A 144,179-nucleotide genomic window follows, 5' to 3' on the forward strand; every position below is an offset into this window, starting at 1 on the left:
GTTAAACTGTTTGCCCTAAGTCATATTTATACACATATGACTTTCGGGCTTTTTACAAATATAGCCGCAGGGGCTCTTGGAAAACATATTCACAGATATGTCCCCGCATCCGGATCTCTCTCCGGGTACATTCATCATCCGGCTCCGTAACCGGGGTCTTCATCATCATCCGGCTCCGTAACCGGAACCGGGCTTGCCGTCATCCGGATCTCTCTCCGGGTACATTCGTCATCCGGCTCCGTAACCGCAACCGGGCTTGCCGTCATTCATCTCCGGACATCCCATCCGGAGGGACCGAAAATCCCAACAGTTGCAACCCGTGGATACTCCCTTGAAGCCCGTCGGTCGCCACCCGGTTAAAGGATGTCACTTGCAGTCCTTCCGAAGCCCGGCACCGGAGCATCTCCGCCTTGTAGTCCTGCAAATATTGCGACACATCCTTACCATTAAATTGCCCGTTGCGTTGCACGAGCCGCTCTACTGATGCCGAAATCTCCGACATCGTGCGTTGTTCTTGAAGCATCCGTTCGAACATCGCCATCATATTGTTAGCTTGTTGAGCCTCCATCTCCTTGCCACCCGTCTTCACGTCGGGTTCACCAACTGTGTCGTGCCTTTCGGCTCCGGATCGTTGCGTGAGTCGGGTGGGAACCACAGAGGTCTTGGACTAGGAGAAAGAAGTTCGTGAGATAGAGATTAATTATGAGTAACTAGCAAAGAGAAAGATAAGAAACTCGTGAATCACACGAGCATACTATATTAATTGGTACTTAGGGTGTTAAGAAAGAAGTAGATGTATAAATCGTGAATCCCACGAATAATTTTTGTATTGATTAATTCCTAATCCAAATAATCAACAACCCTTTACATATTTCTCTCCTCCTTATATAAGGAAGGAAGAGCTAAGCATGGCTTCATGCTTTTTTTTTACAAAAAGTGTTCATGTCCACTAAATGTGCATGTGATGCTTTTTTTATTTCCTAAGTATAGGGCTCATGCACGCTAGATGTGCATGATTTATTTTTTAGTGTCTCGTGTTTTTTCTTTTTCATATATTAAAGAAATACACGATTTACCTTTTAATAAAGGTATGCATAAATAAAGGTCTTATACATATTAAATCTATATTTAAAACACTTAAGATAATTTAATGTAATGGTAAGGTTGGGGTTTGTCAACGTGGAGGTGCAGAGTTCGAATCACGCCCTGCGCAGTAGTGAGTATTTCCTTTCTTTTTACATTTATGTCTCTTTATCCGGCTCTTCCTTGCCGGTATGCCGTTTCTTCCTTGACGGTATGCCGTTTTCCTCCTTGCCGGTATGCCGTTTTCTTCCGGTTCTCACCGAGCACTCCATTCTCTATCCGGAGGGACAAAAATATAATTTTCACATAGTGTGCAACCTACACTACGACACTCGCCCCCTCCAAACCCGCACATCCTCCGGTATGTGCCGAAGTTCTTGATTCTTCGTATCCGTCTTCATCCGAAGCTTCCTCCGATTCTCCCCTTATGTCGACTATGAGTTGTAATCCACTTTCTTCGCTTCCCGCATCATTGTGGTCTTCGTCCGATAAAAAGGATTTATGCAGGAAACGTTGTCGTGCCTTTCGGCTCCGGATCGTTGCGTGAGTCGGGTGGGAACCACAGAGGTCTTGGACTAGGAGAAAGAAGTTCGTGAGATAGAGATTAATTATGAGTAACTAGCAAAGAGAAAGATAAGAAACTCGTGAATCACACGAGCATACTATATTAATTGGTACTTAGGGTGTTAAGAAAGAAGTAGATGTATAAATCGTGAATCCCACGAATAATTTTTGTATTGATTAATTCCTAATCCAAATAATCAACAACCCTTTACATATTTCTCTCCTCCTTATATAAGGAAGGAAGAGCTAAGCATGGCTTCATGCTTTTTTTTTACAAAAAGTGTTCATGTCCACTAAATGTGCATGTGATGCTTTTTTTATTTCCTAAGTATAGGGCTCATGCACGCTAGATGTGCATGAGTTATTTTTTAGTGTCTCGTGTTTTTTCTTTTTCATATATTAAAGAAATACACGATTTACCTTTTAATAAAGGTATGCATAAATAAAGGTCTTATACATATTAAATCTATATTTAAAACACTTAAGATAATTTAATGTAATGGTAAGGTTGGGGTTTGTCAACGTGGAGGTGCAGAGTTCGAATCACGCCCTGTGCAGTAGTGAGTATTTCTTTTCTTTTTACATTTATGTCTCTTTATCCGGCTCTTCCTTGCCGGTATGCCGTTTCTTCCTTGACGGTATGCCGTTTTCCTCCTTGCCGGTATGCCGTTTTCTTCCGGTTCTCACCGAGCACTCCATTCTCTATCCGGAGGGACAAAAATATAATTTTCACATAGTGTGCAACCTACACTACGACAACGTGTTGGACGAAATCAATACGAGGAGCATCCCATTCATCTTCTTGATGTACCTCAGGTATTTACATTTATCTCAACATTTGTTTTGACTCTACACGGAAAGTTAATTAGCTCAGTTAGCAGAAAAGCTAATTAGCTTATCAGTTACATTTACCTCAGTTACCTACTAGGATAGCTACTACATAGGTAACTGGCTACTCTCAATAGCTACTACCATGATAGCTAATTAGCTATTCTCAATAGCTAATTTAGGTACTACCAAATAATTAGGTGTCCTGGTAGCTAGTTAGCTATTTCGTTATTACCAGCTATTTAGCTACTATGAAAGCTAATTAGCTACCATGATAGCTAATTACCTTACTAGGACAGCTAATTAGCCACCATGATAGCCAATTAGCTACCATGATAGCTAATTAGTTACTAGGAAAGCTAATTAGCTACCATGATAGCTAATTAGCTACTAGGAAAGCTAATTAGCTAATTAGTTACTAGGAAAGCTAATTAGCTACCGTGATAGCTAATTAGCTACCAAGATAGCTAATTAGCCACCATGATAGCTAATTAGCTACCATGATAGCTAATTAGCTACTAGACCAGCTAATTAGCTACCATGATAGCTAATTAGTTACTAGGAAAGCTAATTAGCCACCATGATAGCTAATTAGCTACTAGAATAGCTAATTAGCTACTAGAATAGCTAATTAGCTACTAGAATAGCTAATTAGCTACTAGGATAGTTAGCTAGTTACGAGAATAACTAATTCCCCTTTATTACGCAGGTCGATTTATTTATTAGGTTCAAACGAATGCATCCAACTATCAAAGTTCAACTACGAACATTTGAGTCTCTTAAGCCACACTTTGTGAGACGCTTAAAGGATCGATACACATGTTGTTGCATTTACCATGTACAGATGGGTTTTCTGAAGGACTCTGTTAATCTACTATGTCACCATAGTGCATCCCTAACTAATACAGTTTACACATGTGGGTGCCCAATCTGTCGATCAAGCCCGCAAGAGGAGTGTAAATCATCTGAGCACGTTATCTCTTCCATGAGTTATTTATTAGATTCAATATTGTGTCCGAGAGAAACTGACGCTATCTTCCATATTCATAAATGTGTCATGGGTTTATGTCAAGATTGTGGCCCTACTAGATTTAGGTGGTGTCCAAATGAATTGAGTAGTGAAATATTGATCTCTGTGAAGTTCTTTGAGTCAGTGAACACCAATTTCGAAGGAAAGGTGTGTAAAAGAAAGGAACTAGTTCGGAAGATGCTTAAACCAAGGGATTTGGTGTCTCTGTTTGTAGTATCTCTAGGAAAGTTCATTAAACACAACTTCATTTATTCATGGCAGGCCCATCAGTTTAAGACTTCCATATCTGATTTCCCAAATGATGTAGTAATATCAGTAGTAGATTTCGCAGAGAATTATACTTTCAAGCAGCAGAATGAAATTCAATCTATGCATTGGTGTTCAGTTCAGGTAACCATTTTTGTGCACATAACATATTTTCGAGTTTCAGGTGATGTTAAAAAAGTAATTCATTTCTTTATTTCTGATGATAAGAAGCATGATACCTTGTTCGTCCAACACTGTTTTAAGTTACATTGGCAGTGGTTATTAGCTCAACGTTTGGAGCTTACTCAACATTGGGTCTAGTCTGACGGAGCTGCGTCACAATTCAAGGCTCGACGTCCATTTTATTTTGTGGGGAGGTATCCTACTATAACAGGTTTGGAGATGAGATGGAATTTTTTTGGGTCTGGCCATGGTAAAGGTGAACATGATGGTGCAAGGGCTGTTATAAAGCGGGCACTTACCCATGAACAACTAAAGACAGATGGTGTGCACATGAATTGTGCATCACATGTAGTTGAATTTTTAAGAACAAATATGTCAACGAGTGCAACAGGTGTTTATTCTTCGCAAGTCCGAGATATCAAACGTGAATTTTGGGAAGTGAAGATAGATGAAGTAAATAGGGAGAAGACCTCGGAGTGCCAAGGAATTCCCGAATTGCGATCTCTGCATGCTGTTCGCGGTTATTCCAGGTTGGATGATCATTGTATTGCGGTTAGAGAATTGACTTGTTTTTGCTTCCATTGTGTGCAGGGAAATTGGAGATATTGTCTAAACAAAGCATACATTCAGAATTGGGAGTATCACACTCTGAATGATAAGGAAGCAGTTGATGGAGAAACAGGGTAGAATGCTGACTTCACATATCAAGGACTTGGAGATACTTTGAGTGATGTCCTGAACGTTGGGGAAAACTTCGTTGTAAATGCTTAAGAAGGCGATTCAAAGGGTGTTGATTTCTATATATTGAAGTGCGCGGTTAGTAAACAGTGTGCAAGGCAGAATATTGTAGATGCATGGGGAAATTTTGTATCTGCCGGGACATTCCACATCAAAGGCATTTTTTATGCAAAACTAGAATGAGTACGAATATGTGTACAGGCTGTTAGAAGACAAACCAGCGGCATACATGTACTCTCATTTGGTCAGGTGCATCAACGTCCCAATGTCAGAATACAATAGCTGCTCAGGTTTATACACTGTTGGTGCTAATGTGTATGAATGTATTTACAATAGTATGCCATGGAATTTGTAGCTACAAGTAGCAATTACCATGTTCTCTTGTAAAACAAACATGTATTTCGCGAAAACAGTTAAATAAATTCGTTTGAGAATCAATTTCTTGTATACAGTCTGCTTTCTGTGCTTCTTTCTCAATAAAATCATGTCTTTTTTGTTAAGTTTTAAGTTATAAGTTATAGCGAAATAGTCATCAGTAGCTAATTAGCTGTACAAATGCAGCTAATTAGCTGTCAATAGCTAAATAGTCATCAATAGCATGAAATCAACAATCTGCAACATATTCCTCAAATTACACAATAGATAAGTACAGTGGGAACAAGTAATTAAATTCTTCATTGAATAATTTCATCTCTTTACATATTTATAAATTACCATTGGAAATGTCTACAAATCTCCTATAAACAGCTAAGTTCTTGCTAGTCAGTGGAACAAGTCTACATATATTATCCGCATATCGATCTCGGTATGGAGTCCACAACCATGCACCTACTTGGCAGCTCACTGTTTGCACCAGGTACTGTTCAGGCATTTCCTCGGGTAGAATGAGACAGCATCTCCGAATATTGAAGTAGTGCTGAAAATGTTCTGTATCCAAAATCAATGTATTGTTGGCATTATATTCAGGCCAAGTAGCCCAAAAATCAGAAAGTCTCTTGAATCTTGCAGCTTCCATTTGCTCACAATTTTCTCGTGCCCATTGACCTTTAAAACGACTTCGCCATTTTGGGAAGAATCTTGCTAAACGCTTCCACACATCTGATTTTGGTTTTTCACTCCAAATAAACAAATCAAAGTATTGCACAGCCCACTCTAGAAACTGATTCGCGTCCCTCCTTGGCTACATATATCTCACACTCATCAAGACTTTATCAAGCTCCAAGATCAAGGCTCTTCTTTCGACTTCTAGTGGTTTAGGTTTCCATTCCTGAAACTGAGCCGCTGTTACACCATTTTTTGGTAGGACACGATCAATCTCAATCAGCTCAAGTTCGGCCGACACAATTGGCGTCCTTTTCCTTTTCAAACCCCTAGTCGACTGTGTTGGGCTTGGCTTCACATTCTGGTGCTCTTGTTTTGTCAACTAAGTTATCAATCCTTGGATTACCTCGGTGCATATAGCTACTGATCTGCTCGATATCAATCCACTGGTATCACATGTTGCATCTACCTGCAACACCAAGTCATCCGTGCAACGTGCTGCATCTACCTGCAACACCAAGTCATCTGTGCAACATGCTTGATCAACTTGTGTGACCAGATCACTTCTGTCAGTTGCTACATCTACTTTCAAGATGGGGCCCTTTAAACATGCCACAACATCAATAGTATCCACACTGCCATTCGCCTTGCGAGCAATAGAATCAAACCCTTTAGACTCTGCAACATCAAAAAACACCAACATATTCACACTCACAAAGTAACTAACAGTCTCACAAAACAACATCCTGAACATCAAAGAGTTTCAGTCATAGAACAACACTCTTCAAATTATCTTGGAAAAACATCATAGAGTTCCATTACATAATGTGGATCAAGTAACAACCAATCTGAGGTTTTACTTGTCCAACAGGATAGTAAAACTTCATAAAACCCTATAAAAATCCCTAAGCTAACAATCAAATCCAACTAAACAGTATTTCGCTCCACTACGTCTGGGCCCCTTAACCGAGTAACTGGTCTTGTTCCCGATCGTGGCCCCTTCTTCAGCCTTTTTCTTGCCGGTTGCTCATTTAGCCTTGCTTCTTTCACCCAATGCGCAAGAGTGTCCTCCTCCGACAACCTTCCCATCACCTCAACAGCTAATTGCACATCAGTCGTTTCTTGAACTAGCTTTTCAAGTACAGATGGATCTGTTTGGACATTTTCAGTAGTTGGGCTCGGTGGGGTGGAATCAAGGTCTTGAGATTCCAAGAAATGTTGCATCAAGTGTTCATAAACACTGTTGTTGTGAACCTCAGTTTTACATGTTGTTTCCACTATTTCATGGCATTTCACATCTTTGCCTAATTCAGTACATTGTTCCAAAAGAATAGGGTGGAGCTGATCTGAAGGAGATGTGATAGCAGGACTCTTACTTTCAGCCACGTTGGCAGCAGTATCCTCATCAGTTGCAGCGTCATCAGCACCAGACACATCATGTGCCATCCTTAATCCACAAGATTCTACAATAACATGGCAGCTATTTAGGATAGCTAATTAGCTAGTACGATAGCTAATTAGCTAGTACGATAGCTAATTAGGATAGCTAATTAGCTACTTTACTCAACTATGGTAGTAGCTAGGATACCTAATTAGCTACTATGGTAGCTAATTAGCTACTTTACTTAATTATGGTAGTAGCTAGGATAGCTAATTAGCTACTTTACTCAACTATGGTAGTAGCTAGGATAGCTAATTAGCTACTTTACTAACTATGGTAGCTAGGATAGCTAATTAGCTACTATGGTAGCTAATTAGCTACTTTACTCAACTATGGTAGTAACTAGGATAGCTAATTAGCTACTTTACTCAACTATGGTAGTAGCTAGGATGGCTAATTATCTACTATGGTAGCTAATTAGCTACTTTACTCAACTATGGTAGTAGCTAGGATAGCTAATTAGCTACTTTACTAACTATGGTAGTAGCTAGGATAGCTAATTAGCTACTATGGTAGTTAATTAGCTACTTTACTCAACTATGGTAGTAGCTAGGATAGCTAATTAGCTACTTTACTCAACTATGGTAGTAGCTAGGATAGCTAATCAGCTACTAGGATAGCTAATTAGCTAGTAGGATAGCTAATTAGCTACAATGATAGCTAATTATCTACTTTCTCAACTATGTAGTAGCTAGGATAGCTAATATTCTCAACTATGTAGTAGTTAGGATAGCTTATTAGCTACTAGGATAGCTAATTAGCTGCCAGTAGCTAATTAGCTGCCTGTAGCTAATTAGCTACTAGGATAGCTTATTAGCTACTAGGATAGCTAATTAGCTGCCAGTAGCTAATTAGCTGCCTGTAGCTAATTAGCTACTAGGATAGCTAATTAGTTGCTAGTAGCTAATTAGCTGCCTGTAGCTAATTAGCTACTAGGATAGCTAATTAGTTGCTAGTAGCTAATTAGCTAGTAGGATAGCTAATTAGCTTTTTTACACAACTATGGTACTAGCTAATTAGCTAGTACCATAGCTAATTAGCTACTAGGATAGCTAATTAGCTGCCAATAGCTAATTAGCTACTAGGATAGCTAATTAGCTACCAATAGCTAATTAGCTACTAGGATAGCTAATTAGTTGCCAATAGCTTATTAGCTACTTTACACAACTATGACAGTAGCTAATTAGCTAGTAGGATAGCTAATTAGCTACTATCCTAGCTAATTAGCTAGTAGGATAGCTAATTAGTTGCCAGTAGCTAATTAGCTAGTAGGATAGCTAATTAGTTGCCAGTAGCTAATTAGCTAGTAGGATAGCTAATTAGCTACTTTACACAACTATGGTGCTAGCTAATTAGCTATGAGTAGCTAATTAGCTAGTAGCTAACTAGCTGCCAGTAGCTAATTAGCTGCCAGTAGGATAGATAATTAGCTAGTAGCTAACTAGCTGCCACTTAGCTAATTAACTACTGTAGTAAACTATGGCAGTAGCTAATTAACTAATAGGATAGCTATTAGCTGCTTTAATCAACTATGGTAGTAGCTAATTAGCTACAACAATAGCAACAAAATAGTTTCCATACTTTTTACGGCTTAGCTAATTAGAAAAGACTAAGCTTATTAGCTACAGTATGGTATACCTGTTAGTTTTCTCCACTCATTTGGTAGAGTTGTACTACAATCTCCCAAACAGAATGCAGCAATTCGATAGGCATGTTGAAAACAAAGCAGATGGTATGTGTGGTTGCATGGTTGTAGGTGAACCAACAAAGACGTAGTTTTGTCCTCCACACCTAACCCGCTTGAACTGTCAATAAATCATTTTCTGGTTCTCCTTCATTTGGTAAGGGAGCAAGAATGTTCAGGTCCAAATCCTGTCTGGTCCTTACCATTGCCTCCACAAAATGTAGCTGCTTCTTAAGGCAACTAACTACCTGTTCTTGATGAATGTATTGTTCCTTCAACGCAACAGAGAAATTTACCGATTAATTATTCCTGTTGTTGAAAGATACACCAACTTTGCTCAGGAATCGTTAACTTACTTGAAGCTTATCCAAATTGTAATCTGCAATAGTATTTACACCTAGAAGGTCCAGGTTCATTGAAAGAACCTGGATCTCTATTTGCAGTTATATTTTACGTTGGGGATCCAGATACCCCTCTAATTCAAGCTCCTGTTGCGCAACCTATTCCAGATAATGCTTGATTAGCACATTTTACCCTTATAGTTATTTATAACACAATCACATACCGGCAAAACAATAGTTACCTGAATCTTATTTCTAATCGTTGTAACAGCGGAAGTAACTTTGGTCTCCATTGTAGAAGCCATTGTGGCTTTCTCTAAATCAGTCTTAAAAAATGCCAATGTCTCACAGGCTTCATGGACATTTTTTAGCATATAGCTAACCAATGTCTCACCTGTATCTTCAACATTGGCTTTCCTTCGGTGTCGGTGTGGTGTATGCCCTTGGTCTTGCTGGGAGTCGACAATTGCATCAACAGCTGCCATGCTCCAAAATCTATCTATTTTTTGTGCCAAGGTGCCCATCTTTTTATCGATGCCTCACCATAGACTGCCCAAGCTACCCTATACATTTCAAGGTCTCTGGATTCCTTCACTGTTTTGTAATACTCATATGCAAATGCTCTAACAAATGAAATTGACAACTCATTGTTGACTGGGATCTCCTGATGAACTTTCTGGTGCAACCTCATGCCGTCATCGTACAAGTCGGCTCGTACATGCTTCAGCTTGACCTTGCCTTTGACTCTAGGCATTGTATATACTGTCATCCAGTCTACATCACTGATCAATTTATCACTTAGGACAGCAGGGTCAACACCCTCGAGTGACAGACCATAGTTGTTGTGGAAGTCCTCCTTTGTCTCGCAAAATTTTGCAAAGTTTAGCACTCTCGGATACGGAGGAACGAGCCATCTGAAATATCATTTCAAAAATCAGAAATAGTGCAAAATCAGAATATGTCAGAATCAAAAACCCCAATCAACAACAACAGAAATAGTGCAAAATCTTTAACTTAGCAAATTAGAAACCCTAATCATAATTTGTATTCAGAAATTTGAAATCAGAAACCCTAATCAAAATCTGTAATCAGAAGTTTGAAATCAGAAACCCTAATCAAAATCTGTAATCAAAAGTTTGTAACCAGAAACCCTATTCAGAAATTCTAATCAGAAATTTATAATCAAAAACCCTAATCAGAAATTTATAATCACAAACCCTAATCAGAAATCCTAAACAGAAATTTATAAACAAAAACCCTATTCAGAAATTCTAATCTATAATCAAAATTTGTAACCAGAAACCCTATTCAAAAATTCTAATCAAAAATTTATAATCAAAAACCCTAATCAGAAATTTCAATCAAAAACCCTAATCAGAAATTTCAATCACAAACCCTGATCAGAAATTCTAATCAGAAATTTATAAACAAAAACCCTAATCAGAAATTTCAATCAAAAACCCCAATCATCACTAAAGACAGGATTAAACACAAAAAAAGTAATATAAACACACCTGCTGCTACTCCCCGATCTGCAAGACATCCTTGTATGGGACTCCAAGGACTTCGCCCTATTCGATTTTGGGGAAATATGAATCGGCACCAAAGTTCAGACAGTAATCAAAAAGAAAAAACAAATGTTTGGGGTTTCTGTAATTGAAACATACCTGGACGATGATCGAGCGGGTTCTGTGTTGTAGCTCTCAATCTGCAATGTCGATTTTATGTTGCTGCGGGAGCTACGTCTACGTTCGTGCTCTGAGTACTCCATCTGCGTTCAAAATCAAACTTAGGCTAAACAGGAAATTGATGACATTGAAGTCGACCTTAGATGATGGTGCTATTCCCCAAGTTCCACTACGTCTGAAACAGAAGTTCAAATATTTGAGTTTTTTCATAAATTAGTTTTTCAAATATTTGATTTTTCCACAAAAAAGACTAGCTAAACAAATAGCTAATTAGCTATGGCCATTTTAGTAGCTAATTAGCTATAATAGTGTTTCCACTCGCATGTTTTTACCATGTAGTAAGCCATAGGATCGGTGACGAGGACTCTTTGATCGACAACATATATCACAGCTACGAACATACTCCTCAACAAAATGACGAAGGCGAGGCCACCAATAGCGTCAAGAAATTAATTCTAGAGTCTTGCGAACTCCAAAATGACCAGCCATTGGTGAGTCATGGCAATGTTGTAAAACTTGTAGCCGTGAGGGACCATCAGGAACATACAATAGATTTTGTCGAAATAGAAAACCACCATGCCAATAGAACTGACAATAGTCATTACGAGGATTTTTCGACCGTGAGCAAGAAGCACGATCCAGGATGATATGATCCAAAACATCCTTGGCGAAATCATCAGTGGCCATATGATCTCGAATGGAATCAAGAAGAGTGGAATTTTCAAGAGTTGTTATGGCGTTAACTACCATTAATCGTAATCGATTAGGACCCAAAAGGATTTGTTTTTTATGCTCAAATGCAGGTTCCCCTGGACGAAGTTCCATATGAGAGTGCCGAGAAAGAGCATATGTTTTGCCTTGCTGCATCCCAGGGCGATATATGATGATAAAGTCGAAGTGAGTCAAAAATTGCGCCCACCGGGCTTGATGCCGACTCAAGACTCGAGCATTTTGGAAATAAGTCAAGTTCTTATGATCATTGTAGACAATGATCTGCTGAGAAGAACCTTCTAGAAAATGTCGCCATTGTTGAAAGAATCCACGATTGCAAGAAGCTCTTTGTCATGGATCTCATAGTTGATCTCTACAGCTTCAAACTTTCGTGAATGAAAGGCGACAGGGTGTAGTTGTCCATCATCTCCAGTCTGCGAGAGGACACTCCCTAGTGCAAAATCGGATGCATCGGCTTCGAGGATGAAGCGTTTTGTTGGGTCAACATGTGCTAAGATAGGTGTCGTTGTAAATGCTCGTTTTAAGCTTTCAAATGCATCGTCTACATCTGAACTCCATATAAATGGTTGATCTTTATGTGTGAGCTGAGTAAGCGAAAGCACAACCTTGGAATAATCTTTAATAAATTTTCGATAAAAATTTGCAAACCTAAGAAAACATTGCACATCACGCACTGAAAGGAGCGTTTGCCACTCTAAAATTGCTTGTACCTTCATGGGGTCCATAGCAATACCATCTGATGATACAACATACCCCAAAAATTCCACTTGATTCTGGCCAAAACTACACTTTTCTAATTTTGCGTAGAGACCATATTCTCAGAGTCGACGCAGTACCTGATGAACATGTTCGTCATGCTCCTCTTGGGTCTTCGAGTAGATTAAAATATCATCTAGGTAATTTATAGTGAAGATATCAAGAAAATCTCGAAAAATATCGTTTGCCATATGTTGGAAAACAACAGGTGCATTCGTGATACCGAATGGCATCATTGTATACTCAAAATGTCAATAGCGAGTGCATAAAGTTGTCTTCCATTCATCCCCCAGGCGAATCCGAACCAGATTATATGCTCCACAAAGGTCCAACTTCATGAAATATTTTGCACCACTGAGACATTCCAAAAGATTCGAGATTAATGGTAGAGCATATCTATTCCGGATAGTTACTTTGTTTAGCCCTCTATAATCCATGACCAACCGAAGAGTCCCATTCTTCTTCTTAACGAAGAAGATAGGTGCACCAGCAGGGGATCTAGAATGCCAAATGAATCCATTTGCCAGATTCTCATCAATATATTCCTGCAAAGTCTCTAGCTCTACAGGGGAGAGATTATAAATTGGGCCCCATGGAGGTTCTTTCCCTGGTTGTAAGTCAATAGGGCAGTCGTATGGTTGATGCTCCGGCAATGTATTGGCCTTCACCTTATCAAAGACATCTGAAAACTCCTTGTATTTCTCTGGTAGTTTAATGTCCGCTTCACGTCAAGTGGATGATGGAGTTGCTACTATTGCGAAGACGAACATGGGCTCGTTGCCCCCTTCCTCCCGCAACTGTCGTAAAGAGATGGTCGATAACTCCGGGGATCTATTATCACATGTAGGAGAGAGGGATGCGGGGTTTGTGCTTTTTTCCCAGGTCTCCTCAATTGTTCTTTTCATCCAATCAATCTTTGGGTTATGGAGTTCAAACCAAGGGAGACCTAGAACTATTGGGTGTTCTGGACTACGAATAATGTTGAAAGAGATTATGCTTGCCAAATCGCCAAGAACTATCCTAATTGGCTCGGACTCCTCGACTATATCTCCTAATGCTATGGGATGTCCATCAATGACTCCTACGGCTACTGGGTTGGGAAGCTTATTCAAGAGGATGTTTTGTGACAAGGCAAATTCACGATCCATGAAACAAGAGTTGGCTCCAGAATCTAGGAGGGCAGAGGCTAGGACTCGATGACATGTAGATGTGGTAAGCTCGACTTGTGCTAAAAAAAATCGACTCACTTGATTTGATGAAATGGAACCACGACTAGGAACTAACTCTACATAGCTAGGATGGTCTAGCCAAATGGCTCCTATTTTGGCCAGACTTACTCGTTTAACACATCCTCTAATTGACTCAAGACATCGAATTTATTCTCATGGCATGGACTATGAGGCTTATTTATGTTATTAGAAGTAACAATTGAACTCGATGTAGGGTTTTCATGGGCACTTGGTATACTTGACACCTAGGTTTATGTGGACAATTTACAGATATATGTCCTGGAACGCCACAATACAGGCAAAGGCGATGCGCTCGACGTCGTTGCTTCTTAGCATCTGATAACGGCCCACGACGTTGTGTTGACTCTATTTCCATCGGAGTTGGACCATCCCTTGTAATGGGTCTAGAAACTTGTGAAGGCGTTGCGACCACAGAAGCGTAAGTCTGCTCAGGTTGGCGGCGTAGCATTTGTTGGTGCTCAGAACGTCGCTCAAATAGGCGATTATCACATCACACGGCTCGACTAATGGCTTCTGTAAGGGACTTCAGATCTTCAGGGAAAGTAAGAAGAAGATCTTTGACATCATTTCTCAAACCTTGATGGAATTGATCCATTAAGGTCGCCTCATCCCAAGGGATATCACATGCCAAGAGACGGAAATCGGCTGCATAAGCTGACGCGGGACGATCTCCTTGTCGGAGCCTTCGAATCTTGTTTATTGTTGTCTCCGAAACTAGCTTGAAACTCTTTAACAAATGCCTCGAAATCCTCCAACAATGGTGATTTCTTCTCGAGAAGTGGTGCGAACCATGCTAACGCCGTACCACATAGCAAAGTTCCCACTAATCCCACACGAGCAGCATAAATTGGATACCGATTGGGATGTAGCTGATTAACCAGACGAACTTGATTTAAAAAGCCTCGAAATAAAGTCCTTGTACCATCAAACTTAGCGAGGAGGCTGATCTTTGGCTCTCTAGGGGAGTTCTAAGCCCCCAACGCTAGCTCTCGTAATGACAATATAGTCGCCTCGAGTTGATGAATCCACTGTGATAACTCTTCATATTGTTGAGCTTTTTCGGCACTCACGTGTTGTAGATCTCCAAGTAGCCTTTGATTCTCATGCTCTAATGCCACAAATTTATTCGTGAGCATGTCGAGCTCAGAAATAACACGCATATATTCTTGTTTGCTCACGGACTCCATAGCTTACGAGGGGAGAGGAGAAGGGAGAAGAGAACTTGTTAGGGTTTGTGGAAGACGAAGAGATGAAAGGAAAAAATTGGTTCAAACTGTCAAGACTGAGAGAGAGAAAGAGAGATAGAGAGATAGAGAGATAATTGAAAGAGAATTATTATATTGAAGAGTAAAATGGATTACAAAGAGTAGGCTACAAAATGGCGTTGAACCAATTTAGGTTTGGGATGGGTGGTAGATCCCTATTTATAAGTAATAGAGAACACTCTAGAATATTCTAGGTTATCCTAGAATGTAGAGTAATCTAGAAGATCTCTAGAGTATTCTAGAAGGTTCTAGTGGTATAGAACACTCTAGAATATTCTAGGTCATTCTAGAATGTATAGAATATTCCTATGATATTAGATTTCATATTCTAAAAACTATACATATAAGAATATTAATACAATAGTTAAGGATTTGACATGTTGTATAACAAGGTTGTGGGTTCAAATCCTTTCGAGTCATAATGTGAGTGTCATGATCCTTTCAATGCATGATGTGAGTGTTATCGTGACACTTCCTTTCGATGCATGATGTGAGTGTTATCATGACACCTATGATGGTCGGCATGAAAACGCACTCTATCTTGAGCTGTTTTTATATTATCTTGTGCAATATGCAACATATCTTGCATCTCCCGAAGAAAGTTTTGCGTACTTCGCAACTCATCATGATGTATATTAACATGAATCAGGGCTCGTGGCTGAAAACCATACATCAACATAAAAGGACTATATCCCGTTGACGTATGCTTGGAGTTGTTATAAGCAAACTCCAAATTTGGGAGATAACGTTCCCATTTTGTTGGTTCTGTACCAACGTATGCTCGAAGCATGTCCTCAATAATTTGATTTACTCGTTCTGTTTGTCCATCGGATTGAGGATGATCCGTGGAGCTCATGGTCAATGTAATTTCTAACTTTTTAAAGACTTGCGTCCAAAAGTCACTAGTAAATTTTGGATCTCGATCACTCACAATATCCATCGGTAACCCATAAAAATGAAATAACTCGTCAACGAATTGGTAAGCCAATTCAGGAGCTGTTACCGTGGTTTTAGTAGCAATAAATCTGGCCATTTTAGTTAGTCTATCAACCACAACCCATATGGCATCATGGCCTTTTTGGGTGCGAGGAAGGCTAACAATAAAATCCATGGATATACTTTCCCACTTATTATTGGGAATGTCCAAGGGATGTAAAAGTCTTGCGGCTTTAAGTCGCTCGGTTTTGTTAACCTGACATTGGTGACATTTAGTCACATAGCTATGTATGTCAGGACACATCTTAGGCCAATAGAATTGAGTGGAAATGAGAACGAGTGTATGATGTATTCCAGGGTGCCGTACAAAGGGTGCATCATGGCATTCAAAAAGAATTCTCTTTTTGACCTCGGGCAAATCTGGAACACAAACCTTCCCATTACAGTAGAGCAGACCGTTAGCAATGTGGAAGTATTCCTTCGAGGATGTGGTGGTGTCTGATCCAGACTCAACTCTTGCCCAGTATTTCGCAAAATAACTGTCATGAGTATACTTTCCTCGAAGCTGATCATAAAGATCTTATATTATTTCAGTGAAGCTAAGCATGTTAACTTCATGGATGCGACTTATCGCATCAACGACAATGTTCATGGAACCTTTACGATATCATATGGAAAAATCAGAGTTCTGGATGAGATCAACCCATTGTGTCTTATGACCTTTCAGGTCTTGTTGGTCACAAAAATATTTCAAGGACTTGTGGTTCGTAGTTACCACAAAACGATTTCCATAAAGATAATGGCGCCATGTTTTGAGCGCATGTATAACTGCAAATAATTCCTTTTCTTGAACGGTATACCGACATTGAGTAGAATCAAGTTTCTTACTCTCGAATGTTATTGGTTTACCATCTTGATATAAGACAACACCTATAGCATAATCACTTGCATCGGTTTCAACCTCAAAAGGTTTTGAAGGATCGGGTAACAGAAGTGAAGGAGCCTTGCACACCAGGTCCTTGAGTTCCTTAAAGACGAGGTCTAGTGTAGCATTCCAGACAATAGCTGAATTGATCCTTGGCCAAAAGCCCATCATGCCAGTAGAAGAATCAATTATGTCATGGATATCTATTCCATGGAGAGAGGAGTTGAGCAGAGAAGAATTGCTTGCTTTGCGAATTCAACAATTAGAGCGTCGACCTGAAGATATAGAATTGGCAGCCCAACGATTGAAGGAGGCTCAACTAAAGAATAAAATTCGTTTTGATAAAACTCACAGAATTTGGCCTAAGAAAATAGAAGAAGGGGATTGGGTACTCATGTATGGCAGCAGTTTAGATAATCAACATAGCATCGTCCACAAGTTTGTTGAAAGATGGTTTGGGCCTTACATAGTAAGAAAAGTATATGATAACTTTACTTATAAACTTAGTGAATTGGATGGGACACTAATCCTAAACGTGGTAGCTGGAAAGAGGATAAAAGTATTTAAGAAAAGGTTTGAGCTTGAACCTCCTCCAATAGATCAACATGAAGATGAAAGATAGTGGCACATGCCAGAGGATGTGCAGGTCTAGAGGGGGTGGATGTCGTGAAGTACGAAAGCTTCACATTAAAAGTCTACAAAAAGATAAATACGTAACTAAAATAAAATATATATTGATAATGTTTTATAAAGGTAATATTAAAAAAAACACTATGATAATATTATACATTATATGTAGAGGCAAATAAAAAATATATATATTATATTACATGGACAACAGAGGATTTAAACCATATAGTGTACTAGATGTGCACCATATATTGTATTACATGGGTGAGAGAAGACTTAAACCAACAACCTCCACATTATGAACCTCAAAGGTTCCTACCATTTAGTATATACTCATTATATGTGTAAAAGAAAATGTGTTGTTTTATTTGAAGTAGCATTGTATAGTCTAAACCATGTAATGTACTACATGTGCACCATATAGCACACATGTAAGAGCCCCTCTTTGCATGTGTGACATATGGTCCACATGCAAAACCATCCCCTTCCTATAAAAGGAGAAGGGAGTATAGTCTCAAGGATATGAAGGAATCAATCAATCATATTGAATAGAATTATTGTATGGAATTGAGCTAAATTATATTGTATGAGCTATCATAATAGAGAAAGAGGGAGAGAAGGTAAAAGCTATATACAATCTTCAAAACACAAGAGAAGAACTAGCTTGGCGGCGGCTGTGCTCAACTCGCAACGAAAAGACGGAGGTTCGAGTCTTATGCTCATCAAAAGATAGAAGGGAAGATTGTGATCTACTGTCAAGAAAGAGAAGAGCGACTACCTTGTGAGACAAAGTTCGACGGTTCAATGACGCTTGCAACCATTTCTTACATTCCCTCAATTATCATTTTACATCCTATCTTGTCATATCTTGTTGATCACTATTTATCTATTTCCACTCTTTTGTCTCTTCCATCCAAATCCCAGTGATTCCTTCCTCACTTTCACGTTGTCTTTTATCTACACAACGCTACGCTTCTAGGCGAGCCATGCCACAACAGCGTATACATCTGAAATCTGTAGACCGAAATGAATGTACAATACAGATTGATACAAGGTTTACGAGCAATCGAGAATTCATTTGAGTCGATGAAGTCCGAAGAGCAGAAGACTAGATTGGCCGAGTTCAGAGAGACTGAAGCCAAAGTTCGTACTATCCAGGTCTATTGTCCGCGAAACATCATGAGTGTCTGATTTAATTGGGCTGATTCTTCATTACGCCCATTCGATGCTGAAGGGATCGAAATCGATCCGCCGGGAGACACTTGGTCATTGCATCCGCAACGTTGTCAATTATAGGTACCTTCTCAAGGCCGATTTTCCATGAAATGACACAGTCCCGAACGAAATGATATCGAACATCGATATGCTTGGAGGCATTGTGATGAACCGGATTTTTCGACAAAGCAACAACACCTTGACTGTCACTATAAACAATTGGAGCCGAGCCAATTTCGGCTTGTCGAAATGTGCAAGCTAGTCGACTGAGCCATAAGGCCTCTTTTGCCGCATCAGACATGGCTACGTATTCGACCTCGGTTTGATGTGGCAATGCACTCCTAAAGTTTCGATTTCCATGAGATCGCTCCATTGCCAAGTTTAAAACAATATCTGGTTGTTGATTTGCGGTTGTCTATGCAACATGCAAAGTCTGAATCGGCTATCTAACTACGCCTAATATATTGTTCGGGCCGAATAGAATACCAAGGTCTTTTGTGCCCACTAGATATCTAAACACATGCTTGACTATGTTCCAATGCGATTGGCCAGGATTGTGCATAAATCTGCTGACGACTCCGACGGCATGAGCGATGTCAGGCCGTGTCGCGACCATCGCGTACATCAGAGAGCCGACTGCCGGTGCATACGGTACTGATCTCATAGTTTCCCCCTCCGGACCGGATGTCGGACAGTCACGTTGAGACACTCGAGTGCTAATAGGGAGCGGGGTTGAGGCAGATTTCGCCGATTGCATGTTGAAGCATTCTAGGACACGGCCGATGTAGTCGGATTGAGACAGAAATAGTTGTCTTCAATTTCGATTCCGACTAATTTTCATACCAAGGATGTGTCATGCCGGACCAAGGTCCTTCATGGCAAACTTTAACCGCAGTTGCAGAACAAGTTCGGTGAGTTCTCCGTCATGGCGACGTAGATGACGAGGAAGATGGGTGATCCATCCCGAGCTTTTTTCGCGAAGAGGCAGTGGTCTTCATCGCTCTTTGAGAAGCTGATCGATTGGGTGAAGTCGTCGAACTTCATGTACCATTGTTGTAGCGTCTGTTTCATGTCGTAAAAACTCTTCCTGAGTCGGCAGACTAGATGTTCTTGACCAAATACCATGAAGCCTTTCGGTTGTTCCATATAAATTTCCTCCTCAAGATCACCATGGAGGAAAGCCGTTTTGACATCTAGTTGAATCAGCTCCAAATTCTCGGCTGCCACTATGCCGAGCATAAAGCGAAGGGTGGTCATTTTCACCACTGGTGAAAAGATTTCGTCGAAGTGGACGTTGTATTCCTACCAAAAACCCTTTGCTACTAATCTGGCCTTGAATTTCGGGGTGGCCGAATCGGACGTCTCCTTAATTCAATAGACCCACTTACACGGAAGGACACGTCGATCCTTCGGTGATTCGACCAGGTCCCAAATGTGGTTTGCACGAATGGAGTTCATTTCGGACTCCATTGCCAGATGCCACCTGGCCGAGTCAGTTGATGCCAATGCATCTTCGTATGACGTCGGTTCTCCGACATCCATGAGGAAGATATCAAGAGAGTATCTTTCCGGGGGGCTGTGACAATCTCTCAGATCATCGAGGTATGACTGGACTGGTCGCATCGGGTGTTGAGGTCGGATGGTCCAAATCCAAGTCGTTTGGTTGTGCCGAGTCTAACATTGTCGAGTCGGTGTTGGAGGGTTCACCTTCCCGTGAAGCTAACCACGTGTTGTGAGTTGGGCCTTCGTGAAGGGTTGGCACATCGGAGAAAATTACCCTTCGGACTTCAATGAGTTTTTCGATCAATTGATGCATGGCCGACTCGTTGAACACGACGTCCGAACTTCGGACGATTTGTCTGTGCTCGATGTCCTAGAGTCGGTATCCTATTTCGCCATCTGGTTCATAACTGAGGAAAATACATTTCCTGGACCTTGGTGCAAGTTTACGACGATCATCGTTCGAGATGAGGGCATATGCCTCGCATCCGAAAATCCTCAGCTTGTCGTAATTCGTCTTACTGCCATTCCATAGTTCCTGAGGGATCCAAAGTCCTAGAGGCCGGCTCGATGGCATATTGATTATTTGTACTACCGTAAGTAGGGCCTCTACCTAGAAACCATTTGACAATCTGGAGTGTTGGAGCATGGAAACTATTCTTTCTTGGATTGTCTAATTCATTCGCTCAGCATTTCCATTCTGCTCCGGATTGTGGGGTGTCGTAAATTCATGTCTGATGCCATGTTGTCGGCAAAATTTGACGAATTCCTCTGATTTGAACTCTCCCCCGTTATCGGTCCGAAAGCATTTCAATTTTTGGCCGAATTGATTTTCCACCATAGCGAGCCAATCGGAGAAGATCGAGAACACTCAATCTTTCCTTTTGATCGGATAAGTCCACACCTTCCAAGTTGAGTCGTCAATGAAGCTAACGAAATACAAGGCACCGCTAAGAGATTGATGTGGCATGGGACCGCAAACGTCCAAATGGACCAAGTCGAGCGAACTCGATTATCTCGGGGCGGATGATGGATGTGTCGTGGCTGTCTATTTCCCGTATTGGCAATGCTCACAGAATTGATGATCCAAGAAGGAGAGTTTGGGGATGTATCCGGCTCTGGATAGGTGCGTGATGTCGGCCTTGCTGAGGTGTCTGAGTCGTCCATGCCATTGTGAGGACACGGGAATGTCAACCAGAAACAAGTCACCCTCTTTGAGTGTGTTGTGCAAGGGATACAATGAGTGTATCTTTGGTCCTCGAGAAAGTAGGAGGTTCCCCTTGTGGAGCGTCCACCCTCTTGATGAAAAGCCAGCACGAATGCCGTCTTCATCCAATTTTCTGACTGAGATCAGTGGTCTTGTGAGCTCAGGTACATGTCGAACATTGTGTAGTACTAATGTAGAGCCACCTGCAAGGTTGAGCTCTACCGTGCCAATTCCAATTATGTCGCAGTGTTGCAAATTTCCTACTCGTACTGAGTCGGAATGTCGGGCCATGTATTGCCGGAATTGGGATCGATGAGGAGTCACATGAAAGGACGCACCCGAGTCTAAGAGCCATGTGCTCGATTCTTCAGTCATAAGCAAAACTTCTGATTTGATTGGGTTCTCAATTGATAGTATGTTCGGGTTGTTTGATAATACTTCCGCTGTAGAGATGACCAAGGTTGTTAGGCACATTAGGTACAGTATGGATACCATACGTATTTAACGTATTAATACTCGTATAGTACCTCCCAATTTAAAAATACGTTAAATACGTTTTCTTAATACTCGTATAGCACTCGTGATTGAGGAGTACTTGATGGCAACTATCGACACATTGCACACAATTGTAATGAAAGTTTCCCACGAAGGAGGGAGACTACTCATGAGCAGCATTGCTTTTAGTTCATCCTCGATAATCGTTCCCTAGGCCAAATTTTGGGAGCTTAAGCTTTCGTACTCGTTTAGGTGTGCCTGGACCAAGCCGGACTATTTCATCCGAAGGTTATAAAGGTGCCAAATCAGGTATATCTTGGTGGCGGCGACCTTCTTTTCGTAAGTGTCTGAAAGTGTCTTCCATAGTTGGAAGGCAATTGAACACAATTGCACCGTGAAGTACACAGACTCCGATAGATGCATCTGAATGGTCGCTCCGACGATTCTGTCAAGCTTTTCCCATTCAAGAGGCTTGTATCCTTCTGGAGGGTCTTCATTCTCAATGGGGTCAATTTGCCCCTTGACTATTAAATAGTCATGCATCTGCTCCTTCCAGAAGTTGAAGTTCGATCCGTCGAACTTCTTTAGACTCATCTCTGACTAGCCGGATGTTGATGCCATATGTGTTGGTTTAATAGAATTTGTCTATAGTCAGCTACGAATTGTGGTGGAGTGTAGTAACTAGGCTCACTCGATGTCGTTCTAACTAGATTTGGACACAAGTCGTCTCGGTTTCGAATATAGATGAATCCTGTTCGGAGTGACTACAGTCAACTAACTTAGTCAAATTAAATGCGTAGACCAATCGTGTACCACCATTGATATACACTGGAATAAGCAATATTGACTAGACCCGAAGCCCCTCCCCGGGGGTAAGCTTCGACAGCTGGTTGTCCAAAGTGAGGATCCCAAATGGCATGAGCAATCGGTCCGGGATTTGATTGTTCGATTTCGAATATCAATTTTTCTGAGATTTCTCTACAGCGATTATGTGTGATTCTCCAAGCCGATCCTATTTCGAGTAACTGCAACGATGAGAGGGACGGAGCCAATTGGTCCTCCCGAGTGTCGTTCAACTGAATGAAACACAGATTGGGGTTGTCTCTCTTTGTCAGATGTGATTTCAAGAGGAGTTGCCAATCAAGATATTCAAGGTGTACGGGAGAAGAGCTGTCAATGGAGGTTAGATAGATGGCGGCAGTGGAATCAAATAAACCTTCGCTCTGATACCATATGTTGGGAATACCGTCATCTAATGCGGAACAAGATCAAAATATTTCTAGGATAAGATTGTGGAAGAATGCAAGATCATAGCTTTGATGGCAGTAAAGACAGAAAAAAGAAACAACTAGTACGCAAGAGAGAGAGACAGTTTGGCACAATGTCAAGAGTCTATTATAACTTTAAAATGACTTTCTAACTAGGTTCCAAAGTCAGTTTATATACTGACTGACTTAGGGCAGTTGCCCTTCTCACTTTTTACATAAATAGCCTAAGCTTAGTGTGTACAAAAACAGATAATGTGAATACCTCATCGAGAAGAAAAGTGAAGTCTTTGACTGTTTCCAGAACCTTCAAAGCTTAGTTGAAAGGGAAACGGAGAGGAAGATAAAGTGCCTACGGTCAGATGGTGGAAAAGAATACTTTTCCAGCCAATTCAATAGTGTTATCTACAGCAGAAGGGAATTCGGAGAGAATTCAGCTGCAAGTACACACCAGAACAAAACGGTGTGGCTGAGGGAAAGAAACGGTTGATTGTCGACGCGACAAGGGCAATGCTAGAGGAGAAGAGCATGCCCAAATTCTACTAGGTTGAGGCAGTCCAGACAGCCATCTACATCCAAAACCGGATCGGTGACAAGGTGTCAACACATGAGTTGTATTTCAGGCGGAAGCCGAATTTGAGACACCTTCGGATCTTCGGTAGCATAGCATATGTGCATGTACCGGATGAGAAGCAGAAGAAGCTGGATCTGGAGTCAGAGAAGTGCATCCAAGTCGGTTACTCGCATGAACAGAAGGGGTATAAGTGTTATAACCTCCGGACTAAGCACGTTCGAGTAAGCTAAGATGTCGAGTTTGATGAGTCGGCATCATGGTACTCTCTACCGACTCCAACCTCCGACTCTGACCTGATTCCGGAAGATGAGGCTAGTGAGCCCGGGGAGGTCTAGGTAGAAGATGAAGACTTCGACACTCGAGAAGAGAGTCTGATCTCATTCCAGCTAAGTGGGCTGAATGAGCGGCTGAGTTGGGATGACTAGTCGGGTGAAGAACCAACAAGTAGTGGAAACTCTGTCGTGCTATCCCCACGCAAGGAACCTAGGAGACGGTTCACGCGCAAAGAGAAAAGGAAGAAGAAGATGGCGGAATACGATACCGGCAGTGAAGGGTCGGATCAGAACGAATATGACCCCGGAAAGGAAGAAGGTGGATCTTCAGAAAGGAAGTCTGAACCGACCAAGAAGGGCATCAAACCAGGTAACGAAAAGTTACGCCGGTCAACCCATCAAAAGAAAACCGTCATGAGGTATGGATACAATGAGTACATGGCACATCATTATATGTACATGACTAAGGAGGTGGAAGTGTGTGAGTCGGAGAGCTACGCAGAAGCAACAAAGGATGCAAATTGGCGTGCTGCTATGGAGGAAGAAATGTGGGCACTTGATGCCAACGACACATGGGACTTGGTTGACCCTCCTCGACAATGTAAACTGATCGGTTGCAAATGGGTATATAAGGTGAAGTACAATGCCGATTGTTCGGTCAACCGGTACAAGGCCTGATTAGTGGCAAAGGGATACGCACAGACCCACGGAATCGACTACGATGAGACCTTCGCTCCGATAGCGAAGATGACGACGGTTCGTGTGGTACCAGTTGTTGTTGCGGCAAGGAAATGGCATCTTCAACAAATGGACATGAAGAATGCATTTCGTCAAGGTGATCTTGAAGAACGGGTCTATATGATCCAACCCCCCGGTTTCCAATCGGAGATGAACAAGTCAACAATGTGCAAGAAGTCGCTTTACGGTCTGAAACAAGCCGCTCGAGCTTGGAATGCGAAGATCACGTGCCAGTTGCGTAAGATGGGGTTTGTGGCCTCTAAGTTTGACTCTTCATTGTTCATCCGGAACGGTCCAGACGGTCCAGTTTGCATTTTGCTTTATGTAGATAATTTAGTCATCACCGGACCTGGACTCGATGAAATCGGCCGAGTGAAGTCCCTGTTGTTGGATGCATTTGAAATGAAGGACCTGGGGAACCTTCATTATTTTCTTGGGATCGAGGTGATCCGAACCCGTGACGGCATATTGCTCTCACAATGTCATTATGTGTTGAATATGTTGTACAAGTTCGGCATAACGGAATGTCGACCGATCTCTACCCCCCTGGACTGGAACCTGATGCTACGTCCTGACTCCGGCCTAGCCTACGATGAGAAACGGTTCCGACAAATTGTCGGAAGCCTCATATACTTGACAATCACTCGACCCGACATCAGTTACCCAATCAGAGTGATCAGCATGTTCATGCAGAAGCCGACCGTTGAGCATCTTCAGTGTGCACACTGGATACTCCGATATGTTACTGGCACGAAGGACCGAGGATTGTTATACCGACACGGTATAGCTGAAGAGCTAGTCTGATACATCGGATCGTCGATCCACCTCCGGTTTTATGTTTTCTCATGGTAGTGTGGTTGTTGCATGGAGCAGCAAAAAGCAGCCAACAATGGCTCTATCGAGCATTGAGGCTGAATAACGGGGCGCTACCATTGCCACATGTGAAGCCATCTAGCCTCGGTGACTACTGTGAGACCTCTGAATCGAGGTGTTGACCCCGATCCTGATCTACTACGACAACCTAAGCAGCTACAGCTCGCCAAGAATCCCATATTCGGCCACAACCGAGACGTCGGATCAATCACAGAAAAACAGGAATGTGGAGAGATGTATCTAAACACGAAACAGTAAAGAAGAGAGTGCACTGGATGTTAACGTTGTCGCGTTGTTATGCGCGTGCGTGGAGAAAGGCGGGACCACAGGGGTCTTGGACTAGGGAGCGACGGAGCGTAGGAAGTCGCACTTCACCGTTTCCGGGGCATCCCAGAAGCACGCCGGAAGCAACCGAAGGGAGAAAGAGAAAGAGAGGGAGCGCGCGCTTGACACCGACTCGCGCGCGCACACACACACGCACGCACACACACACACACAGCTCACGCCCTCATGTACAGGAGACACAGGAAAGGGGAAGCACTCGACACCATCAAAGACGCCAATATACACAAACAGACGCAAACGTATATGTATATATATATAAGAAGAATACATTCCTGGCTTCGAGGCGGACTGAGGTAGGTTACAGTAGTCGTCTGCTACCAAGCCGCCGTCAGGGAGCTCTCAGCTCGTCGCGCCGAGCGGGGTCTTGCACAGGAGGCCGAACCAAAGCAAACCCTAAGCGAACACGCAGAAGAAGAAGAAGAAGAACCTAACTCTAAACCTAACGGTATACCCTCTAATGCAAAATGGGCAACCCCTCCACAAAGGGCGATCCCTTCCTTTTATAGAACAAGGAGAGGGATGCGTTACAATGTGGGACAAATCCCGACTTTCATGGGATCGTCTGTCCCGACTTGACTACTCTTTGGCGCCATAAAGGCGCCCTCGATATTCACACTAAATGTACATGGGTGCGTACACACGCTGCACCCCGCCGATGTAGCCAATGTTTCCCAGTTTTCGCCTTTGGCCGAAATTCTTCACGACATCCGCCCCCACCTAACTGCACGTCCACCGGTACGTGCCAATCTAGTTGAAGGGTGAGAGATTTCGGCCGGTGAGAAACCGGTCTCCCGTGATCCGCTGTCGTGAAGATCCGTCACTACGCGCGGATCATGAGGCGGAATCGTCGGGGTTCTGGACCAGAAGGATTTAGAGTCGATACAAGCTTTGGCGAGAAAGTATTTAAGATAGATTGGGAAAGAGAGAAGTTGAGATTAAACGATTGAGAAAGATCGATTGAACTTTTTATCTTTGGATTTAAGAAACAAGTTACACCATCAATTTGATAACGAATTTCTTCCTCTTAATTTTCATAAAAAAAAACCGTGTCTTTTCTCCTCCCCCTTCCCTCTTTTATAGATGCTCTCATGCATATGATGCATGTGAGGGTACAAGACATGCATAAATTGCATGTTTGCCATTTGGCGCTTATGTATTACATGTGGTGCATGATAACCATGTCACTCATTTTAGCTCTCATGTATGAGAATTTACATGTAAAAGTACAATGTGTTGGGATTTCGGTCCCTCCGGATGGGATGTCCCCGGAGATAAATGACGGCAAGCCCGGTTGCGGTTACGGAACCGGATGATGAAGAGTACCCGGCATGAAGCCGGATGAAGAGTACCCGGATACGGATCCGGATGATGAAGACCCCGGCTACGGAGCCGGATGACGAACGTACCCGGAGAGAGAGAGATCCGGATGCGGGGACATATTTGTGAATATGTTTGCCAAGGGCCCTTGAGGCTATAATTGTAAATAGCCCGAAAGTCATATGTGTATAAATATGACTTAGGGCAAACAGTTTTACTGTTGTTGCTCATTTTTCATGCGAAGTGAGAGCAGCCTAGAGAGAAAGAGAGAGAGAGAGAGAGAGAGACGAAGAGGTCGTTGCCTCTGTGTATTACCGCCGCCTGTGGCGAAGACAGTGAACTCAAGGTTGTTGCCTTGTAGCTTCACCATTGTACATCTCTGTTCATAGTGATAGTTGGAGTCTGAGGACTCCCGTGGTTTTTTCCCATTTAGGGTTTTCCACGTAAACACCCTGTGTACCCTCCTCTCTATTGTCTTCGTGCATTTTGTATTTCCTGTTTTCTGTGAGGTAATCCTATTCCTCGGTTGTGGCCGAGCACTGTTTTACAACACAATGATAGAAATATAATTTCAACTAAATAGCATGGTTTAATGGTAAGCCAATTGACTCCTAACATGGAGGTGCAAGGTTCGAATCCTTACTTGCCCTCCTTGTATATGTAAATATGTATATATATTTATATATTTATTTATCTAGTCGCCGGATACCGTCGCCAGATGCTGTCGGTTACCGGTGCCGTCGTCGGATGCCGGCGAATCACCGTCGCCGGATTGCCGTCGGATACCGGTGCTGCCGTCGGTTACCGGTGCCTCGCCGGATTGCCGTCGGATCACCGTCGCCGGATTGTCAGATGCCGCCGGATCACCGGCTCCATCGCCGGTCCGGTTTTGGTTGGACAAAACCCTTTACGAGTAGCTAGCCCACCTCCACTCTTAGTTCAAGTTACCTTGAACTCTCTATGCTCCACACATAGACACAAGGATAATATCTTTTGCTCCACCTTATATATGATGAGAGCTGTATTTGTCGTGCCTATGTGGGATATCTCACAATTTTCTCTTTTCCTTTTACAAACTTGATACCCTCATATCTTGACATTTAGTTGTTCGTTTCTCGTGTAATAAAGTGCATTCGAAACCTCCATCATTTTGTACTTAGATATTAAATCTATTTAAAATGTTATCTTCACAATTATTGTACTATGTGATTCATACTCGATTTCGTACGTTTTATGGGATTTTCACACTATTGCCGAAAATCTTCACGACATCCACCCCCACCAAACCGCACGTCCTCCAGTACGTGCCAAGAAGAGAAGAAGTGAGATTTCGGCTACGATGATCAATTAGATTCCTCCATGTCTTCATTTTCATCCGGCCTATTATGTTCATCGTCGAGGTAATCGAGGTCAGGATCCTTGTCTTGTCTTTTCTTGAAAAGCTTTACTCTTTTTCCCGCAATGGGTACGGCCAACCTTGATCCGTCTAGTTCCGCAAGGTGGTATGTGGCATTATTGTTGGCACTTGTCACCACATACGGCCCGAACCATCTTCTTGCGAACTTCCTTGTTGTACTGTGTTGATTGTTAAGGGTGCTGTCGTAAACCAAAACCCAATCCCCTTCTTCAATCTTCTTGGGACGAAGTCGATGCGTGTTGTCGAACTGAACTTTGTTCTTTACTCGGGCTGCCTTCATCATCTTTCGCGCTTTTTCTAAATCTTCAGGTCTTCTTTCAAGTTGCCTTATCCGCGCCGCTAATAACTCTTCTCGGCTCATCTCGTTCTCCCACGGTATTGCTACCCATGAGGCGATCGTTCTTTCGATGGGCATAATCGGCTTTTGTCCATACATAAGCTCCGTCGGCATATACCCTGTCACCGAGCTATGTGTCGTTCTATCAGCCCACAAGGCATAGGGTAATAGTCGTGGCCAATTCCCAACTCGACCGTTGCATGCCCGTACGATGGCTTTAACGATAGGTCCATGCCCTCGCTTGATCTTCCCATTTGCTTCCGGATTGTAGGCAGTCGTGAGGGAGAGCTTCACGCCTAGTCTTTCGAAGAGCTCCGTCGCTTCGTGCGCGTCCAACTCCCCTCGGTCGGCCACTATCTTCCCTACACATCCATATCGGCAAACAACATCTTCAAGTAGAAATTTGCAAACGGCTGAAGTCGTCTTATTTGTCAAGGCTCGTCCTTCCACTTGATTTGTCAAGTCTTCCCTGGCCAGTGCTAAATACTTCATTTGTCCCACTCCCATTGGCATCGAGACCAGATCCACCATCCATTTGAAGTGTATGGTGAGTGGGTATGTCGGGTTTAACTCATCACGATGACGTATATTTGAATATACTTGGCAAGTTTCGCATGTGGACATGAAATGGAGTACATCTTTGTACATGCTTGGCCACCAGTACTTCTCCTTCAACTTTTCGAACGTCGCCCATGTTCCTCTATGACCTGCCCAAGCACTCTCGTGGAATTCGGTCATCAACGTCTCTTGCTCTTCTTTCTTTACCACCACTCGACGTGGTATTCCTGTCCTTCTTTTTGGATGTCGCCAAAGGAATCCTCCCTTCAAGAAGTATCGGTAAGCTTTCTTTCGGATTCGTAGGGCCTCCTCCTTTGTCAATGAAGCATCTGCCGTCAATGTTCTTAGGAATCTACCGATGAGTAACCACTCTCCTTTGTACTCGTTCTCGTTGAACGTGTGGAGGGTTTGCGTGTCCTGGTCTTCCGCCGACAATCGAGCCATCTTGAAGAAGTCGAGGGCGACATCTTCATCTTCCGAAACCATGTTACTTTCATTTGAAAATCTTGCCCTTGACAACATGTCAGCCATGGCGTTCTTCTTCCCTGCAATGTGACGGATCTCTAGGTTTAAAGACTTGATGTAGGCGATCCACCTTAGCATAGCAAGATCTGGGGTCGCACATCCCGAGACCATTCCGAGAATTGGGAGACAATCTGTCTCTATTATCACTTCTGACCCGATCAGGTAATCTTTGTCCGTCTTCACTGCCGACACAATACCCCAAAGTTCCCGCTTGACTTGGGCATATCTTTGTTGCTGTTCGCTGAGAACCTTTGCTCCGAACCGGACGGCATATCGCGCATTATCTTCACCTTCTTGGTTGATGACCCACCCGATTCCGGTTGGACTCGTATCTATGGTCACGTAAATTGGTTTCCCTTCGGCATAGTCGGCCTTCCTTAGTGCTGGAGCTTCAAGAAGCAGTTTCTTTAATCTTCGCATTGCCTTTGTGTGCTCGTCTCGCCATTCGAACTTTATTCTTTTCTTTAGTAGTCCATATAACGGTTCGGCGACATGAGCGTAGTGAGGAATCCATGTATGATAAAATGTGCACGCTCCAAGGAACCTTCGAACCTCCGTTTGGTTTTCACATTCTTCTTTCATGTCTTGGATTGCGTTCACTTTGGATGGCGAGGGCTTCCGGCCGTATGCTCCACACAAGTGACCTACCACCAAGATCTCCGGTTTCCCGAATGCGGATTTTTCTCCCGAAAATGTCAAATTCGCATCTTCGAGCCTTTGAAGCACCTTCTCGCAATCTTTCATATGATCCGCAACGAACTTTCTACAACCTTCCTTATCTTTCGATTCATCTTTCTCCTCATCCGAACATCCTTTTATCGGAATATCATCCAAGAATGGCATCGTGATGTTCGGAATGCAATCCTTCAAGACTTTATTCATGGCATTCACCATATGAGCCACCGAGTTCGTTGCGCCTTGGGGTAAGGTACACATCCGCAGAAGCCCGATCGGAGTCCTCATGGTTGTAATGTCCCGACTGTCGATCGCCAATTGGAATTGGTCACATCCGGAGTAGAGATCGCCAATGGAGTAGATGGACCGGCCCGCAAACGCTTCGGCAAATTCGTCCACGCTCAGACCGATTCCGGCATTTCGAATTGTCACCTTGTTGACGGGTTGAAGATCTTGGATGAATTGGAATGATCCATTCTTATTCGGCACCGTGAACCACCTATTGGAATAAGGAGCATTCGACGGTTCTAGAATTCCCATACTCACCTTCTCCTTTAAGAGCTCGATCAGCTTCGGAAGGTGTGCTCTCGGAACCGGTATCGGTTTCAAATTCCAAGGCACATGAGGCACCGTGAAGATCACCATCGGCTCGATAACCTTTGGGTAGGCGCATCCGATTTCTCGTGGGAAGAATGCGAAAGCCTTCCCATGTCTCTCAAGCATATCGCGAAACATTCGCTCCTCTTCAGGGAGAAGGAAATCCTCCTTTCCAACTCGTAGCTTCCCCTTCGTCTCTTTGGTGAAGTCATGACCTATCTTCTTCGGATCTCTTAAGCTTGGATCGTTAGCAACTTCCTTCATCTTTTGCCAGCTATCTTCCGGTAGCGGAACCGCAACTGGCTTGATCTTCTTATCCACCGTTTTATATTTCGTGTTGATGTCAGCTTCCTTCATCGAGATTCCACGACGGTATTCATCGATGATAGCATACATGTTGACGGAGTTAACCGAAATCACGCGTTGGTTGTGAAGATAGCTCAAGTCCACGACGTCCTCGATTTCGCCGATGGTGTCGTTAAATGAGGCTTCTTCCATAATATGAGTCACGAACTCTCCTTCTTCTATTATATTCTCTTCTTTCAGCATCTTCTCGAATTCTTGTATCCGGCGCTTGTGCTTCTTGTCGGGTTCACCACTTAATTATGTCGTGAAGATCCATCACTACGCGCGGATCATGAGGCGGAATCGCCGGGGTTCTGGACCAAAAGGATTTAGAGTCGATACAAGCTTTGGCGAGAAAGTACTTAAGATAGATTGGGAAAGAGAGAAGTTGAGATTAAACGATTGAGAAAGATCGATTGAACTTTTTATCTTTGGATTTAAGAAACAAGTTACACCATCAATTTGATAACGAATTTCTTCCTCTTAATTTTCATAAAAAAAAACCGTGTCTTTTCTCCTCCCCCTTCCCTCTTTTATAGATGCTCTCATGCATATGATGCATGTGAGGGTACAAGACATGCATAAATTGCATGTTTGCCATTTGGCGCTTATGTATTACATGTGGTGCATGATAACCATGTCACTCATTTTAGCTCTCATGTATGAGAATTTACATGTAAAAGTACAATGATAGAAATATAATTTCAACTAAATAGCATGGTTTAATGGTAAGCCAATTGACTCCTAACATGGAGGTGCAAGGTTCGAATCCTTACTTGCCCTCCTTGTATATGTAAATATGTATATATATTTATTTATTTATTTATCTAGTCGCCGAACGCCGGTTCGCCGGATACCGTCGCCAGATGCCGTCGGTTACCGGTGCCTCGCCGGATTGCCGTCGGATTGCCGGATTATTGCTGCCGGATCACCGGCTCCATCATCGGTCCGGCGCCGGATTGCCGTCGGATGCCGCCGGATACCGATGCCTCGTTGGATTGCCGCCGGATTATTGCCGCCGGATGCCGCCGGATCACCGGCTCCATCGTCGGTCCGGTTTTGGTTGGCCAAAACCCTTTACGAGTAGTTAGCCCACCTCCACTCTTAGTTCAAGTTACCTTGAACTCTCTATGCTCCACACATAGACACAAGGATAATATCTTTTGCTCCACCTTATATATGATGAGAGCTGTATTTGTCGTGCCTATGTGGGATATCTCACAATTTTCTCTTTTCCTTTTACAAACTTGATACCCTCATATCTTGACATTTAGTTGTCTGTTTCTCGTGTAATAAAGTGCATTCGAAACCTCCATCATTTTGACCTTAGATATTAAATCTATTTAAAATGTTATCTTCACAATTATTGTACTATGTGATTCATACTCGATTTCGTACGTTTTATGGGATTTTCACATTATTGCCGCGATCTCCGTAGTACGCGTTCTTCCGTTGGCCCTTGTTCGGCTGTATGAAAGCCCCGCTTCCCGCCATATGCCCGATGTCCTCCGCTTGAGGCATGCCCGTGATGGCCCGCTTGGCCTCCGTTGTCCAATCGTGATGTCCCGATGGTGTTTCGCGTCGCCTTCGTCCTTCCGCCGCCACCTTCCTTCTCCATGGTCTTACATCGCCGCATCGGCTCGAACCGCCATGGTCTCCAAAATGGTGTGGAGGATCCCTTTCCGATGTTCTCCGCGCTCGCCTTCCCGCTCCGGCACCCCCCGTGTGCCACATACCCTCGTCCGTTGTTTGGCACCGCCTGTGCCGCGCTCCGGTTCATTGCACGTCTTGTCGGCCCCTTTCTGGCCAGATCGTGCATCGCCGCTCACCCGTATACCGGTGTTCTTTGCATCTGAGGAACACCCCGTAGTAGCCCGCTTGGCCCTTCCCGTCTTCGTGCTGCTGCAATAGGTCCTGAGTCTTCCGCTTGCCGTCGTCCCCTTGCCCCCACCAGCTTCTCATCCCGGCTTGCTGTGTCAGTCTTCGTTACTTCGACGAAGCTGCCAGGATCTACGAAGTGAGTGTGGAGAATCCTCCTTCGGCCTCTCTTGCCATCCCCTGACTCCGACCCTGTGCAGTCCACTAGGCACTTGTCACGTCGTTCCCGGCACCTCCCTTGTGCCGTCTTCCGCTTCCTTTGTTCGGCACCGCCCGTGCCGAACACCGTCCCGTAGTCACGCTTCGATCCGGCCCGCGATGGCCACTTGCGAGACTCTTGTCCTGTCCAAGGTGTGCCTTTCCGGCCTGACACACCTCTCCGTGTTTGCCCTTACCGGCTCCTTCTGAAACCTCGTGTCGTCGGGTCCCGTTCCCTACCGCCACCGTCCTTCTCCCTCGGTCTCACGTTGCCACGTTGGCCGAACTGTCAGAGACTCCGGATCGGTGTGAGGGTCCCATAGGACCGGACTCCGTTTCTATGCTTGCCGAAATTCGGGTGTCTTTTGTTTGAGTCCCTCCCGGACTCTCCTCGTGTCTTCCGCGTAGCCGGGTCCCGTTTCCCGCCGCCACCTTCCTTCTCCCTCGATCTTACGTTGCCACGATGGCAGAACAGCCGGAGTCTCCGGAACCGGTGTGGGGATCCGTAGGACCGAACTTCCTTACGCCCATTGTCTTCGTCACCTCGTCGCCACCGTCAGTATCTTGGTCTTACGTCGACCGCGTTGCCGACTGCCGAAGTCTCTAGATCCGGTGTGAAGGATCCTCCGTAGACCGCCCATCCGTAGCCCTTGCCTTCGTCACCTCGCCGCCACCGTCAGTATCTTGGTCTTACGTCGACCGCATTGCCGACTGCCGAAGTCTCTATAACTGGTGTGAAGGATCCTCCGTAGACCGCCCATCCGTAGCCCCTTTGCCTTCGTCACCTCGCCGCCACCGTCAGTATCTTGGTCTTACGTCGACCGCGTTGCTGACTGCCGAAGTCTCTAGAACCCATGTGAAGGATCCTCCGTAGGCCTTCAATCCGTCTTCCCGACCCTGTCCCGGGTCGTCCTTTTCCGCATGCCGAGAGGGCGTTTTGTTCCGCACCCTCTCCCGTGGTACCGACATACCGTGTCCTCGGCCTCTTCGTAGGCCAGCTCTCTTCCTCCCTCCCAGAATGGTCATCCGGGAGTCCGCTCCGCCCGGTTCTCGTCCGGGTCCGTTTGTCCTTCTCCGGATTGTCGGGTCCCGTTCTCCTGTCGCCACCGATCTCTCGTATAGGACTTACGCCGGCACTCGGGCCGGCAGCCGGATCGGTGTATGGAAACCCATAGGACCGGCTTGCATTCTCTTTCCAACTCTTGACCTTCGCCCGGTCGGTCTTTCTCCTCATGTAAAAGAGGGTGGCTCGTCCCGCATCCTCTCCCGTATTGGCACCTTCATGCCGAATCTGGCCCCAATCGAACGATCCACGACCAGATCACACTCCACCCATATCGGAATGCTGATCCCCTCGTGCCGTGTCCGTCCTCAGCCTCCTCGCAGGCCGTTTCCCATCCGTCTTCGCTGGCATCGTGCCAGGACTCCTCGGTACCGCCATCCATCTCCTCGGTCTTACATGGGCATACGGGCCAAATTGCTGAGTTCTCCGGAATCGGGTCCGTGGGCTTTCGTTCATTCCTTCCCCGTATCGTCTCGTCGGTGATTCTTGGTCTATCGCCATCGCCTTCCTCCGCTTGGGACTCACGTGGACACTCGGGCCCAACTGCCATCGTCTCGGGAGCAAGTGTGGGAAGACACAAGGAATCGCCCGTCCGTTCTTCGCCCTTGTCTGTAGCCACCGACTCTTCGTGGTCGGCGGTCGTCTTCTTACCGATCGCGCAAGCCCTGTCTGGGCTTACTTCTCCAATAACCAAGATCTCAGGCTGACACGCCCGAAACCGCTGGTCCCAATGATCCGGTTCCGCGATCTGTATCTCGGCCTCATCCCTGGCCGTTCTATCTCCGCAAGTCGAGAGGGCGTTTCGTTCCGCACCCTCTCCCATGATACCGTCGTACCAATCTTCCTCCGTCGCGTGGGGCAAGTCCGTCTCCTCGGTCTCAACTTCTAGCCTCGATCCTCCCTCTTCCTCGAGCATCGCTTTGAGCGCTGCGTACGCCTCCGCAATCCTGGCCCCAACGCCGACCCTTGCCGACTCTCTTTACCGTTCAGTCTCTTCCCGCTATGATGGCACGCCATCGCGTACCTTCCTCTTAGCCTTCTCGGCTCACTCGTTGTCTAGCCGTTGGCACACCCTTCCGACTTTCGCCCAGTCCTCCGTAAGCCTTCAGGAGCGCCTCTTCGAAGGCCTCCCACGAACTATGAGCCTCACAGAGCTCCTTTATTTTCGCATGCATCCGGACAGCCACAACCCGACAGAAGAACTCCAGCCTCAACGCCTCATCTACGCCACGCTCCTCCATTTCCGCGTTGTAGGCTTCCAAGTAAGATGGGACCTTGTCCCCGTTGAAACGGCCGACTCTTTCGACCACTTGCTCAACCGCCTGTTGCGCCGCTTCTCGCCTCATCACCACTCGTGCCGACTCCAACACCACTTCGGCCACCATCTCCGCAAGGTCGTCGTCTTCCGACTCCATCCTCCCTTGCCGCCTTTCACGTCGGGTTCACCAAATATGTCGCGTTGTTACGCGCGTGCGTGGAGAAAGGCGAGACCACGGGGGTCTTGGACTAGGGAGCGACGGAGCGTAGGAAGTCGCACTTCACCATTTCCAGGGCATCCCAGAAGCACGCCGGAAGAAACCGAAGGGAGAGAGAGAAAGAGAGGGAGCGCGCGCTTGACACCGACTCGTGCGCACACACGCACACACACAGCTCACGCCTTCATGTACAGGAAACACAGGAAAGGGGAAGCACTCGACACCATCAAAGACGCCAATATACACAAACGGACGCAAACGTATATGTATATATATATAAGAAGAATACGTTCCCGGCTTCGAGCCGGACTGAGGTAGGTTACAGTAGTCGTCTGCTACCAAGCCGCCGTCGGGGAGCTCTCAGCTCGTCGCGCCGAGCGGGGTCTTGCACAGGAGGCCGAACCAAAGCGAACCCTAAGCGAACACGCAGAAGAAGAAGAAGAAGAAGAACCTAACCCTAAACCTAACGGTATACCCTCTAATGCAAAATGGGCAACCCCTCCACAAAGGGCGATCCCTTCCTTTTATAGAACAAGGAGAGGGATGCGTTACAATGTGGGACAAATCCCGACTTTCATGGGATCGTCTGTCCCGACTTGACTACTCTTCGGCGCCATAAAGGCGCCCTCAATATTCACACTAAATGTACATGGGTGCGTACACACGCTGCACCTCGCCGATGTAGCCAATGTTTCTCGGTTTTCGCCTCTGGCCGAAATTCTTCACGACAACGTGGAAAACCCTGGGAGGGAAAAACCACGGGAGTCCACAGACTCCAAACTATCACACTATAAAGTAATACAACAGGGAGCACAGAGGCAACGACCTCTTGTTCACAATCTTCGCCTAGCGGCGGTTACAACAGAGACATACTCTGTATCGCTCTCTCTGTCTCTCTCTCTATATACAGTCGTTACATGTAGCCTTTGCATATCTACTCTCATACGGGTAACACTTTTGTGTTCATCATCTCTCTGGTTGTTATCCGTATGAGAGGTACATGAATGGATGAGTAAGAGTCTTTGTATTAAACATATTGTTGTAATTGTATGTGTAATGTGCACAAGCGTGAGTAAGAATGTTTGTATGTGTATAAACACATGCACATGTGTGTGCATGTGTGTAGATATGAAGAGTGTGAGTTGGATGTGTGAATGGATAGTTTTGTTGTTGTGTATGTGCAAATGTGCACGGGTGTGAGTATATGCATATTTGTATGAACCATGCACATGTGTGTGCATGTGGGTAGATATGAAAGAGTACGAGTGAATTGTGTGTGTGAATGGATAGAGGGGTATGCACCCCTATGTATCACCCTTGAGTATCTTATTGATGTATACCCTCATTGTAATATTTAACCGGGCCACATGGCATGAAGGAACAAGAAAAAATTTCCTCTCTCTAATCTCTCTCTCTCTCTCTCTCTCTCTCTCTCTCAGTTCTCTATCTGCGTTTAGGGTTTAGGCTCTGTCTGTCTCTTCGTTCTGTGCAATGTGAATGTTTGTCTGCATTCTATGCAATGTCTGCCCTCTGTGTTTTCTGCAATGCCTGACCCTGTACATTTTCTACCAAATCTAATTCCCAGTATCTTCTGCCAAATTTGTTCCTCTATGCTTTCTGACCAATAGAAATCTCTAGAATCTATATTGTTCTTTCTGCCCTCAACATCTCCTATACCTACTGTCCTAAGACACCATGGAGTCTGAATGGACCGAAAATGAAAAGATGGATCTTAACACGCATGACGAGGGTCCAGATCCATGGAAGACCCCAAGAAGATATCATAGACAAAAAGGATGGGATGGAAGCACCCCGAATAGCATTAGAAGGGTGCACAAGGCACCTAGAACGCAGGCCCCATCCGACATTCCATTTGATTTCAAAAATGGGAAACATGATTATTACGCCATTTGATTGTGCAAGAGATCAATCTTATTAGAGAAGATATAGAAATAGCACTGAAAGAAGAAATGAAAAAGGAGATAGAGAAACAGAAAACAGAATTGTATGCCTCTCTCAAGGCTGAGTTATTAGAAGAGATGCAGAAAGACATAATAAGCTATGTGGAGAAATCACACTTAGAACTCAAGGATGACATGACACAATACCTTAAGGATGAAATGTCCTCAAGTAAGGTTGAGTTAGGAGCTATAAAAGTGGATTCAGAAAAAGGACAAGAAGCAATGGAAAGATGCATCTCTACAATGAAGTGGCTATACAAAGAGGAGCTCCATGGTAGACTGCATGTTGTCCATAAGGATGTAGATGCACGCTACATGTGGATACGAATAAAAAGAGGGGATCTTAGGGAGTTATATTTTGCAATTTGCTACTTTCCACCTGCCTACTCAAGGTTTGCACCTCTAGGTGAATCACCATATCTACCACTATATGATGATATCATAAGATTTGCTACTATGGGGAACATAATACTATTAGGAGACTTTAATGCACGAACCAAGGATGAACAAACAACTATGTTTAACACCAACGAGGTTGTTTATGGAGAAGTTATGGTGGAAGAGGTTGGTTTAAAGCGACAAGCTCAAGATATGAGTGTTATAACTGAATATGGAAAACACTTTCTAGCCTTGGGAAGCGCAGATGGATTTGTGATATATAATGGCTTGGATCAGATGCTTTGACATGTTGGAACCCAAAAGGGGGTGCAAGCACAGTTGATTATCTAATGGGATCTCCATCTCTTATACCTGAAATAGAAGTGTTCACTATATCAAGAAGACCTATTGGCTTGGCAGCTGATCATGCATATCTACATTTTGAGGTAAAGGATGGATGCACAAAGGATGTATATGCTAAGGAGAGTGGGTTGGCTAAGTATCTATTCACTTGCGAGACAATTGATGTGTATAGTTGTGGTGTATACAATGGCATGCTAGATTTGGATCCTTTTGCACCCCTTGAAGAACTTACCCAAGGTTTATCCAAATCATTGCATAAAGCTGCCACAAATGCCTTCCCTCACACAACGGACAATCCCCCCAAACTCGGTAGAATAATACAAAATAGTTGGTATGATGAGGAATGTCATGATACGGGGAGATGCTTGCAACGTGATGTAACTCGGGGCATTTATACACACAACCATGCGAGAGCAACCTTCCAACACCTCGTGAGGAAGAAGAAGAGATTGTATTTGGCTAAATTTGAAGATCATTTGTATCGCTTGTTTCTAGGACAAGAGAGTAAAAGAGCATGGAAAATGTTTAATGAGAGGCAACCCACCACACAACTGACCTCACCTCAGGTGTGTCAGGAATATGCAAAGGTTCTATATGATATCCCGGGGCAATAGGGGGGCAACCTCCTCTTCCCCACCCGAATGCCTCACGCCCACATGAATCAACCTTCTTTACACCACAAAATATAAGAAATGCCATTGATCGGCTACAATTTGGGAAGGCCCAAGATCATGATGGATTGTTGGGTGAGCACTTTATCTATGCCTGTGACACCTTGCTCCCATTGCTAGCACACATCTTTAATAGAGCCATGTGTGAAGGTTTTCCTACTAGATGGACTCAACACACCATTGTGCCAATCCTCAAGAGTGGAGACCCCATGATGCCAAGCATTTATAGGACAATCATGATTGGCCATTACTTGGCTAGACTATATGGTTCGATTCTAGAATTAGAATTGACTATATGGGCAAAGCAAAATGGTTGTCATTCAATTGGACAAGCAAGCTTTCGGAAGGGGTTCACAACTTTGGATCACATATTCACCCTCTGGGCCCTTATTGCGGAGGGCAGAACCCACAATAAGAGGATTTATTTCTGCTTTGTGGATTTCCGAAAAGCCTTTGACACTGTGCCACGTGCTCAACTTATGCAGCGGCTAGAAGCCCTTGGTGTTCCTATAGATATGCAATGGGGAATCTATGCACTCTATGAATCTGTGTCAAGAAAAGTGTGGTCTTCTAAGGGCTTGTCAGAGGCGGTGGCTAGCACAATTGGCGTGAAGCAAGGATGCCCACTCTACCCCACACTCTTCGGTCTCTATATAGATGAGGTATCACAGTACATAGAGAGAGTTAGGGATTCCGGAGCACACCTAGCAAGTATAGCTATACAAATATTACTATATGTTGATGATATTGTGTTGATTTCTGACTCTCTAGAGGGACTACAAAGACATCTAAATGCCTTTAAACTATTTTGTACGGACAAAGGTTTGTCAATCAACATGAATAAAACTAAAGTGATTGTGTTTAACACCACCCAAGCATGGGTAACAAGATCAGAACCAAAATTCTTCTTGGGAGAGGAAAAGGTGGAATACACACGCTCCTACACATACCTAGGAGTAACATTTACAGGACCTAGGTTCTCCTTACAGGAGGCCGTTGTCGTGAAGAATTTCATCTAGAGGCGAAAACCGGGAAATATTGGCTACATCGGCGGGGTGCACCATGTGCACTCACCCTCATGTAATTGTGTGAATAATAAGAGTCAAGTCGGGACGAAGAATCCCATGTAAATCGGGATTTATCCCACATTGTAACGCATCCCTCTCCTTGTTCTATAAAGGGAAGGGGTGGTCCCTTGTAGAGGGGTTGCCCATTTTGTGTTAGAGGGTATACCGTTAGATTTAGGGTTAGTTCCTCTACTTCTTCTTCCTCTTCTTCGCGGTGTGGGTTGTTCGCGCTCGGTCTCCTGTGCAAGACCCCGCTCTGCGTGACGAGCCCAAGAGCTCCCCGGACGGTGGCTTGGCTGCAGACTACTGTTGTAACCTACCCTAGCTTGGTCCGGCTCGAAGCCGGGGTTGTATTCTTTCCCTTGTAATACATACTTTTGCGTCTGTCTGTGTATACTCGTGTCTCTGTTGGTGTCGGGTGCTTCCCCTTTCCTGCGTTCCTGCACATAAGGGCGTGAGTCGGGTCGGTGTGTGTGTGTGTGTATGTGTGTGTGTGTGCGCGTGAGTTGGTGTCAAGCGCGCGCTCCCTCTCTGTCTCCCTCTCTTTCTCTCTCTCGTTCGGTTGATTGCGGTGTGCTCCTGGGGTGCCCCGAAAAGGGTGAAGCACGACTTCCTGCGCTCCGTCACTCCCTAGTCCAGGACCCCCGTAGTCCCGCCTTTCTACACGCACGCGCGTAACAACGCAACATCTTTGGTCAACCCGACGTGAAAGGCGGCAAGGGAGCATGGAGATGGAAGAAGACTTCGACTTCGAGGAGATGATGGCAAAGATCGTGATGGAAGCCGGACGAAAGATGGCAAAGCGAGATGCGGCTCAACAAGCCGTCGAAAGGGTGGTCGATCGAGTCGGCCGGTTCAACGGGGACAATGTCCCAAGATTCTTAGAAGCATACGATGCCGAGATGACGAAGGAGGGCGTGGACGAAGCGACAAGGCTAGTGTATTTTCCGCGAGTGGTGGTCGTATCGGTGCACAAGGAGGTCAAGGAGCTACGAGAAGCTCACAAGTCGTGGGTGTCCTTGGAGGGAGCCCTATTAGAAGCGTACGGGTATGCGAAACCGGAGGGGCGAGGTCGGCATGAGTTGGACCGATGGGTGGCGTCGATGGAATGCCATTGGAGCACGATGGATGCATTCCGAGAGTTTGAGCACCGTTTCTCTCAACTCTCGGAGCGAGATCGGAGATCGGTGGGGGCGGACAAAGTCCTCCTATTTTTGAAGACGATCCATCAAGAGGAGAGGATGGACATCTTATTCGAGCTTCAAGATGATTATGGGACGCATGGTCTCACCGAGGAGTGGTCCGAGGTGGATGGGTGTGCCGGCAACATGATGCGAGGCCGCCGGCCACAACACAGCCCGCGAGCGGCGGAGAAGAGAGAGCGGCGAGTGAGTACGCACTACCGTCGGAAGAGAGCTCAACGCAAAACAGTTCGGAGGAGCTCGACCTAGAAGCGCTAATACGGGAGGCATGCGAGCTTGTGAAGGTGAAAATCAAAGCCAAAGAAGGGCTTATTACGGAGTCGGGCCGGAGGCGATCGGAGGATGTGGAGGAAGAAGCCTCCCTAAGCGTAGAAGATGGGGCCTATACGGAGGCCGGGAGAGCGTGTGATGGCGACATGGGAGAAGGTGTGGAGCAAGCGACCCTCTTGTCTTGCGGTGAAGGGATGGCCATGGAGGCCGGTAACTACGGATTCGGGACATGGCGGCCCGAAACATCGAGTGAGGAGGAGACAAGCGGCGGTGCCGCGACCTTACACACACCGGTCCTAGAGACTCCAGTATCCGGCCCGAGAGCCGGTGTGAGACCTAGAGTGACGGACCGTGGCGGAGGCAAGGCGGGCAACCGAGACAACGACATGGGAGAGGTCGGTGGCGACAGGAAAACGGGACCCGGCAATCCGAAGAATGACGAACGGACCCAGACGAGAACCGGGTGGAGCGGACTCCCAGATAACCATTCTAGGAGGGAGGAAGAGAGCAGGCCTACGAAGAGGCCGAGAACACGGTACGTCGGTACCACGGGAGAGGGTGTGGAGCAAGCCACCCTCTCAGCTTGCGAAGGAAGGAAGACCCGGGAGAAGGGTCAAGGATACGAGGAGCCCGAGGATCCTTCACACTAGATCTAGAGACTTCGGCAGTCGGTAGCGCGGTCGGCGTAAGACCAAGATACTGACGGTGGCGGCAGGGGGACAAGGGCCGGAAAACCGGGGTCCCACGAAGATCCTCACACCGATCCGGCAGTCGGCCCGAGTGCCGGCGTGAGTCCTATAGGGGAGATCGGTGGCGGCAGGTGAATGTGATCGGACGACGGACGCAGAGAAAGAAGATATCAAGCCGGCAAGGCGGCTACAGACCATCTCAAACCTTCCGGCAAGGTGAGTGGGCGTAAGGAAGTCTGGTCCTACGGGATCCCCACACCGAACTAGAGACTCCGCCTGTTCGGCCAACGTGGCAACATGAGACCGAGAGAAGTTGGTGGCGGCGGGAAACGGGACCCGACTACGCGGAAGACACGAGGAGAATCCGGGAGGGACTCAAACAAAGACACCCTGAATTTCGGCAAGCAAAGAAACGAAGACCGGTCCTATGGGACCTTCACACCGGTTCCGGAGACTCCGGCTGTTCGGCCAACATGGCAACGTGGCAACGTAAGACCGAGGGAGAAAGAAGGTGGCGGCAAGGAACGGGACCCGACATCGACAAAGGTCGGTAAGATGGGGCAGACGAAGTGCGAAACCCCTACCGGCCGGTTACGGTTTCGGAAGGAGCCGGTAGGGGCAAACACGAGAAGGTGTGTCGAGCCGGAAAGCACACCTGGGGCAGAACAAGAGTCTCGCAAGTGACCATCGCGGGCCGGATCAAAGCGTTGTAGTAGTGTATTTCGTACACTACGTGAAAACCATAAAATAATATATCCGATTTTAGATACATATAAATAAATAAATAATATATCAAAAGAATTTATCACGTGCATAGGGCAGGATTCAAACCATGCACCTCCACGTAGATAAACCCCAACTTTACCATTGTAATAACTTATCTTTAGTGTTATAAATATAGATTTAATACGTATAAGACCTTTATTTAAACATACCTTTATTAAAAGGTAAAAATCATGTATTCTTTAGAGTGTGAATATTTTATTTACACGTGACATTAAAAGTGACTCATGCACATCTAGCGTGCATGAGCCCTATATTTAGGAAATGACAAAGCATCACATGCACATTTAGTGTGCATAGACATTTTAGGTGAAAAAGCATGAAGCCATGCTTAGCCTCTTCCATCTTTATATAAGGAGGAGAGAAATATGTATAAGGTTGTTGATTAATATACAAGGATTGATCAATCTAAGATATTCGTGGGATTCACGAATTTTGCCATCAAAATTACTCTTATAATCTAAATATTGTTTTAAAATACACTAAACTCGTGGGATTCACAAGATTGCTATCTTACTTCTCTTCCTATTATTCATAACTAGCCTTAAGTTGTATTCCTCTTCCTCCTAGTCAAAAACCTCGGCAGTTCCCACCCGACTCACGCAACGATCCGGAGCCGAAGGGCACGACAGCGTGACTACGGGACGGTGTTCGGCACGGGTGGCGCCGAACAAAGGAAGCGGAAGATGGCACACGGAGGTGCCGGACCGGAAAGGCGAGCGCGAAGAATGGGTCGCCCGGTTCGGAGGTCGTGCGTAGAAGACCGGAGAAGGAACCTCCACACCGTTCCGAAGGCCTTGGCAGTCCGAGCCGACGTGGCGATGTAAGACCAAGGAGAAGGAAGGTGGCAGCGAGGGGACGAAGGCGGCGGGGAACAACGTGGGACGACGATTAGGACCACACGAATGGTCGACGGAGGCCAGGCAAGCCACAACGGGCGTTCCTCAATCAAATGACATCGGACGCACGGCGGAGAACGGAGCGTGCATACGGCCGAACAAGGGCCAGCGGAAGTACGCGTACTACGGAGATCGCGGCGAAGGACCCATCGACGGGTCGAACAAGCCTACAAAGAGGTAAGCGCGAAGGGAGAACCGCAGCCGACGGTTCAAACCGGCACCGAGCCGGGATGCGGATTACAAAAGACCAGTTTCTCACCGGCTGAAATCTCTCACCCTTCATCGGATTTGGCACGTACCGGTGGACGTGCGGTTAGGTGGGGGCGGATGTCGTGAAGAATTTCGTCCAGAGGCGGAAACTGGGAAATATTGGCTACATCGGCGGGGTGCACCATGTGCACTCACCCTCATGTAATTGTGTGAATAATAAGAGTCAAGTCGGGACGAAGAATCCCATGTAAATCGGGATTTATCCCACATTGTAACGCATCCCTCTCCTTGTTCTATAAAGGGAAGGGGTGGTCCCTTGTAGAGGGGTTGCCCATTTTGTGTTAGAGGGTATACCGTTAGATTTAGGGTTAGTTCCTCTACTTCTTCTTCCTCTTCTTCGCGGTGTGGGTTGTTCGCGCTCGGTCTCCTGTGCAAGACCCCGCTCTGCGTGACGAGCCCAAGAGCTCCCCGGACGGTGGCTTGGCTGCAGACTACTGTTGTAACCTACCCTAGCTTGGTCCAGCTCGAAGCCGAGGTTGTATTCTTTCCCTTGTAATACATACTTTTGCGTCTGTCTGTGTATACTCGTGTCTCTGTTGGTGTCGGGTGCTTCCCCTTTCCTGCGTTCCTGCACATAAGGGTGTGAGTCGGGTCGGTGTGTGTGTGTGTGTGTGTGTGTGTGTGTATGTGCGCGCGCGCGCGTGAGTCGATGTCAAGCGCACGCTCCCTCTCTGTCTCCCTCTCTTTCTCTCTCTCGTTCGGTTGCTTCCGGTATGCTCCTGGGGTGCCCCGAAAAGGATGAAGCACGACTTCCTACGCTCCGTCACTCCCTAGTCTAGGACCACCGTGGTCCCGCCTTTCTACACGCACACGCGTAACAACGCGACACCGCTTGTGCCAGACTTTCTCATGCATATGCAGCCCTTGGTGCTCTCGAGAGATAATGTGCACATTTGCAGTTCCAAGAGCCACGAACTAAGCTATTGTTATTTGATACACTTGTCACACCAACTCTTCTCTATGGTGTAGAGACATGGGGATCGTGTCTTAACAAGGCAAATCATTGGAAAGATTTAGAGAGACCTTTAGTGTCAATGATTGCTTGCATGATAAGGAGCAAAGCATCGGTGCCCCACGATATAATCCGGGCAGAGAGGCGTTGTTCTGATCAGCACCTATAATAACTGAGGCGTTGTTCCGATCAGTGACATTTATCCAACGTCTTTGGGAGCTCCCAAAACGAAGGTACCCAAGGTTGGCACATATGTCATCAAAACAACTGGCTGAAAATGGAGACACTCATTGTTGGTATGCTGAAATGCATCAATGGTTTGAGTCACATGGCATGAGTATAAATGCACTACCCTCGTTCTAATATAGCTTGGATTGTCCCCATCTAAATATGACCAAAGTGGAAAAGAATAGAGTGATCCGAACTGATATTCCTTACACAAGTCTCTCGTCCAGCTTTCGTCTATGCTTCAGAGTTCCGTTAGATCGCGTGTGATGTCAGCTGGGATGACCAAGCCTTATGTGACTAGTTTTGTTGAGGCCTCCGAAACTATGTCAAGACACTTCTCTTGAACTTACTAGAGCCCACATCATTGTCTCAGGTAGTCTCCCAAGTCGTTCAATGTGATGATCGTCTTTTTGAACTTCCCAAAGACAACATCAACGTGGCAATGGCCTCTGCCTCTATTGTGGTACCTCCGGCCATGTCATCCGTCACTGCCCGGTGCGCGGCCCTCGTCATCAATCCCACCGTGCATGTCTTGCGGAGGTTTCTCGACAACAAGAAAACGACCAAGTCCGGCTGCAGTAGGAGCCATGTTGTTGGAAACTTTCCATTACCCTACTTCTCTGTGCTCCTACAATTCAGCCACACCAACAAGAGGTTTTACTTTGATTTGGGTCTACTTCAATACAATCCCATGCCTTGCTTGATTTTGGTGCATCTACTTGTTTCATTGATATCACGTTCGTCCGAACACATAAAATCCCCACTATCCTCACAACACAACCCATATCTATTGAAGCTATCAACGAACGGGTTCTCTCTTCAAGGGCGGTTACCGAAGCCATTGTCCCGTTGGTACTTCAAGTTGGGTTCCACCAAGAGGTATTAATGTTCTACCTTATTGCAACCCCTCGACATTCAAATGTTTTAGGGATCTCCTGGTTGCAAAACACACAATCCGACAGTGGATTGGTGCAACCACTCCATCACTTTTCTGCAAACACCAACGCGGGTCACAACTCCCCACCATGTTACTTGTCTGGGGGCTACTTTCAGCTTGGGTGCACATTCTTCTAATTTCAACTCAGTCTCTGACATTGTTGATTCTATTGTGTCTGATTCTAGCTTGGTTGCTTATGTGCTCGTTGTGTCACTGAACGTCTTTGTTCCTGTCACCAATTTGCCCACAAGATATAGTGATTGTTGGATGTGTTTGAAAAGCGAAATGCAGACTAGTTACCGGCACATCACCCCCATGATTGCTCAATCGAACTCCAAGATGGTGACGGGAACCCAACGTTCCTTATGCGCAAGGCTCGGCCACAACCGAGCTAAGAATGATACACAGAAAACGGGCAATAAAACGCGACACAAAGAAGGAGAGAATACACGTGGAAAACCCCAAATAGGGGAAAAACCACGGCAGCCCACAGGCTGCAAACTGTCACTATGTGAGAATGTACAACAGTGAGTTCACTGAGGCAACGACCTCGTGCTCACAGATCTTTGCCACACGCGGCGATTACAACAGAGGCAACGACCTCTTTCTCTTTCTCTCTCTCTCTCTCTCTCTCTCTCTCTCTCTCTCTGTACAGTTACGCACACTGATCTCGTGCAAAACAGAAAATGACAACAACAACTAAAAGTTTTCCCTAAGTCATATTTATACTAATATGACTTTTCGACTATTTACAAATATAGCCTCGATGGGCTCTCAGAAACATATTTACGAATATGTCTCTTCCTCCGGTCCTGCACCATCCGGCTCTTCGTAGCCGGGTACTCCTCATCCGGTTCATACCGGGTCTGCACCATCCGGCTCTCCATAGCCGAGTACTCCTCATCCGGTTCATACCGGGTCTGCACCATCCGGCTCTCCATAGCCGAGTACTCCTCATCCGGTTCATACCGGGTCTGCACCATCCGGCTCTCCGTAGCCGAGTACTCCTCATCCGGTTCATACCGGGCCTGCAGCATCCGGCTCTCCGTAGCCGGATCCTCCTCATACGGTTTCGGCCGAGTTTGTTCATCGGCACTATTCTTCTTCCTTCCCATCCGGAAGGACCTGTCTCCCAACAGATGGCACACATCCACCATTTGGGCCCATCTATGGGCTATCTGAACCCGAACTTGAGGCACTTCGCACATATTTGGATGAAAACCTCGTCAAGGGCTTCATTCAACCCTCCAAATCACCGATTGGATGCAAGGACACATCCAGTTGGAAGTCAGATGTCAGCCGAAGACCATGATGAACCGGCCATATTCGGACAAAGAACTGAACCAACTGAAGAAGAATCACACACTAGAACCAAACAAGACCCAGAATCGGATTCGGATGAAGAACAGACAGAGGAGTCGGTGATCGAAGACTGTAAAAAGTAGTGTGCGGAAGCAAGTATGAAGACCAAACAGAAGACAAAAAACTCAGGTTTAATGGAGAGCTTGAGCTTACGCAATATACGCGGAGAGACACAGAGAGAGAAACAAGAACTATATTCAACAGAAAAATAATATACAATCTCGATTCACTACACTACACATATGTGTGTTCAATGAACACTTTTATACAAGTCCTAGAAGGACTAACAGAAGTACTGACAGTACTTCAATGCTCATTGAGAGCTCCTACACTAACTCCCAAATATATTCCTCACGGAATATCTTTCCTAACGGCCTCCCGATTTACGCACCAGCCTAACCGATCGGTCCCAACCGATCCGGTCCTCGGCTTCTTCAGCCGATCCAGCCAATGTTGAGCTTGTTTCTCAACACTCCCCCTCAAGCTCAACTTGAGGCTCTTCGGGATCTTCGGGCTCACAGCTCCGGTTCCTCCTAGCTTCACGCCTCGCTCGCGCTCCTCGACCTGTTCGACTCCGCGCGCTTCGACCCTTCCGGTCGGCTTGTCTGCTCATGTGGCCCTTATCAGCTCTTCTGTGGTTGCGGTGTTGACGCTTCTCCTGTTGCCTTTTCTTCCGCTTGGGCCTCGGTTGATTCAGCGTATCTGAATCAAACATCCGAACCGACTCGGCTACCTCCGATCAGTTTTCGCTCTCGTCCGACTAGGCTGTCTCCAACTTGTCTTCGATCTTCTTGCCCTCGGTGGCATCATCTTCCCCATGCGTGGTTGGCTTCGGCTCTCTCCTTCGGTTGCTCCCCTTCTGTCCTCTTCCGAACTTTTCCGTGGGTCCGCCCTCAGCTTCTTCAACCGATCTGAAGTCGAACTCGACAACCCAGTCAACCGACTCAGTGGTGTCGCGGTCGACAACCGAGTCAACCGACTCGGTGGTGTCGCGGTCTCCGCTCCTTTCCTGCTGCCTTGCTTGGTCGTTCAGGACTGTTCTCCCCCTCAAGTTTGGCACGTCGAGGTGACGCAATCCGAGCGCACCTGAGAATTGCCGCAACTTGTCCAGACCAAGAGGCTTGGTGAAGATGTCGGCAGTCTGCCGATCCGTCGGAACGTACTGAAGTTCAACTTCACCAGAAAGGACACGCTCACGGATGAAATGGTAGTGCACCTCAATGTGCTTGGTCCGTGCGTGGAAAACGGGGTTTTTCGAGAGCTGGATGCTGCTGAGGTTGTCGTAGTAGATTGTCGTTAGATCGGACACCTCCTCTTGCAGGTCCTTAAGTAGCCGCTTCAACCATATGGCTTCGCATGTCGCGACAGCCACTCCTCGGTACTCAGCTTCGGTGCTCGACAGTGCAACTGTCGGCTGCTTCTTACTACTCCACGCGATCGCTGCACTCCCGAGGGAGAACACGTATCCAGACGTGGATCGGCGATCGGCGGCGTTGCCAGCCCAATCAGCATCGGTGTAGCCGACTAACTGCACGGCTGCACCAGTCCGATATAGCAGTCCCCGGTCCTTAGTGTCGTTGACATACCGAAGTATGCGTTGCGCACACTGAAGGTGCTCCTCGGTAGGTCGCGCCATGAACTGACTGATCACCCCGACCGGATAACTGAGGTCGGGTTGGGTGATGGTCAAGTATATGAGGCTTCCAACAATTTGTCGGAACCTCGTCGGGCCGCATACCTTTCCCGTATCGGGACGAAGCTTGACGGTTTTGTCTAGAGGAGTCGAGACGGACTTACAGTCGGCCATCCCGAATTTGAAGAGCATACTCAGCACGTAATGACGTTGGCTGATCAATATGCCTTCGGGGGTACGGATCACTTCGATCCCGAGGAAGTAATGAAGGTCCCCCAGATCCTTCATGTCGAACGATGCCGCAAGCTGGAGCTTCACGCGGTCGATTTCACCGAGGTCGGCGCCGGTGACGACCAAGTCATCAACATATAGTAAAATACTAACCGGTCCGAGTCGACCTTTCCAAATGAACAGGGAAGAGTCCGATTTTGACGTGACGAAGCCCATCCGATGCAGTTGTTGCGTGATCTTCGTGTTCCAGGCACGTGGAGCTTGCTTCAATCCGTAAAGGGACTTCTTCAGTCGGCATATTGCCGAGGAGTTCGTTCCAGAGTGAAATCCGGGGGGTTGTACCATGTACACCTGTTCCTCAAGGTCACCTTGTAGGAACGTATTCTTTACATCCATCTGATGTAGGTGCCACCCCTTGGCCGCGGCTACTGCGAGCAAAACACGGACGGTCGTCATTTTCGCGACCGGCGCAAACGTCTCATCGTAGTCGATGCCGTGTTTCTGGGCGTAGCCCTTTGCCACTAGCCGAGCCTTGTATCGGTTGACCGAGCCATCGGTGTTGTACTTGACTTTGTACACCCATCTACACCCGATCAGTTTTACCCCTCTTGGTGCGTCAACCAGGTCCCAGGTCTCGTTCTCCGCCAATGCGTGCATCTCTTCCTCCATCGCGGCATGCCAATTTGCATCTTTAGCCGCTTCTACGTAGCTCTCTGGCTCACGCACCTCCGCTACACGGGTCATGTACGCATAATGATGCGCCATGTACTCGTTGTATCCGAACCGCAGAATAGGATTCTTCTGGCGGGTAGATCGGCGTAATCTCCCATTAGCCGATGTCAAGGCCTTCTCGGTCGACGCGGTCTTCATCTTTAAAGACCCGTCACCGGTTCCCTCGGAGTCGGACTCACGTCGGTCTGACTCGTTCCTATCTGTGCCGGAATCCGACACCTTCTTCTTCCCTTTCTCTTTGCGCGTAAGCCGTCTCCTCGGCTTCCTGCGCGGGGAATGCACGACCGAGTCTCCACTACTCGCTGGCTCTTCATCGAACTGGTCATACCGACTCAGTCGTCCAATCGGTCCACTTAAGCGGAGTGAAATTGGACTCTCTTCGCGGGTCTCAATTTCGAGCTCATCCGGAGGCATCTCGGCCTCGCTGACCTCATCATCAGAGCTTGGATTGGAGTCGGGGTTCGGAGTCGGGGGTTGGTACCAGGACGCAGACTCGTCAAACACAACGTCGCGGCTAACACGCGCTTATTTGGCGCGAGGGTTATAGCACTTATAACCCTTCTGCTCGTCCGAGTAACCGACCAAGATGCATTTCTCGGCCTTTGCATCCAGCTTCCTCCTTTTCTCCTTCGGTACATGCACATACGCAATGCTACTGAACACCCTCAAGTGTCGCAAGTTCGGCTTCGTTCCAAAATATAGCTCGTGCGCCGACACTTTGTCTCCAATCCGGTTCTGGATGTATACCGCGGTCCTTACCGCCTCGGCCCAGTAGAACTTGGGCAAGCTCTTCTCCTCCAACATTGCCCGTGCCGCCTCCACAACTGACCGATTCTTCCTCTCGGCCACGCCGTTCTGCTCCGGCGTGTATCTACAACTGAATTCGCGGCGAATTCCCATTTGTTGTAGGTAACCGTTGAATTGACTGGAAAAGTACTCTTTCCCGCCATCCGACCGCAGGCACTTGATCTTTCGTCCCGTTTCCGTTTCCACGAACCCTTTGAGGTCCCGGAAACAGTCGAAGACTTCGCTCTTCCTCTCAATGAGGTAGATCCACGTGTGCCACGTGTGGTCGTTGATGAAGGAGACGAAATATCGGCTCCCACCAAGACTGACGTTTTGTGCCGGCCCCCAGACATCGGAGTGTATAAGGTCGAGCTTGTTCCGGCTCCGGTTTCGCTCGTTAGGGAAAGGAAGTCGGTGTTGCTTCCCGAGCTGGCAGGCTTCACAAATTTGTGCCTTTCGGCCACTAAATTTGGGCAATCCGAACACTACCTGTTTCGATTGCAGATCTTGAAACCACTGGTAGTTGACGTGGCCTATCCGCTTGTGCCACAAGTCAATGTCCAACTCGGATATTTGTCCCTTCGCGAACATTGCGGTGCCACCGTCAGTGGAGTCGAGGATGAACATCCTCCCGTCTCTGCGCCCTTGCGCAATCACACGGCCTTCTTCCTTAATGAAGCACCCGAGGTGTGTAAACCGAACCTCCATCCCTTGGTTGACGATCTGTCCGACTGAGACCAAGTTCTTCGTGATTGTCGGGACGTGCAGCACATTCATGAGTTTCCCTTTCTGCCCGACATGGCTAAGGGGAACTTCTCCGACATTCGCGATCGGATGCGGAGTGTCGTCTCTAGTTGCGACTACTCCAGGTTGTATCGGTTTTTCAAGGTACGAGAACCACTCCTTATGGCTCGTCATGTCGTTTGACGCGCCGGAGTCTACGTACCACACCTCGTCCGATCTCGGGGTGGTCTGTTTCATTGAGTTTGCTTCGTGTCTCGTCACGAAGGCAGACCCTTCTCCGGCTCTCCCGGAGTCTTTGGCGTAGTGTGATCGCTGCCGATTTCCCTTGTCGGTATGTCCGGAGCCGTTTCCGGAACCGGTTCTCTCCGAATCGGCGCGCTTCTTCCAGCACTCACTTTCCCTGTGGCCTTTCTTGCCACAATACCAGCACTCCGCGATGGCCTTCCCTTGCCGGTTTTCATCGCTTCGACTCCCCCTGTTTCCGGAGGGTTCGGAGTTGTTGTCGGCATCACCTCGGTGCCTTCTTTCTTGATCTCGTCGGCCGCCTCCATTGCGCGCCGACTCGCCTCATCCTCCACGTCCACGGGGCCTATCTCCCTCCGTGTACAACATTCTGTTGTCGGTGTGCGTGCTTGTAGACGCACCCGCGTGGTTCTCCTCTACCAGGAGCATTGATTGTAAGTCGAGAAAGGACGGCGTATTCTCTCGGGTACACACAGCCGTTCGGAATGCTCCGAACTTCGACGCCAAACCTCCGAGACAGATCTGGACCATCTCGCTCTCCTCGATGTTCACCTCTATGGAGGCGAGGGAGTCGCAGATATCCTTGATCTTCGAGGTATAGTCTGCCACCGACAAGTCGCGTTGTCGTAGGTTGCTCAACTCCTGTCGAAGCTGAAGCTTCCTGGTTGTGGTGCTCGCGGCGAAAATCTTCTTTAGATTTTCCCACGCACCCTTCGGCGTCTTTGCATCCCGAACATAGCTCAATAGTTGTTCACCCACACACGACGCGAAGTAGTACAATACCCTGCTCGTCGATTGCTCCCACAACGGGAAGTCTCTGTGTGTCGATTTGGGTGCCGCGTCATTAGCTCCTTCGACATAACTCCAGTAGCTGTGCCCGAGCAGGTACTGGTGCATCTTGTAGGACCAAGACGCGTAGTTGGTTCTGTCAAGCTTCTCTGTTGGAAGCGAGCTCGCCATACCTCTATCCATCGTTCTTCTTGTTCTTCTTCATCAAGCTGTGTCGGCTGCAGAGAGGTTCTCAACCCTCGCGCTCTGATACCATGTAAAAAGTAGCGTGCGGAAGCAAGTATGAAGACCGAACAGAAGACAGAAAACTCAGGTTTAATGGAGAGCTTGAGCTTACGCAATATACGCGGAGAGACACAGAGAGAGAAACAAGAACTATATTCAACAGAAAAATAATATACAATCTCGATTCACTACACTACACATATGTGTGTTCAATGAACACTTTTATACAAGTCCTAGAAGGACTGACAGAAGTACTGACAGTACTTCAATGCTCATTGAGAGCTCCTACACTAACTCCCAAATATATTCCTCACAGAATATCTTTCCTAACGGCCTCCCGGTTTACGCACCGGCCTAACCGATCGGTCCCAACAGATCCGGTCCTTGGCTTCTTCAGCCGATCTGGCCAATGTTGAGCTTGTCTCTCAACAAAGACCAAGGACGGAGATACCCTTTAAGAGAGAGAAGGTTCCCCCTAAGATTTCCGGATGCAAATCATGTTTTATTGATTGAAGAGGGGGAGTCAGAAAGCTTCGAAGAAGTGAAGAAAGATACCCACAGCCACAAGTGGTTAAGTGCCATTCAAGATGAGATGGATTCCCTACATGAGAACCACACATATGAATTGGTGAAGTTGCCGAAGGGAAAGAGAGCCCTCTGGAACAAGTGGGTGTACAAGCTGAAACCGGGAGACGCCGGAAACCCACCGAGATATAAAGCCTGCATGAGATGAGATGGATTCCCTACATGAGAACCACACATATTATTATAGATCTAGATACTAAAGTAAGCTTAAGATAAGGATAAAGAAATGAAAGATAGAAAGGAGAAAGAGAAAGAAGGGTGCCGATCCACCCGACCACCCCCGAGCGAAGGGATCGAGACGGACTCGAGCCTCGATCGGCGTCCCATACCACCGCCGTGGCGTCGAGTCGTACCTGGTGCTGGCGCGCTCGCTACAAGTGTTGACCCACCACACGAGCAGAGTCTCGATGTAGTCAAAAGATGATCCAATGAGGGTAGCTAGGCCTCTTATTTATAGCGATACCCAAGGCCCCCAGGCAAGTTCACACTTGACCTAATGGGTTGTCTCAATCCCGAGGATTAAAAGTAATCCTCCCCTTCTTTACACTCTCGTTTAACCCTCACACTTATCCACGTGTATAGAATACTACGGTAAATTCTTACCACGGGATATTATATGGTCATGCCCGTAACACATATGAATTGGTGAAGGGTTTCCAACAAAAAAAGGGAGTGGATTTCGATGAGCTGTTTTCCCTAGTAGTCAAGATGACATCCATCCAGATAGTGTTGAGCATAGTTGCAAGCATGGACCTCGAGGTAGAGCAACTAGATGTCAAGACGACATTTCTACACGGTGACCTCGAGGAGGAGATCTACATGTAGCAACCGGAGGGATTCATCAAGAAAGGGAAGGAGAGGAGGGGGGTGGAACCGTTCTTGGCTCCACCCCACACCCATCAACACCAAGTGTGAACTTGCATGGGGGCCTTAGGTTTGGCTATAAATATGAGGCCTAGTTATCGTTATTAGACACATTATTCGACTATGTCAAGACTACGACATTGTGGTCAATAGACTCTTGTGGCAAGCGTGCGCCAGTACTGGGTACGACTCGATGCCATGGCAGTGGTATAAGACGCTGCTCAAGGCTCAGGGATGATCGGGTGGATCAACATCTTTCTTTCTTTTGGTAAAATCACACAATTATATTAATTGCATGTAAAAAAAACCACTATTACAACTTGTAAGTCATCTTTATGTATCTACATAGAGAGATATGTATTCACATCATTACTATAAAAGATTGCTTGCGGAAGCGTTAGAAAGAACAATACACAAAGAGAGAGAGAGAGAGAGAGAGAGAGAGAGAGAGTACGCGGGAGAGACAGAGAGAGAGCAAGACACACTATTTTCCAAAATTATATGAATACTCTGTGCTCTGTATCTACAACGCGCTCATCAACGTTATTTATACAAGTCCACACGAGACTGTTAGAAGTACAGTGTACTTCAATGCTCATACGAGCATCTGACACTAACTACGAGACTATAACTGCCTAGTAGTCTAACCTATACTAGGCTTCCGGTTACAGATTGGATCCGGCATACCATATATGTCGCGTTGTTACGTGCGTGCGTGTAGAAGGGGCGGGACCACGGCGGTCTCGGACTAGGGAGTAGAGGAGAAAGAATAAGATATGATATGGAGGCTTAGCTCAAGAGGAGAAGAGGAAAGAATAAGACCATGACATAGAAGGAGAGATCAGCGAAGGCAAGATGCTCAACAAGTTATATTCAAACAAACAAATGATTACAACGATGGTGGCCGCATGGACCGCACCAAACTTATGAGAAAACCCTAACCATGGATGAACAAGGAGACCCTAAACGAAACCCTAACCCTAAAACGGTAAGAACTCTACACTAAGTGGTATACCTTTCATGCGCAAAATAGGCAACCCTTCATAAGTGACCCCTCCCTTCCTTTTATAGCCCAAGGAGAGAGGGACCTTACAATGTGGGACAAAATTTCCCCTATTCTTTCTATACACCATTTCCTAGTACACGTGTGCACATGTTGCACACCACCGACTTGCCCTTTCCACCCCAGTTTCCGCCTATGGACGAAAATCTACACGACACCGGCTCCCCAGCTCACTAGCCCTTACTACTTATCGGCTCGGTTGCTCACCGGCATACCGATTCATCTCGCTTACCGGCTCAGGCTTATTCAGCCGATCCGGCTCCGGTTGAGCTTGCCGCTCAACACTCCCCCTCAAGCTCAACCTGAGGTAGGGTCGTAGTGTCAACCTCTGTGGCAGCCAGTTCTTCCAACCGACTTCTCCTAGCGTCGCTTCGCCTTGCTCGCACTCCTTGTCCGGTCCGGTCCCGTTTGCCGCGACCCCTTTGGTTTTGCGCGCCTCGACCTTCGGCATGTCTGCTCAATAGGCCCATCTCAGCTCCTTCGCTGCTATGACTCTGGCGCTTGCCGATCCGTCGGTTCCACCGCGATGGCAGCGACTTCCGCTGCGTTCGTGTCTCCTTGGCCTCTCGTTGATCCAACTCATCCGGATCCGTCTGTTGATCCGAATTGGCTATCTCCGACTCGTTCCAGCTCTTGTCCGAATCAGTATCCTCCGATTCGATTTTCAGCTTCAGGCCTCTCACCACATCGGACCACGTCCGGGTCTTGGCCTTCTCTGTGCTTCCCTTGGCTTCTTCAGCCGGTTCACCGAAGTCGAATTCTTCATTCGACTCCGCATCATGGCCATTACGATCGTGATGACCTCCGCATAGCATGCACTTCTCTTCCTGAGTGTACAGTTCTTCTTCACAGCCGCTCACTCCGACCTGTTCGGATGTGCCGACTTCCTTCGTCAACTCGGCTTCATTTTTCTTCTTGTCTCCACCTCTACCGGTTCTTCTCTTACCTACGGGTTCAACAGTTTTTTTGCCTTTGCCCGTTTCGGTAGTGTCTTTGCCCTTGTGTCTCCCCCTCAAGTGCGGCACGTCGAGATGATGAACACCAAGCATTTCGGTAAAGTGCTGCAACTTGTCCGACCCGAGCGGCTTGGTGAAGATGTCGGCAACTTGCCGATCCGTGTGAACATACCGTAGTTCAACTTCACCGCTCAGGACCCGCTCACGCACGAAGTGATAACGCACTTCTATGTGCTTTGTGCGAGCATGGAACACAGGGTTCTTGGCGAGCTACATGCTGCTAAGGTTATCGCAGTAGATCAGGATCGGGGTCGGTACCTCGATCTGCAGGTCGCCGAAGCCAAATGGCTTCGCAGGTGGCAACGGTCGCGCCCCGGTATTCAGCCTCAGTTCTAGATAGAGCCACTGTTGGCTGCTTTTTGCTGCTCCATGCAATAGCCACGCTCCCAAGAGAAAACATAAAGCCGGAAGTTGAGCGACGATCCGTTGCATCGCCAACCCAATCGGCATATGTGTAGCCAACAAGCTCTTCGGTTATACCTTGCTGGTATAAGAGCCCCCAGTCCTTAGTGTCGCTTACATACCTCAGTATTCGTTGTGCGCACTGAAGGTGCTCCACGGTCGGCTTCTGCATGAATTGGCTTACCACTCCGACCGGATAGCTAATGTCGAGTCGGGTGATGGTCAAGTAAATCAGGCTTCCGACTATTTTTCGAAACCTTTTCTCATCGCAGGCTGGTCCGGAGTTGGGACGGATCTTCTGATTCCGATCCAGGGGTGTGGAGACAAGTCGGCATTCCGTCATGCCGAACTTGTACAGTATATTCAACACATAATGGCGTTGAGAAAGCAATATGCCGTCGGGGGTGCGGATCACCTCGATCCCCAAAAAATAATGAAGGTCCCCCAAGTCCTTCATATCGAATGCGTCCGACAACTGGGACTTGACGCGGTTGATTTCCGAAAGACCTAGGCCGATGATGACTAAATCATCAACATAGGGTAAGATACATACCGGACCGTTTGAGCCTTGACGGATGAACAAGGAAGAGTCCGACTTAGAGGCAACAAACCCCATCTTTCGCAACCGGTGCGTGATCTTAGCATTCCAAGCACGGGGGGCTTGCTTCAAGCCATACAACGACTTCCTCAGCCGGCATACCGCCGACTTGTTCACCTCCGACTGAAATCCAGGGGGTTGAGTCATAAAGACTTCTTCTTCAAGATCTCCTTGAAGGAAGGCATTCTTCACATCCATCTGATGAAGATGCCACCCCCTTGCCGCAGCAACCGCCAATACCACACAAACCGTTGTCATCTTCGCTACAAGAGCGAAGGTCTCGTCGTAGTCGATTCCATGGGTATGTGCATATCCCTTCGCCACTAACCAAGCCTTGTACCGGTTAACTGTACCGTCGGCATTGTACTTTACCTTGTACACCCACTTGCATCCGATCGGTTTACAGTGATAGGGAGGGTCAACCAGGTCCCAAGTTCCGTTGGCATCCAGTGCCCGCATTTCTTCCTCCATAGCGACACGCCAATTTGCGTCCTTTGACGCTTCTGCGTAGCTCTCCGGCTCACGCACTTCCGCGACCTTGTTCATGTACGCATAATGATGCACCATGCACTCGTTATACCCGTACCATTTAACAGGATCCTTCTGGCGGGTGGACCGGCGTAACTCACCGTTACCCGGTATGAGACCCTTCTTGGCCGGTTCGGTCTTCGTTCCCGAAGATCTGCCTATGTCCTTGCCGAAGTTAGATACGCACCGATCCAACTCATCATTGCCGGTCTCGAATTCCAGCATCTTCTGCTTCCCTTTCTCTTTGTGTGTGAACCATCTCCTCGGTTCCTTGCGCGGGGAGAGCACGACAAAGTCTCCACTACTCGCCGTCTCATCATTCGACTGGTTGGACTGATCTAGTCTCTCATTTGGTCTGCTTAACCGGAATGATTCCGGACTCTCATATTGAGTCCCGGCTTCATCTTTCTCTACCTAGGCCGGTTCACGCTCACTAGCCCCATCCTCCGAGATCGGGTCAGGATCGGAAGTCGGAGTTGGTAAGGAATACCACGATGCCGATTCATCAAACTCGACATCTCGGCTGACTCGGACCTGCTTTGTCTGGGGGTTATAACACTTATACCCCTTTTGCTCTTGAGCATAGCCAACTAGGATGCATTTTTCCGATTTTGCATCCAGCTTTCTCCGCTTCTCATCCGGCACATGTACATAGGCTATGTTGTCGAATATCCAGAGGTGTCTCAAATTCGGCTTGCGCCCGAAATACAGCTTGTGAGCTGACACCTTGTCCCCGATCCGGTTCTGGATGTAAATGGCCGTTTGGACCGCCTCCGCCCATTAGAACTTGGGCATGCTCTTTTCCTCCAGCATTGCCCTAGCCGCGTCAATCAGCGACCGATTCTTCCTTTCAGCCACACCATTCTGTTGCGGTGTGTATCTGCAGCTAAATTCTCGCCGAATTCCTTTTTGTTGCAGATAGTTGTTGAATTGGCCGGAAAAGTACTCTTTTCCATCATCCGACCGTAGGCATTTGATCTTCCTCTCTGATTCTCATTCCACCATCTTCTGGAGGCTCCGGAAACACTCGAAGACTTGTTAGGAAATAGGTCCCTCCGGATGGTGAAGACCCGATGAGAACCGGATGAAGAGTACCCGGCTACGGAGCCGGATGGTGCAGACCTGGTGAGAACCGGATGAAGAGTACCCGGCTACGGAGAGCCAGATGGTGAAGACCCGATGAGAACCGGATGAAGAGTACCCGGCTACGGAGAGCCGGATGGTACAGACCCGGTGAGGAGTGCTCACCGGATGAAGAGACATACTCGTAAATATGTTTCTGAGAGTCCATCGTGGCTATATCTGTAAATAGCCGAAAAGTCATATTAGTATAAATATGACTTAGGGCAAACTTTAGATATGTGTTGTTGTCATTCTTGTTCGCGTAAGATTAGAGCGCGTAACTGTGTACAGAGAGAGAGAGAGAGAAACGAAGAGGTTGTTGCCTCTGTTGTAACCGCCGCCTATGGCGAAGAAAGAAAGCTCGAGGTGGTTGCCTCGGTGCTTTACTGTTGTACACTGTAACATAGTGATAGTTTGCAGCCTGTGGGCTGCTGTGGTTTTTCCCTAGTTTGGGTTTTCCACATAAACATCCTATGTACTTTTTTTTCTCTTCACTATGTCGTGCATTCATTCCCCGTTTTCTGTGTTTTGATTCTAAGCTCGGTTGTGGCCGAGCGTTGTTCATCGGAGCGTGTAGTTCCTGTCAAGATTTCGCTCTTCCGCTCAATGAGGTAGATCCACATATGCTGTGTGTAGTCATCGATGAAGGAGACGAAATATCGAATCCCGCCAATGCTAACATTTTGTGTCGGTCCCCACACATCCGAATGGATAAGATCGAGCTTGTTACGGCTTTGATTTCTTTCGGTGGGGAATGGAAGCCGGTGTTGCTTCCCGAGTTGGCAGGCTTCACAAATCTGGGCTCTCCGGCCGCTAAACTTCGGCAAACCGAAAACGACTTGTTCCGTTTGCAGGTCTTGAAGCCTCCGGTAGTTGACGTGGCTGATCTGCTTGTGCCACAGGTCGATATCCGACTCGACCTTCTGTCCTTTGGCGAACAATGCGGTGCCAACATCATTGGTTTTGAGGATAAACATCCTCCCATCTCTACGCCCTTGCGCAATAACTTCGCCCTCATCCTCAATGAAGCACCCGAGGTGCGTAAACCGCACCTGCATCCCCTGGTCGACGATCTTTCCGACCGACACCAGGTTCTTCGTGATCGTCGGAACATGTAATACATTCATCAGCTTCCCCCTCTATCTGACGTGGCTCAAAGGGACTTCTCCGACGTGCACGATCCGATGGGGAGTGTCGTCTCCGGTTTCGACAACTCTCGATTGATCCGGCTTCTCCAAAAAGGAAAACCACTCCCCGTGGCTCATCATGTGGTTCGATGCGCCGGAGTCAACGTACCACACTTCCTCTGATTTGGAAGTGGTCTTCTTCATTGAGTTTTCCTTGTGCTTCATCACCAAGGCTGGCCCCTTACCGTTCTTGGATCCTCCCGATCCGTTTGCGTAGTGCGAGCTTTGCCGGCCTTCCTTACCGGTCTTGTCGGATCCGGATTTGTCCGAATCGGCACGCTTTCTCCAGCACTCGCTTTCCCTGTGGCCCTTTTTGCCATAGTACCAACATTCCGTAGCGGATTTGTCTTGCCGGCCTCCGGCACCACCTTGACTCCCTCTGCTTGTGGAAGTCCCGGAACTAACTGTTGTCGGCACACTCACTGTGCCTTCGTTCCTGCTCTTTCCGGTCGCCTCCATTGCGTGCCGACCTGCCTCGTCCACCACGCCCGTGGGACCGATCCGCTCTCGTGTACAACATCCGGCTGTCTGGGGATGCACTGGTCGATGCACCGGCGTGGTTCTCCTCTACAAGGAGCATCGACTGTAAGTCAAAAAATGAGGGCGTATTCTCCCTTGTACAAACCGCAGTCTGGAAAGCTCCGAACTTGGACGCCAGGCCTCCAAGACAGACCTGCACCATCTCGTCTTCCTCTACGGTGACGTTAATAGAGGCAAGCGAGTCACAAATCCCTTTGATCCAGGCAGTGTAATCTACCATCGACATGTTCTTCTGTCGAACATTGCTCAACTCCTGTCTGAGTTGCAGCTTCCGGGCATTGGTGCTTGCGGCGAAAACCTTTTTCAAGTTTCCCCAAGCATCCTTCGGTGTCTTGGCGTCACGGATATGGCTGAGCAGCTGGTCACTGACACTGGACGCGAAGCAGTACATCACCCTGCTTGCCGCTTGTTCCCACACTAGGAAGTCCTTGTGTGTCATCTCCGGTGCTGAGTCGTTCACACCGTCGACATAACTCCAGTAGCCATGCCCAAGCAGGTACTGGTGCATCTTGTATGACCAAGCTGCATAGTTGGTTCTGTCGAGCTTCTCCACCGGGAGCGACGTAGCCATACCTCTGTTCATTTCTCCTTTTGTGTCTGCTTTCCGATTTGTTAGGGTTTCCTTCACAAGCGTAGATGTCTGCAATAGAGGTTCTCAACCCAGGCACTCTAATACCATGTAAAAGATTGCTTGCGGAAGCGTTAGAAAGAACAATACACAAAGAGAGAGAGAGAGAGTACGCGGGAGAGACAGAGACAGAGAGAGACAGAGAGAGCAAGACACACTATTTTCCAAAATTATATGAATACTCTGTGCTCTGTATCTACAACGCGCTCATCAGCGCTATTTATACAAGTCCACACGGGACTGTTAGAAGTAAGGTGTACTTCAATGCTCACACGAGCATCTGACACTAACTACGAGACTATAACTGCCTAGTAGTCTAACCTATACTAGGCTTCCGGTTACGGATTGGATCCGGCATACCGGCTCCCCAGCTCACCGGTCCTTACTGCTTACCGGCTTGGTTGCTCATCGGCATACCGATTCATCTCGCTTACCGGCTCAGGCTTATTCTGCCAATCCGGCTCCGGTTGAGCTTGCCGCTCAACAATTACAAACCATGAATATGTCTCTCAACATCCCATACCTTTCTTATTAGACCAAATGACGAATGTGATGCCCAACTAACTTACATACTTGTCTCTCCACATCGAAACCCTTTGACCTCTCACATCTTTTTGAGAGACTTGGATAGAAATGAAACTAGGCCTAGTATAAAGCCATTTCCTTAAGCTCTATTTTATTTATTTTGCTTTTATTTTTTCTTTCGATGAATGGGTAAATACCCCATTTTTGTTGTAAACCAATTGCCTCATGGGCCAATTTTGGCCTTAGAAGGCATTAATATATCATTCATTCCTTCATTCATTCATTCTCTTCATGATTGAATATGCTTGGTCCTCTTCTTTCTCTTTACTATATATCATTTATTTCCTTGTCTTATGCTTACATTACAAAAAATCTCTAACATTATGTTTGTAAAGAATCGGGTATGATTCTTGTGTAGCAGAATAGGTGTGAACTGTGTGTGTGTATGAGAGAGAGTGAGAGAGACAAGGAGTAAGACACAGAGTATATGCCAGGTAGATTATATTAACAAAGGAGAAAGACTCAACATAATACAAGGTGGGAGGAGGGTGCTTTATATAGTCACCCTCTCTCTTCATTAACTACAAGACTCATGGAGCATGGGGAATGTGAAAGCTCATAAGTTATGTGTCATAGAATATGATTCTATGACTCATACTAAATGCTAGAATACAAAGAGGTGACATAATGGTGACTCTTGACCGTTGGAGTGTCTATTCACTCTCAAGGTGAGTTCACACACTAGACCAAGTTGAGCTTGATTCTCAACACGCCCCCTCAAGCTCAAGTTGGGTTGGTTTCAGACGGCATCCGAAATCCGCTTCGACTCGCGTTCCGGAGTCCGCGTCGACTCACATTTATGTAGAGTTGCGGAATCCATGCTCCAACTTGCATTGTGTGAAATTGCGAAGTTTGTGCTTTGGCTTGTGTCTTTCTTCGCGGCTTTGCACGGTAGATCGGCTCTTCGCGCCTTCGTTGCACGGTTGCGGAATCCATGCGTTATTGCGTAGTGTGCGCGGTTTGCTGCATATTATTGTGTAATGTGCGCGGTTTACGAAATCCACGCATTATTGCGTAGCGTCTTCAGTATCTTCAATACTCCCCCTCAAGCTTGGCAGGTCAGGGATCGTCAATCCGAGATCAGTCATGAATTGCCATAGCTTGTCAGCTCCTAAGGCTTTAGAGAAGATGTCGGTCGTTTGAAGAAGTGATAGTGCACTTCAATGTGCTTTGTCCGCACGTTGTCGTGAAGATCCGTCACTACGCGCGGATCGTGAGGCGGAACCGTCGGGGTTCTGGACCGGAAGGATTCAAAGTCGGTACAAGCTTTGGCACAAGCTTTAGCGAGAAAGTACTTAAGATAGATTGGGAAAGAGAGAAGTTGAGATTACACGATTGAGAGAGATTGATTGAACTTTTAACTTTAGATTTAAGAAACAAGTTACACGATCAATTTGATAACGAATTTCTTCTTCTTGATTTCATAACAAAAAAAACCGCGTTTTTTCTCCTCCCCTTCCTTCTTTTATAGATGCTCTCATGCATATGATGCATGTGAGGGTACAAGACATGCATAAAATGCATGTTTGCCATTTGGCGCTTGTGTATTACATGTGGTGCATGATAACCATGTCACTCATTTTAGCTCTCATATATGAGAATTTTCATGTAAAAGTACAATGATAGAAATATAAATTCAACTAAATGGCATGGCTTAATGGTAAGCCAATTGACTCCTAACTCGGAGGTGCAAGGTTCGAATCCTTACTTGCCCTCCTTGTATATGTATATATGTATATATATTTATATATTTATTTATCTAGTCATCGGACGCCGGTTAGCCGGATGCCGTCGGTTACCGGTGCCGCACCGGATGCCGTCACCTCGTCGTCGCCGGTTGCCGCCAGATGCCGCCACCTTGCCATCGCCGGATTGCCGTCGGATACCGGTGCCTCGCCGGATGCCGTCGTCTCACCGGCGCCGGATACCGTCACCTTGCCGTCATCGGATTGCCGTCGGATACCAGTGTCTCACTGGCGTCGAATGTCGCCGGATCACCGGCTCCATGGTCGGTCCGGTTACGAGTAGCTAGCCCACCTCCACTCTTAGTTCAAGTTACCTTGAACTCTCTATGCTCCACACATAGACACAAAGATAATATCTTTTGCTCTACCTTATATATGATGAGAGCCGTATTTGTCGTGCCTATGTGGGATATCTCACAATTTTCTCTTTTCCTTTCACAAACTTTATACCCTCATATCTTGACATTTAGTTGTTCGTTTCTCGTGTAATAAAGTGCATTCGAAACCTCCATCATTTTGTACTTAGATATTAAATTTATTTAAAATGTAATCTTCACAATTATTATATTATGTGATTCATACTCGATTTTGTACGTTTTATGGGATTTTCACACTATTGCCAAAAATCTTCACGACAGCGTGGAACACCAGGTTCCGAGCCAGATAGATACTGCTCATGTTGTCGCAGTAAAGGGAAGTCAGATCCTTGATGGGTACGCCCAGATCCTTGAGTATCCTTTTGAGCCATACGGCTTCACATGCGGCCACTGTCGCGCCCTTGTATTCCGCCTCTGTGCTCGAAAGAGCGACAGTTGGTTGCTTTTTGCTACTCCAAGATATTGCTCCGCTTCCGAGGGAGAAAACAAATCCGGAGGTTGATCTTCTATCGGGTTTGTAGCCGGCCCAATCAGCGTCTATGTACCCCTCGAGTCGTATTGGCATCGCGGTCTTGTAGAGGATGCCGCAATCCATTGTGCCGCTCAAATATCGTAGAAATCGCTTAGCGCAATCCAAGTGAGTATCATGCGGTGTTTGCATGCATTGAGTAAGGAGACCAACCGGATAACTGAGATCGGGTCGAGTGATCGTGAGGTAGATGAGACTCCCGATGAGTTGTCGATACTGAGTCAGCTCACACGCTTTGGTGCCGGAGTTCGCATCCAGTTTGAGATTGCGATCGAGTGGGGTTGTCACGGATTTGCACTCAGCCATACCGAACTTGTATAACAAGTTGAGGATGTAGTGCCATTGAGAGATCATGATTCCAGCCGAAGTCCGAATTACCTCTATGCCGAGGAAGTAGTGGAGCTCCTTCATGCCCGTCATCTTAAACTTGTCAGAAAGGAGGGATTTGACCTTATTGATTTCGACGAGATGCTCACCTCCAATGACTAGGTCATCCACATATAAGATGATGACGATCGGACTTGCGGAATCGCTTCGTATGTAGAGGGAGTTGTTTGATTTTGACATACGAAAGCCGATTTGATGAAGATATTGCGTTATCTTCGAATGCCAAGCACGCAGTGCTTGCTTGAGGCTATAAAGTGGTTTCTTGAGTCGGCATACAGCTTTTGGATGGGTGCTCGAGTTGAAGCCGGGTGCTTGTATCATATACACCTCCTCTTCTAATTCGCCTTGTAGAAAGGCATTCTTGACGTCCATTTGATGGAGGTGCCACCCTTTCGCTACGGCAAGCGCTATTACAGTTCATACCATCGTCATCTTTGCCACCGGGGCAAAAGGTCTCTTCATAGTCAACTCCATGCATTTGTGCGTAGCCTTTTGCTACGAGTCGCGCTTTGTAACGGTTGATAGAACCGTCGGCGTTGTACTTCACTTTGTAAATCCATTTGCATCCGATCACCTTTTTGTGTGGTGAGGTGGGAACGAGATCCCACGTCTCATTCTTCCATAGTGCCTGCATCTCCTCGTTCATGGCTCCAATCCATCGCAGATCCTTGGCTGCTTCGGAGAATGTTTCCGGCTTGCGTACTATCGCCACCTTCATCATAAAGGCATAGTGATATGCCATGTAGTCGTTCTAGCCGAATCGGCTGACTAGATTCTTTTCACGGGTGGAGCGACGGAGCTTTTCATTTGCAAAGATGAGGGCTTTCTTAGCTCCAATTGGTACATCGAAGTCGTCGAACTCACTGTCGAGTGAGTGAGTCAACTCATCGTCATCGAAGCGATCGTCTGTATATTCCGACATTTTCGCCTTGCCTTTGTCCATCTTCGAGCTAGGCCGTGATGTGCTTTGATCGCTCAAAGGCTCTTGTGGTCCACTCAGTCGGGTCGTGATCGGACTTTCTTCGAACATGCGTGTAGGGCGATCCTCATCCTCTATCTCTTGTTTGGTGGATTCCGGGTCGAGCGGAGTCAGAGTCGGAGTTGTCTCTGGTGCATACCAGGATGCGGACTCGTAAAAAACGACATCTCGACTTACTCGAGATTTTCGAGTTGAGGGGTTGTAGCCCTTGTACCCCTTTTGCTCTAGTGAGTATCCTACGAGGATACATTTCTCCGACTTTGGATCAAGCTTTTGACGCTTCTCGTCAGGGATATGCACGTATGCTATTGCACCGAATATCTGGGTGTGCAATAAGTCTAGCTTCTTTCTGAAGTATTTTTTGTGCAGAGTGACCTCGTGCACGCCAGATGTTGTGCACCGGTTCATTAGGTAGACGACCATATTTGCAGCTTCGGCCCAATATGACTTGGGCATATACTTCTCGTTCATCATGGCCCGCACAACTTCGAGGATGTGCCGATTTTTGCGCTCGGCTACTCCGTTTTGTTGCGGAGTGTGTCAGCAAGTGAATTCTCGCTGAATTCCTTCCTTTTGGAGATATGCCGTGAAATCGTCCGAGAAGTACTCCTTGCCACCATCCAATCGAAGGCATCGTACATGTCGGCCCGTGGCTTTCTCGACTTCATTCTTGAATTTTTGGAAGTGTCCAAACACTTTGCTCTTTTGCCGCATTGGGTAGATCCAAGTGTGCCTAGAGAAGTCATCGATGAAGAGTACGTAATATCGGCGTCCGCCGAATGTAGCCGTCTGCGCCGGTCCCCATACGTCGGAATGGACTACGTCGAGTAGACCTTTGCTCACGTTCTGCTCTTTCGGGAATGGGTGTCGGTGTTGCTTGCCAAATTGGCACGCTTCGCATATACCTTCAATCTCCTTCTCTTTGAATGTCGGAAGTCTGATGACGACTCCTTTCGATTTCATTGGTTTGAGTTTGTTGAGATTGATGTGGTCGATTCGCTTGTGCCATAGCTTTATGTTGGAATCGGCTTTCATGCCCTTTGCGAACATGGCCGATTTCATCTCGTGTTAGTCGAGAATGAACATTCGGCCCTCTCTTCGTCCGCGTGCGATGAGTCGGCCTTCTTTTTCGATGAAGCAACCGCCTTGATTAAATCAAACTTGCATCCCTTGCTCTACAATTTGGCCGACAGAGACCAAATTCTTCGTAATGGTCGGTACATGTAAGACATTTTTAATGTAATTTTGCTTACCTTCTCTTCCAAACGGAACATTGCCGATGTGCCGAATCGGGTGCGTAGTGTCGTCTCCGGTTTCAACATAGCCGGGTCGGTCCGTCTCTCGAAGTTCTAGGAACCATTCTTGATGCAATGTCATATGGTTCGAGGTGATGGGAACTCAACGCTCCTTATGCACAACGCTCGGCCACAACCGAGCTTAGAATCATACACAGAAAACTGGAAACGGAAAACACGCGACACAAAGGAGAAGAAAAAAATGTACACAGGATGTTTATGTGGAAAACCCAAACTAAGGGAAAAACCACGGCAGCCCACAGGCTGCAAACTATCACTATGTTAGAATGTACAACAGTGAGTTCATAGAGGCAACGACCTCGTGCTCACGATCTTCACCACAAGCGGCGGTTACAACAGAGGCAACGACCTCTTTCTCTCTCTCTCTCTCTCTGTACATTGTTACGCGCTCTCTCTTCTTCTTGCACCAACAAGAATAACAACAACAATCTAAAAGTTTGCCCTAAGTCATATTTATACTAATATGACTTTTCGGCTATTTACAAATATAGCCTCGATGGACTCTCAGAAACATATTTACGAATATGTCTCTTCATCCGGTGAGCATTCCTCACCGGGTCTGCACCATCCGGCTCTCCGTAGCCGGGTACTCCTCATCCGGTTCTCACCGGGTCTGCACCATCCGGAGGGACCTGTCTCCCAACACGAGGCACCGGAATCGACGAACCATACGTCTTCCGGACCGGAGGCATTAGTTGAGGTAGAGGCCGAAATAGAGTTTGCTCTATGTTTCATCATGAACATTCCGCCACGGTCGGAGTTGTGTGCATACATTCCGCCACGATCTTCGTAGTCGGAGTTGTGCCCGTACATTCCGCTATACTCTTCGTAGTCGGAATTGTGCGCGTAATTCGTGAGTTGTCAGCTTTTGGAAGCCGATTCACGCATCTTCTTTCAGCACTCTTCTTCGTGGTGGCCGTGCTTTCCGCAATATCCGCATTTGATTGCGTTTTGACGGCTCGAGCCGGAGTGGAAGCTCCCCCTTCTTGCAAAGGTTCCTCATTGGCTTCCGTTTTGTGGCCGAAATTGAGAGTTGTTGTCGTAGGTCAGACCTCATCCGCCTTGTCCTTGGCCGAATCAGCCTCTCGCTCGTCCGCGTCCTCTTCCTCCGTTCGAGTGCATGTAGAGCATGTGGCCTTCCGACTCATTGCTCCTTGTACACATGTGGTTTTCTTCGACCAATAGCATTGATTAGAGCTCGATGAAGGAGGGAGATTTCTCCCTTGCTAGAACGGCGGTTCACATCGCACCGAACCATGGTGCGAGGCCGCTGAGGCATATTTGCACCATCTCATCATCATTGATACTTACGCTTATCAAGCCGAGTGAATCACAGAGCTCCTTGATCTTCCAGGTGTATGTCGTGATGGACATGTCCCTTTGTTGAATGTTGTTCAACTCTTGGTGGAGTTGAAGCCTTCTTGCGGTTGTGTTCGCCACAAAATCTTTCGTAGATTTTCCCATGCCTCCTTCGGCGTCTTGGCTTCGCGAATGTAGCCAAGCATGTGATCGTGAACACATGTCGCCAAGCAGTACATCACGCGGCTTACGGCTTGCTCCCATGTCGCGTATCCGGGAGTCGCTTCGGCGGGTCGGTCTTCATGCTCTCCTTTAATGTAGCTCCAATAGCCTTGTCCGACAAGGTATTGGTGCATCTTGTACTCCCAAGATGCGAAGTTGTTTCGATCCAACTTCTCGGTAGGGAGAGCGCTCCCCATTTGAGTATTCATTATGTCAATTCTTCTTCTTCTTCTTCTTCTTCTTCTTCTTCTCTCTTCGAATACGAGCTATGTAGCGAAGCTACGATAGCGATGAGCCGGTTCTTGGTCGTCAGCGTAGAGCACAACACACGATCACGATGAGGCAAATGGGCTAGATCGAGTTACCAAATCGCTCTGATACCATGTAAAGAATCAGGTATGATTCATGTGTAGCGGAATAGGTGTGAACTGTGTGTGTGTATGAGAGAGAGAGAGAGAGAGAGAGAGAGAGAGAGAGAGAGAAGGAGTAAGACACAGAGTATATGCCAGGTAGATTATATTAACAAAGGAGAAAGACTCAACATAATACAAGGTGGGAGGAAGGTGCTTTATATAGTCACCCTCTCTCTTCATTAACTACAAGACTCATGGAGCATGGGGAATGTGAAAGCTCATAAGTTATGTGTCATAGAATATGATTCTATGACTCATACTAAATGCTAGAATACAAAGAGGTGACATAGTGGTGACTCTTGACCGTTGGAGTGTCTATTCACTCTCAAGGTGAGTTCACACACTAGACCAAGTTAAGCTTGATTCTCAACAATGTTTTTATATTGTGAAGCAATAGCCATGGTTTTTTTGGGGGTACGTAGACCATCTAAATCCTAAACAATCGTGTAAAACCTCAAACAACTAAGCCCTAAAATCCCCCCATTTCATGTGCATATATAAGAAATCTAAGAAACCCCATCCTATACATAGTTGTATTACACTAACATAAATTAATATTACACTAACATAAAATTAAAAAATCTAAGAAACCCCATCTATACATAGTTGTATTACACTAACATAAAATTTTGCTATAGCATAACACTATTGAGAGAGAGATGAGAAAATTGGCAATCGAACTCAAGACATAAACAATAGTGCCATGACAACATACCACTAAGGTGAGTCGATTTGTAATGACAATTAGCAATGGGCCTGGTTTCGGCTTAAACCGAACCGAACCGTTAAACTATGGTTTAAAGGTTTATAAGTTTCAAAATAATTACATGGTTTGGTTTGGTTTTAATTAATAATAAACAGTTATGTTTCAGTTTGGTTTGGTTTTGAAACTAGGGTTTATAGGTTCTTGGGCTATCTTTTTTTATCCATTAAATGTGTATGTAATTTAATGGTTTAATTAATGTTTTTCATTGGTTTAATTCACTTAACTAAATTTTTTATTTAATCTAATGGCTCAATTAATCTTATTTATTTATTTAAACATAAATGCTTATTTAATTTTGTGTATTTTTAATTAATTAATTTTTTAATTAGCTTGGCTTAAAAGTGATTAGGTCTAAACTTTTTATTAAATGGTTCGGTTTGGTTTTAACTTTTCCGTAAACGGTTTTGGTTTAAATGGTTTAGTTTACCTTTTTTTTTAAATGGTTGGGTTTAAATGTTCGAATATTCATAAACGGTTTGGTTTGGCACCGAAACCGAACCGGGCCCATTGCTAGTTGTATATATATTAATATATATATATGTATATACATATTGCCATGAGGAAAATCTAATTTCCACGTGGCACGTGTTATTTATTTTTGCACCTGTTATTTATTTATATTTATATTTTTGAACCCTCCTCCGACAGAAGAAGCTTCCTGTCGCCATATCTCTGCCAAGAAAACAGACGTAGGAAGCGGAGAAGAATTAGAAGACGAAGGTGTAGCAGGAGAAAGCAAAACAAGGAGCAGCGAGCGACTAATCAGTTCCTTTCTCGCGCGGACGCCTCAGTTTCTCATGGATTTCAAGGCGCATTCCGCATCGCCGAGATCATACATGTGCGATAATCGCCTTCTCGTCAAAGGACCTGAGGTATTTCTTCCATTCCTTCCCTTCCGTTTCTGTTTTGATCAGCTTCCGTCTCAGTTTCCATTCCTTTTCCCATTTCCTTTTTCAATAAGATATTGTTGATGATTTTGCTTCAACTTCTTTGATTGTGAGGGTTTCCATTGATTTCCTTGCAGCATTCTTCCCTCTGGTTTTTTTTCTTCATTTCCATTTCTTTTCCTATTTCCTTTTTCAGTAAGATCTTGTTGGTATTTTCCTTGCAGGTTCAGCAATACATGAAAAAGAAACGACAAGAATGGAAAAACAAACAGAAAGATGAAGTTGCACTGTCTCATGCAGCTTTGCGTGCTAAGAAAGAAAAACTAGAAGCTCTAGAGATGGAACGAAGAGCACGTTTATGTTTGTGAGTAGAATTTAATACCAAAATCTAAGCATTTTATGTTTGTAATTAGCATAAACATATAAACCAGATTATAAGCTTGTCAGGAACAGATACCAAAATCCAACTTTTATAATGTTGTACCATATATCAAAATCTAAGAGTTTAATTTTTGTAAATAGCATATGCATGCATATATATAAATGCCAAGCTTGTGAGTTGCATATAATAATTTCCAAGATTTTATGTTTGTGTGTTGCTGTATCAATTTCTAATTTTTTTATCGAAGTATGATTGCTTTCTGTTTGTTAGCAGCAAAAGCGTTATATACCAGATTCTAAGCTTGTCAGTAGCATATATCAAATTCCAGCTCTTGTGTATAGCTCTCAAATTCCAAAAGCTCTTGATTTTCACCTATTTACTCATCTACTTTATTTTTGAGCAGCTGTGGTACTATTTAGGTTATCTCTATGGGTCGGATAGTCAATCGATCGTGTTTAAAAAAGGAGATCCTGATTTATTACTGTCACCTCCTTTGTCAAAAAGGGAGTCTTTCGGAAGATATTGCTTCTGGCTATTGATTGTTTGAAAGATCTTTCCTAAAGGAAAAAGTGATTAGCTCAGTTAGGTGTCATGTCAATCTCTCCAGCGAATAGAATATGCTGCATATATAATGAAGATCTTGCGAATATCTTGACTCTTGATCACTAAGTTCATTTGTAAGATCTACCCTAAAATGAAACGTAGTTAGCATAACTTGGTTTCCAAATGACCAGTGAATATTTACTTAGAATTGTATATCAAAATTTCTCTGGCAAAGAGAATATGGCACATAAAAAATGAAGATCTTACAAATACCTGTGGCTGTCGATTATTTAAATTTGTTTGTAAGATCTTCCGAAAAGGAAAGTATCCCTAGCTTAACGTGGCCTCCACACGATCAGCGGATATTTACTAGGGATCTAGTGGTGAATATTTTATGTATGCATCAATCAAAGAGCTTGGTATGATCCCTCTGGACATTTTCCTTTGGATTCGAAAATAATAGAGAGCAATTATATGCTGCAAAAATATATTAAAATGTATAATATTACAGAGGGTATCCAGTCAATAGCTGAATATTTCAAATTGGACAAGACTCACTAAAAAATAGCTAATGTTTTGCTCATCCATTCTAGCCGAGTGTGCATTCTGATAACTTAATTAATCTTATTCAATTAGGTTAACAAGTTCTAAGTTGAGTTATTTTCCAATATGATTGATGGAAGTATCTCTTTTGCCATTCATTAACTAGTGAAGGGATAAATGGACGAGAAAAATCAGAAACTGCTGGAAGACCTCAATGGGACTCCAACACTTTATCGCCAGTGAGTGATATAAATGGACCTTGGTCAAACATTTCGGAATTAACAATGGAAATTGATTTTCCTTTGCCAAAACCAGTTGACACAGATGAATTCCCAGTACTATGTCTAGATGCTAATGGGAAATCAGAAAAAATCATAGACTATAATAAAAAAAGTAGGTTGAAATCACCTCCAGTAAGAGCAGAAATTTGTTCTGAAAAGAATAATTTCCCATCCGAAGGACGACGTTCCAGAGGCAGGAAGATATCAGGGAACAAATACATATGCAATGGTGCTTCTTATAAAAATACCATCTCTTTACAAAGTTCTGAGAACAGGAAATTAAAGAAAAGACACACTACTTCCAAGGCAACTTCTATTATCACTGTTTGAACTTAACAGCTGGTTCATTTCTTATTAATTTGACGATGTAAGTTCTATTTCTGACTTTAGTTTTTCATTATCTCAGTATATAAAGAATGAGTTTGGCAAAAAGAAAGCGCAATGCCATTCTCAAAAAAGTTTTATAGAGAATACAAAGAAATCAATAATATCCATGAACTACTCAAAGCAGCAAAATGGGCTTCTTCAATCAGGACGATTGTCAGCTCATAGAACTGCTCACATCACTAGCAATTGTATGGAAAGACGCCCTAAAGAATGCTTGCCAAATAAGCGGAAAATAGCAACACTTAACCCAGCTGATGAGACTTTGAATGCTTGTGAGAGAAGACATAAAATGCCTACTAGAAGAAAGATGTGTTCTTCACAAATAGAATTTTGTGATCCATTGAAGCAAAGCATACATTTGGTTGCATCTAGGAATCTTGGTAACAAAAAGGATGCCGATCTAAGGCAAAAACCAGATCATGCACAATGTATAACTTACCACCTAGAAAAGCTTCCATATAAACATCAGGTTGAAGTTCTTAATGAGAGAAAACGGGTTGCCCTATTGAAGCTATTGGCGCAACAGCTAGTGAAACGTATTGACGCAGCACAATTATGCTGTTCTTCACCTCCTCATACTGGTAAAGTTCAAGCACATGCTCTTCTGTTGAGACGCAACCTTATGAAATTTCAGAAAAAAATATATAGCATTGAAAAATCATTGCAAGGAGACTGTCATCAAAGTTCAAGAAAGAAAACTCGTGGCTTTATTGTCTTGCCATGCAAGCTCCAGAGAAATTCCAGACCTTTATCTATAACCGCTAATCAAGGAGAAGAATCTCAAGAATGTTGCAAGTTACTGGAAACAAGAAATGCTGTAAACCAAAATGTAGTTTCATGTTCCTCTTCAAGTGACTTAAGCTTCCATGCATCAATTTCATCAATCATATCATTGTCAAATGGTATAATCTCGTCGGAAAGGTCGGTCTCCTCCTGCCTATTTGGAGGACCGGGAAAAGATCAATATCGGTATCAATATTCAATAGATTCTCTGTATAATTCGGAGGGAGATAAAGATCAAAGGCTAGAAAAATTATGGCACAATAGCAGTCAAGGTGAGTCTTTAGATTATAAAGGACTTAATCCTTTTGGAATGATTGAAGATATTTTTAATATGATTTGCAAATAATGAATTCTGTATGTAGAAAGTAATTTCTATCGATATTGCGTACATGCAACCCAAGCATTACATCCATCATCCATGTTTGTGGAGTGCCCAAAGGGCACATTGAGAAAAGGTATTACCATAAATTAGGAGTAGAATTATAAACCACTAGCTATACAGTACTGGGAGTTACAAGTGCACGCATATGGTAAATACAACTAAACGTTAGATTTTTTAGGTGAATATTGATTCCTGAGGATCATTGATTTTGCTGAGGATCATTGATTTTGTTGAGGTTAGCTTTTAAGATATTTTATTGTGTTTTATGAATGCAGGTGACCTATTTACTAGTAGTGCGTTTCCACAATGTATATTGTTGATGGATTCTAAAGCGTTTCAAACCTCCCTACTCATAGCATGCATTTCTTTATCATCATTTGCTTTTGCTACACCTAGTTTAACCATACGCATTTTCAGAAATGTCAGTGGTAGAAATAAAGAGAGAATGAATAGAGAACTGAGGGAAGAAAAACTGAACTGAACTGTGTCTTTGAAAGGAGATGAGAAACCATGTGAAGAGATGAAATCTTAAATACCATCTTCTATGCCATATGCCATATGGTCATTTATGTTGAGAGAATGCCATAGTTCCTTTCATTGTAAAGACCAGAGCAGAGCTACACAAACTTCATTGAAACTTCAATAGTTGGTAGTAACTGATAAAATGGATGAGGTAAATGGGTTAAAATAAGGACAGTTAATATCAACTCAAGGAATGGCCAACATGTATGCATAATCTTTAAGAACTATTGAACAAAGTAGAAAATGACAGGTCCAGGAGGGCCTCAGAGTGAACTAACACCAATGACCATAAATAACTCACAGATCCACCTTCAGGTGTATCTGAGTATGAGTTCCTTTTAATCAACTTTCTGCCCACAATGATGGCAAATGACATAAGAAAACAAGAATCATCTACATTGTAAGAGACAAAAATAAGATTTTATTATAATCCTCTTTTAGAATATGTAATTGATGTATAGTTGTATCCTAGATTGAGTAACAGCCGTGAGTTCTCCATTTCAACACAGATTTGAGGGACAATCTACAAACACCCCAAATGGATATTAAAAACCATACAACAGGTCGAGGATTTCAAATTTGGGATCATCAACTCTTGGTCAAGGAGCTTGAGGTAATCTTTGTTTGTGCTTTATATCCGTGCTATCTAAACTTAGAACTTAATATTATTGCATGTACAAAATTCATGTCCACGTAATGCTAGTCTGATGACTACACTATGCCACCATCCATGGGAATTATTCATGGGGATGGAGAAGGATTTCAGGTATGACCTCAAAAGGCCCATGATGGAAATAATGGGAGCAGGACAAGGCCAAGGTTTATAGGGAGATGCATTGTCTCTTGGAATATATACAGAGGTGGATGTTGACTGCTATATTGCAAGTTTATTTTTTGTTTTCTGTTGGGTGCAGTGCAGTAAATTTAGAGTCTAATCACATGGCTATCAGAGTTGAGATAAGTTGGAACAAGTATCATAGAAACCTTGAAGGATGTATGATATCATTGGTTTGGGGCACATTGGTGGAATTCATGGTCCATCTTCTGCAGCATGAAAGATCATGCCATAACTCCAGTAGAACGACAATTCAGTATGAACATACACTGGTCAGTTGCTCTCTAATCTCAGCTCTGGTCGTAAACCATATTTCTGACCATACTTTGGTAAATGACTTTTTGCTCTTTGCGTCATATAGGAGGGGGGCAATCAATAGGCTGGTAGTAGGGCTATCTACAAACAATTACTTTGCCTCCTCACCGAGGGGTTGTTAGTGATTGACTCAGAAACTCAGAATAATTTACTCCGGAAATACAATACTTCTATAATCAGACCTACAACAATGTATTGTACTCCATGAGGAGGCGAGGTGGATTTCCTCTCTGATGCTTTCCTGTGCATATTTTAAATTCATTTGCGGAATTTACACAAATCGTCTCTAGGTGAATGATAGTTCATGCTTGAGCACAGTTGGAAAATGGGCTCAATATATTGGATGTTGTCCCACATGTGGCGTATATGATGTGCACTTGTTTCCTAAAGATGGGCAAATATGAAGCCATTGCCCATCATGTTTACATCATCCAATGGCAGTGTTTTTTCAAGCATAACAAGGTTGGAAGAAACTTCTTCCGTTGCAACTCTTACTGGGCTATTTGCAAGTAAATAACCCTCAAGTAGAATGGAATGCAAAGTTTACAATCAAGTACATCAGGAAGCTTTCCAATTGTGTGGTGCAGTTTATATGGCAGCCATGCAATGCCAGCTCATTTAGTTAGTGGGATACTGTTCTAAAAGTGTTTGTATTATTCATCAACCATGTTTTTCGAAACTTCAGTGGAAATCATGCAATTCTATATATGTGCATTTAAATGGAAGAGAACATCTAAATGTGCCTTATGGATTGTTATTTTCCCCAAATTCCAAATTTTCATGAACTCTTGTAAATCAGAAACTGGATGGAGAAATCAGAGACACCAAAGCAAGGATGGCAAACAAGCTTCAGTTGGTATCCTCTAGTGCAGATAAAGAGCTTGCAATGCAGTCTATATCAAGCAGTATGGAATGTGATAACCATGTGCAATATCTCCCAAAGAAAGAGCAGAAGCAGATGCTGAATCTAATTGACGATAGTGATACTTTACAAAATAAAGCTTTTGTTTGTCGTGAAGATCATTTGAATTTTCAGGGTCATGATCCTGATTTCAATGAAATACTTGAGTCATCTGTAAAAAACGACATTCACAGGTAAATATAAGTCTGTTTGATGTTTAATCACTTTATCCCGGTATGAACTCTGTTAACTCCGCTGCCCTTACTTTCAGAAAGCAACGAGAGTCCGTAGAGATCAGGAAGAGTAAAGACAATGTTATAAGAGTGTTTGAAAATAGTGCTGCAGAGAATGAAAATTTGTATGAACATAAGCATATCACTTCCAGTGTGTGTACTAATGACTTACAATCAAATCAAGGGAAGAATTACAATACTGCATTGATCACAACCCTCGATTGCAGAGTAGATAGTATGTCTGCTGATTTCATTACCGAAAATGCTCCATGCCATCTCCATGCTGCTGTAAAGGTAGGTTCTTCTAAACTTGTAGCTGAATAAGGTTTGGTGTTAGCAATCAAATAAACTTGTAGCTTAATCAAATAAACCTTTGCAGTCATAATAAGAATATGAAACTCAAATATTTACTTTTCAGCATCAATTTAGTGGAATTTGAGGTCTGCTCTTTTCCCATAAAACAAGAACAACAGTGAACAAAAACCCTGAAGCTTGTAATGGAATCTATTGCATGTAGTGGCAATGTTACTCAGACGAATCATTTATAGTTTATTTAACCTGTCATCCATTACTATGGCCAATTTTCAGAGATGATATATACTTGATTAATTGAACTTGGACTTGAAAATTAAAGACATACTTCTGCTTAAGTATATCATAATGTATGTTAAAAGTTGCTATACTATTTCTTCTCAGGAGCCAGAAAACACTAGATTTTGTGTCAATCCTGAGATAAAGAATAATTTGTTGAATAATGAACTGCCAACAGACAAATTGACCACTGAAATAGTTCCAGAAAGACATAGAGAAAAGGAGTCTCAACTTGCAGAATCAATCACAGAATTTCTTATGGAAGAGCTCATAGAAGACGAGATATCAGGTAAAGAAGTCTCGACTTGCTGAAAATACTTGGAAATATCAATTCTTATTCTTTTTTTTCTCTTTTCAGATGTGCTGACTCACTGTAGATCCTTATCTCACTTGGGAACAAGGATAGGTGAAGATATTTCAAAACCAAGCATGGGGAACGTGGATAATATTCTCTGGAAGTCACATATTGTATCAAGTAATAATAACTTTATAAACCTGCACGGACAATCCAAAGTTCACACTGTAAAAGTTGAGTCTGGTGTAGACCATGGTCTCAGTAAGTCATAAATTGCATCAAATAATAATAACCTAATAAAAGGGACCATCCAAAGAGCACACATTGTAAAGGTTGAATGTGGTGTGGATATACATATTGAATAAAATTATAATGACCTCATAGACCAAGGAAAATCTGAAGCACACTAATGGATATACATGACTCTTATGAAAGTTCAATTTTGTACCCACGTAGGGAGTGATGATACGGAGATAACGCCCTTCCGAGTTACCAGCAAAAGGATGGTAGGGAAGTTTGTAGACCTAGCCTTCCAGACATGTGGACTAAGTTCATCAAATCTGGCAGATTTCTATGCATCTGAGAAAACAATGGCCATGATTGTGGTTGAACTGATGAGCAAAGAGACTTATGATGCTGAAGACATGCTATATGGGAAATTACTTCTTGGTGCTGTTTCAGAATGCCTTTATAAGTGTTACTCGAGTTTGTATTTGCCATCCTTCTTCTTGTTTCTACGACCATTCCCAGATACATCTCACTTGAAACAGATATTGATTTCTAAAGTTAATGAACAAGCTGATGCAGCTTGTGAGGGTGGATTTAGCTTAGAGCACATGTTGGAAAGATCTCTCGATGAACAAGATTGGCGAAATCCTTACTGTGAGATAATGGAGATAGCTGAGGATGTATGTGAATTTATATTGCAAGACCTGCTGGAGAATTTTGTAGATGATATTGCACTTCCAATTGTTAACAGTGGTCAGTCATGAACTTGTATGTGCTATTTTCTGCTTTGACTCTCATCAATACTGTAAAGAGAAAGGAGGCAATAACCAGAAATCAAAGTTCGCATCCGAAAGGACCACCTCCCCTTCTGTAATCTGATTGCATTTTTCTACTCAAAACTACTATTATGTTAACTCATATTGTGCTTCTTGAAAGTTTGAGCTCTTAGACAATCATGTTGTACGTGTTTATTCTATGTGGTGTTCAAGGTGGACTCTCATTCCCTCGCTCAAAGTTGCTTGCTAAAGGGAATAAACAAAGTTGTAATAAAGGGATCTTGAATGTCTTTGAAAATATGCTAGCAAAAAAGTTCAATTATGGTAGATTCTCTCTTGTTCAAACGTTTTTACCATGTAAGACAACTTGATCATTGCAAATACAGGAAACCCTCTTACTATATATGATTTGCTACATAGTTGGTTGTAATGGTATTATCTAATGAGGAGAAAGTCTAATTAAAACCAATACTTGTTTGTTCTTAAATAGACATATCATAACATTAATCATTATGTTGATAAGAAGTTTTGAAATTGATCAGTTAAGCAATTGGGCATAACATTATTCTATAATGATAGTGAAAATAAAGTGATATTGTTGTGATTGTAAGGTAGGTTTATCAAAGGAACATTGAAATTGTATTTCTATCTAGTTTATATTAATCCTCATGATTTAAAGATAGTTTTCTTAAAGGAACTAAGCACAATAAATGCATATTACTTATATAGAATTAGGGTTTTATACAAACTTAGGAGTATAAAGAGAACTTTTGCATATATACAACTAAAACTATGTTCAATGCCCTAGATAAGCTCTCATTAATTACCCTTATTTCCCAATGAGTTCAACATAATGGAAAACTACAAAGTTTGGGCCACAACCAAACACTAGATATCGTTAGATGAGCTACCCTACGAGTTTGACATGGACCAAACATGGTATGTCCAAGATGACTTTATACTTATCTCATGGAACATTATTAGATGAGATACCATTAATTAGCCATAGTTTCTAATGAGTTCGACGTAACCAGAAACTACAAAGTTCAAGCCATAACCAAGCCCCAAACATGATGAGATGAGCTACCCCTTAGCCATAGCTGCCAGCAACTTTGACATTGACCAATTACCCAATACAGCAAGTTCGACCCAACACGAGACATAATAAGTTCCACTCAATCCGCCGATCGTGGGTCAAACATTTGTGACATGGGATTCCTTAACTTGGATCAAATTGATGTGATCAATTTTGTGTGTTTCTAGTGCTAAGAAAAGAGAGCTCAAATCCATGGAGAATGATGAGGAAGAAGGAGATGGAGATAGAAACAGAGGCAGAGGCACAGACAGGATCAGAGGTCGAGAGAAGGACAGGGCAATTAGCATCGTCATCAGCAACCAGAGGCAGAATTATGGTTTACCACTCCTCTCTTCAGGAGCTCTTCGTCAACCTTCCATCATCATCAAGGGTCATCCAGAAAATATCATCATGGGCAGATCAGGTCATTCAAAGAGAAATTTCCTCTTCAGAGGAGGAGGAAGAGGTATTGCCATGTCATCGCTGAAGCTTGCTGCCGTGTTAGTCACTCGTGTCTTCTTCACAAAAGCATGGCCTTTTCTTCAAGCTGCCAGTTTGTCAAGTTTCTTCATCAGGAAACAGGTATCAACGGTAAGTTTCAGTCACATACACATATGCATACATATTGGATGTGAGTGTGAGTATATATATGTAGGTATTTATACACACACTCACACAAATATACATGCATACATATTTATAGACATTATAAACAAATTTAGGTGTTTTGGGCAGTATCAATATCTTTCAACAAGGTTCATTATCAGCAACGTATGCCCAACTCTTATCAGAATTATCGGCTTTCACTCAGGCAATCTTTATAATCTTGCGATGTCATAAAAGTATACAGAGGAGCACATATATCCCCTATTATTTGGAGATAGATGTAGAGACATGCTTGTTTTGTCATCATAAAAAATTTCACCTCACATTGAAGTTTCCCACCAGTTTGTGTATGTATGTAAATGCCTTCTTTTGGCTTGTTATTGTTCATTTAGTGCATATGAATAAGTATTCATTGGACTTTAATGATTGCTTAGGGCACATATAAAAGTTTAACATCATGTATGTAAGTCACCATTGGACTTGTTGTTTTGTAGTTAATGCGTATAGATAATGCCCATCTTTCATGAAGGTCTCTTATCATGTATGCATTCGAGGAGCCACAATTGAGAATGCACACTTGTACTTTTCACTTCCATGCAGGAATCATCCATTTCAGCATTCATAGGTTAGTCTCCACCACTATCCGTGGTTAGCATGAAATTGGATTCTATGTCCAATTCTTTTGTTTTGCATTCTTGCTTTAAAGCTACCGGCTTGTATTGTGAAATTTTATAGTGCAGCTTTTCACTAGCACAATTCTGTGGATTAGAACTTGTCATTGCAAAGTTGAGAAACATCTTTTACCAAATCTGTATGACATCCTTTCACAGCCTTTTGGAAGTTGCATCAATGAACGATCAGGGTTGCAAATGCATAAATCCACCACGTTATCAAAACCACATGATTAGCATGAATTACGATTCCATTTCCAATTCTTTTATTTTGCATTATTGCTTTTAAAGCTACTTGCTAGTTTAGTGGAACTTTTGAGGGCAGCATTGTGTTAGCACAACTTTGTAATATGTGAAGGTTTCTGTTTGTGATTTCAATCGTTGCTCAAGTGCTTATAAAGCCTGAAAATATTGTAATATAGAAATTTCAAGAAGAAAACAAAATTAAAAGGCATGTTCGATAAGTGATACAAGCAATATTCAGTTGTGTAGCAGGTTGGAAGCAAGTTAATTATTGATGGAACTTTCCAATTTATGTGACTAAGGAGCAATTTTGACCTTTTAAAGGTTTTTGAAGCAGCAAACGTTTTTATGGAACCCTTGCATTGGCTATCTGGTTGCGTATTATGGACAAGCATATCTCAGTATATCTTGCAGTGGTGCTGGCCAGATGCATATAGAACCCTCCAATTTTGGCAGAGATTGATACCAATATACTTGGGGTGGGTTTATCTCGTAGTGCAGTACCGTAAATGGAGTTTATGTAGCAAATGCCGTTGTATGCACTTTTATCCTATCAAAGTTTTTGCATGCCAATTGAAGGAAGTTGTGGAATCAACGTTTTCTTATGTCGCAGGTATATGAGTACAAAGTGGCAGGTGAGAAATAAATGTTTGGAGGCAAGAGAGAAGGCATGGGCTTCGAGGCATGAATGGGGTGGTAGAAAAGTGTATCAGTTAATTCTAGACATGAGTGGCTTTTATGTGAAGTCTGCACAGATTCTAGCTTCAAAAGCTGTAAGTATGGTTGTTTGTTTCTTTTTTTCAGATCATTTGTTAGTTTTCAAAATGTTTTGTTTGATGATGAAATGTTGATATAAATTAGTTGATTGGTTCTCTGTATAAGCTTCTTGAACCTGGTTATTTTGGATGCATTCACTTAGTCAAGTGGATAAATATGTTAATTTTTATTTGTTTGGTTGTCTTTACATCGAACAACACAATCAGATAAGCACATCGAAGATGTAAACACATAAATTAGAAGCTTTCCTATGTCAAACTAGAGCCATAGGAATACAGAGCTCAGGCTCACCATGTATGTATGAACACGCTTCAATTTGAGCAAATGTAGAGGAAACTCATCAATCTATTTCTGCACCCACAAGTGTGTATGGTAGTTATGTGAAGTTAATGGCTCCAGCGCCTATAGACTCAGAAAATATGGATACAACATAGGCTTCACCTGGGAACACCCTTGCTCAACCGTAGTCCGTCTTTCCACCCAGAACTTGCATGCCAGAATACAATTTTCTTGACTTGTAAGGTTATTGGCAGCCACACAATATTGGAATACTGGAGATTTGGCTGAGATATATAATGGACAACTCATGAGACATGGATATTTAATGTATACCACCTGAGATGGACACCCATTCTTTAGCTGTTAACCTCATAGTTCTACAGGCTACAAAAACTACTTCTGTGCCTGGCATCATAGCGTCCACATCACAAAAGAATCAAAGGAATATGATAATTCTGTTTGTTTTCCGGGGCTATTGAGGACTATGATTAATTTTCTTTTTTGGGGACTCAGTAGACTACAGTCTATGGTAGCAAAAGAATCTGGTATTTCATCAATCTGTGTCATAGTGGTAGATCATGACGGTCTCCAGATGCAACAGCCAACTGTGGAGGCATCATATATATCACAGTTGTAGCCTTCAGTATGCTGACAGGCTAGAACTGGCATTCATCTGTCATGATTGGAGCAGCTGCTTATAAAGTTGCAACCGAGGGAGAACGTCTATACAGCAGACATTTGTTGACCATGTAATTCATACTCTGACGCATGTAATGCTGTTGAAAGGCCTAGGCCCATGATCTGACATGATACTTAAGTAATAAGACTGCTAAATTGAAAAATCATTCACATACACATTTTATGATGGTAAAGTGTCTTGTACTTAATGATTACCTTTGTATGAGGTTAATCACGTGTCTCATCCTATTATTAGAAATACAGAGTCTAGTGATAATGGTCAATTTGTTGAGAATTCAGAGTACTTTTACCCTGCATGCATGTAAAAGCACTGAGGAGAGTTTGGAGCTGGCTTTTAAGGTTACATTTGTGTGTTGACCTAGAATATGATACTGAAAACCGTGTTTTCTCCATTGATGTTGTTATAGTAACAATATTGAAAATTTAAATAAACTGGTGAGATTGATTGTGACGAATGGATAGTCTATAATATTAAGAGTTAGCTTGCAGGAATTTGTTCCTGAGGCATGGACAAAACACCTTTCAAATCTTCTTGACAAAGCACCTCCACGACCATTTAATGAAGTTGAAAGGACCATACGAAAAGAGTTGGGAAAGACTTCCTGGGGTGCATCTTCATTTTGCCTCAATGGGTTAGTGCCTTTGGATTCTGTATTCTTGGAACTGGAAAAGGTGCCACTTGCAGCAGCTTCTATTGCGCAGGTAATGAGACACATAGATATTGGGCACATCATACTTTGCGGCTTCAATTATTCTGAAGTTAATTTACTTGATGTTCAAGTTAACATGCCGTTATTATTCTGGAACATCCTTAAAATGATTAAGCATGCTCAGATATAATCTCTTCATACCTCACTCTCAGATATGGGGTTTGATATTGAACCTCTGTGCTTTGCAGGTGCATGGAGCTACTCTTCGAGATGGCATGAAAGTAGCTGTTAAAGTACAGCATCAGGGAATGGAAAATCTGATGCGATCAGACTTACGTAATATTGTTTGGGTACTCACGCTTCACCTTGTTGGCTGTAAACTCATCATGCTGAATGTGTACATCTACATGTTTTTGTTTATATAATATTGTTATTTCCTATGGTTCAACTTTATATAAGAGCAAATTGTTTAACTATTGTCAGTCACGAATATGTTAGTCGCATCGTTCCTTCTTTAGCTAGCCAGACTCAGCAGTCTTTGGATTCTATATATAGGTGCATCTCAGGATGTTTTGCTTTCCCTATGTCTGACAGTTAAAGGGATGGATATTAGGCTGGCAGCCATATGATCCGTCTACAGTTTGGCTTCTATATGTATGTGATCTAAGGATGTCTGTTTTCCTTCTGGCCAATGGTTAACAACTAATCGTTTTGCCCTCACAACTCATATCTACCTACAACACTGCTGTGGGCATACAATAACAACTAATATGTATATTGATGTAGTTTCTCCCTTGAAGTGGATATTTCACTCGCAATAAGAGCTTAGAGGAATATCATGCTGAAAAACAATTATAGATCTAAGAACTGTGTCTGATTATTTATCTACTCTATGGAGTAGAGTGAGGGTGGAGATAGTTAAAATCACTGTCAACATCAGGATCAAGGTAAGGAATCAATCTCAGCATCTCAAGCACCTCCATAGGTAGCTTTGTTGCCACTTGCTCCACTCCATTGTATCCCAACATGCTATCTAGACTGAAGTTTCCAATTCATAAATTGAAAGATGCAAATTGTTTTATAAGAAGACTCCCTTCCACGAATGGAGTGCTCAACATAATCACAAGATTGTCTGTTTTACATCACAATGGCCTGTTTAATATGGGCCATTTTTGTGCTGGTTCATTGTGCTGGACATCAAGGGATGTATTACAATTTCCAAATCAAGATGCAATCAGAGACATTATGGCAGAGAGCAGTATTGTTTGGCCATTATATGAATTCTTATTTTTATTATTTTAGTGAGATATTTGAAGTTGCAAAGGACGTTTTTCAATAATGATGTCAAGCAATAGGTTAGTTTTATCTTCTCTAATATTTCTTGAATGAGATGACAGAAAGGATTCTCGATGGTTAGATATGAGCAGTAGGTTAATTTTCTCGTGAACTGAGATTAACCATGGCTAGAGTTAGTTTTTGATCATGCCCCGTGGAACAAAAACCAGAAACCCCCTTAGACTGGCATTTTAGTTGTTTTTTACTCTCAAGCACAATCTTAGTGTATAGCAGCTTGTTAATCTTCAAAATAGGAAATTGGTAAATTCACAGTTTTTTCCATATTTTTACAGTTTTTTGGGGGGGATGGAATCTGGCTATCATTTGTAGTGCAAATAATCATATTTCTGAACTCAAAAAAAAACTGTGAATTTACCAATTTCCTAAAAATAAAATAAAATAATGTATTCATGATATATATTTCAAGATGTATAAAAAAATCTATGAAAATATTTTCTTGTTCTTGTCTGATTTTAAGTCTTTTTACTTGAATGGTCTTCAATTAAATTTACCATGATAGGAACGTTTGTTTTCTGATTTGATTTAGCGTTGTGCTCTATGTTGAATAAATGGATTACACATAGCAGGACTTTTTTTTTATTGAATGCTCTTTTACTTGTTGGTGGCATGCAGTTGGCAAAGTTTTTACAAGGTCAACTTCCTGTAGATATTTTTTCTGTAAGTTATACCTCATACTGACATGATAAAATGTTGAACTTACAATATTATATGACTTCCAAATGGTTTCCGTTCTAATACAGATTGTCAAAGAAATACAGAGTACTATTCCCTTGGAATTTGATTTCCAACGAGAAGTATGGTTTATGGTAAGATAGAATATTTTTTGGGATTTGGAGAAGTAAAAGTGCTCCATTTTGTTTGCATTAATCAGAACCTAAAGGAACATCCAATATTAATAATGGAGAAATTGCAGGCTTCTTTCCTTGGACATGTATTCAACCAAGGACCTTACGGTTTATTAGTAGAAAAAGTCTCAAATCAATTAAATGAGTGGAGAATTTACACCTTTTGTTCATTGAAGGAGTATCTAGTATTATCTAATGGAGAATGGAGGTTCTGAACTCTGAAACATTTCTCATTCAATATGTTTGAATTATGACCAATACAAAAACAATCTTCCTCATTCCTAGGATTCCTTCACTCCTAGTATATGTTCATGGTACCTATTATCCTCAATTATTGTCACATTTGAAATTGTCGATTAAATTTCTTAAAAGGCATATATTGCCGCACATCTGAATTAATCTTTCATTTAAGAATTATTTGAAGACATTAAAACCTCGATGCAATGTGCATACATTACACCTGTGTAAGAACACACCCATGTTTGTAATAGTGAATACAATACACGCGTGATAACACATACACAAACATACAATTGTATGTTCCCCCTTCCCCAAAAAACCAAAAATAAGTAAATCTCTGGGTGTAAACAAGGTGGAGAGAGTTTATAGCAAATAAGAGGCTGCCATGTGATCTACCAAGTATATGGCGAGTTGATTGCCCCTGACTTCTATTATTATATGGATAGGATAAAATAAGACATAGTTTGGAGTCCAAAGGTTTCAAGCACATAATCTGCCCTTCACCATGCACAGATTTCTGTACGAAGCAACTTATTGTGATGCAGGTAATATCTACTTCATCTTTTGTTAATCTCATTTGTATCAAAATTGTGTTTAATAGTTTGGATATATGATAACATTTTTCAGAGGATCAATGGAATTCCATTTTCTGAGATTTTGAAAACAAGGATCGAGGATAGGTAACCTTCAAGGTTCATAATGAGTTGTGCAAAATCATTTGGCTAGCTCTCGTTTTCTAAAATAATCTACCTACATGTAACAATATTCAGGATGTCTGAGGCTGTACAGGCCGTATCTCATTTGTTGGAAGCTTATGGTCAGGTATGTGTATTCTGTATGTCCTTTTATTAATAGGAGGTAATCAAGAGAAACACAACATGTCCAATACGTTTTGCTACTATCACAAAATGTAAATAAATAAACAAACATCATATGCTTAAAGAAACACAGAAATTACCCATCAGCCCAAATACTCTTGAATGCTCTCTTTGAGACAATCAATCAGCCCATCAATTCTTGAATTTATCTGTGAGGATATTTCAATCTCCATGAGATATTGTTTAGACCTTTGAATTGGATTATGCGTGTATTGTCATACATCGTCGTGTGTGGGGAGTGTGAAGTATCATTTGAGTTTCACATGATCTATGTTGATGCAGATGATCCTTGTAGATGGAATATTCCATGCTGACCCACATGCAGGAAATATTTTCTTGTTACCTAATGGACAGTTGGGGCTCCTTGATTATGGACAGGTCTAGTTATTTTCAGGGCAAAACACCATGATACCTGACTTTGTGGAATACCCCCTAAGTTTCAAAAAATGAGCAGAACACTCCTGTGCAGTACACAGATTACTACTACATTGGGATATTCTGGTCGTTTTTGGAAAACTTTTGGGATGTGCTTGTAACTAGCGCAATAAACAAGGGGTATTTTGGTGTTTTTTTTCTGTATTATTATTTTGAAAACCTCTAGCCTTCTTTTGAACACCGGTATCAAAATCACTAAAAGTATATTATTTTCCTTTGCCAGAGTAAACAAATTGAGAAATCTTTACGACAAAAGCTTTCTCGAATGATCCTAGCATTATATGATAGAGATGAACTCTCTATTGCTCTTGCATTGTTGGATGTTGGCATCATTTTCGATCACACTAAAGCAGCCTCAGTGCCTCTAAGTACTGTTGCAACTGCAGCCTACATTCTATTTGATGTATGCTTTGTGAAAGAGGCAACTGTTTCTCCCATGTCACAAAACTCTATTCTCAAAGAAATACCATTAAAGCAGTTAAATCAATCATTATGGATGGTGAGTTCATATTTCAGTATTTTTTTCTTAGTTCATATATATCAATATATATTGTGGTTTATGACAGATTTGTTTTTAGGTTATACGGACGATTTTATTGCTACGCGGCCTTTGCTACTCTTTGAATGTAAATATCTCAGCTGCATCAATTTGGCGACCATATGCCATGGCTGCAATCGAGGAAGGATAGGCTTCTTATTAGCTGGTCATTGTATCAATATTCGCCGATTTTTTGTGAGCAGATGAACCTTATGCGTACATTTTCCTTTTGCTTATAAAATGGAGAAATTTATTTGAAAACTTGTGCATGCCCATAATCCTTTGAGGAACTAGTGCATAAACCAACATGCTCGAAAGCCGATTTATAGTCTATTGATGATTCTTCTCGAATACCAAGGCAAAATGTGAAAGTGTGTTTGGACATAATCATCACGCACACTTAGATATCATGAATTACAATATTGAAAATTTGATGTAGCAATATCTAGGTGTATTATGACTCTGCCTGATTATCTAGATAGCTGATACCCTATTCTTCACACATGTCTATACATAGTGCATTATACGCTTTTAATTTGCCTTACAAAAGAGCCCAATGTTCTAATGTTAAGAACCTTTTCTGTGCCATCTTAAGTAACAATTGATAATGGTTCAGTTCGGTTTGGGACTGTCAAACTCAAACCGTTTAAAACCAAACTGAATTAAACCACGAAACCGTTCAAACCGGATCGTTACAAAAAATCAAGCTCAAACCAAACGGTTTTAGAGACTTTCAAACCTTTAAATCGTTAAAACCATGGTTTTGCAGTTTAGTTTTGGTGTTCAAGTTAGGTCAAATTTAAAGATTTTTCTTAAAGTATCAAAATTAGACTTAAAATATTTTAAAAAATTATAGAGTGTCAATACTAAACCTTGATGCAATTAAAGATTCCAACTTGTTGCAAATCTTATGTTGTGGAAGTATATTTTCTATCCCTCTGTATTATCTTTCAAGTGCACTTTATGCAAGTCCCATTTGATGTTATTATGCAATAATCTTTCATCTCAAACAAGCAAGCACTTGGTTCTTTAAGTGTGTGCAACCTATTGATCAAGCCTCTACTTATAGAAGCATAGGAATGACCTCCAGAAGATAAATTATGTCTATGTGTATTGAATAAAGACAACACAAAATCATAAATTATGTCTATGTGCTTTATGTTATTGCGGTATAGAACAAAATGGTCCAAAGACAATTGGTTATTGAAAGACATGCTCATTAATAGAGTTGTAATAAAGGGAATTGTAAATACTCTAACATGAACAAGAGTATATGTTTACGTTATATGCGACACAAAACATGTGTTCGTATAAAGAGATGCAATATTTTTGCAATTTAATTTTATTGTCGCAACCAACTAAATTTTAAACAAGATTACTCTCTTCTTTGCATTAAATTAGAGCAGTTAATCAACTTATTGCTCTAAAATATACTTGAACTAGTAAGAAATGTCTATCTCCATTTAAGATTTATTGTATTTTTATTTCTTGTAGCATTGGCAAGTTACAAATGTTAGTTTGTAGAAGCCATTTGTAAAGTTTTTTTTTTCCAAAATGAAGCTACTTTCCCATTAGTTAGGAAGGATTATTACAAAGGGACTGTACAAGGAGGCTTATACACAAATCGGGGAATCTCCATCCGATCAAGTTCAAGAAAATGAGACTACTTGCATAGCCTTTCAGATTGACTACTTAAGGTATGTAGATACCTATAGCTAAAAATGGCGCCCTTCAGTGTTGGCTAGTACGAGCCAACTCCTGGGGCCTACGACGAAAGGAGGATGGCAGGTTAGCGGAAACAACCAACGTGGGGGCTGGTAGTTCCACCTCGGGCCACTTCCTCCTTGTGTCACCATATGTGTGTTCCGCCATTTCTGCCAAAAGCGCAAATGGGTAGTGACCACATCATTGGAATGGCTGCAAACCTCGTCCAATTGCCCTCGTAGGTAGCTGATAACCGCAAACCATATGTCCATGACCACTTCCTTCGGGGGTCGTACCAGATCTTGGAAGAACTTTAGGCAACACGCTTTCCATACATACCACAGGGTGAAGCCTACGATCAGAATCCAAATTTCCAGGAACCTAGGGGATGCAAATTGCAAGCCTCTCTCAAAACAGATCTTGACGATTTTGCCTCTCATGCATACGTCGCACCAACTATTCGCATTGAAGGCGTCTATCCACCTATCAACGGAGTGATCAATCATGTCGCAGCACTCCACGATGTTGTTCCTTTCGCTTCACATGCCGCAAAGAGGCGAGCGAGTCACTCTATCCCATACCTTTTGAGCTTGAGGGCAATCCCACAGACAATGTCTTAGAGTCTCAATAGGTGAAGGGCAAAGTGGGCAACCTAACGGGCCGCCACGTTTCCCTAGTCATTCGCCAACGGGAACCACATTATGACCGATATGTCACCAAAAGAGTTTGCTCTTTTCAGGCATGTAGAAACGCCAGAGACCCTTCCAAAAGGTAATGAACACCTCATCAGGGATGCCCAATGTTCGCCAAGCAATTTGTGAAGTTATCTTGTACTTGAAATTTTTAAGAAATGTTATCTTGTACTTGAAATGAAGTTTAGAACAAGCATAACATGAAAAACCCATTTAGCAAGACTTAGAACTCCAACATTGACCTTCATACGGTTTATTAATTTTAATATCATACACACATGAGTTTTATAACTTGTTAGGCCTAAGTATGTTATATATTATTGATAAAGGTGGTGCTTTCATTGTGTGCTTTAGCATGCAATGTCTTAATCAAGATTCAAGACATTCCCTTTTCACAAATTGAATAGACTCTTCCAATATTGGTAAGACATAAGACCATCGAGGATCGATTTGCTCCCCCAAGATGAGAACAATGAGCATCAATTACTTCTCGCATGCTCCACATATAATGCTACTCACAAGAAGTATGATGTCTTGTTGTTTGACAAGCATAATAATTTAAGTGTGATATATAATCTTCATCAAGAAGAATGAGCACATATGTGCATGCATTATTTTCACATAGAGAGTTTTGACTACAAGGTTGAAACGCCCCTTCTTAGGAACACGATGATATGTTTATTAGACCCCATAGGTCAAATTTGGCTTCATCGTGGATGATAAAAAATCTAATATCGTGATGATTTGACTACTCGAAAGGATATATGAAATGGCTCTTATTAAAATTGAACCTCAACATATCTAAATCATAATGTATCTAATGGTGCTTATGACCTAAAACTTGTCTAGAACCAATTAAGTATCACATTCTTATGTCGATTGCATTCTAACCATGTCGGTTTTTTTGCATCAGTCATTCTGCAAGGTTTTCTTGGGTGTTTTCGTATGGTTATGACGTTTTAAGGGATATATAGATTATTAGTTCACGGAGACGAGGCCATATGACCTATGGGACAATGGTGTAAGTTACGGTGACAAGAGTGTAATTAAAAACAATGATCTTTCCAACTTGGGGTCTATATGTGACCCTAATGCAACAAATATTCAACCAAAGGCCCCACATGTATTTCACTACAATAGCAAAATGAATAGAGATGGTAAATGTTTGTTACTCATGAAAATCCAAGAATACATATAAGACAAAACCTTGGTGACAATAAACATTTTTTTTTATGAAAACATGAAAATCAGTCTTTAAGAGACAATGTTTTAATATACATAGTTGTATATTCATATGAACGTGTAGTGGGATTACCTAGATAAAGCTGGTGGGAGACAAAGTTAAAAATTTAATAATATAAAGCTATTTAAATGTAACTATACTCGGTTCTAAGATGTGCACGAGCAAAACCGTTTAATAGATTTTGAAATTCTAACATAAAACTATTACTATGTAACAGTATGTGGTCCAAGATGTGGAACACAATGCCATAGGCCCATACCATAACATGTTTTGCCATAAATCTTTTAAAATATGATGGGAGGTGGTTCTCTTCTAAGAGCCGACACAATGTTGTAGTAGGCTTTGAAGTTTTAGCATAAGGCTAGTGTTACATGATTAGTTACTCTACAAGAAAGTAAGATCTAATGTGAGACAAAAAAAGTATCCATCTAGGTGGACACTATTGTGAACACTACTCGACAAACCCTATAATAAACACCATGTAAGACCTACAATTTTAGTGGAACTTTATAGACTTGTTTTCCGAAAAAAATGATGATTTTCATGCATTGTCCTAGAGTCCAAAGTGTTTTAAGTGGAACACAGATATTTGAAAAATGTTTGAAAAGAACATCTAGCTATTTGAAAACTTTCGGGAACAAACATTTTTGGGGTCACGATGATTTTCCAACCTTAGTTGTCATCAAATTTTTGAAAAAGCCAATGCACTCTTTAATTCTTAAGAGTTTGCAAAAGAGATTTACTTTGATGTGTTATGGCTCCCTTTTCAATGGGCATACATACTTCCATTTCCCTCCCCAACATGGAATGAACCAATGAAGAAGCCACCGAATGGACAAATACATGTGCACACATTCAATTATTGAATGCCCCAATATGATATGCACATACATACTTATTGGTTGACACAAACACACTTATTTGATTCACACAAACAATATGAGTGAGGTTCACACAAACACACTTATTGGCATATATAGGTGGGCTTACAAGGGCGTTTCTCCATATTCATTAACTTCAGTCGAACTGCCTTGGTGAGTGTAACACTTTGTTGTAGCTAGAGAAATTGGCTTCTCACCTACAACACACATACTTGTTGACATATATAGGTAGACTTATAAGGCTGTTTTCTCTGCATTGCATTCATTAACTTCACTCGGAACTGCCTTGGTAAATGAAACACTTTTGTTGTAACTAGATAAATTGGATTTTTCACTGAAATTTGACTAATAACGTATTCAAATGAAGTCCGTAAAAAGCAAATTCAAGTAGTAAAGCCTTACCTATGTATAGAAAAACAAATGTTCTATGAGGTAATAAGATTGTCACACACTATAAAACGACTACATTGTACGAAACGTGAGTTCGCTAATAGAGTAAACGATGTTTTCACAACATGTCATCAAACGGAACCAATATGAATGTATTTAGAAGAAATTTTGTAGAGAACAATTAATTTCCAACTTGATTATTCCATTACATCAAATGAGATTATCTATATATTGTATGCTAAGGAAGTACTACATAAGAGGGACAATGATTCACAAGGCAACTTGGATTTTTGCCAACAAGCTATGGCAACAAACCAAAATCTTCATTCTTCAATGAGAGAATGATTTTATGACAGGCTTAGGAAGGCTATGGTAAATTATAAATCACAACAAAAATAACATTGGGCTCGTTCAGTTTTGGTCATCCTCTTCCGAGCTACGGGCTGATGTGATGGTTCAACCACGGTCGAGTCTCCTTAATGTCAATCCTTCTATTATTGAGAAGGGAATCTGAGAAGGAGCATCAGTTAATCCTTCTATAAAACAAGAAGATTAATTTAAATGACCTATCAGTTGATTCTTTTACTCCAAGTCTTCAGCTTGAATTGAAGAATCAAAATGCTGACTAAGCATATGTAGCAACACAATCTGACTACAATATCACTCTAATTTCACCCAAAATCTTAGCCTCCACCTGTATCAATAGAGCTCCTAATCTCTGCTTGGAGGGCTTCTTAATACATTGAAGTTTCCTGAGTGTGACCATTGTCTATGATGACCTCCAGGTGATTCAGAGCAATTACGATTTTCAATCATCTGCTTTGCTTGGTCTCCCTTCAGAATATGGGCCCAACCCATGTAATCTGAGAGTGATTTTCCATGAAAAGATCTCGGAGGGGAACCACACCTTGTGCTATGTATACTAGCAGATTTCGAAAGACCCAAGACTGAATATGCTTTTCCATTATCATGATTGGTAGTCGAAGATTGGTGTAGAGACGAATTCCTAGATAAAATTCCATATTTCTGGCCTTTGTAGTGATCGTCAACATGTAGAACATCATCAATTCTTGATAATATAGTGAATGCCAAGCTTTCCAATACTCTCGAATAGCTCTCTAATATAGACTGACCAACATCCTGCAGTATCAAAACTAATCCATCAGTTGTATTTGCAGATAAAACCAACATTAGAGTACTCGAATTACTTTACTGGAGTTTAAAATATTGCTGGGATAGAAAATAATATACGTTATGACGAGGTCAAAGTCCATTTCCCTTGATTAGTTTATCTAATTAGACATGACAAGTATAGAAATTGTGATAACCAAATTAAAGTTAATAGGAATATTATTGTACTGGAACTGAATCCCTTGCTCAAACAACTGTTTCACGATAATCATTATACTAGAGAGCTTAATCCCTTCCAATATAGTATATCATAGAACAGTACCTCACCTTGTTGTATTGAATCTTATTCTCATCCAAGATTGTTTGATGTAACCCTGGAAACTTATGTCTTAACAACAACAAAAGGCTCTCAGCCTTCTCAGCAAGTTGTTCTCGCTTCTCGACATCTATCAATCCATCTTTCCCAAGTCCCCAAGAAGATCTTGCATTATTACTACTCTTTCCATTCCTTAAATGGGTATTTGGTTGCCTGGAATGAATTTTTCTTCGCCATATGTGAATTGCAGCTTCAACTCGATTCACCAACTCTAAGACATATTGCTCGTCCACGGTTTCTAATGATGCAACTAAAGCATCAGGTGAAAATTTCTCTGAAATGATTCTCCGATAGAGTGCCTCCCCCAAGCTTGATCTTCCATTCTATTGCAAAATTTAGCGAGCAAGCTAATTAGTTACAAACAAATAGCAAAAACATAATATCATTTATAGGATCTACATGATGTAATGAACCATAGAGAAAGCAGAACTTCACAAGCTAGACATTAGGAAACCATACATAAGAAACAAGACTAAACCAAAGGCTACCTTTGGAAGTGCATCCCAATAGACAGTAGGAACCTCCACCTCAGACAATACTTGTGCATTGATTGCTAAGACAGCCTTTAACACCTCACTGACGCTTTTCTTCTGATGGAGTAGATGTTTTCTTGCTTCTTCTGAGAGACCATCTACAGGCACTCTAGGAGCAGGAAGCCACCATTTCTCTTCCTGTCTTTGCAAAAGTCTGCTATCTTTCTCAGTCATAGCCCGAGCTCGGTCAAGGTACCAGAATTCAGTATCATGGAAGCTGTCCAGAGCCTCCTGAGTAGGCATAAAAAAAATTCTATAATGCATGCGTTTTGAATTTCTAAACTGCATCAGTAGAGCACTAAATGTTTTGAATTTTATAGTTGAAAACTTTAGAAATGACATTTTAGACATACAAGTAGCATGGCGTCCAGTTTTCTCAAGGCTGGGAGGTTCATGTGAAGGTCTGACCTGGGCTTTGTTACCATCACCTACGATGTGGAAATTTTATTTTACCATGGTAAGCAAAAGATAAGGATTCCTCCTAGAGAAATAACAGAAGATATTAATAATACACATACCTCTGTAATATTTCCATTTGGAAGTGACTGAGAAGAAGCTACAAATTCAACTATGTGATCACTCACAGCCAAGAGCCAGCCCATTTCCCTTTTCCACTTTGCTTTCCGTTCTTGAGGCAGGGGTTCTAACCTCCATAACCCTCCAAACACAGAAGCTGATAAACATTTCATGGTGAGAGATCATTTGAGCTATCTTTCTTATCTTCACCGAGATGAGATATTCAATACAGAAGTAGGGGAGCTACCTGACAGATTTGTGATGGCGTTGGATATGGCAAGGGCACTAGAGACACCTTTCCCTCCCCCAGATAAATCCTCTCCAAGAAGTAGCTTTGCAAAACGCTTTTTCATCATCTCAATTTCTGCAATATTAAGTGAATCACTGATGAGGCCAAGATACATAAGATGGCATGTGAATAGATGATCATCATGTAAGTATAAGTGAATGAATGAATCGCCTAACAACCTCAGTAACTACAACATACCAGTTCGGTGGTCATGCAAATATATGTACATAATAAGCATGGATGAGTTGAATCATCAAGGAAACTAATTAAAACAACATGCCAGACGAATGGAAATATCTACTAAGTTAACCACTACATAAACGGCAACTAACTAGCACATTGGACTAACCAGATGCATCAAGAATCTTCTCTTGTTTGCTTTCCTTGTCTTCCCAACCTGGAAGTGCATCTTTACTATTGATAATTATTGGAAGACAATGCAACTTCCCTAGGCGAGACTTCTCTCTCGAGGTTCGAGGCCATCCCACGGGTGAAGATTCAACTGAAGTGCTTGTGGTGGTGGTGGCAGTAGTAGTAGTAATAGTAGTGGTCGTACAAGTAGAAGCATCTCCATCCCAATAAGGATCTTGAGCAGTATCCATTAATGAACCTTCAACCCCTAGAATCTCTACACAGAAGCGATCAAAACTTGATGTAGAGCTGCTACCATCAATGTTGCTCTCTTGCTCTGTAAAATCTTCAGCCATTACATCGAGGTGATTCTTTTGATCATACTTTACTGGCATGGCTCGATCTCGGATGCCTCCCATCATCAATAAACCTGCAATGTAGTATTTTATTTACATTAATATTGTGATGAAAGCTTCCTCTTTCTTGGCTAGCGTAGAATCTGTGTTTGATACAAATAGTGTCCAACAAACAAGCTACATCCACAATGCATAGAGGCTAAATATGTGATATGCATGTATAAATATATTTATATACATTCACAGAGAAAATCTCAAGTACTGAAAATTATGTTCAAATATAGAAAATGCTGTATTTTGACTACATGAGTATAAAAACAAACAAGCAATATACAGATTCGACAATTACATATAAGTATGCTAAATGTGTACATCATTGCTTACGTATTACTTACACATAAATTTCTCAGTCTCAGGCTTATGTACAGACGTGAAAGTCTCATATGTTTCCAGTACCTACGATTGAGACATATTTTCTTTGTCTATGTACAGACCTGAAAGTCTCATATTTTTCCAGTACCTACGATTGAGACATATTTTCTTTGTCTTAACGGACTATAGTTTAGTGAATCCTATTGAGACAATCTCTGTTTTAAAGAAAATAACATCAGACAATCAATGCAAATTTACACTCCAGAAATTCATGTCCAGAATGCATGTGATGTCTCTCTCTACATTGTAAAGATGGATGTTTTGCAGAGAAAGAAGCAAAACGTGATCTTCGCGACAGAATAACCATGATTGAGCTAGCCACTTGCCAATCACTTATAGTCTTAAACAAAATTCATATACCGGATATGTAAATAGAGATTCACTAAAAATGTTCCAAAACTGGTGCTTTTGCAGAGAATTAGAGCAAAACGTGAGCTCGATATTTACATACAGAAAGAAAAGGCATAAAAAGAGAAGAAGAAGCTAATATAAGGAACCATCAAGAAAGAATGACAGAAATGGAAAAAAAAAGTCAAAATGAGGAAGACATAAAAATATTGAGATAGAAAGAAAAGAACGACAATAAGAAGATACTGCTAAAGGATCGGAAAAAGGATGATGGAGCTTTGAGGAGGTATTCATGGCTAATTACCTTTACTTGCATTGGCAGGATTCATCAATGTATCCCGAGAATTGACGAATCAGTTGCGAGATGATATCATGGTGAAATATTGTTGATGCAAGAAGTGTCGTTTGGTATTCTTTTACAGAGAATAACGGCGATGGTCCTTATGTTGATGAAAAGTTAACAGAGATAAGTGTTTCGCTAGGAATGAGGGGAAAAGATAATTCAATACAACAGCAAAAACCAGCTGTGGAAGAAGAATGGAATAATCTACGGAAGAAAGAAATGAAGAAGAAGAATGCACATTTGAATTTTTCCTGCGGAAGATTATTGCAGAGGAATTGCTATGGAAGAAAAATGCAGAGGGGAATGACGAGGAAAAGTTCGAAAATTTGACTGTTAGATTAGGGTTTCGCGAAGTACTGATATGCTCATTCAATACACTGTGAACTGACAGGCAATTGAGATATCTATTTATCTCTATACGTACATAGTCTCGTCTGATTAGGTTTCCTGAACAGAAGAGGGAGGGTAACGTCACGAAGAGAAACGATGACGGGTTAAGACTCAGAGAATGTTTGCGAAGCAGAAAGGAGAAGAAAAATCTCCAGACTGATGACGATATTCTACTCGATTGTGACTGTTTCGGTGGCTGGCGAGAATCAATAACTGTTGCAATCAAATCAAAGAACAAGAAAAAAGAAAATGGATCAGAATCAGACAGAGATTGAACGAATGAGGAATGGAAAAAGAGAAATGCTAAATGCTCCACAGTTTACATTTTCAATTACATTGGGACTTGCGAAAACCGTAGACAGAGAGAGGACGCGGGAAAAGAAGAAAGAAACACAGAAAAAGCTCAGAGCTGTCAGGCTATGGCGAATTCTAGTTCAAACGGATAGATAGATAGATAGATAGATAGATAGAAGACGGCCGCCGCGATCAGAAAGAAAGGGAAAAAAAGGGAAGAAAAAAATCAGTCTTAATTCTTACCTTAATTTATGTTATATATGTCCATCTTTTTCTGCTTTTTCTGCACTGTTCTCGAAGCACAGGTTCGCCATTAAAAAGCTCTGCACAGACCTTGATGACTGAATCAATCAGAGAAGAAATAATAATAAACTAGAATGAACGAAAAGAAATGAAGGAAGGAAAAGAAAAAGACATACATATTGCCATTACCTATAGCAAGCAGATTGCACTCAGTTTATCCTCCACAGTCCTCGAGATTAGAAGATAAATGTGTTGTCAATTTAGGGCTAGGGTTAGCTAGAGAGAGTGAAACCCTAATCTTCGAGTTTCCATGGACCAACTACAAGTAGAAGCCCTAAATTCGCAATATGTACATGCATAAGTATATATATATATATATGTATACAGTTTACATAACGCCATGGATACACAGACAGACAAACAGGGAATTTGTTGGTATGTATGTACGCATACGTATACGTACATCCTACGGAGTATGCGTACACGCATGCAAACTATACGTATCTATGTACATATGTAGATATCTATGTATGTCTGTATGTATGCATGAATCTATGTATGTATGTATGTATGTATGTATGTTTTTATTTATGTACACGTATATGATTGATAAAACAATATGCGTATGTATGCACGCATGCAAATATGTATGTATACATTACATATGTATACATGCATGCATGTGACCTACATCATATAGGTAAAACATATACATGATGTATGTATGCATGCATGCATGCATGCATGTAAGCTACACATATACATGGGTAAAACAGATTCAATTTCCCGCACGTGCATCCCCACCATACCGTTCTTTGGTTTCTTTTTGGTGCCGTATGTGTGTATACATGCATGAAGCGACTCATATACATACATAGCATGATGGGGGCCACGTCAGTAATGCATGCATATATCCATGTATGCATGTGCCTTATATGCATGCATACATGGGTATATGCATGCGTGGATGTATGGGGCTGCCCATCCGCATATGCGCATGTTGCATGGTGTTGGTGACGCAGTGATTTTACGCACGTGCGCCTCTCCTAACGGTCACATTGCGTTAAGGTTTTCACATGTATCCATATACGATATTACGATATACGTATACGAAACGTATGGTTGTGTACGTACGATGTACGCTTTATTGCAGAATATTCATTCCATTTATTAGAAAGAAAGAAAGAATAAATAAAGAAAAGAAAATCCCGCGACGGAATAATTTGGGCGCATTGAATATTCCCTTCCATCGCGCATTCCTCGTAATTTGCGACTATTCCCCAACATTGTGTGTACTCCTCATAAATGTGTCCATTGATGGTATGTATGTATGTATGCATGCATTTGTCCACGTATGTATGTATGTATGTATGTATGTATGTATGCACGTATGTATGGTTGGTTGACCGTCAACTCCCATTGTTGTGTATGTATTCAAGTAGCCTTGTAGGTATGTATGCATGCATGCATGCATTTGTCCACGTATGTATGTATGTATGCATGGATGCAAGTATTTATGTACTGTATGCACATATGTATGTATGGTTGGCCGTCAACTCCCATTGTTGTGTATGTATGCATGTATATATGCATACATGTATGTATGCATGCATGCATTTGTCCACTTATCTATGTATGTATGCAACTATTTATGTACTGTATGCAAGCATATATGCACATATGTATGTATGGTTAGCCGTCAACTCGCATTGTTTGTATGTATGCATGTAGGTATGTATGTATGCATGCATGTATGGACATATGTATGGACGGATGGATGGATGGATGGCCATCAGTTCGCATTGCTGTCTCCTATTCTCCGTTCGACCATCTATATTCTCGAGTGAGTTTCGGGCTGTTACTATTTGTATGAGCTTTTTCCATCGACAACAATGAAAAGTATGCAAATGTCATAAGCCTACAACCCAAAGCAAAGTAAACCAAATCCAAAGGACTTCCAACTAGACAGATCGCAGATTTTTTACCCTCAGAGCAATCGGATTCACTAATGGGTACACCCAAAAAAAAAAGAGGTGGGGCAGAGATTTGTTTGTCAATGCTTAATGTATATCCAAAATCCTCATAGATCAATCAAATCTTTAATTGCTACTTTTGAAAACACATGAAGAAGGGTGCCAAGTTCCAACTAAGACATGAACCCAAGTAAACCAATCAAATGCCAAATTGTCAGTTAGTATTAGGAGTTGTATTTATCATCTCTTCGAGTATGCATTGTATCAATGAAATTGAGTAGCATTGAATTAGCGTTTGTACAGTTGAAGCAATTGATCGATTTTCAATTCAAAACAACACTATTTTTTAAAAGTAGAAACCTGGAACAGACCATTGAGTTCTGTTTTGTCTCCTGCTATTATCATACTTCCTCACTTAAAACATAAAATCTTTTGGGAGTATCATATACGGGTAGCCAAAGTTGTGCATTGTCTGTCAACTATCATTTTATTAGAGTTCAGTTTAAAACCATGGCTCATTTATATGATTGGATTGATGTCAATCATCAACCAAATGATGCTCACCTCACATCTATTGAGCAAAGTTCTCTAGTCCTTTGGATTGATTAATGCCAATCATCAACCAATTGGACTGCAACTGATATTCTCCTCAAATCTATGGAGCAGAGTTAATCTGAGGTTCTCAGAATAGAGGAAAAGGATGTCTTACGACATATACCTACATCAACATACGACTCGTGATGTTGATACGAAGTTCTTACCTCAATATTATACCAGAAAGCAAAGTGTTATCGAATAATATATTGATGGGCTTCCAAAAATATATCACCAACCCCTTCTAAAATTAGCATGTATAACGCCACCATTGTAGAAGAAGAAAGCTTTGCATTCCCTCCCCTACCAACAACTATCTTGAGGAAGAGAATAAACATTGGATTTTGCTTAAATATATATGCATATAATACAACCTAATGATCCCTCCGAAGGCTCTAGAGAGGATTCACAAGATTAAGATACACGGTCAATGAATTAATAATATGTTACATTTTGAAGGAAATGCATTGGGGGATTTAGTGCCTAAGATCTTCCCATTTACAATATTGACCTCCAGCCAACACTCGATAATATCGGTCCGTGCAATAAACTGGCCTTCCATCAGCAGCTTTGGCTGCTGCCGCTGCAAGCTCATCATCATTTACTATTTCAACTGGGAGACTTAATAAGTCTTCTTTCCTGTGGAATCAATATACTATGAAATGTTAGTCAAACTGAGGCCCATTTCGCAATAAATGATGAGGAACCCAATATAGATTTGAAACATTACTGATACAACTAATACAACACATATCTACATTTTTTAACCCGTGTGATAAATTATCAGATGTTGTATATGCAATGCTTACATACATACCTGTATGTATATACAAAGAGTGAGATAGGCATTACCAATGTGTATATATATAGCTACAGACACATGTATGCAAATATATCTAGAGATATAGATTAATATCCAGACACATGTATGCAAATACATCTAGAGATAAAGATATAGATTAATATGCATACATACATAGAAAACAATATGCCTAATGTTCTTAGAGGCAAGATATGTACAAGACAAGAGATAGATATAAGCTTTATGAATGCTTACATACATACCTGTATATACAAAGAGTGACATAGGCATTACCAATGTGTATATATAGAGAGAGCTACAGACACATGTTTGCAAATATATCTAGAGATAAAGATATAGATTAATATGCATACATACATCGAAAAAAAACAATATGCTTAATGTCTTAGAGGCAAGATGTGTACAAGAGAAGAGATAGATATAAGCTTTATGACCTGAGTTCAATTTTTGTTTCAGCAGCCATTGCCCCTGAGGAGGATCTCTGTTTCATGTACACGGCCGGGTATTCGTTGTCCTGTGACGGCACAAGCAAATACAAGGAAGCGGTCGCAGTGATCAAGAGTGCAGCAGCACCTATCAATGTTCGCTTCAGCCTATTCATCACTGGTTTGACCTAAACACATGAATCCAACATACCACTACTGTTAGATAGGAAAACAACATGTGGACTCTTTGTCCAAATGCATGTATCCTCATTATTCACTGGATATGCTCCCAACAGACACACATATGCATACATGCATGTACATATGTACGTATGTGTGTAAATCCAATGTATTGGGTCCCTATCACATGAAAGACGGGGCAAAACAAAGTATGCATACATACACACAATCATTGTCTGTAAACATATAATTCCATGTTTATTTACCTGATATGCTCCCAATAGACGATCCCTTGCAAGAACCTGCAGTGAAATAAGGAGACTGTTTGTATAATTTAATGCTTGGGACTTTTTCATAGAGATCTAGCTATCGTAGATAGAAACATAATCTGGATTTTCTCATAGAGGTATATATATTACATTACTTACTTCTGGGGGCTTTACCCAAAGTTGTCCATCATACCACCCTGTTTCTTCGTAAGGTACTACCGCTGAAAGAAGCCTATTACCGACATAGCTCCAGCCCTGGAATTTTTACCAATTTAAAACCCAATTTTCTCATACATACAAATAAAAGCATACATAATAGCATATGTTGGAAATAATATAAGAGTTATTCCATGAGATACAATCTCATTTTCATATATTAAATAAAATCATGATAAATAGTACATGGTGGAACTAATGTTTATAAGGAACATGCCCCAAAATGGACCACAAATTCATCCTCATGCATTCCAAATCATGATGTATATATTTAAAGCATATGATCGAAGCAACAGAAGGAAAACCGACCAAATATAATCTTAGGACAAGAACCGCAACAGGAAACAAAGCACCTGCTCCTCCAGCGAGAAAAAACCGTAGTGGATCCTGCCAAGAGTTGCAAAAAAAACATTGATGAGCAATAGACAAATTAGCATGTTGAAAGAATCTAAAAGAAACCCTAGGTTCATTACTTTCAATGCTTATATGGAGGTGAGTTATACTAAGCCAATGGGGCTGTTTCTAGCTTAAATGATTGTTTCTAAATTATCTCTCACAATACTTTCTGATATAATGGGAAAAACGTTATAAACTTGTTTCATTAATGATGATTACGGTCAGGATCAAGGCACTCACACGGTTAGGATCAAAGCTTGCACCCGCGATCGGTGCACCCAAAAGGACAAAAAACAAGAGCCATATCCCGCCCAACCGAATCCCAAAATCAGCCAAACTTAGTTGAGCCCAAGCATAAAGAGGTCCCTCCTTCAATGCTGCTAGCTCATTTGCCTAGACATTTTGCAAACAACATTAAGTTTTCTTTATGGGTGAAATATAAATTGAAAAAAATCAAAATCACATATTACATTGCAAAACATGCCACGAAGTTTTGAAAATGACTCGATGTAAGTTGCAAAAAACTGATTATTGTTCATTCACATCGCACAAAAAAATGTTCTAGTGAAATGCCCAATAGCTAGGGCATACAATGAAACCTAAAAGTTTAGGGTTTCGCCAAATCATGTAAAGCCCTTTCTCCCCCATTCTTTTGTGTATGTGTATGTTTTGTGTGTGTGTATATGTCTTTCTCTATATTTGCTAATACTGCCACTTTGAGCTCATATCTAGCTCATCCTACTGCAATCTTAGAAGATTTTATAACTGTGCTCGCAGTTTTTGCTCATTATGAGGGTGTGCATGACTACGGTTGTATTACGGGTTGCTTAATCTTATCAATTTGCACAATTATTCTCTTATTAATGTATTGCTATGACTTCACTATGCTTATGATTAAGTATTAGGCCTCTCTTGGCTAAGTGCTAAACCCCTACAAATTTTTATCAGCAAGAGAATAATGGCACTCCAAAACTCCAATTTACCATTTATTGTAATGGCATTCCAAAAGCCTAATTACCAGTTACACTTATCACAATGCAAAACCCCGATTACAATTTATACTGATGTCACCACAAAATTGTAACCATCATTTTATCACTCCAAAACAGTCCTTACCATTGATCACTTTAAACCCCTCATTACCACTCAATACTCATAGCATTCCAAAACATTAATCATCACTTTATCACTCAAAAGCCCCACTTACCATTGATCACTCTAAAGCTCTAAGCACCAATCACACTCGTAGCACTTCAAACTGACTACTCACAAGTACTATGATGGCATTCCAAAATCATAATCAACATTTGTCGCTCACAAACCCTAAGTATCCTTCATATAAATGGGTCCCTGATTACAATTTACACTGATGTCACCACAAAATCGTTATCATCATTTTATCACTCCAAAACAGTACTTACCATTGATCACGTAAAACCCTTCATTACCACTCATACTCATAGCATTCCAAAACACTAATCATCACTTTATCACTCAAAAGCCCCACTTACCATTGATCACTCTAAAACTCTAAGCACCAATCATACTCGTAGCACTTCAAACTGACTACTCATAAGTACTATGATGGCATTCCAAACTCATAATCAACATTTATCGCTCCAAAACCCTAATTATCCTTCGTATCAATGAGTCCCCAAAGCCCTACTTTACGATTTACAGTTTGATAGCACTCCAAATTCTAGTTTCGCAGTAAACATGTGTACTACAATCACACTCGAAAACCCTAACTATCATTTAGCACTTCAAAATGCCTAATTAACATTTATAACTCCAGAAACCCTAATTAAAGTTTATCACTCCAGAAAAACCTAATTACCATATACTAATCTAAAACATTGTTTACCAATTATGAATCCAAAAAGCAAATTTTATTCTGATAGCAATCCAAATCTCAAATTCCATTCACAAATAGAAAACAGCAAATTGGCAAAGAGAAATTCATACCGGACGCTGATCTGCGGGAACCTCGATCTCAAAGGAAGGATCCCATCCTCCATCTAATCCATTATTACCATTCTTGCCATCTGATCTGTCGCTGCTACCCAGAGCTTTCACGCAGATGAGGAGTCTCGGCCTTCTTCTCCTTCTTCTACAGAAATCATGGGTATGGGTGGCCATGGGCATCGTGAAAGGAATGGCAGAAGGAAGAGGCTTGGGTGGAGCAGAAGAAGATGTGTATATATAAATCGCCGATGGTGATGGTGATGGTGATGGTGATGGTGATGGTGAAGAGTGCAGAAATGGGTCCCAAGCAAAGTGGGCACGGATGAAATGGTGAGAGAATCCATGGCTTCTTAGCATCATGAAAAAACCCTAAAAACCTAACAAAAACGGCTCCAAAGAAACCGTAGGAGCAGCCAAAACCAGAACCCTAAAACATGTCTTCTCTCGCAGAGAGAGAGAGACAGACAGACAGAGACAGAGAGAAGACGGGGGGGGGGGGGATGGTTTGGATGGATCCGACGTGGCAGATGACGTGGCAGCCTCGTGCCATGCTGCGCCTTGGCCTGTGGCTACGCGGCCGTCCACGTGGCGGCTCGTGCTTGAACGTCGCTTTCACACTGCCTTGCACGCAATGGGCACTCACCCAGCGTGTGCCCATTGGGCTACAAGTGTCCCAATGGCACACAAAGTGTATCCCCCTGGACATGCCACTACATCCCTCTTGCGGACATAGCAAAAACCGCACGTTAACTCAAATCAGATTTCTTTTGTGCATGGCTTCTCCACGATTGATCAGATACTAGCCCCGTAAACCTTAAGAGGCGGCGGCGAATCTTGCCATGGCAATTACAGTAGGAAGCATATGGTCATAAGGTGGAGCGAATCCATCACGCCAAAAAGATTGCCTTGGCCCGGATTGTTCTCTACAACTCGGAGAACATGAAGTTGGAATCGTTGGCCATCGTGGATCGGCAGGCCCGTTCATAGAAACGTGAGGGTATGGAAGCAACATGACTTGAGGTAGCCAAATGCGACCTATTGCTTGCTCAATAAGCTCTAGGACAAAGACGTTGTTGGAGTTTGGATGTAGTCATATACTTAGGTTACAAGATCTTGTTGACAAATGTCTCATAGACACGTGACAGTATGGAAGCAACATGATTTGAGGCAGCCAAATGCAATTGGTGCATACTTGATCAGAGGTGGAAATCTATTCCTTCTAGAAAAATCCGTGGTGATCTTGGCATGTGCCCACTTAGATTGGCTTTATAAATAAACGTAGGCCAAACCCTAAACCCAATCATCTTTATACACATCTAAATTTATTTTAACATTCTAACATATGGGAGGGGTTTATTTCCTCATGTAAATTGTACATCTCCCCTCCCTTAAACCTTCTATGTAAAGCTTTTCCACCAATTGCTACTAAAGTTGCATGAGGATTTATTATAACCGATTACTAAAACTAGAGTTAAAGATAGTTGAGTTTAATATTTCAACAAGATAGTGTCTAAGAAAATATGTGTTTTTTGCTAACTAATGTGAAGTAGTGTTTTTTTGGGAAAAAAAGAAAAAGAAAAAATTGTTATCGTACATAATTATGATCACGAATGCATTTATGCTTGGCCGAGCTATTAGATGCATGAATTTAGAAGTTCATATTGTGGTGTCCCTTTCATGCAAGAGCATGCATTTGAACACACCACTCTTTTAGCCACTCCCGTTTAGCACATCACCCATTTTAGCCCACCCTTTTAGCACACCATTTTGGGACACATGTAGCTAGGCCGTCCCCAAAATGGGTTCTTTGTATCTTCTATATATTGAATGATAAGTATGAAGCTAGCTAGACTGGTTTTAATCTCTTATGTGCATTTCACATATTGGTGGAGACGACGGGGTACCAGTCCCCCACATCCAAGCATCCGCCTCTTCCGCTTCGTAGGTAGCATTGCCCTCACCACCATCACCGACACTCTTGTTAGTCTCGTGTAGTAGTATCTCTTCTATTAGCACCGCCTTAGTTCACTAGTTAGGCCTCCCGATATCCACCGCTTCATCATCAACATCGCTTCATGGTCTCTATTTTTTAGTTTCTTTCGTGTTCGAGTTCCCAGTGAGGGCCACATGGTCGCTCATGCCCGTTGGTGTTCGAGTTCCCAATGAGGGCCACACATGGCTGCTCACTCCCGTTGGTGTTCGTGTTCTAGTTCCTGGTGAGGGCCGCATGGTCGCTCATGCCCATTCGTGTTCGAGTTCTCGATGAGGGCCGCACATGGCCGCTCACTCCCATTCGTGTTCCTGTTCCTAGTGAGGGCCGCATGGTCGCTCACTCCCGTTTGTGTTCCAGTCTCCGGTGAGGACCGCACATGGCCGCTCACTCCAACTATTGTTCGTGTTCCAAATCCCGGTGAGGACCGCATGGTCGTTCATGCCCGTTGTTGTTCATGTTCCAGTTCCCGGTGAGGGCCACATGGTCACTCACTCGTTCGTGTTCCAATTCTCGATGAGGACAACATGGTTGCTCACGCCCGTTAGTGTTCGTGTTCCAACTCTCAGCAAGGACCGTTCCAGTTCCCGGCAAGGACCACACATGGTCACTCATGCCCCTCAATCTCTTGTTTTTCTGAGGGGGGAAATGTGGTGTCCCTTTCATGCAAGGGCATGCATTTGAACACACCACTCTTTTAGCCACTCCTGTCTAGCACATCACCCATTTTAGCCCACCCTTTTAGCACACCATTTTGGGACACGTGTAGCTAGGCCGTCCCAAAATGGGTTCTTTGTATCTTCTATATATTGAATGATAAGTATGAAGCTAGCTAGACTGGTTTTGATCTCTTATGTGCATTTCACAATATGTCATAAAATTATGTTGCTTGCATGCAATAATCACAAACTAATTGAAGTGTATGTAAATGGTTGTTTCACTCCTATGATAAACCACACACGACGGTTGATAGAGCTAGTTAACAAATTTGCAAATTACGTTTTGTTGAATTCCTTTTTTCTTTTGTTATTCCTCAATATGCACAATTACTCCTAGCAATTATGTTACTAGGTTATGTCATCTACGAGTCTTCTATGTCAAATAGGTTATGCCATCTCAAGTTGTATTCGTTAAATTCGGAGTGGATCAACATGGTTACTATACCAAATTTGTCCCCATATGACACAATGTCACATGAAGGTAGATTGTTAACCTAATAATTTAATGAGGAATTTCATGGATACTCTCATATCCTATACATTGTATATCACTTCCTTTGCATTCTTGCTTGGCTACCAAGGGAACCTATGTAGAATCTTGATTTAGTTCCCCTTTGCTAGCTATTATTAACATTTTCATCTCATACACAGGAAGAAGACTATTAGTTAGAGAGGGCTTTATGTGGATAGAACACATAACTAAGATTTACATCATTCTTATGTTAAGAGTCAACCCTAATATTCACTGAAATATAATTAATTTTTACACCACACCTTTGGTTGTACCTTGCCACACAAGATGTAATGATGGGTCAACTAGCAAGACATGAAATTTATAGCCTTCACCAACATCCCTATATGTTGCACTATTTTAAATCTCTATTTGATCCGTCATCATGATTCACATTTGTAAACAATTATGTATGTGTTTCACATAATCCATTGCTGAATATGTCCGTCAAATTAAATTAGTATCACATGATGACATATTATAGATGTCATTGAACAACAAGTCATATGTACTATCAAGCCAAGGCAATGGACATGTGCGAGTTTTAAAGACCATGTAGAGTTAAATCATGCAAAACATCGAAAGCCTCGAAGGTATCAAAACATGTGTGAATTGATTAATAGGCAACAAAGCACGAAGTATACTTGATAACTATAATGAGGTGCATTAAAAATGGTCATGAATTACGACATAGCCATAAAGAGGTGATTGAACCATGAGATTATGTTATACAAATGAGGGCCATTCATGGAGGAATAATCGAGAGATATCATGGCTTAAGACTTGTGGGGACAAGACACATCAGTTTTTTAGTTGAAGATCTTCTTCTACAAAGCTAAGTTTTACTTTGGTCTCTTATACAAAAAACGTTTCATTGTCCAAATGGCCATTTATTTGTTTTGCTAGTTCATCAATTATTAAACAACCAAGACATATTTTCTTTATCTTCTCGAAAGAGGGTAGCTTCATGTCCTTCCTTCACTAGTTGATTGAAGAAATCATGCACATGGAACAATGGTAATGTGATTTTAATAGTATTAAGTTTTAACATTACACACACGTCTATTTCATAAGTAACACTTAATGAGAAAATCTCCGATGTTACTACTTTAATATGATACAAATTTCATGACATCTAAAATAATGAGCCTAACACACACAGTTCTATTGCAAAAGTCAAAAGTGTCAATTCTTATTTTCCTTGGTTTGCAATTATCAAGACAACTCTATGTAGGTAACTATCTTCGTTTAATTGTTGCACCAACTTCACCAAAGATCCTATCCTTGATTTTTTTCTGCATTGATCAAGTTTTTCTTGGATGGCATGAGGAATGTGGGTTGGAAGATTCATGTTACCGGCCGGCAAGGAGTCCAAAATACGGAGTGAAGGAATTAATTAGATATGGTTGTAAATGAGCAAAGTGTGGACGGACGGACTGGAAACGGTATGCCGTTCCAGATCCGGACGGATCCCGAATAGGTGCGAGAGGCACCGTTTTGTACTACGGGCCGGAAACCTATTTAAAGGCCCGGACCCTATTGTAATGACAGCGGATAATTAGTAGAGCTTATGTTGTTTATACTTCTGTCTTGATTTCCGTTCTGTAATCACTGTTATATCTTACGCGTGTAATTAACCAAAGCAATCTAATAGTGTAACCCACGTAAGTCGGTGTAATCGTTGAATCTTAATCCTATGCCGTAATCACCCTTTGGTGAAGTGTCTCCGTGACACCTTGTGTTAGGCCTTGTCCGGCTAAGAGAATAACACAGAGCTTATGTTGTTTATACTTCTGTCTTGATTTCCGTTCTGTAATCACTGTTATATCTTACGCGTGTAATTAACCAAAGCAATCTAATAGTGTAACCCACGTAAGTCGGTGTAATCGTTGAATCTTAATCCTATGCCGTAATCACCCTTTGGTGAAGTGTCTCCGTGACACCTTGTGTTAGGCCTTGTCCGGCTAAGAGAATAACACAGTTTTGGTCCCACCGGGCGTGCCAGCAAGTAACCACACGGTCGAAAGGCATGGCCAAAGAATGGGAAACACAAGAGGACATACGAAAACAGGCGACGGAATGGGTGAAGGAAGCCAATGAAAGAAACGTCGCGGACGCGGAACGGCAAAAGGCGAAGACCATAGGGAGTGCCGGCGGTAGCCACCCAGAAAACGAGACATGGCAAGCACTACAAGAATGTCAGATCACGTTACCACTAGGAAGACTCTTGCAGCTCGTGCCGCGATTCACAGAAGGACTAAAAACGGTCATGACAGACGGTATAGCTCCACCGGCACCAGTCCTTTTCTCGAATCCGGAGGAGGGACCGACGGTGGTGGACACTAGTAGTCCGGTGATCACAGCTATTGTCAAAGGGCACGAACTTCCCGGCACAGTAATCGATGGAGGTTCCGGAGTGAACGTAATAAGCCTTCGCACGTGTGATGCCTTGGGTATACATGAATGGGAGCCATGTCCGTTCTGGCTACGGATGGCGGATACGAGCTCTGTACGGCCGACGGGCTTAATACGGAAATTGGAAGTCACCATAGGAGGCCACACATTTCACATCTCGGCTGTAGTGCTGCAGCTACAGGCGCAAGGCGCGTACCCACTGCTGCTGGGCAGACCATGGTTGAAAACAGCACACATCAAGCAAAATTGGCGAAAAAATATGATTACCTTCCGGCGCGGAAAAGCCAAGGTCCGGGTACCGACACAACCACGGACGAGCAACGGTAAGGAATGCACACCGCTGTATGCGGAATGTGTGAACATGCTTGAAGGATTGGCGGACGACGAAGAAGCCCAGTACTTGGAGGAACATCCGAAGATCGTACCACTCTTCGAGATTGACGTAGCTGAAGCCGTAGCCGCATACTTGCCGCAGCGGGACGACACCGAAGCCGAACCAGACAAAGATGCGATTCGGGAATTACGGCAAGCACAGGAAGCGTTGGAACGGGAAATGGCCGTTTCCCAACGGGTAAAAGCATCCCAGCTCGACGAAGTGAACCTAGGAAGCAAAGACGAATCAAAGCCGGTACACATCGCCAAAGAAAGGAAGCCGGAAGATAAAGCGGCGATGATCAAACTTCTCACGGAGTTTCGCGACGTATTCGCCTGGTCATACGAAGACATGCGAGGGCTGGACCCTCAATTATATCAGCATCAGATCCACTTAGGCAAGGACGCGAAACCAGTGGCGCAACGACGATACCGAATGAACCCCAACTACGCCGCCAAAGTAAAAGAGGAAATCGACAAACTCCTAAGAGTGGGCTTCATCCGGCCGGTAAAGAAAGCGACGTGGCTGAGCCCCATCGTCGTCGTCCCCAAGAAGAACGGTAAAATCCGTGTGTGTGTTGATTACAGGAAACTAAATGCCGCCACAATTACGGATGCATTCCCTCTTCCGTTCACGGACGGAGTACTGGATGCCGTCGCCGGTCATGAAGTTTATAGCTTTTTAGACGGGTTCAGCGGGTACAATCAAATCCGGATGCACCCGGACGACCAGGAAAAGACAGCGTTCGTCACCGAATGGGGGGTGTTTGTGGCCGAAGTCATGATGTTCGGCCTAAAAACGGCACCAGCAACGTTCCAGCGAATCATCATGGAGATCTTCGGCGAATACATTCCTGCCTTCATGCAAGTTTTCCTGGATGATTTTGCAGTTTATAGCCGGGGAAAAGACCATTTGCAGCACCTACGGTTATGCCTTGAAAAGTGTAGGTTATACCGGCTAAGCTTAAACCCAGCAAAATGCATCTTTGGGGTTTCAAGTGGAATATTGCTGGGACACATTGTAAGTAAGGAGGGCATTGCGGTCGACCCGGACAAAGTAAACGCCATACTAGGGACACCGGCGCCGAAAACGGCCAAAGCACTAAGCCGATTCTTAGGACAAATCCGGTGGCACAGCCGGATGCTCCGTCACTTGGCGGACTTGGCGACACCATTACACACCGCGGTACATCGGACACCGTTCCAATGGACGGATACGGAGGCTAAGGCATACAATGCCCTGAAGGTACTTTTATCGCAAGCACCCGTCGTGCAGCCTCCGGATTGGAGCAAGGAATTTCATGTGTTCGTGGACGCTTCCGACATCGCTATTGGCAGCGCCTTAATGCAACTTACGGAGCCTAAATGGTACCGGCCGGTATATTACGCCAGCCGGAAGCTATCCCAAGCGGAGAAGAACTATTCAACGACGGAACGGGAGGCTCTAGGCATGATCTACAGTGTAACAAAGTTTCGTCACTACCTATTGGGAAGGAAGTTCTCCTTCCATGTGGATCACTCGGCGCTCCTCTACTTAGTTTCCAAGGCGTCCCTGACCGGTAAGTTGGCCCGTTGGACCTTACTGTTGCAGGAGTTCGAATTCGAGATTTTTCACCGGCCCGGTATCCAGCATGCCGTAGCAGACTACCTGAGCCGGTTAGAGTCCGGAGAACCAGGCGACGGAGTAGCGGATGAATTCCCGGACGCGGAGTTATTCCGTATCACCCCGGAAACGGCAGCGGACGACACGGTGGCATCAGAAGATAAATGGCTGACAAACATGCACCAGTTCCTAAGCACGGGCCTGCCACCGGAGGAAATGAACCGGGACGAGAGGAAACGACTGGCGGTGCAGAGCCGCAATTTCTGTCTGTTACGGGACACTCTCTACCACAAAGGAGCAGATGGAATATGGAGACGGGCAGTCCGTAGTGACGAGAAAGAAGTAATCTTACGGGAAGCACACTGTGGGGTTGCCGGAGGACACTATGCCGGGGAAGCGACGGCAAGAAAGGTATGGCAGAGCGGCTTATGGTGGCCCACGACGCTAAAAGATGCCGTGAAGTATGCTAAGGAATGTGACCTATGCCAACGAATGGGCCAGCCTACGGAGCAAGCACGGATGCCACACCAACCGGTACTTCCACTAGAGCCATTCCAGAAGTGGGGGTTGGATTTTGTCAGACCGTTCAAGCCACCGGCAATGAGAACGGGTAATCGTTATGTCATCGTGGCAACGGATTATTGCACTAAATGGGTGGAAGCTAAGGCCCTGAGAGACAACACCGCGTCATCCACAGCAAAATTCCTGTACGAAAACATTTGGTGCCGATATGGATGTCCGATTGAATTAATCAGCGACCAAGGAGGCCACTTCCTCGGCCAGGTAGTGGAAAGCTTAACAACGTTCTATGGCGTGGTCCATAAAAGAAGCACACCGTATTACCCACAGGCGAACGGGTTAGCAGAGTCCACCAACAAAACGCTGCAGAACATTCTCCGCAAAATTGTCAATGAAAACCGGACGGACTGGGACACAAAGCTCCATAGTGCGCTATGGGCGTACAGAACGGCATACAAAACGAGTATCCGGACAACGCCGTTCCGGTTAGCATTCGGCTTAGAAGCGGTCATGCCGGCCGAGTTTCAGGTACCAAGCTTACGGATCCAACTACGGGAACGGCTGAATGAAAAGAAGTCGGAGGAAATACGGCTAGCAGCACTATGCGAACTGGAGGAGCAACAGCTGGCCAGCATCCTACACATGGAACTGGAGCAACGACGACGGAAAGCGTTCGTTGACCGTCACCGGAAAGGTAATGAGAAGATGTTCGAAATCGGAAAGCCGGTGCTAGTATTCCAAACAAGGATGGGCAAGATGCCGGGTAAACTCCGGTTCAGATGGACAGGCCCGTATTGGCTGACACGGGAATACAACGGGTCCTATCAGATAGGGACACTTGCCGGGGAAGTAGTAGGCAAGTGGGTGAATGGATTTCGACTAAAGCCCTATAAAGGACCGATGCCAAAGAACCCGTTTATGCAGCTCACCGGCACTATACCGGGAACCTGTCCGGGATCGGTACGGATCGATCCGGAAGAAAAAGACGACGGGGAACCCGTAGTAGAGACGAAGGAAGACACGGCAACCCGTAAGGAAAACGGTCAGGGTCCGAAGGGACCTACGGATGTGTAAGGTCACACACCGTCATTAAAAATTTAAAAAAAAAAAAAAAAAAAAAAAAAAAAGAAAATCATTAAAAAATCGAGGTATGAACGGGTGTGAAAGCGAGGCGCGAAAAGGTACGTAGTGGGCATTTAAGAGACGCCACGCTACTTAATACTAAATTGGTACACGACGTGTGCATGCTCGAAAAAGGCGCCAAAACGCACAAAGAAGAAGCAGAACGCATGGAGACCTTTTCATTTCGCGAGCCAAGAAGCACAGAAGCACCAAGACAGTGGAAGCTGAGCAAACGCGAACCTGCACGCAGAGAACCCCCGCGCTCAGAACGCTCTCTCTCTCGCTCTCACTCTCATCACCACTCTACCTCGCCATCTTCCCTCGACCTTGAAGCAGACATGGAACCACAAACGCTGTCGGAAGCGGCCAGGAAATGGTTCAGGCAAAACGGACTGGAGGGGTTCTTGGCCATCATGGAGGCACCGCCGCACAGAGAAGCCGACCGGGTCATCAAGGAGCTCGCCACAGAGGTCATCACCGAGGAAGCGATCCGCGCGCTAACAGGCCTTCCGGAGGGAGGAATCTTTCAGATCGATAACCCAACCTCGGAGCAACTCACCCGATATTTCGGTGAGTACTCTGTTGCCGGCAAAGGCTATCGGACGCAAGGCGGCGAAGATCCGCTATTCAGGGAGATAGCTCGAGTGCTCCATGAGTACGGTCACGTGTACCCCCGACCCCCTGTCATGCCAAAAAATCGGGCAGGGATGATCATAGCCACCTATGAAGGGGTCAAGGTGGACTGGCCGGTGTTGATTGCAGACGGGTTGTGCATGGCAATCGACATGGTACGAGGGAAGGACGGCAAGGAGGGCCGGAAGCTGTGGCACGCCGTAGCTCAATGGATAACATTGCTCGTGCCGCCGGTCGAGACCGTCCAGCCAAAGAAGCGGCCAAGAGTATCGGAAGGAAGCACCTCGAAGCCGGCGTCCAAACGACAGCAGCTGCTGGCGTCGAAGGCGACGAAAGGGAAGAAACGGGCCCCAGAACCGGAGGAGGTGTCACCGGTCCGACCCGTCAAGATAACCTTACGGAGACCAGGACAGAAGGAACCGGAACCCTTGACGGCAGAGAAACATGCCGTGACACAGGAAGAGGAAACGGAGGAGCCAGAAGAGCACCTCCAACGACGGTCAAGAAGTAGGACCGCCGAGACAGGAGGGGAGCGGTCGTACCCGCGAGAGGCAGAAACGCCCCCAACTCAACCTGAGCAAACCACAAGGGAAGAACCGGAACCGGTGCGTAGAGAACCGGTCTTGTCGACTTCTATAGAAGAAGTCAGTCCAACGGCTCCGGAGACGGCGAGAACCGGAACTCAACAGCCGGCGAGCCCAGCCAGAGCACACGGCGGCCAAGGAGTAGAACCAGAACGGCATATGCAGGCAATCAGGCCAGACAATTCCACAGTGAATGAGCCGACCCGACCAGTACAGCAACAGGGCACCAGTAGCATGTGGCTACGGTGGGTAGGCGAGCAAATCGCCGGAGTGGTCGAGTATATAGAGGCGGAAGAGAGAGTGCACCAGGAACGGTTGCTCGTCACAACCGTAGATCTAGAGACGGCCCGGTCCAGAATCCGGAGCCTTGAACAAGACTTGGACAGGGTCACAAGGGAAATGGCGCAAGTGGCTTTGACAACACAAGTCCAAGCACCGGTGACTCCGGGCAATGTACAGAATAAAGCGGCGGATCAACCTGTACATAGCAATCAGACCCCGGCAACGGAAACCGTTCCGGAGAGAAATGCGTCACAAGCCCAAGAGCTTGCGGATTTAAAGGATGAGCTTGCTGCCCAAGAAGCGCTGAGGAGCCGCGAAAGAGAATTGAAGACGGCAGCGGAGGCGGAACTCAAAAAGACTGCGGAGAATCTACGCCGGGCCGAGGAGGGCTTACGGAAAAGCCACCAAGCATACGACCGGCTCAAGGAGGAGAAGGAGAAAATGCTGCAAGAGAAGGAGAGGCTCCGGAGGAACGCCGAAACAGAAGTAGAGCGCCTGAAAGAGGAACTCCGGCAGGTAAAGGACCGGGAGGACCGGAACCATCGCCAGATCAACGGCAAGCTCAAACAAAAAACGGAGGAATTTGAGCAATTGCACCGGGAGTATAAACGGTTGCAAACGGAGCACAAGGAACGGACGGATGAGCTCCGGCAAGCAGTTGATCGGACCGCAACCGCATTCGCTAAGGAACAAGCGGAAAACAGAAGACGGTTGGAAGAGGCGGAGAAGGTTCGGACAGAGCTCCTCAGGCAACAGCAGGCGGAAAAAGAAAGAGCGGCGGAGGTACTGCAGAGGCTGCAAACGACATATCAAGGGCAGCTGACGCGCTACAGGGAGCAGGCGGAGGATACGGCAAATCTCATCAAGCAGTTGAAGGAGGAGCGACAAGTGGTGGAAAGCAGAGCACAAATGGGAGCAAGTCGCATCCAGGATATTATGCGGGCCTGGTTGAACCAGACCAAGAGCTTGATTGACAACGGGTCCGTCAAATGGTGGACCAAGTGGGCCACGAACGCGGCGGAACTCCAATTGCTCCGGGCTGACGTAGAGAACCGGCGGAAGGAGGGAGATGATTGCTATATGCTGACTTCCGAAGACTTCACCGGCATAAGAGATGAGCTTGCCGAAGACTTTCAAGCCTTGGCAGAAGACCAATTAGAGCAAGTCCGGCAACTTGTAGCTCAGCTGGACGACGACAGGCTGGAGGCGCAGATCCAGTTTGAAAGCTACGAGAGGTCCCGGATCCGGGGAGAGAAAGAACGAGAACCAGTTACGGTCAACCTCAGTGATGAGGAACCGTTACTGGAAGGAGACCGGACCGGAAGCAGTCAAACGGAGATGCCGGAGCCAGAGAGACAAACGGAGCAGCCGGAGTCAGCGAAACAAACGGAGCAGCAGCAGCAAGCAGAGCAGCCGGAGCAACCTCAGTCCCAACCGCAACCACAGCAGCAGCAGCAAGCACAGCCGCAACAACCACAACCGGAAGAACAAGTGGAAATTCTTGAACAAACTATTTTGGACAATTTGGGTGAACAATGAAGGGGCCGAGAAGGGTTCGACGTACAAGGTACTGTCCCACGGGCGTGCCATGTGTTACCGGCCGGCAAGGAGTCCAAAATACGGAGTGAAGGAATTAATTAGATATGGTTGTAAATGAGCAAAGTGTGGACGGACGGACTGGAAACGGTATGCCGTTCCAGATCCGGACGGATCCCGAATAGGTGCGAGAGGCACCGTTTTGTACTACGGGCCGGAAACCTATTTAAAGGCCCGGACCCTATTGTAATGACAGCGGATAATTAGTAGAGCTTATGTTGTTTATACTTCTGTCTTGATTTCCGTTCTGTAATCACTGTTATATCTTACGCGTGTAATTAACCAAAGCAATCTAATAGTGTAACCCACGTAAGTCGGTGTAATCGTTGAATCTTAATCCTATGCCGTAATCACCCTTTGGTGAAGTGTCTCTGTGACACCTTGTGTTAGGCCTTGTCCGGCTAAGAGAATAACAATTCAAGCGTTGCCTCCAATTAGTTTGACGCTTATCAACTAGGAATTGAATTTCTTGGGCTAAAATAGTAATGCAATGCAAGCATGAAGTTTCAATTGGCCCTTATGAATGAAGCAACATAGTGAGAAACGAACAAAAACTATTTTACCATATAGAATCATGGTTATATTGCTCATTTCCAATTATTCAATTCTTACGACTTTACCTATCATTTGGATTTGTGATAGTTAGTGTCCCCCATTACATTGCAAACCAAAAAAGAGACGCACGTCATGATTCATAACCTTGTGCTTGCCACTTTATCTTTTGAGATATATGTCTTTGAAAGAATGAGTCCACGCCAACAATTTGGTGTCTTGAAACAAGTAATAATAGCTACAAGAATGGCGTTGGACATTGATAAATAAAACCATTTGAGAAGTAATTAGAAGGGCCCCATAGAATGCACATATTCAATGTTGACGTATGCTTTTCAAACACTCGAAGAATAGATCTTTTCAATTATGACATCTCCTACAAACATCTAGGACACCAAATTCATGGTGACATGGTAGGAGGCAATACCACAGAGTAGTCATGTGAAAACTTGACATAACTAATGAACTTAAAAACCAACACAACTTACACTACGAGAAAATATTACAAAAACCATATTACAACCTTAAGACTTAACTTTCCATTCTTTGAGCTCATTGTCCTTAAAAAGTAGGTTTGAGGATACAATCAAGGGTGAACCAATGTGGAACTTATAGAAAAGGTTTCCATGTCTTGATTCTAGTAGTGCTCCAAATGTTTCCATGTCTAAATTACGAAATATTATATTATTTCTAAAGCCACAACATCAATCATTTGGAAGTTTTTAGATGTTGATTTGCTCATGGAATCCACTTTCCTTCATGGCATTCATAAGTTTTTAAATGTTAGTTTCCTATGGAAGTTACTTTCTTGAAATCTACGAAGACATTTAATTAGTCTAAATAATAATAAAACAATATTCACCTTCTAATTTACAGTTCATGTCTACCGAAATTAAGCATGCCATACATACCCAATATAAATAGTTACAAACTTACAAGTCTTATTGCTACTTGACAAGTTTAATCTATTTTATTTGGTTTGGGAATGTTAAATTGGTGCATCTCGTGATTTTCTGACATCTAAAGAGGGTTTAAGTGGAATATCTAGATCCTTGGGAAATATCAAGGGGGTAAGTAATACATGCACAATATACTACTATACATATGTTCACAATAGTGTCTAAAAATATGGGGTCTTTCCATCATTTGGTAAATGTGACCAATGATTTATAAAGGGAATCTCTCTCTTTGTTCTCTAAAGATCATCGCTACTTTCTCTCCATGTCTACATGTCATGATAAACTCATTTAGAAACTATGGGTAGCATATGAGTAAACTAGGGTTGGGCACAAAGCACCAGACAAGAACGAAAACTTTATGAAGGCATTGAAGAAGGATAGAGATATAAAATGTAAAATCCGCATAAAAGTGAAAGTAAGAACTTTTATACTTATTCTTGCCAATTTTGGTCTAAAAATTGATCATATTTTAACTCCGAAGACGATATAAAAGCTATCTACCTATCTCTTCCTTCAGATAGAACCCCCCCTAAACTTTGTGTTTCCTTATATGTCTCTCAATAGCCTACCCTAACCTCACCAAGCCTCCTATTGAAATATCTTCCAAGCCTCATCAGATTAACACCCACTCTTTTTTTTTATATAAAAGATTTTCTTCAATAATATTAAGAACAAAACGCCCGAAGGCTACAACTTGAACCTAGTTACCAAGGAGGTTACAACTTTTCCTATACAATGCTGTAAAATACAAGGATGTTTACATTTGTTGATATTCAAGAAAGAGTCCATGGAAGTTGATATTGCCATTGAGGATCTTGAGTTGACATTGTAAACAGGGGCACCTTTGCCCACTTCACCCACAAAAAGGGTGAACGTCTCCCCTGTTCTTGTTATCGATGTAAGGTGAAAGAAATAGTTAGTTCATCATGATGATTGATAGTTTGTCATGATGACTAATGACCATGTGCAACCTACATGATCATACAAAAGGAGAAAGCCCTTTGTTTTGAGAGGCCAAGATAAAAGAAAACTGAAGGAACTATGGCAGCCTATTTCAAATTACATTCCTGCATAATGGTAACTATACAAAAATTCATCATTACTTGTTACTGCCAATTACTTGTATTTTCCATGATCCATCTTACATATTAATTCAGGCTTATGAATAAATATTCTTCAATGCCTCATTTACTACCCTCTTCCACCCAATTAATTACATTGACAACATTTTTCAAGTTGTTAAGCTGAGGTATTACACGAAGAATGTTGCAATGATTCGAACTGTGGTCTAAATGAAATGAATCATCATAAGTTCAAATTCTTGTGAGATGTTTTACCATTATTTTGGAATCCGATACATACACAACACAGTAAGGACAAATCAAACTACCTCAAAGATCATGGAAAAACTTTGTTTTCCCTGATCAACATTTACTGCTATGCCATGTATAAGCTGTTACTATTGAGTTTTCAATGTGATTTGATCTCCAAGAAGAAGAAATTGAATCCATAGCCTTGCATACAATATGCAGTTTGTATATAGTTCCCCAAACTGATTGGAAAAAGAAAAAGACAGTTTATCATCTCTTTTATGATGTGAACCACTTCCTAGGATGAAGTTTCGTAATAAATACTACCAGATTCTAAATGCCTCATTTTCTCATTCATTGGAAAATTTAGAGAGCACATAAAATCGGCAATCCCTCAAGTGCAATGGGCTACATACACTACAAAACTGCATGCTTGTTGTTAACATAGGTCGAAAGAAACCTATTTCTTCTTCTTTGACTTGGTGGGTTGTGAAATACTTTTAGAGAGTTTCTGTGTATAGGCAGTACCCTGTACAAAATATAAACCACTGAAAAGTTAGTAGCTACTATAAAAGATAACTTGTAATTTTTGTCTAACTACATAGTCTTCTGAACATAATGTCATCATATTGAAATCATTTCAGAATTTCTCAATTTTCAAATCAGATGTAAATAAATCAAACTATTCATTAGTAAACATGACCATATTTTTTTATATAAAAAACTGTGTTTTTTATACTGATCATATTTATTCAGAAAACTCTTCCGTTAGTAGATAGTAAAGATATATTCTCACAAAGAATATTTTTGTATACCGGAGAGAGAAAATAGAATAGATTTTGTATCATCCACTAGGAGGCCAATTTTGACCCACTAAATAGACATATCATCTAGTATGACTCTTTCCTAAGAAGGGAGAGGTACAATACTGTAGAAAAAACTCTCTCCATAAAAATAATGAACACACATGTACTCACCTTTCTTGGGGTGGATATGACTAGGGATCGGCAACGGCTCGGCTCAAGCCTAAACCGTTTGGCTAAACCGGCTTAAAGCAGGTTAGCGGCTCGGCTCGGCTCGGTTCGGTTCGGCATAGGGTTGAGCCTGCCTTAACGGTTTGAGCTCGGCTCGGCTTGGCTTGAGCCTCATCAAACCAGATCAAACCGGCTAAGCCGTTTAAATGATTTAATTGTTATAAAATTATGGTATGAAGTTGAATATTCATTGTAATAGTATTGTCGTTTTCTCCCAAACCGGTTTCCACGCCAGTTCACAAACCAGTTTAGGCCAAACCGGTTTAGCCTAAACTAGTTTAGGGATCTGTTTGGTTTGGTTCGGTTCAAGTTTGAAAACCAGTAAACGGTTTAGGCTTAACCAGTTTGGCTTGGATAAGGCCAAACCGGCTAAGCCTAAACCGAACCGTTGCCGATCCCTAGATATGAATATTACAAGTAAATTATCATGCCCATCTAATAAGTCATCATACTCCTCCCCAATTACCTTATACACCGAGGATGCAAGAAATAAGTGATGTTCATCCTCCACTAGGTTTTCATTGCATACCTTGCATTTCTTCATACTAGAGAGAGAGTGAGAGAATAGAGAGATCGTTTTCATATTTTCAAGGTATTGGGGATTGTGTCATAATTGGTAGCAATAGGCCCAGCTCGGTTTCGGTTCAGTTCGGTTTCTTGGCCTTGAAACCAAACCAAACCAAACCGTTTACGAAAATTTTAGAACCAAACCAAACCGGTTTATCATAAATCAAACCAAACCAAATCATTTTTTTGAGATATTGATTATCATACATATTATGAATCTATGTGAGAAAATCATCATATATTTGGTCATCATACTTATCATAAATTTAGTTATCACACTTATTATAAATTTGGTCATCATACTTGTCATAAATTTAGTCATCATACATATTATAATTTTGGTCATCATACTTATCATAAATTTGATAATCATACATCAAAAGGACACTCTACTTATAATGTATATAAAATTTAATAAGTTAGCCTAGAGGTGAAAATCTAGGAATATTTTTTAACCTATAAACCTATAAACCTTTTAACCAAACCACATAAACCGAAACCGTTAAACCATGAAATTCAAAACCAAACCGGATCATAACATTTGAAACCAAACCAAACGATTTATTTATTTTTGAACTAATAAACCATTCAGCCACGGTTTAACGGTTCGGTTCGGTTTGAGCCGAAACCGGGCCCATTGCTAATAATTGGGATATGCACAATGCTTTTGTATTTGATGGTAAGCATGGAGTCAAAGCATATCTACAAAAGTTGAAGGGAGTACTAATGTGGCAATTTTCGTGTTCGTCTTGCCTATTGGAAATTCAACATGTTCTACTACCCGTGTAGTTCATGGGTGACCATACTACATTGTGGCACCCATTGTAAGTAGTGTTTTTCACACACATTTATTAATATAATTGTGTATTTTCACCAAAGAGAGAGAGAGAAAGAAGAGAAAGAACCTGAAGCCATTCATTGTTATTTTCCTCCAAGCTCCGAGTACCCGTCTCAACTTTCTTAGTCCTCCGTGTCTTCTACGCAAAAGAGAACAAATATTTTATGAGCATAAAAGATCACAAAATTAGCGATCCCTACCTTGCATCAGAATAGAATGATATTACTTACCTTAGAAATCTTTTGGAATTGTCCATATAACCACATGCCCAGCAGACCTAATAATCCTGAACCAAGTGTTACTAGGAAAATGGTCTCCCCACTAGCAAATCCACTAGCTTCTATCACTTCAATGGTCCCATTGTAGAAAACGGTGCGGTGAGGGTGGCCATCAACCTCATATAAGATGCTCGCAACAAGGGCAAAGCTCCCGGCCTGCACAAGAAGGCAGAGATACATGCAATGAGGAAAAAAAAACTGGATAATTACTAATCTAATGGGAAAAAATCCAAAAATGCCCAAGTTTTTGTTATTTCCCCAAAACCAATATTGATCAATCCCCTGGGGAAAATAAAGAAAAAGAAAAGCTCCCAGCATTATGGGGTTTTCCCTAAAGTGACATGGATAGACACTAATATAAATGTAAATACAACGATAAGGGATAAAAAACACCACAAAGTAGAATAGGGAAGTTACCTGAAGGTACTTGCTCACAGTGAATTTGTAGGGAAAAGATGCTTGAACTGATGGAGGAACTGTTGACTTGGCAAATTCCTAGTAGTCATAATTTAATTTTTAACAGGGTTAGGTGGCGGATGATCAACTCAAATCATTTTGAAAAAAAGTTCAATTGTCAGGATTGAACATTTCTGACTTAACTTACCAGGCCTGAGAAATTCTGAATTTGATATTTGTGATCATAAGTGAGATGCAAACTTGCCGATATATAATGAACCTTCAATGGAAGCTCTCCTGTGAAAATTTTAGATAATTTAGTCCTTTTCATAACATTGTCATGGAAAACTCATTCAGAGCAAGGAAGAAGATAAATATGCAAGCCAAACCATGATTTGAGACTCCAACAATAACCTCAGCTTCCTCCCCAGCAGGTATAGCTGAAATTACACCAATCCAGTAAGCGATTCATGACATTCATAAATATAGGGCTAAACTCTGAACTACCCAGAGTTTTTGTTTCCAACAATTGCCCCTACATTCTTGCTATTTGCCAAAATTATCTCAATCAACAACATTCTCCAGCAATTATGTGTGCTGTTTGAGCAATCACATGGCCTTTTTCTCTCTTTTGGGGGTTCCACCAGGAGCATTTGGGGAAATAACAACAATATAGGGGCAATTGAGGAAGTAAAAAAATCAGCATATTTTTCAGCTTTTTCCTTAAATATATATACACACAGAAATAGGCACCGAGTTATAGATACATAAATGAATGCATACTAAAACATAGTCACCATTTCTAAAATACCTACATTTATCAGCATTTTTTGGAAAGAAACAAACTGTTTCTACCCCGGGTGCTGGTTTAAGTTCTGAATCAGAAACATCATCAGTAAATGTAGGATCAATAACCAATCCTGATTCGCCATCTCCAGTCTCACTTGCACCATCATCAAAAACCTCCGCATTATTCTCTTCACCTGCTATTTCATGCAAAATAAGTTATCAGCCATCTCTTTTAGCCACAATACATGTAAGAAAATTGAAAATACGTTATTTTAGCCACAATACATGTAAGGAAGTTGAAAATATGTTATTAAGTGGTCCTTTCTAGATATAGTACACACATGAATATTTAAATCACTTAAAGTTATCAGCGTTTTATCCATCCTAAGGTTTCCGGTTCTGTATGGAAATGCCTTCTTCACCTAAACTTCATTCAAACATGTTATGTTGTTCTTCTTAATTCTATTGCACATAAGAAGTCGAGATTACTTGAGATTATCAGTGCTTCCTCATACCTCAGATATCAATTTCTCTATAATCCCACTGTTCCTGTTTCCTGCCTTCAAATCAGTGTAGAGATTCGAAATTCACAGCTATACACTAGTTTGAAATCTAGAATTCTTAAAACATGAAACGATGGACTCTTACACAATCTGAACTAAGAAGAGATTTTCATTGCATGTTTGGGTTTTAATTTGTTTGTAATTTCATTGTTTCTGTTTCCCTTGATCATTTTTGTTGAAAAATCCTGATATTAATATCTATACAATCGGTCTTGCAGGGAAAAAACAAAGGATTCTTAAAGAGTTTGAATTGAAATATAATCCATCTTATGATAGGGTTATTTGTTTGTGTTTCCATAATTAACTTATGTGTGAAAACCCCAAAAGCCATAAATTTACAGTCCTTCCAGCAAGAAAAGTCATTGTCCTTGTGGGTTAAAGTACCTGCGTAATCCTATCGTTTCTAACTCCAAGCTTCAATTTCTATATAAATGCCTCAAAATCAAACATATACAGTAGATCTAAGAAAAGATAAGATGGATTCTTGGTGGATCTAGCCCCTGCGTAAAGCCATCGTTTTCTCATCGTTTTGTGTCTCTGATCTTCAAATTTCAGTTTCATACCCCCAAGATTCATATACATACACTACTTCCGACAGGGAGAAGAAGCAACAAAATAGAAAGATTATTGCAGGATCTGAGCGACAGAGGTACCTGGTTCAGAAGCAGCGACGATGGAGAGGGAGGAAGGAGTGCAGAGGAGGAGGTAAGAAACGAGAAGGAGGGCAAAAAGGGAGAAGGAAAGGACCGATCTGGCCATGGCGACTACAAACAACTCTACCAGGGCCTTTCTCTTGCCCTACCCCCTCCAAACAAAACCAAAAAGCAGGCTTCTCTGTTTCTCCGGCAGAAGAAGAAGAAGAAGAAGAAGAAGAAGAAGAAAACAGCTTCCCCTGTTTCTCTGTAATCTGATCTGATCTGTTCTGTGTCTCCGGCAGAGCAAGGAAAAAAGCAAAAAAGCAGCTTTCCCCTGTTTCTCCGTTAGTACTCTGTTCTGTGTCTCCGGTAAAAAAGCAAAGATAGAAAGAAAGAAAAAAAAAACAGGGGAAGAAAAGCAGAAAGCAGAAAACAAAAAACAGGGGAAGGAAAAGCAGAAAGCAGAAAACGAAAAAAGCAAGGGAAAGAAGGAAGAGCTTATAACATGAAGTTTTCCGGGCCGAAGAAGGCTCGCTACATTTTGAGTTTTCTAGGCCGAAGAAGGCTCCCCCCGTACATACAAAATCTGTTTGTCCGCCCGCCCACCCGAGAGCGGACAGAAAAAGAGGAGCACGCCATGCCGCCCGATCGGCCCTTGCCCCGATCAATGACCCAAGCAAAAAATGAATGAACGCGGACATGTGGCCACCACACACGTAAACTTCTTCCCCATGCCACTCACAGCTCGAGACCCAACAAGAGCTTGTTGCTTGCCCATCAACACACATGGCCTGGATGAATAACACATGATACGGGGACAGAAACTCTTCGCTCTATGTATAGCGCAAGTGATCACTCGAATGGTAGCACCCCACTTGGGATTTCCCCCATGTCCACATACCCAACCAAAATGTTGGTTAATGCGCACGCCATACATAACGCTTCCTTATTGCTCGAGAGCCAACAAGAACTTGTTGCCTATCAACAGTAGCTTGGATCAATGCATGATGATATAGATAGAAGTCTCACACCATGTACAGGGCGGTGGCCCCTTGAATGTTGACACCCCATCAATGTCCTTTGAATGTCCACACACCCCCACCAAGTGGACGAGCGCATGCTAACTTGACCAATACGTGATACATATAGAGTCACCATGTATAGAGTGGTTCCTTGAATGTTGACACCCGAGCCGAAATCCATATTTCTTCCTCCTCTTCCTATCACATATTCCAAGTGGTGAATATCATGTGCATTCATCCCATTTCTGAACCACTGTCTTCGCCCATGGTATTTGAAGCCCTTCTATCCCTTTCAAGTACCGCGTTATCGTATAATACACTATCCATGGCTTATGTGTAAGGTATAGATGTATTAATGCACAACCTGCAAAAAGTGTTCAAAGACACACACACACACCCTCTATATGCACATTATAACGTCAAATGGCAAAAACTATATCATATATTCTGTATAAAACAAAAGCATGATTGACCGCATTTATGCCAAAACAATACCTACTCAATCCTTCCTTCACAATACAAGCTCATCGATGATTTGTTCTGATTCATCGATGCGCGAGCGAAGCATTCGTGCACAAGGCAAATAATACTATTGAAACCATTTTCACGATCCATCTCTCTTCGAATATGCACATGACATAGACGGAGAGAGATCGCAAACATACATACATACATACATACATACATACATACATACATATATATATATATTATATACACACACAATGCTACAAATAATAATAAAAATCGGGAGATATGAGGGAGGGGTTTGTTTAGGAGAGAAAGCAAGATGTTATTGGCAAAAGCCATGGTGGACAGAGATATAATCATATACATATGTATATCATATATATGTATATGTATATGTATATGTGTATGTATATGTATATATGTATAGAGTATATGTATATGTATATGTATACAGTATATGTATGTATTGTACATGGAATACCCATTTGTGTGTAGTGAAGGAGAAAAAAAAACAGGGTCTTTATTTATGACACATTATGAAGCCATTGAAACAGAGTGAGAGAGAGACAGAGACAGAGTTAAAAGTCATTTTAGAGCAGAGAGAAGAAAATGAAAAGCTTTATTTTATTTTATTTTATAAAAACAGAGCGAGGTTAGGAGAAGAAAAAAGAAGGAGAGGAAGTGTGATGGACACGATTCTGCAGGCAGATACACACGTGTCAGAGCCCACAGATTTAACACAGAACCCCCCCCCTTCTCTTTCATTTCCATTCATTTTGCTCTTCTCTTCTCCATTCTCTGTCTATAGACAGAGAAAAAGAGAGACAGACATAAGAGGCTCTCTCCCTCCCTCCCTCTCTTTCTTTCTCCACCATCGGTAGCAAAGAAAAAATAAAATAAAGAAAAAACCCAGGTATTCTTCCCTTTCTTCCTGCTTCTCTTTTTAACAATAAATTAAAAAAATAAAAAAAAATTCGCCCATCTGATTGCTGTTATTCATGTTTCCTCTTTGTCCTGATTTAATATGCATCTTTCTCTTAATTTATTTGTATGTGATTTAATTATGGAATTATAGATTGTTGTAGGATTTGAAGCGATCCTCCTACTTTTTTGTTTATTTATTTCTGAATCTGATCGCTCTGGTATTGCTTAGTTTTGCATGCCTTTCTTTTTGCATTGGATCTTAACCGTCTGTTGAATATAGATTTTTTTTCTATGCTTCCATCCTGTTTTGATGTAGATCGGTTTCTCTTTCATGGATTTGCACTGGAGTTTCGGTTCATCTTTCATAGATTTCTGATGCTTTGATGTTTTCTCTTTATGAAGAATCGAATTTTCTTGGATCCGTTTCTATGAGGAAGCTAGTTTTGCTATGATTGGTTTTAATGCAGACCCGATATTACTTTCACTGTTTTTTTTATTCTTTGATGAAGAATCTATTTTGCTTTGATCGATTTGTCTATCAGTGATAGTTAAACCTATGATGGGTTTTCGAGTCAGAGGTTTATGTGGGCTCACTGAAAAATCAATTTTGCATTTGAGGGGTTTTCCATCCAAAGTTTATCTTGGTTTTCAATGAAGAAAAAGTTCTAATTTTATGATGACATCTTGACGTCTGTGCATTTGATGAATATACCTGTGAGTCTCAATGAATGGACACTTGATAAACATAGTAACATAATTGTATTTATAACGTTGTTAAATCTGTTTTGTTCATGCTTGCGTCAATCCTAATTTTATTTTTCTGCACATAGGAAGCACTCATCTACAATAATATTAAAGTGCTGATTCATGCAAACTTTCGTAATGGAGAGCTTTCCTACACCTTATCCGGTGGTTTTCTTCGATGGGGAGCAAGAACAAGACAAAGGCTTTGTGGACATCAATTCAGTGCTAACATTCAAGAGATTTCAGTCTCTTATAAGCCAAAAAATGGGCCTACCACCGAATCAGCTTTCAGCTGTATTCATTTGTCGAAAGATGATTAAAGATATGGGGAAGTGGCAGCGCTTCCCAATCACTATCAAAACAAATTTCAACACATTCCTTAGCGAGCACAATCCAAACAAGGATAGAGACTCTTATTTCCTTGTATCTATGAAGAAGCCTAAAAGAGAGCGAAAAGGCTCAAAAAAGTGGGTTGGAGAGAGAGATCCACGCGATGATTGGATGTTTAGATGTACTAGAGGAGTGAGAGGTCAGAATAATGAGAAAATAGAGCCTGGAGAAGAATCTTCTGGTGCATCTAAGGGCCAGAATCGGGAGGAAAATAATAACAACAAAGTTGGAAAGAAGATCATTCTCAAAAGGCCTGCTTTCCCTACAAAAGGCATGACATTTGAAGAATTGTATGCTTCTCAGTTTAAATTGAGCAATGGTGACATGGTTGAGCAAATTGTACAAACAATTCAGTCCCAGGGTCATCTTCATCATGGAGAATATAACTGGAATCCCTTTTCAAGGCACGAACAATCAACGTTGCAAACCTCTTATGGGTATTCATCAATCATGCCATCAGCTTTACCCACTCAAAGAATGAAGTTGGAATATCATCATCATAATAGTGTCAATGGTTATAATTCTTTTATTGTCCCTGAAGAGGCCTATAACAAAAATGGGTCATCAGAATCTCTTTATCAAGATTCAAATAGAAATGGGAGTATTGATTGGATTTATAACATACCCAAGGACAATAAAAGTGTGGGCTCATATGATGAAGAATTCGTGGAGGTTGGTCTTGATTGGTCCTATAAAAAAGTGGCTGAATACCCCAAAATACTAACAGGAATATTTCAAGATACTATGACTAATAATATGGGCATATATCAACATCCACCTTCGAGCCACAACTACAGTAGAAGTGAGAGTAATGCTAGTGTGAATGTGAATGCAAATGCAAATCAAGGTTTGCGTTGTCATGTTTGCTTTGATTGCAAGAATAGGAATGTTACTCCTATTCCGTTTCATTGGTGTGTGCAAGATGCCGTTACAAAGGGTTTTCATGGGCCATCTCCAGCAGGACCAATTGGTAAGCGTGAAGAGCAATGCGTAGGCACTGCCGCTTAGTTACAAACTATCTTAACTATATAGAATACAAGATCAGATATCGATGCACAAGAAGTGTGAAATTCATCGATTTTTTGAGAGGTTTGGTTGTTGGAGTACATAAAATCTCTATATCTATATACTGGTGTATCAACATATTCATGATTTTTGACACAGCTTCTCTCGGAAAAAGAGCAGTAGGATTATTCATAGACCATGTATAACACAGATGCATATGATGCATACAAAGGAGAAAGAGAGATATACATCCTTTGGTTAGATTGCAATATCTAAGATTGGGTAATGCAATATCTAAGATTTGATATACATTTTGCCGGAAGCTAGCTTATGAAGATAAAAATCCAAGCAAATTGATAACCAAGCTTGGTTATTTTACAGGGTTCCATTTGTAGTATATATAATCGATCCCAATGCTCCCTTGGCAGCAATATGGTATCCTGCCACATGGGCTTGACATTCTTCTCAGATATATTATGGAAAACTTAAAGAAACTTATATGAAAGCTTTTATGCTGGTGAATAATTTCATTAGCCGCTGAAGATATTTTACTCCTAATTCTCGCCTGAGAATCTTTGGTTTAATGTTTGCACTTGCAGTTGCATTTGGTATGTCACATGGATTATATGTTGTTTGTGTGCGGCAGCGGTGTGGCTGTTATTTGTTCCCTGTTAGCATTTTTACTAGCATTGCGTTTCGTTTTTATGCATTCTGTATTACAACGTACATTTCATTTGGTTTTTATAGATCATGTGTGCATAGGGGTGTTATATGTGTGCTACTCGCATTGCATGTGGTTTGTATAGATGTGTGACATTTGGGAGAAGGATGCTCAGTCAATAGTGCATTAGTGTAGTGGATTTGGAGTTTGGTGACAAGACTACAGTTAGCTGTGCATTGTTCAATCAATATGCTTCACATAAGCTTGAAGGTAGTGCATTTGTGGTGAAGGATTAGGAATAGTGCAAAGCAAAAATAAAAAGATGTATCATTTTGGTCTAATTATTTATTGTTTAAAATGTATGCACACCAAATCAGTTAATAGGTTTACCTATGATTAGAAGCTGATACTCTTTTTCATGGCACAAACCTACAACATTAAGGTCACTTTGATGTCCTATATATATGTGTGTCTTATACATAATCTGTCCTTTGGCATGTACCATATACTGCATGGAAAAGATGTGCTAAGATGTTACTTCAATTGTATCGCTCATATAGATGTATTATAAATAATCTGTCCCTTGGCATGTACCATATACCTTCATGGAAAAGATGTGTTAAGAAGTTACTTCTGTTGTATCTCTCTAGGACTTTGAAGATGTGTAAGCTTTTTTAAGTAACTTGTGGAATTTCAATGTTTAGTGAGCTCACAATGAAGAATTGTTGAAAGACAATTTATACTTTTTGAGGTAATCCCTCAAAGTTGAATTGATGGAGATGGTATGTGTACATTTTACATAATCTCTAGCTTCAAGCCACCACTCAACGTAATCTCCAACATTGACTTGATAGAGATAGTGTACATGCATTTTACGTAATCTCCAGCTTCAAGTTGCCATCTTAGACGTCATCTAATTGGACCACCGTTCAATGACAGACAGAGAACACAAGTTTTGCATGCAATCTTTGTAGGCCAAAATTTGACTCAAAAGGTGACAATTTTGTAAATATGAGCTTTTGCTTATATCCACTAGGAAACAATTTGTTTCCTATCAAAACCACACCGGTTGAGGGGAAAAAGATCTAGTTTTTTAACCGAACCATGTTTAAAGTAGAAGCTCGAGTAGTTGTTTCTTGACTAAAAACAAAGGAAAAGCTTCAAATTTCCACAATAGTCTTTCTTTTATTTACCCAATTGCTCCTATTGTTTTAAGTATCTCCCAAAATAAATGTCCTCGAGCAAAAACACCCCTCAACAAAACTTTTCGATATCTCTTTCCCACCCTTCCCACCCAAACTCAAATGCAAGCAAAGTTTTCAATCTCAAAATTTGAGTGTGCTCAGCCCAAATACGATTGAAATTTTCAATATTTCCCCGAATGCCCGTAGAGTTGTTGATCCCTACCCAAATACTCCATCTCGAGCAAAGTATGTTTGATTAATTCATCCTTGGGTCCCTTTGCATGTTGGGTCGATCATCAAAACCCAAAACCCTATTCTCCTTGACCACAAAGGGCATTCCAAGAAATAGCAAAAACCCCACCCAATCAAGCATCCGCTCAGTTCGAGAGTGTCAAACTCAAACATTTAAAAACAAACCGTTTTAAAGAATTGAAACTTAAATTGAACCAAACCCAGCCACGAAACTCTTTAAACTGAACCATTACAAAAAATTCAAGCTCAAACCAAACGGTTTTAGAGACTTTCAAACCTTTAAACCATTAAAATCACGGTTTCACGGTTCGGTTTTGGTTTTCACGTAGGTCAAAATTCAAAATTTCACATTTTTATTTTAAAAATTTAATATTTTGATATTTCAAATTTTAATTACTTCAAATTTAAAATTTTTTCTTAAAATATCAAAATTAGGCTTAAAATATTCAAAAAATATTTAAAAAAATGATCAAGTATCAATCCTAAACTGTCAAACCGTTTAACTGGAAATTGTTAAATTGACAAAGGCTTGAGCCGAACCATTTACAAAAACCTAAATATGAATTGAGTCGTTAAGCCGCGGTTTCAACTGAAACCGTTAAATTGATAAAGGCTCCAACAGAACTGTTTACCTGAACCAAAACCTGAACCAAATTGTTAAGCCGCAGTTTCATGAACCGAACCGAAAATTGTTAAACTGATAAAGGTTCGAGCCAAACCGTTTACAAAAACCTAAACCTGAATTGAATCCTTAAGCCGTGGTTTCAATTGAAACTGTTAAACTGATAAAGGCTCAAGACGAACCATTTACAAAAACCTAAACTTGAACCAAACTATTAAGCCATTAGGCCGCAATTTCATGAACTGAACCGAAGATGGTTAAAGTAATAAAGGCTTGAGCCAAACCATTTACAAAAACAAACTTGAACTGAACCCTTAAGCCGCGGTTTCAATCGAAACTGTTCAACTGATAAAGGCTCGAGCCAAGCCACCGAAAGCGTTAAGCTGATAAAGGGTCGAGCCAAACCGTTTACAAAAACCTAAAGTTGAACCAAACCGTTAAGCCATTAGGCCGCAATTTCATGATGAACCGAAGATGGTTAAAGTAATAAAGGCTTGAGCCAAACCATGTACAGAAACCTAAACCGTTAAGCCGCGGTTTCAACAGAAACCGTTAAACCGTAAAAGGCTCGAACCAAACCGTTTACAAAAGCTTAAACCTGAACCAAACCGTTTACAAAAACTTAAACCTGAGACAAACCGTTAAGCCGCAGTTTCATGAACCGAACCGTTCCAGTTGGCTACCTCCCTCCTCAAAGGGGGGGGGGGCCACATGGAGAGCTAAAGAAACAAATTCAGGATCTCTTCTACTTTAAGATGGTCAACACCTATACAGGTCTGTCTCTCTGCACACATATACAAGAGCTCTGTTTCCATGGTAAGCTTGAGCTGGAAACAAATGGATGAGGAATGGAATGGTTAGAATTTCAACTCTGTTTCTGAAAACACAATCCTGTGTGTGTATTGTGTGTTGTCTTGATCTTCTCCATTTCTCAGGTATGATATATACATACCCATGTCTTTTCCTCCTCCAAGGAGAAGAGATGACCTTGATCCTGATCCCTGTTGTTGTTGCCATGGCAACTTCCCAAGGATGGAATTAGAAATGGTCTGGTTAGAAGCTCTCTTCATGGGAAGGCAAACTCAGAGAAAGATTAGGGCAGGGAGTAGTCAGAGGCTGAGAAAACCTAGGGCCATGATGAACCCATCTTTTTTCACATCATCACCATCAACAACAACAATAACTGCAACAGAAACAGAACCAGAAACATCGTCATTGACAACAAAATCACCATTAACAGCAACAAATTCATCATCAATAGCAACACCATCATTGTTGCCGTCAATCACATCACCATCATATCATTCAGTGTCCGAGTCATCATTTCATTCATTGTTACCATCCTCCTCCTCATCATTTCATTCATTGTTACCCTCATCATCATCATCATTTCATTCATTGTTACCATCCTCCTCCTCATCATTTCATTCATTGTTACCCTCATCATCCTCATCATTTCATTCATTGTTGCCATCATCATTTCATTCATTGTTACCCTCATCCTCCACATCATTTAATTCACTGTTGCCCTCATCAGATCATTTGTTGTCATCCTCATCATCACCGACATCATTGACATCATCTCTCTTGTCATCATCGGCAGATGAGTACACTGGATTTGATGCAACAGTTGTTGATACTGATAACAATGAGATGCCTATGATCATGTTCAGACCTCCTACAGAGTCATTCAAGCTGGACAATGGAATGTGGGGAATGAGAGATGTGGCGGCAGTTCCAATGATGGAGACAGAGATGGTGGTGAGGCAAAAGGAAACATGTAAGTCTATTTGAAAAAAATCTTCACAACATGATCATTCATTGCCAAATAGAACAAGAACACAGTAATTTCAAAGCGATGAGGAATAGACGATATATATCTCTGGTATCATGGGTAACAGTAATGTGATGGTGTTAACCCTGAAAATACTCTTGAAATGCTTATATATATACATTTCAAGGTTATCAAAACATTGAATTCTTCTATCCTCGCTATGCTTTTTGTAATCACAAAGGTGTAATTTATATACACATCCAAAACAAGCTTTACCAAACTCCATGGTTCCATGAATCTCAAATAAAATTTTAAGTAAATATATACAGATTTAACAACTTGCACAATTACAACTTCATCATCATCTTGAAAAGATCCACCACAACATGTTTGATAGAGAATTACCATCATCATGTTCTGTTAAGGCAAGCACATTGTGCAATGCTTCTTTGGGATCATATATGGTTTGCAATGCATATACAAATCCTTTCCATCCATCCTTAACATCAGATCTACTAAGAGATGGCATCGTCCACTCCACCAATTCTCTTACAAATTTGTGATCGCAAAAGAGAAACTCGGTGATTGGGATTAATGGAAGAACTTGTATGCCGACACGGCATTCCCTACAATGACTTGGTGCGAACCATAGCCCAGTGTCTCTCTTATTAGCCCAAAGAACACCCATTATGCGGTTAAACGAAACGAAGTTGGCTTCATATAATTGAGAGCTAGATGGAACATGCCACATCATTTGTGCAGCCTTGATCTCAAAAGCTGCCAGAGTAAGGGCCGTGTCAATGAGGTGGCTATCTCCAAAAGCCCGACCAAGTAGAGAAGCAGAATAATAAGCATTGATAGCCTCACTAGTGCTTTCTTGATTGCGCCCATCTGCAAATTCGGTTAGACCCCCTGCCCATGAGTGTAAGACCCAAAAATCAAAATTTCTTAGCTTAGGAAAAAGCGGCCGGCTTCTTGTAACACTAGGAGGGATTGAATTTCTGGTTTGACAATCCGTTAAAAGATCATGAGGGTGGGATAGTGTCATAAAATCTTCAACAATTGTATACAGATGAGGCTTATAAGCATTCCCCCACATGGGGTCTAGTTTGGCAAGAACAGCCCCAGCATAGCAAAAGTATCCCATATGGTAATGGTGATCATTATATATTCCCAGGCCGAAATCTGCACCTGCATCCCGTGAACCGTTCTGGCTGATTATACCTCCCCATTTGCTATCATAAAGAAAAGAATTTCCATTGGAGCCTCCTTCTATCCATGTTGTAATGGAATCTCTCAAAAAGTCTATTGCCATTTTACACTCATCACGGCAACCTATTTCTTCTGCTATTATTACTAACCTCGCAACGCGTGCCAATGCTTTGCCATAAAAGTATGTTGAATTAGTTTTAATCACATTCAAGGAGGAAACATCTTGCCTCAATGCATTGGCAACTTCTTCACTGTGATGTGGGTCTGATATACCCCTTGAAGAATACCATCCCACATGTATGGGAACTTGAGAAAGAACCCAAGAATTGCTCACCACTGCATGCATTTTTCCATCGATGCTCTCATAAGTAAGATCTTGGTATATACAGTCAGTACTGGGAAAAGACATCATTTCCCTATGTATTGGCAAACTCAGCATCAAAAGCTCGTCGGAGTTATTTCTTTTCCAATCATATTGAATTTGGAAGGGCGACAAAATATCCGCACGCCCTTCCAAAGGATATGTAGCACTGAACCTATCCAATGTTATCTCTGCTGCCCCTGTAGAAGGAAGGAAAGCAATCCTCACAACCCCTTTGAAGTCGCCATCAATTACCAAATCTCTTGATAAGAAAAGGGGAAGTGAGCTATATATCAACCATGTTTGGCCATTATTCATCACAAGCTTATGCTTAGTATAAGTCTTATTGGATGAAAGGCTTAACACAGCGTGAATGGTCGTGATCTGAGGGTTGCTTACTTCATTGAAGATACACGTGATGTAAGGACATCCTCTCACCAAAGGCACCAAGAGGTGACCCGGAAGTTTGAGAGTAACACTAAGATCATGAAAAGAAGAGACCAAATGTTTGTCACCAGCTGTCGTGTTCGAAGTGCTGATTGTGAGGTCGGGAACAAAGGATTGTATGATGAAGTTTGGTTGCACGATGCGAGATGGAAAACATACAGTTAATTTTCCATCTTTAACTTGGATAAGGTAAGGATGTATATACTCTGGTGAAGAGCCTTGATTGAGTACAAAATTAAGCCAAGCAGTATTTGTGGGTAAAGGAAAATTCTTCAATTCAGGAGACCAAAATGATGATGGTTTTGGTGCAATTGAATTCTCTATGATAGGGAAAGGTTGTGGCAACATCGGCAATGTTCTGCTCTCCCCTGCAAGTAATCAATTTAAACATCTTGGAAACCCTAAAAAAGAAGCATCATTAAATGCATTCTATCTGAGTAGAAACATTAACAAGAAAACAACACATATAATAAGAGAATCTGTAGAATCACCAGAAAAATGTAACAATTTACATGCTACAGAGTATATATGAACTTGAAGAATTACCAAGAAAAGGGTTGAGAGACGTAAAGTTATTATTATCTTGGAAAAACCTCTGTCTCTGCCGCCAAATCTTCTGGAAGATGCTTCGTATTAGAGCCATGAAACCTTGATACAATCTCGTCATCTCTCTCTTTGCAAATTTTAACACAATAGATTATGTTCCTCTCCATCTTTTTCATTCTTATAATCTCAAAATGCTTTTAGACGCAACCAAGAGTACACGCCTGTCTAATATGAAAGAAGGAATCTGAGGAAAAGAAAACGTTTCCTGGTTATACAAGGAAACAGAGATTCCCTGCTCACAAAAAAATAAAAATCATTGCTTATAAAAACAGGAAAGAACCAGAGGTAGGTTGGATGTGTTCGAAGTTGCATATTGAACATGCTTCTTTTCTTCCATAGCAAATTGCCACCACCAGAAAAACAACATCATGATGTATTCACACAAAGAAGAAACAATATAATTCATAGTGGAGTATCTTGAATCACTCAAATCTTTCATGTGAAGCCATGGAAGTTTGATTCCATGGTTTCTGTTTCTCTTGCGCCTCAATATGCATGTATATATGTGTATATATACAATTTATAGTATAGTACAGTGTGTGTTTGTGTGTAAGGAAGACCATTTGAGTTTTCCATATATTTGATTGTCATTTGTTGCATTGAGGAGAGATTAGTACATTCTCATCTATCTATTCTTGCAGTAATCAGTAGATCATCATCATCAGCAGCAAGTCCAGATCTAAAGGGCAGATTTTCTCACCATTTTATGAAAGTATTCATGGTAGAAAAACCTCAAAACATTATTGATATCATATACATCAATGTGGAAAAGAACCTTCCAGCATTCTTTAGGAGTTCATATTCCTTCCTAAAAAGCTCACAATTCCTTTAGAATATAATGAAAGCATCCAATGTGTTTAATTCTAAAAGTTGTAATTCCATACAAGTTGATTCATTCCCTGATTTGTTTATAGTGAACTTACTAATGATGATATAGGAGGGGTATATGAAAGAATAGGTGAGACTCTTATTCATGAGCAAATGTATATTCTGTAATCATGTGAAGTGTGGGGGGGGGGCGTGAAAGAGATGTGTAAAAAATGAAAATGAATGAGGTGGAACATTAGTGATTCTAGTGCATTTTGAATCCATAGTGGTGTTGTATAGTATCCAAAAGGAAATGGTGGAATGTGGGGGCAAGTTGGCAACATAAGAATAGTGGGAGAGCAGATGATTTAATATTGGTAATAGCATGTATACCAGTGGGTGGGCTGATCAATCTATTGGTTTTTAAAGGAGGCCTAGTAAGCTAATACCATATAGTGCAATAATAGGTAATAATTGTGTTTTGTGTATCATATTGTTGAATACTCTGGCGAGGTGAATGTAGGCCGATTCGACAAGAGACAAACAGACAGACAGACATAGAGATGGCAGGCAGAGGGTTTGCCATAGCCATCTTGTGTTTGCTCATCATTGCCATCTTCATTTGTGCTCATTTGAGCCTTGGAAATTCTTCCACCACCTCTTCACATCTTGTTCCACCTTGTAAGTATAGACTAAATATGTTATCTCCTCTCCTTTCTTACGTCTTTTCCGCACTCTTTCCCCACCCCCCACCCCTTTTTCACAATCCCCATCATTTCATCCCACCTTCTCTCTCTTTTCCTGTTCCATAGATATCTATGGCTTACACACACATATTCCTTCACCGAAGTTGAACGCACTTTGGTACATCATTCCACTATGTAAATCTAATGTCTGTGTTGCATATACTGGCTTCAAACCCTATTCTCACCATAGAACTAGGATGTCCAACCATTATTAGATGGTCTGATCAACTGTATACATAAATCGCATGACCAATCATTACATCAAATCATTGCATTGTTTCCCTGATTCAATTTTTTATCAGCATACAAACATTTTCAGTGCATGGCATGACCCAATGCTTTTTAAATTTCCCTGTATTAAGTAAGGTCTTAAGTGTAAGAGAAAGTAATCCCATCTGGTTTCTCTATAATGTGTAGATTCCTTAACAACTCCATCAGAACCTCCATGGGGCGTAGAAATTTCCACCTTATATCAATGTGAGCAGTGTTGCTCACAATGGCATGGATATTGTGAAGAACAATGGGTGCATTTTTGCACATGTGACACCATGTATGCGCCAACACCTCATTATTAGCATAGCAATTATTCAACTGCTTAGACTGTGGAATACAATGAAATAATCCAACTAAATTCACAATTTTTTTACATTTGGCCAATCACACTCGAGAAGTCAAAAAATCATCAATTGAATTGTATGAATAGTGTTCACCTTTGGTGATAGAAGAATGCCAATCCTAAATTATCATCTTTCATTGAACCATATCGGAACAAATAACGATATCAAGTCTCAAAACAATACCGCTCAACAATTCGGAAAGTATGAATGAACATTAGGCGCTTGTGATATCATCTTTTTGAAACTATTTTTCATCAAATTTGTAACAAGGAGAACAAAAAGTCAAAGAAACAAGACTGTCTTAGATAATCTGTTTTTTAACTGCAGAACTTCATTCTTAACATATACACTAGCGAAACCACCATAGCTATAATGGCATTTTTTTTCGTCACTTCTCTACCATCCACAATGGATTGCTAGTCTGTATCAAATGTCTACAAAGAAGCTTCAGCTAATTTCAGATCTTCCAAGATCTGAGATTTCACATCAGCAGGAAGCAGAGCCCGTGGTCCTTCCTTTGCATAGAATTTACCTAAAATCTTGAATGCACTCTCCAAAGCCTTGTACGATTCCTGTTCAGACAAAGTTAGAAGAATCATGATGTGGGAATGGCACTGATAAATGAATGCATCATCACTCCATGTTTTACAATGATCTTCAGTAAGGAATACATGCATCGGAAAGCATCTGAATAATATAAATTTGAGGGTTGGAATTTTTTTAGAACAAGCTCTAATACAAAACATAAAAAGGAACTCGGCCTCTGAAAGCTTAAATGGCCGGATCGCTAATGGCATACTATTTACCTCTTACCTCTAAAGAAACATTCTGAGGCTAACAATTTAAAGCACATTTGACCTCAATATGTACGTAGGTATGTATGTATGTATGCATGAAGAACCAAAAAATAAAACCTCTGAAGAAACACTCTTCTGGCCTCTCCAATTCTGTAGGAAATCGCGAATTGCTCCTTTTGCAGAATCAGCAGATCTTCTGATATTTGCTTCATTCGTGGATTCTTCTCCGATCGATTCTTTCAAGCTCTTCACAACGAGCCGAGCACTTTTAAGATATCCTTTAGGAAGTAATTTCCCTTCTTTGGTCTTCTCATTTGGATCAAAAAGCGATAGAAAAGGATTCATTGAAGATTCGTCATCGGATTTAGCCTTCCCTGTGTCAATTTTACGCTCTTTAGCTTCAAATTTAACCTTTTCTTCTTCCGATTTACTCTCTTGAGACTGCGATTCTTGCTTCGTGTGAGCATCTTTTCCTTTTTCTTCTCCTTCTTCTGTTGCGTTTGCTCTCTTGTCTATACCTCTCCCGAGAAAAACCTCGTTTGCGAAGCAAAAGCTAAGGGCGATCCATTCTCTGCGAGTGAGATACAGCCGTACGTCTCGGCGAGTTCTGTGAGGTGTGGATCTGTACCTGGTGCTCGTCGTGGTCGTGGTCTGACTGCGATCACCATAGCTAATCAAAGCACTAGCTGCACTGCTCAATGGCAGGGTAAAATTAATCGAAGAAAGGTTGAAATAAAGCACAGAGAAAGGATAGAGAAGGGGGTTGGGGGGGGGACTGAACTAACCATTCCAGGTTGCACAGGGGAAGACAGCAGATGCCATAGCCACCACAGCCACAGCCATAGCCATAGCCATAGCTGAAGGAATGAATGGAAAAGCTTATGGGGGCCAGAACAGGGGAGACCAAATTACAATAATAGCCCTCCCCCTGTTTTCCTAAATTCCCAAAAATACCCCTAGAGAAGAGAAAGAGCCTACTCTCTACTATGATCTGTCTACACTTCTAAACCCTAAACCCTAGAATGCCCATGGAGCTAGCACTGGGAGGCACACACACACACACACACCTTTTGGACACCCGGGAAACACCTATTGCAATCTATGGGACGAGCACCAAGAATCGAACTGATTGATCAGATATCGACAGAGAAATGTCACCGACACTTCTAAAACCTAAACCCTAAACCCTAGAATGCACATGAACCTACCACTGGGAGGCACACATACACACACCCACCTTTTGGACACCTGGGAAACCACCTGTTGCAATCTATGGGATGGGCACCCAAGAATTGAATTGATTAGATATCGATAGAGAAATGCCACCGACGTCATCGTTTTTTTGCAGGTTTCGAGGGCTCCGTTTCATTGCTTTCACATGTAGAAACAACATATGACTAGATTACTATCTCGAGGGTTCCCTTTCATTGCTTTCACCTGTAGAAACAACATATGACTAGATTACTATCTCTAGGGAAGAACCTCGGGTTGGGAATGAGAAGGGGAACGAGGGGATGTGTGTGAACCTCCTTACAAACTCGAGAGAAAAGGAGTAACCCGAGGTAGATCATGAGCCGGAAGATGAAGTTGTGTTGCATTTTGTCATCTCTGATTGCTACGCTCGCATTGTGTTGTAATAACCTGATGGTAGAGACCCATGTTGGTTCATGTAGACTTCCCATCACTGAATATTTTCAATGTTGAGGACATCTAAGGGGTATTCTCAGCAAATTTCCCTTGAATAAAAAACAAATCATGTATCAATCGATATCTCCATTACATGTTAACTTGATTAGTTTTTACCTCTGCATTGGATATTAATCCATTGGCTTGATTATTTTAGAAGTTAACCCACACAAATTATGATTAGTTCATGCAAGATGCTAGAAGCTATTATGTTGTTTTGATTGTGCGTTTAGACATGGTTATTAGAAGTTAAACTACTAATTTGATGTTTTAGAATCGAAAAATATTCAAGAGGTACCAAATGTGATGTGATATATGAAGTTGAAGTAATATTTTTAGCAAGACTTATCTTTGAGCATAAAACAACAAAAATTCCAAGGTATTAACACCTCACAACAAGATACTTTATTAATTCGTCGACTTGTACTGTAATTGTGGGCATCAAATTAAGTGTGAGTTTGATATAAATCAATGTCTATGACTCAACTTTATTTGGGAAGTGTCAAATATATCTACTCATTTACGACCCTCTCAATTAGCTTTGTTTTTCCTTGAAAGATTTTCTTTAGTAGTGTGAAATGCACATAAGAGATCAAAACCAATTTATAGTACATACAAAGGTACCCATTTGGGTTGGCGTAGCTAAAAAGGGTGTGCTAAAAGGGTGGGTCGGCTTAGGTACATGCATCCGAAAAAGGGCATGCCAAAAGCGTGGCACAAAGGAACACATGCACACCACAGTAGTATTGAAAAACGCCATAAGGCTACAACTTGAAATTAGCTTTAATTAATGTAATATTGATTAATAACTTTATTATATGCATTAATTAAGTCTATCAAAACTTGATCAGTAAGTCATTGATTACTATACCAAGCCAATTCAGAAAGAAATTCAACGAATGTGACAATTGGGCACATCAATTACGGTAACTAAAGTAATATACATGTTTCCCTTATTAAGACAAATTACACCTTAAATTTTAGTAAGTTAGCTCTAGAAATATTCATAGAGTGTCTATCATATTTAAGATGAGATAGATACAACGTACAAATATGTGAATTAATATACATTTGTAAGAATGTTATATAACATCATTTTGGCCTTTTGTACATGATAATATTACCTTTCTCTCTTTCTTTAGCCTAATATGTTTTTTCTTTGTGAGCTATGTTATTTGTTTCACTTTCTTTTTCAATCGACCTTTCGTGTTGTTATTCTACATCATCCAATTACAAAACGTTCAATACTATTCTTGTAA

General features: G+C 42.6%; 9 protein-coding genes across 12 annotated transcripts in view; 3 read left to right on the forward strand and 6 right to left on the reverse strand.

The window, feature by feature from the left end:
• Positions 1–37,925: 37,925 nt before the first annotated feature.
• LOC147850447 (uncharacterized) lies at positions 37,926–80,012 on the forward strand. Its single transcript, XM_087336787.1, has 13 exons — positions 37,926–38,060; positions 38,156–38,755; positions 39,022–39,169; positions 71,445–71,668; positions 71,908–72,047; positions 73,318–73,759; positions 73,791–74,874; positions 76,016–76,119; positions 77,456–77,751; positions 77,829–78,084; positions 78,487–78,670; positions 78,740–78,937; positions 79,133–80,012. Exons 1-13 carry the CDS (start codon positions 37,926–37,928, stop codon positions 79,666–79,668), a joined length of 4,347 nt encoding a protein of 1,448 aa, XP_087192913.1. The 3' UTR covers positions 79,669–80,012.
• A 913-nt stretch (positions 80,013–80,925) lies between these two features.
• On the forward strand, positions 80,926–89,324 carry LOC147850448 (uncharacterized). 2 transcript variants are annotated; one of them, XM_087336375.1, is made up of 13 exons: positions 80,926–81,337; positions 82,600–82,754; positions 82,889–83,048; positions 84,520–84,732; positions 84,929–85,030; positions 86,649–86,693; positions 86,777–86,842; positions 87,568–87,666; positions 87,749–87,801; positions 87,892–87,943; positions 88,282–88,377; positions 88,658–88,933; positions 89,013–89,324. In XM_087336375.1, exons 1-13 carry the CDS (start codon positions 80,969–80,971, stop codon positions 89,121–89,123), a joined length of 1,797 nt encoding a protein of 598 aa, XP_087192501.1. In that variant the 5' UTR covers positions 80,926–80,968; the 3' UTR covers positions 89,124–89,324. The 2 variants fall into 2 exon arrangements, with proteins under 2 accessions (XP_087192501.1, XP_087192500.1); XM_087336374.1 differs by having other exon boundaries at positions 80,927–81,346.
• A 4,739-nt stretch (positions 89,325–94,063) lies between these two features.
• LOC147850449 (rho guanine nucleotide exchange factor 8-like) lies at positions 94,064–98,769 on the reverse strand. Its single transcript, XM_087336414.1, has 8 exons — positions 98,519–98,769; positions 97,077–97,508; positions 96,686–96,802; positions 96,441–96,595; positions 96,276–96,350; positions 95,878–96,153; positions 95,341–95,712; positions 94,064–95,022 (listed from the first exon to the last, which is right to left on the reverse strand). Exons 1-8 carry the CDS (start codon positions 98,541–98,543, stop codon positions 94,594–94,596), a joined length of 1,881 nt encoding a protein of 626 aa, XP_087192540.1. The 5' UTR covers positions 98,544–98,769; the 3' UTR covers positions 94,064–94,593.
• Positions 98,770–102,374: 3,605 nt separating this feature from the next.
• On the reverse strand, positions 102,375–106,802 carry CGLD27 (DUF1230 family protein (DUF1230)). The gene is made up of 7 exons (XM_087336456.1): positions 106,326–106,802; positions 104,601–104,753; positions 104,274–104,351; positions 103,908–104,003; positions 103,746–103,781; positions 103,309–103,487; positions 102,375–102,690 (listed from the first exon to the last, which is right to left on the reverse strand). The coding sequence occupies exons 1-7, from the start codon at positions 106,683–106,685 to the stop codon at positions 102,528–102,530; spliced, it is 1,065 nt and encodes a 354-aa protein (XP_087192582.1). The 5' UTR covers positions 106,686–106,802; the 3' UTR covers positions 102,375–102,527.
• A 14,767-nt stretch (positions 106,803–121,569) lies between these two features.
• Positions 121,570–126,764, reverse strand: LOC147850451 (translocon-associated protein subunit alpha-like). 3 transcript variants are annotated; one of them, XM_087336716.1, is made up of 8 exons: positions 126,611–126,764; positions 125,421–125,591; positions 124,995–125,045; positions 124,814–124,902; positions 124,627–124,704; positions 124,162–124,365; positions 123,999–124,067; positions 121,570–122,021 (listed from the first exon to the last, which is right to left on the reverse strand). In XM_087336716.1, exons 1-8 carry the CDS (start codon positions 126,714–126,716, stop codon positions 121,953–121,955), a joined length of 837 nt encoding a protein of 278 aa, XP_087192842.1. In that variant the 5' UTR covers positions 126,717–126,764; the 3' UTR covers positions 121,570–121,952. The 3 variants fall into 3 exon arrangements, with proteins under 3 accessions (XP_087192842.1, XP_087192839.1, XP_087192840.1); XM_087336713.1 differs by having other exon boundaries at positions 123,999–124,070; positions 126,611–126,762; XM_087336714.1 differs by having other exon boundaries at positions 123,999–124,070; positions 125,421–125,588; positions 126,611–126,760.
• A 2,989-nt stretch (positions 126,765–129,753) lies between these two features.
• LOC147850452 (uncharacterized) lies at positions 129,754–131,706 on the forward strand. The gene has a single exon (XM_087336674.1). The coding sequence runs from the start codon at positions 129,877–129,879 to the stop codon at positions 131,149–131,151; it is 1,275 nt and encodes a 424-aa protein (XP_087192800.1). The 5' UTR covers positions 129,754–129,876; the 3' UTR covers positions 131,152–131,706.
• A 4,223-nt stretch (positions 131,707–135,929) lies between these two features.
• LOC147850453 (glucan endo-1,3-beta-D-glucosidase-like) lies at positions 135,930–139,529 on the reverse strand. The gene is made up of 3 exons (XM_087336179.1): positions 138,427–139,529; positions 138,208–138,332; positions 135,930–138,029 (listed from the first exon to the last, which is right to left on the reverse strand). Exons 2-3 carry the CDS (start codon positions 138,326–138,328, stop codon positions 136,003–136,005), a joined length of 2,148 nt encoding a protein of 715 aa, XP_087192305.1. The 5' UTR covers positions 138,329–138,332; positions 138,427–139,529; the 3' UTR covers positions 135,930–136,002.
• A 1,221-nt stretch (positions 139,530–140,750) lies between these two features.
• LOC147850454 (photosystem II D1 precursor processing protein PSB27-H2, chloroplastic-like) lies at positions 140,751–142,103 on the reverse strand. Its single transcript, XM_087336180.1, has 3 exons — positions 142,020–142,103; positions 141,352–141,920; positions 140,751–141,009 (listed from the first exon to the last, which is right to left on the reverse strand). The coding sequence occupies exons 1-3, from the start codon at positions 142,087–142,089 to the stop codon at positions 140,872–140,874; spliced, it is 777 nt and encodes a 258-aa protein (XP_087192306.1). The 5' UTR covers positions 142,090–142,103; the 3' UTR covers positions 140,751–140,871.
• Positions 142,104–143,923: 1,820 nt separating this feature from the next.
• Positions 143,924–144,179, reverse strand: part of LOC147850455 (protein ALTERED PHOSPHATE STARVATION RESPONSE 1-like) — a 2,631-nt gene continuing 2,375 nt past the window's right edge. Inside the window, exon 4 of the mRNA XM_087336096.1 lies at positions 143,924–144,179. This exon is cut by the window's right edge and continues 978 nt beyond it. The gene's annotated coding sequence lies outside the window, so the exon portion shown is untranslated.

Source organism: Azolla caroliniana, unplaced genomic scaffold (genome assembly GCF_043228905.1).
Source record: "Azolla caroliniana isolate FFs.n. ecotype wild unplaced genomic scaffold, voAzoCaro1.0.p SCAF_21, whole genome shotgun sequence".
NCBI lineage: Eukaryota > Viridiplantae > Streptophyta > Polypodiopsida > Salviniales > Salviniaceae > Azolla > Azolla caroliniana.

Coding starts and splice junctions, on each gene's coding strand:
- LOC147850447 (XM_087336787.1), top strand. CDS start 37,926: ATGGAGTCTGAATGGACCGAAAATGAAAAGATGGATCTTAACACGCAT. Junction 39,170..71,444: donor CCTTGAAGAACTTACCCAAG/GTTTATCCAAAT, acceptor CTCCTCCGACAG/AAGAAGCTTCCTGTCGCCAT. Junction 77,752..77,828: donor GTAAAAAACGACATTCACAG/GTAAATATAAGT, acceptor CCTTACTTTCAG/AAAGCAACGAGAGTCCGTAG.
- LOC147850448 (XM_087336374.1), top strand. CDS start 80,969: ATGGAGAATGATGAGGAAGAAGGAGATGGAGATAGAAACAGAGGCAGA. Junction 87,802..87,891: donor AAAACAAGGATCGAGGATAG/GTAACCTTCAAG, acceptor AACAATATTCAG/GATGTCTGAGGCTGTACAGG. Junction 88,378..88,657: donor GGCTCCTTGATTATGGACAG/GTCTAGTTATTT, acceptor TTCCTTTGCCAG/AGTAAACAAATTGAGAAATC.
- LOC147850449 (XM_087336414.1), bottom strand. CDS start 98,543: ATGAATCCTGCCAATGCAAGTAAAG. Junction 97,509..98,518: donor TCCTGCCAATGCAAGTAAAG/GTAATTAGCCAT, acceptor ACTACATTGCAG/GTTTATTGATGATGGGAGGC. Junction 95,023..95,340: donor ATAAGATTCAATACAACAAG/GTGAGGTACTGT, acceptor TTGATACTGCAG/GATGTTGGTCAGTCTATATT.
- CGLD27 (XM_087336456.1), bottom strand. CDS start 106,685: ATGATGCTAAGAAGCCATGGATTCTCTCACCATTTCATCCGTGCCCAC. Junction 104,004..104,273: donor TTGTCCTAAGATTATATTTG/GTCGGTTTTCCT, acceptor TAAAAATTCCAG/GGCTGGAGCTATGTCGGTAA. Junction 102,691..103,308: donor GAAACAAAAATTGAACTCAG/GTCATAAAGCTT, acceptor TTGATTCCACAG/GAAAGAAGACTTATTAAGTC.
- LOC147850451 (XM_087336713.1), bottom strand. CDS start 126,716: ATGGCCAGATCGGTCCTTTCCTTCTCCCTTTTTGCCCTCCTTCTCGTT. Junction 125,046..125,420: donor TCCAAAAAATGCTGATAAAT/GTAGGTATTTTA, acceptor GTGTAATTTCAG/CTATACCTGCTGGGGAGGAA. Junction 124,903..124,994: donor TGTTGGAGTCTCAAATCATG/GTTTGGCTTGCA, acceptor AAATTTTCACAG/GAGAGCTTCCATTGAAGGTT.
- LOC147850452 (XM_087336674.1), top strand. CDS start 129,877: ATGCAAACTTTCGTAATGGAGAGCTTTCCTACACCTTATCCGGTGGTT.
- LOC147850453 (XM_087336179.1), bottom strand. CDS start 138,328: ATGACGAGATTGTATCAAGGTTTCATGGCTCTAATACGAAGCATCTTC. Junction 138,030..138,207: donor GTCTCTCAACCCTTTTCTTG/GTAATTCTTCAA, acceptor GATTACTTGCAG/GGGAGAGCAGAACATTGCCG.
- LOC147850454 (XM_087336180.1), bottom strand. CDS start 142,089: ATGGCTATGGCTATGGCTGTGGCTGTGGTGGCTATGGCATCTGCTGTC. Junction 141,921..142,019: donor CCCCTGTGCAACCTGGAATG/GTTAGTTCAGTC, acceptor TGAGCAGTGCAG/CTAGTGCTTTGATTAGCTAT. Junction 141,010..141,351: donor AGAAGAGTGTTTCTTCAGAG/GTTTTATTTTTT, acceptor TTGTCTGAACAG/GAATCGTACAAGGCTTTGGA.